The 144,179-nt window shown below is 37.5% G+C and overlaps 2 protein-coding genes across 2 annotated transcripts; one reads left to right on the top strand and one right to left on the bottom strand.

Annotated features, from left to right (window-relative positions):
* Positions 1–23,596: 23,596 nt before the first annotated feature.
* ZDHHC17 (zinc finger DHHC-type palmitoyltransferase 17) lies at positions 23,597–111,469 on the top strand. Its single transcript, XM_059402416.1, has 17 exons — positions 23,597–23,778; positions 50,274–50,377; positions 57,061–57,183; positions 64,108–64,185; positions 64,778–64,922; positions 69,929–69,993; positions 70,611–70,773; positions 77,502–77,627; positions 87,570–87,712; positions 89,419–89,521; positions 97,917–98,039; positions 99,127–99,189; positions 101,864–101,957; positions 103,052–103,135; positions 104,604–104,761; positions 105,665–105,759; positions 108,590–111,469. Exons 1-17 carry the CDS (start codon positions 23,686–23,688, stop codon positions 108,726–108,728), a joined length of 1,899 nt encoding a protein of 632 aa, XP_059258399.1. The 5' UTR covers positions 23,597–23,685; the 3' UTR covers positions 108,729–111,469.
* A 4,846-nt stretch (positions 111,470–116,315) lies between these two features.
* Positions 116,316–134,910, bottom strand: CSRP2 (cysteine and glycine rich protein 2). The gene is made up of 6 exons (XM_059402415.1): positions 134,802–134,910; positions 124,246–124,358; positions 121,453–121,621; positions 118,172–118,301; positions 117,407–117,500; positions 116,316–116,623 (listed from the first exon to the last, which is right to left on the bottom strand). Exons 2-6 carry the CDS (start codon positions 124,355–124,357, stop codon positions 116,547–116,549), a joined length of 582 nt encoding a protein of 193 aa, XP_059258398.1. The 5' UTR covers position 124,358; positions 134,802–134,910; the 3' UTR covers positions 116,316–116,546.
* Positions 134,911–144,179: the final 9,269 nt, after the last annotated feature.

Raw genomic sequence — 144,179 nt, 5'->3', positions numbered from 1 at the left:
TTAAAAAGGAGTAGTGAGAGAGAATATCCTTGCCTTATACCTTGTCTTAGTAGGAAAGCTTTTTATTTTCTTTTTACTTTTTTTAAGATTTATTTATTTGTCAGAGAAAGAGAGAAAGAGAGAGAGAGCACAAGCAGGGGGGAGCGGTAGACAGGGGGAGAAGCAGGCTCTCCACTGAGCAAGGAGGTGAAACTCAATCCCAGGACCCCGGGGGTCATGATCTGAGCTGAAGGCAGCTGCTCAACCAACTGAGCCACCCAGGCATCCCAGCAAAGTTTTTCTTACTATGGTTTCTCACCGTTAAGTATGAGCTGTAGATTTCTTTGTAATTTTTTAAAAATCAAGTTGTGTTTCCCTTTACTCCTAGTTTACTGAGAGTTTTTTTGATGAATGTGTTTTGGGTTGTCAAATCCTTTTTCTGAATCTGTTTATATGATCATGTGATTTTTCTTTTTTAGCTTGTTAACATAATGGAGCACATTAATTGATTTTCTAATGTTGAACCAGCCTTGACCACCTGGGATAAATCCCACTTGGTTGTGGTATATAATTTGGATTTAATTTGTTGGATTTAATTAATTTTTTGGACTTGAATTTAATTTGTTAATATTTTGTTGAGGATTTTTACATTTATGTTCATGACAGATATTGGTCTATAGTTTTCTTTTCTTGTAACATTTTTGTCTGGTTTTGGTATTAGCGTAATGTTGTCCTTACAGAACGAGTTAGAAAGTATCCCTTCTGCTTCTATCCTCTAAAAGGATTGTAGAGAATTGGTATAACTTTTTCCTTAAATGTTTGCTCAAGGTAAAATTTTAAAGTAGAGTTTTCATTTGGAAATTATATAGTATCATAGAGTAAAAAGAGCCCAAATTCTAAGCAGGTTTCCTGAATAATTGTCAAGGAGAATGAAGTGCTAGATCACCTAGAAACCTGTCCTAGGCATTGTGTCAGGTGTTTGACGAACACACACAAATACATACACACCCCTATATGAATAAATAAATATATATCCATTTATTTTGTTTAAACTTAAAATTTTTAGCTGTGATATAATTTCAGACCTTTGTTGCAATAACTGTATAGAAAATTTCTACATATCCTTCACCTAGATTCCTCAAACACTAATATTTTATCATCATTTTCTCTGTGAGACTTTCAGACAAGATGTTCCATTATTCTTGAATACTTCAGCATATATTTCCTATAAACAGGAACATTCTTTTATAAAACCAGAGTACAGTGATTAAAATTAGGAAATTAACATTGATGTAAAAATATTGTCTGATATATGGATTATATTTAAAATTTGCCATTTGTCTTAATAATGTCTGTTAAAACGGAAGTCTGGGTCATATGTTGCAATGAGTTTTTATATAATTTGAAATAAATTCCATAGACTTTCTTTGTCTTTCATGACATTGACATCTTTTTGGAGTACAGACAATATATTTTGTAGAATATCTCTCAATTTAGGTTTGTCTAATTTTTTTTAAGATTAGATCTAGGACGTGTCTTTTGGTAAAATATCACAGAAGTGATGTTTTCTTCTTAATGCATCACTTCAGGAGGCTATAATACTAATTTATCCCATCCCTCTTTTTAAAGAGTCCCTCTTTTTAAAGAGTCTTATCCAGACTGCCTCATGCTCCTGCCCTGTGGAATTATTTCCCAGAGTAAACCAACTTGTCTCAGACTTTGCCTTTCAAGGGAACTTAAGATAAGACATTCGATATGAAAAGTAGACCTAGAAAGCAGATCATCAGGAAGGGATTTTGGAATTGAATTCCTTGCCAGTTGGACACTTCCAATGTGGGTAGAAAGTGTAGGTAGTGATAACCCCTAGCCTGAATCAGGACACTAAGACTTTCACTGGTAGATGTTTGGGATGAGGTATAGATGGAAAGTCAAGCATTTGCTTATGGACTAGGAATGGCCGTGAACAATTTAAAGACAGTAGTACTTTTTCAATTCAAGTATAATTAACGTACAGTGTTGTATTAGTTTCAGGTGTACCATATAATGATTCAACAGTTCTATACATTTCTCAGTGCTCATCCAGGTACCTGTATTCTTTTTTTTTTTCACTTGCTTTTAATTTTTTATTTTTTATAAACATATATTTTTATCCCCAGGGGTACAGGTCTGTGAATCACCAGGTTTACACACTTCACAGCACTCACCAAATCACATACCCTCCCCAATGTCCATAATCCCACCCCCTTCTCCCAAACCCCCTCCCCCCAGCAACCCTCAGTTTGTTTTGTGAGATTAAGAGTCACTTATGGTTTGTCTCCCTCCCAATCCCATCTTGTTTCATTTATTCTTCTACCCACTTAAGCCTCCATGTACCTGTATTCTTAATCCCCTTTAACTGCTTTCCCCAACCTCCTACCCACCTCCCCTTTGGCAACCACCCATTTGTTTTCTGTATTTCAGAGTCTGGTTTTTTGTTTGTTTCTTTTCCATTTGTTTCTTTGTTTTGTTTCTTAAGTTCCACATATAAGTGAAATCATATGGCATTTGTCTTTCTCTGACTGACGTTTTTAGCATTATACATTTTAGGTCCATCTGTGTTGCATAAATCTCTTAAAATTAGTGTCTCCATTTGAGGGGGGGTAAACATCCAATAGTGTAATTACCAGATCATATGGTAATTCTATTTTTAATTTTTTTTAGGAATCCACATACTGTTTTCCATAGTGGCCATACCAACTTGTATTCCCATCCAACCCTCACTATTTTTTGTGTTTTTGACTTTAGCCATCTGAGAGGTGTAAAATGATATCTCATTGTGGTTTTGATTTGCATTTCCTTGATGATTAGTGATGTTGAGCATCTTTTCAAGACAGTGGTATTTATAAGACCTATGGATCGACTCACTTTTGTAGAAGCCTTTTGAAGACATTTTTAAAAAGAAAAAAAAAAGGCTCAAGTTACCAAATTTCAATTCAAGACAGGCTGTAAAAATCAGAAAACCTCCAAAGCAATATTTAAAGACATGATCATCTTTTGTACCCATAGTGGAAACTGTGCTGATAATCAGATCCAAGACTGATCAATAAGGTAGTGAGCTACAAGGAGACTGAATGTACTGCCTTGACAAATCCTCTGTGCCAAAGGAAGGGTCTTGGTACAGAAAGAAAAGAACCCTAAGACTTGCTATGTAGCATGTAGGTCGACAAACCTGAAAAATTTAAGCCCCCAGATAGTTTTGAACTCTGTATTAGCCCATGTTGCTCCCTGTGCCTTACTTGAGACTAGTCTCCCATTTTCTGGAGACACTACAAAAACCCCGGATGAAGCAATAGCATATAATTAAACAAAGAATATTAAGATTTGGTTAACATTTTACCTGAAAGGACTAAGGATATAGGCATAGGAATGAATTTTTATTATTTATTTATTTATTTATTTATTTATTTATTTTTGAAAATTTTCTTTATTTATTTGAGAGAGTAAGACAGAGAGAGTATGAGCAGGGAGAGAGGCAGAAGATAAGGGAGAAGCAGACTTACCACTTAGCTGGGAGCCCAACATGGGGCTCAATCCCAGGACCCTGGGATCATGACCTGAGTTGAAGGTAGATGCTCAACCATCTGAGCCACCCAGGTGTCCCCAGAATGAATTATTAAAGTGTTGGGCAAGAAGGGTGGAATATAAAGATGGACAGGAAAGAATTTATTGACATTGAAAAATACTTTCATGACATAGCAACCGTATAAGGAACTAGAACCAATATATTGCTGGGACGGTTCTCTAAAGTTTGGACAGAATGAAGGGCTATCAGAAATGAAGGAGAGATTCTAGAGGTGCCTTAACTGCCTTATATAAGGTGTCAGAAGGCTCAGGGAGGTTGGAATAAATTTAAAATTTGAGGCCTGAGAATCTATCATCTCACTATATTTCTTGTAAGGGCCCAGAAAACATACCCATCTCCAAGGCAGTAAAAATCATAGTAATGAGGGTACACTGGCATCTTTGAAAAGCTCAGTCATAGCTACTCACTATAGTTGACAGAAAGAGAGGCTGCTGTGGAACTGGGCATCCCAGTATCAATTAGACTGATAAAAATCCAAAATAGCAGAGGCCAGATGAAGCACATGACCAACAGAACAAGTTTACATAATTATAATAATGGACTGCAAGGTCAAAGTGGCAACCAGAAGGTCCTCACCCATAGAGCTCTGTGATAATGATTAATAGACCATGGTGTTCCTCAGGGCAAGTTAAATGAGTGTCCACTAGGGTGTTACTTGACATGTATGTATAACCCGAAACAGTGAGCAGCTGGTGAACAGAAGGCTGATGCTAGCTAGCACAATGAAAAGTTGCAGGCTCTCACCCACTTTACAGATTAAGCAAGTTCTCAGACCTAAAGCTCATCATTTGAAGGGGAGGCTGAGTAAAGACCCACCAATATTAAAACAAGTATATACACGACATATTCTACAAACTATTCTCCAAAAGGACATATGCCTATTTATGGGGAAATTGTACGTTGAGAAAAGGGAAACATATAAGCATTTCAAGCTAGCTGGACACAGGTTCTGAATGGACGCTAATTCCAGAAAGCTGGAAGCACTATCACATCTTTCAGGTAAGTGGGAGATCATGGAAACCAGATGGCTCAGGTTCCCTAACAGTGGTCTCATGGAGTCACAGACCCACTTTTTCTTATATCCCTGGTTTCCAAGTAAACAGTTGGAATGGATATTCTTAGAAACTAACAAAACCTTCACTTTGGTTTCTTGTCCTCTGCAGTAAAAATTATCGTAAGAGGAAGGACCAGTGGAAGCCTGCACATTCTCACTGGCTACGATAGTGCATCAGAAGGAATACAGCATCCTGAGAGGAGATACAGAGACAGTGCCACCATCAAAGAATTAAGGGATGCATTGATGTTAGTAGTCTTTATATCTTTATTCAACTCACTGATTTAACCCAAATCAGTCACTGCAGAAGCCATCATAGATAGTTATGGTAGACTACCATTAACTTAACCTAAGAACAGCTCAATCACAGCTGCTGCGTCAGATATGATACATTTGATAGAATATAACCACACAGCTTTTGGCGCCTAGTACACAGTTATTGCTCTAGTGAATAGGTTCTTTTCAATCCCTGTCAGTAAAGGGAGCAAAAGCCATTACGATTTATGTGGGAAGGAAAGCAGAACATATTCACTATCTTGCCCCAGATATCTTGTTAACTTTCCTGCTCTCTATCACAATGTGTGTAGTCCACAAGGGCATTGATCAAGCTGACATTCCATAGAACATCATACTACACTGATAAGATGAGTAGCAAGGTGCTTCCACACCCAATGATAACCATAAATGGACAAATGTAACAGCCTTTACTCCATCAGGCTAAAGCAACTAAAGGCTTTAGCCCTCCGAGATAAAGAATTGGGTAATCCACCCAGTCAACAACCTAGGTAAAGAAGAGTGGTGGAAGAGAGAGAGAGAAAGAATATTAATTATGGCCTTGAGATAAATTACAGCTTATAAGGGAATGTTGTTTGTCTCTCTAACACTCCTGTATCAAATCTTTTGTGGGCATTTCTGTCAGCCCTCTGGTAGACTACATATAAGTCGGGCTACTAGCACATCTGAGTAATACACATATCGTCATATCCAGTTCATATCCACTTCATACCCAGTTGAACCAATGTGACCTGATAGATGATAGCTACTACCTCTTCTTCCTATGCTGGGGCTTTTCCGCTCCACAAACTTGGAAGTATGAGAGTAAACAGTCCCTAAGGCAACAAAATCAGTAGGGGACAAGATGCTTCCTTCCATCTATGTATCAGCAAACAATTCCTAATTCAGCCCTCTCATAAGCTCTCCAGCAAGTCAGAGCCCCTATTGCCTGTAAAGTTGATTAGACCAATAATGTACTTCTGTACTGATTTTTTGTTATCCTGTTTTACTTCTAGTCCTCTACCCCCAACTTTTTCCCTTGGAATCGTGTCCCAAACTAAGTGAATGTGAATGTGAACCTTGTCTCAGTTTCTTCTTTTTTGAAAACCCCAGCAAAGACAACAAAGTAAGACAGAACACCAAATGTGGTACTATAAGGTTTTTCAGAGAAAATAAACATTGAGTTATGCCTTAAGGTCTCACCTTAAAAATTTTCCATGTGGATAAGAGGGGAGAGTGTTCTGGGTAGAAGTAAAAGCATGGACAAAAGCAAAGAGGTAGTTAAAGGCTTGGTAAATTCAGGAAATTGGAAGTGTTTCACAATCAAAGGAGCAATAGAGTCTTGTGCTGGAGGTGGCAGGGATGCACAGAGATAAGCAGGACATTGATACAGAAGATTTTGTGTGCACGTCAGTTGGGACTTCTTTTTGTAAACAAGGAAGAAACAGTTACATTAACCCTTACACCAAACTTTCTGCCTAGCCTGAAGGATTGTGAAAACAAGCTTACTTTTTAATTTCCAGTTGAAACACGAGTTGCCATTACCTATGAACATTTAAAGATGAAGCTATTCTGAGAGAGCTCATTGAAAATTCAAAAGAAAATGTGTGGTAACATAAAACAGACATTGTTCGGGTGCCTGGGTGGTGTGGTCAGTTAAACATCCAACTCTTGGTTTTTAATTTTTTTGCTATCCTGACAGGTGTGAGATGATATCTTATTATGGTTTTGATTTGTATTTTCCTGATTATTAGTGATTTTGAGTATCTTTTTGTGTGTCTGTAAGTTATCTGTAGGTCTTCTTTGGAGAAATGTCTGTTCATATCTTCTGCCCGTTCCTTAATTGGATTATTTGGGGTTTGGTGCTAATCTGTATAAGCTCTTTATGTATTGGATACTAACCCTTTATCTGACATGTCATTTACAAATATCTTCTCCCATTCAGTATTTTCTTTTTTAGTTGATTGTTTCCTTCACTGTGCAGAGGCTTTTTATTTTGATGTAGTCCCAATAGTTTATTTTTTATTATTTCCCTTGCCTCAGGAGACTTATCTAGAAAAATGTTGCTGTGGCTGAAGTCAGAGAAATTACTGCCTGTACTCTCTTCTAGGATTTTTTTTTTTTGAAGATTTTATTAATCTATTTTATTTTAGAGAGAGAGAGAGAGAATGGGGGAGGGGGAAGAGGGGAAGAGAGAGGATCTCAAGCAGATTCCACACTGAGTGCAGAGCCTGATGCAGGGCTTGCTCCCACAACCCTGAGATCATGACCTGAGCCAAAACCAAGAGTTGGACACTCAATCAACTGAGCCACCCAGAAGCCCCTCTTCTAGGATTTTTAGGGCTTCTGGTCTCATATTTAAGTAATCCATTTTTACTTTATTTTTGTGTATGGTGTAAAAATGTGGTCCACTTTCATTTTTTGACATATAGCTATCCAGTTTTCCCAGCACTATTTGTTGAAGAGACTTTTTCCCATTGCATAATCTTGCTCCCTTGCTGTCGATTAATAGACCATATAAATGTGGGTTTATTTCTAGTCTCTCTGTTCTGTTCTGTTGCTCTGCATGTCTATTTTTGTGCCCATACCATACTGTTTTGATTAATATAATTTTTTTGATATATAACTGTTTTGATTACTATAATATCTTGAAATCTGGAATTGTTATATCTCCAGTTTTGTTCTTCTTTTTCAAGATTGCTTAAGCTATAAGCTATCCAGGGTTTTTTATGGCTCCATACAAGTTTTAGGATTATTTGTTTCAGTTCTGTGAAAAATGCTGTTGGTATTTTGATAAAGGTTTCACTAAATCTGTAGTTGCTTTGAGTAGTGTGGACATTTTAACAATATTATCCTCCCAATCCATGAGCATGGAATAGCTTTCTATTTCTTTGTGTCATCTTCAGTTTCTTTCATCAGTATTTTATAGGTCAGAGTACAGGTCTTTCACCTCCTTGGTTAAGTTTATTCCTAGGTATTTTATTAGCTTTTTAAATATTTTATTTATTCACTTTAGAGAGAGAGAGAGAGAGAGAGAGGGCACAAGCAGGAGAGGCAGAGGCAGAGGGAAATGCTGACTCCTTGCTGAGCTGGGAACCTGACATGGGGCTCAATCCCAGGACCCTGGGGATCATGACTAGAGCTGAAGGCGGATGCTTAACCATTTGGACCACTAGACATCCCATATTTTATTATTTTTTAGGACATTGTAAATGAAACTGTTTTCTTAATTCCTCTTCCTCCTGCTTCAATATAAGTGTATAGAAATACTTCTGCATATTGATTTTATATCCTGCAAACTTACTGAATTCATTTATCAATTCTAGTAGTTTTTGGTGGAGTCTTTCTATACTATACTATACATACTTGCTATACTATACTATACTATACTATACTATACATACTTTCTATTTACAGTATCATCTGCAAACAGTGAAAGTTTTACTTCCTCCTTACCAGTTAGGATGCCTTTTATTTCTTCTTTTTAATCTGATTGCCATAGCTAGGATTTCCAATATCATGACAAATAGAAGTGGTGAGAGTGGACATCCTTGCATTTTTCCTGACCTTAGGGAAAAGATCTAGTTTTCACCATTGAGTATGATGTTAGCTGTGGTTTTTTCATATGTGGCCTTTGTTATGTTGAGGTATATTCCCCCTAAACCTACTTTTTTGGGGGTGTTTTATCAAGAGTGGATGTAGTACTTTGTCAAATACTTTTTTTGCATCTATTGAAATGATCATTTGGTTGTTATCTTTTCCTTGCTGGTGTGATGTACTGTGCTGATTGATTTGCAAATGTTGAATACTTTTGGATTCCAGGAATGAATCCCACTTGTTTGTTGTGAATGATTTTCTTAGTGTATTATTGGATTCAGTTTGTTAAAGATTTTTGCATTTATGTTCATTAGAGATATCGGCTTATGTTTTCCTTTTTTGTAGTGTCTTTATCTGGTTTTGGTATCAGGGTAATGCTTGTCTCATAGAATGAATTTGGAAAATTTTCTTCTATTTTTTTCGATGGTTTGAGAAGAACAGGTAGTAACTCTTCTTTAAATGTTTGGTAGAATTCACTTATGAAGTCATCTAGTCCTGGACCTTTTTTGTTGGGAGTTTTTAAATTACTGATTCAATTTCATTGCTGGTATTTAGTCTGTTTAAAATTTCCATTTCTTCCTGATTCAGTTTTGGGAGGTTATGTGTTTCTAGGAATTTATCTATTTCTTCTAGAGTGTCCAATTTGTTTGCATATAATTTTTCATAACATTCTCTTTTCATGGTTTATATTCCTGTGGTATCAGTTGTTATTTCTCCTCTTTTATTTCTGATTTTGAGTCCTCTCTCTCTTTCTCTCTCAACCTCTATCTCTTTCTCTTTTTAATGTATTTGACTAAAGATTTATAAATTTTGTTGATCCTGTCAATGAACCAGTTCCTGGTTTCATTGATCTGTTCTATAGTTTTTATAGTTTCTATTTCATTTATTTCTGCTCTGATCTTTATTATCTCCTTCCTTCTACTGGCTTTGAGTTTTGTTTGTTCTTATTCTGCTCCTTTAGGTGTAAATGTAAGTTGTTTATTTGAGATTTTTCTTGCTTCTTGAGGTAGGCCTGTATTGCTATAAACTTTGTTCTTAGGACAGCTTTTGTTGTCCCAAAGATTTTGGACTGTTGTATTTTCATTTATCTCCATATAATTTTTAATCTCCTCTTTGATTTCTTGGTTGACCCATTCATTGTTTAGTAGCATGTTATTTAACTCTATACATTTGCATTATTTCCAGATTTTTTTCTTTTGATTGATTTCTAGTCTCATAGCATTGTGGTCAGGAAAGATACATGGTATAACCTCAGTCTTGTTGAACTTGTTGAGACTTGTTCTGTGGCCTAACCTGTGATCTACTCTGTAGAATGTTCCACGTGCATTTGGAAAGAATGTGTATTCTGCTGTTTTAGGATGGAATGTTCTGACTATATCTGTTAGATCCATCTGGCCAATGTATAATTTAAAGCCATTGTGTCCTTGTTGATTTTGTTTGATCTACCTATTGTAGTAACTTGAGTGTTAATATTCCCTACTATTATTGTATTCCTACTAGTGACTTCTTTATGTTGGTTTTAAACTTTATGTATTTGAGTGTTCCTGTGTTGGATGCACAAATATTTATAATTGTTATATCTTCTTGCTGGATTGTTCCTTTTATGATTATGTAGTGTTCTTCTTTGTCTCTTGTTACAGCCTTTGTTTTAAAGTCTACTTTGTCTCATATAAGTATTGCTACCCCAGCTTTCTTTTCACTTTCATTTGTGTGATAAATGCTTTTCGATCCCTTCACTTTCAATCTGCCCGTGTTTTTAGGTCCGAAGTAAGTCTCTGTAGGCAGCATATAGATGCGTCTTGCTTTTTTATTCATTCTGTCTCCCTAAACATTTTGAATGGAGTATTTAGCCCATTTACATTCAAAGTAATTATTGATATGTATGTATTTGTTGTCATTTTGTTACTTGTCTTATGGTTGCTTTTCTCGTTATTCTTTGTTTCTATCTTCTCTTGTTTTCTTATCTCACAGTTTGCTGACTTTCTGTAGTGATATACTTGGACTCTTTTCTCTTTATTTTTTGCATACCTATTACCAGTTTTTGATATGTGGCTACCATTGTTTATATATAACATCTGAAGATATAGCAGTCTATATTAAGTTGATGGTTGCTTAAGTTTGAACCCATTCCAAAGGCACTAAATTTTTAGTCCTCTCCCTTTCCATGTTTTAGGTATATGGTATCATAATTTACATCCTCTTATTTTGTGAATCTCTTGACAGATTTTTATAGTTATATTTAATTTTACTACTTTTGTGCTTCCTAGTTTTCTTACTCCTGCTTATGGTCTTTAACATTTCTTGTAAGGCTGGTTTAGTGGTGAAGAATTCCTTTAACTTTTGTCTGTTTGGGAAATGATTTCATTTTATATTTGAATGATTGCCTTGCTGGACAGAGTATTCTTGGTTTCAGGTTATTCTCTTTTTCAACACTGTGAAACACTCTGTCCTGCAGTTTGGTGATCCATTTTTCTGCTTCTTCTAATCTACTCTTGATTCCCTCTAGTGTGTTTTTTTTTCCTTCTAGTGTTTTTTTTTTTAATGTCAGTTTTTGAGTTCTTCATCTGTGACTTTTTTTTTTTTTTTTATGTTTTCTATCTCTTTGCTAAGGATATCACCTTGTCCTCCATTCATTTCTCCAAGATGCTGTGTATCTTCATGATCATTACTTGACATTCTCTACCAGTCATATTACATATCTCTGCTTTGTTTAGCTCTCTTGCTGTGATTTTTGTCTTATTCTTTCATTTGGGATTTATTCTCTGTGTCCTCATGTTGTACAACTTTCTGTGTCTGTTTTTTATGTATTAGGAACATCAGCTACATCTGCTTTTGAAAGTAGTGGTCTTATGAAGAAGAGGCCCTGTGGTGCCTTTAAGAGCAACATCCTCTGGTCAGCAGAAACTGGCATTTTAGAGGTATCTGCTATGTGTGTTCTGTGTGCTCTACTGTTGTGGCTGAGCCATATTTACCTTTAGTCCAGTCATCTGCAATGGCTTTCGTTGCCTGTTGTGGGCACAGTTTGGTCCCTGTAGTGTTAGTGGTCCAGACGGGGGCCACCTGAGTCTTGAGTTGAGTCAGTCCCAGCCAGCATTTGCCAGAGCTGTGGTAGCACCAAATTGCAGAGTACTCTCTCTGTGTTGTTCCTGAGAAGTTTTGGTGGAGGTTGGAGCTGCAATCAGACCAGATGTCTGGTAGGGCCACAGTTGAATTAGTGTGTGTGGTTTTCTTCCCATCTTCCTGTGACAGAGTCACTTTGGGGTGGTGCTGGCCCCTGTCATGGCTGTTTGTGCACCGCCCTGTTTGTGCTGTTGCTTTGGATGGACACCTGTCATGTGTATGAAAGGGGGTGGGTCTGCAGGAGAACTTGGGGGCGGATTTTGCTGGTCCAATGCAGGAGTGGACTTGCAGTAGTTCAGGAAAACTGCTGAGGCCAGACTGGAGGGGGCAGGCCTGCATAAGAGTATGGGCGCAGCAATGCTGTTAGCAAGAGTGTGTTTGGGCTGTGCTATTTCCCCCAGGTATCAGTGTATCTAGGGTAGGGAGCAGGGGAGGGAAATGGTGCCCTCCAGCTCTTTTGTTGTTGATGAAGTCTCCCAAAGACCCCTGCCCCTCTAGTACAGGCTCTGAGATTAGTAAACATATCTTCCTCCCATATATCCCAGGCATTTTTCAAACTGTAGCTTCTATGCTGTATTTCCATGGGGCTGGTGTGTGTGTGTGTGTGTGTGTGTGTGTGTGTTTTAAGGTTATTTATTTATTTGACACAGAGAGACACAGCAAGAGAAGAAACATAAGCAGGGGGAGTGAGAGGGAGAAGGAGGGTTCCTGCTGAGCGGGGAGCCTGATTGGGGTGGGGGTTGGTCCCAGGACCCTGGGATCATGACTTAAGCTGAAGGCTGAGGCTTAACAATTGAGCAACCCTGGTGCCCCTATTGTGTTGTCTTTTTAAGGGCAGGGAAATCAATTTTCGATCACCCTCTCAGTTCTCTCATGTGTTAAAGTTCCAGGTGTTAAGCCCCACTGATCTGCAAGAACTTGCAAAGCTAGGTCCCTCGGGTTTTTAAAGCCAAATGTTATGGGAATTCATCTTTCCAGTGCAGGTCCCCCATTGCTGGGGTGGGGTCTTCTTCTCACCCCTCTCCATGCCTATAGCATCCCTCCCTCCCTCCTTTGGACTGTCCTGTGAGATTGCTTGGTTCCCGATTGTGCCTCTGCCCTTCCTATCCTATTTGACGTGGTCTCTTCTCTCCGTTTAGCTTGGAGAGTCTGTTCTGCCAGTCTTCAGGTCATTTTCTGGGTTATTTATAGTGATAAGGGAATTATCTACCTGTATTCATGGGATGAGGTGAGCCATCTTCCCCGGAAGTCCCTTAAATTTTTCTGTACCACAAAGTATTACTCTTCTTTTGATATTTTGCAACTATTTAAGAATGTAAAAACCATAGTCCATGGCCTGTACAAAAACGGGCCTTGGGCCAGATTTGCTCATAAGCCATAGCTTGTCAACTCTTTGTATAAGTTAAATCAGGATGGTCTAATTTCCTTTGCTGAAGATTGGCTTTAGCATGGACGGGTAGTTGCATCTTGACCAATGCAACTTGAGGATTGGTTTGCTGCAAGCTTTCCTTGATTTAAAAAAGAGAGAGAAAGAACAGTCCTTTTATTGACTGTAGATACTGCTGATGATGAATAATGTCTATAGCTGCTCTAACCATATTTTTTTTTAAAGATTTTATTTATTTATTTGACAGAGAGAAAGATCACAAGTAGGCAGAGAGGCAGGCAGAGAAAGAGGGGGAAGTGGGCTCCCTGCTGAGCAGAGAGCCCAATGCAAGGCTCGATCCCAGGACCCTGAGATCATGACCTGAGCCGAAGGCAGCGGCTTAACCCACTGAGCCACCCAGGCTCTCCCGCTCTAACCATATTGTGACCATGAGGCTTCTTGCCTTTTTACTGAGAATAGCAGAGTAGAAAGAATCTGAATTTTATTGATATTAATAAGCTGTGGCATTAACCTGGAAAATACTTAAATCTTCATGAAATTACTCAAGTGTTGAATTAGCTTGACTATAGACTTCTTGTTGTAAGAAACAATAAAGCCATTTTTAGTCAAGTTTTCTGATACTTGAAGCCAAAAATATTCTGATACTAAAGGATCCAGAAGAATACTACTTAAGCTATTAAATAGAATAACATAGAACTATAAATGCTGCAATGGAAGGCTATCCTAGTCAAATTCTTAAGTGGAAAAAAATCAAAGTATGGAACAGTTTGTACAGGTAGAATGTCATTTTTTTTTTAAGATTTATTTATTTGACACACAGAGAGATCACAAGTAGGCAGAGAGGCAAGCAGAGAGAGGAGGAAGCAGGCTCCCGCTGAGCAGAGAGCCCAATGCAGGGCTTGATCCCAGGACCCTGGGATCATGATCTGAGCCAAAGGCAGAGGTTATAACCCACTGAGCCACCCAGGTGCCCCTAGAATGTCATCTTAAGGATATAGGTATATACATTAAAATTTGGGGGAAGACTAATTATGATTAACTCTGGAAAGTGTTATTGGAATGAATGGGGAGGAAAAAGAGACTTAATTTTAATTGTAGGTATTAATTTATTATTTAAATGTTTTAAAGGATGTGCAATTATTACTTTTCAAATTGAAAAGCTGATTTAAAAATAGAAAATTGTTGATGTTTAGATAAGCAAGTATTGTGAATAAGATTCTGCAGGATTCTGAAGATGCTGCAACTCAAAGCTGATGCCTAAGATGTGGTAAGGCCCTAGATTCAGATAAATGATTTCAGTTCTATTTTATTCTCTTAATGTGGTATCTTTATCTATGCCACCTTCTACCTGAGTGAAGCTTAGTAAAGTATAATCTAGAAGAACAGAGAATAACAGATACTGCAGCTATAATAGTTTAGCTCCTCTTACCTTTCTGAGAGACAGAATATTTCATGCATTGCCTTTCACCATTACGACTGTGTCTTGTCTCAATGATTTAAAAGTGGGAAAAGGGTAATTAGTTATGGAAGTCCTTCCTTAAGTTTCACTTGTGAGAGTTAACTGTCTGGGAATGATTTGGATAAAGAAAATAAAAGAGAATAATAAGAATACTGAGAAGATAAAATAAAAAGAAGACCTACAGCATGAGGGGTTTAGGATAGCAATCAGGAAGAAATTTCTAATAGTAAAAACAATTACAAACAGAACAGCACAGAGGTTAATTTTACACACTGTGGACTTTTCATTATGACAGCTTATTGTATTTTATTATAAAGATTTTTATTTATTTATTCGTCGAGAGAGTGTGCACACAAGCAGGGGGAGCAGCAGGCTCCCTGCAAGGAGCCCAATGCTGGACTATATCCCAGGACTCTGGGATCATGACCTGAGCCAAAGGCAGATGCTTAACTGACTGAGCCACCCAGGCATCCCCATTGTGACAGTTTAAAAGGAAATAATCATCTGTGTAGAATGGTATTATCGTTAGAATCACAAAGATGAAAGAGAGTGTAGAGAGCTCCTATTCCAAGTGCCTTCATTTTACAGATGACAAAACTGAGGCTGAGAAATTAAAGTGACAAAGATCATTCAGTTAATTAGCTGTAAAACCAGAATCGGTGTTCAATTTCTTATAATAGACTCTATACCACATTTACTGAGAATGATTTTGCCTGAAGGCAGTAAACTAGAGGACTTCTCAAAGTCCTTTATAGCTTAAAGACATTACTCAAGAACTAAAGCTGATTTATCACAACCTGAGGTTCTTGCTCAGGGAATCTTGAACTTTTTGATATTTATGCAACATTATGTGTATGTATGCTTGGAAATCTATAGTTTCCAGTGCCTTCTTATGATAGAAGAATTTAACAAGTATCCCAAAAGTTGAATCTGAGCTTAATCACAGAGACTGAAAGTAGGTAAAATCATGCCATTAGAGAGGTAACTAGTTAGAACCCAACCTCAGCAATGAGGGGTGGAGGAGTTAGGGGGACTCTCCAGGTTCAGTGATAGGGATATATTCTCTAAAGCATCTGATTATGTCAGCATATCAAAAGTTACCTGGGTATGGAGGAAAACTCTCATGGGTTGGGGATTTTTGAAAGTCCAGGTGGCCAACTAAAAGTACCCAACAAACTTTTTCTCCTTAATACCTGCCCCCCACCCCCTCAAAGAAAGGTCTAGAAAATTCACCAGTTCAGCAACCAAAAAATGAAAGGGGCATACTCTAAAGTTAAAAAAAGAAAAATAAAAAAACTTGCAGACACACAAACAAAACATTCTGAAACAAGTACCAAATTACAAGATTAGCACAAATATCTCCAAATTTGTAGAGAAATAAACCTAATGCATCTCCTTACATTTTTCATGTTCTCACTGTACATTACAGAAATAGATAAAAGAAAGGCTGGTGATATGGGGAAAGTGAACTAGGGGTCTGACTCAAAAAAGGGCTGTTCACTAAAATGGGGAGACTATCTGATGTCTGAGGATTTTTATTTTTTTTAAAGGGAATAAGATATAATACTCAGCTAGGACAAACATACTCCTCAAAGAGAGTATGGCATGGGTTTTCTAATGGAAGTTTTATCTTTCAGAGCTTATTTCTCCTTCCTACCATTTCCTTGTGGCCCAGAGAAGTAAACAGAAGTTGAAATACTCTACTAAAAGAAATCGAGTGGAAGCAAAACTGGACTCAGGGAAGACGTAAAAACATCATCCACACCATATTACAGCAACTAGAATGTCAGACTATTCAACCCTGAGCAAGATGAAAAGAAATGACATGGCTATCATGTACACATGTTATACCCAGAAATTGTGTGCAACTTTTCTCAGGTCACAAAATTAAGATGGTAGAATTGGGATTCAAATCCAGGTAGTCTGACTAGCCTGGAAGATCTGGATAGAAGATGTTTGATTTACTTAACTGTTTCCTAAATGAGAGAAAGCTGTTGAGCCAACTGTAGTGAGATTTCTAACTGTTTGGTTCTTAGGTGTAAATAAGATGAGAGAAAAAGCCTCTGGTACCTGTTCTCATGGCCTTAGGAGAAAAAATCATTCAGGATTTCTCTCACCAATGATGGGCCAGAAGCCTGGGGAAGAGGTCAGGGACAGCAATGCTGGGGAACATTATGGGTGTGGCCTAGTCAGAGTCTAGATCTACAACAGCTACCATACTTGCCTACTGTCCTAATGAAGTCCTGCTATAAAAATTTACGTCTTTTAATATATTCTTAAACAGGAACCTCAGCAGAAGTCCAGAACAGCGAGTCAAGGCCCCATTAGCCCAATGATTGCCCTTTCCATTACTAAGTTAAATATGTCTGAAACATGAGTATCTTGTTCTAGAATCTGGGTGACAAAAGAATGGATATCATAGTTGGGGCCATTTCCTTCATGAATGACAACCACCAAAGCCTTATTCTTCTTTTAAGACAAGGCATGAAGAACACCCTACCTGTTCCTGGCATGGGTTTGATCTGTACTCCTGTAGTCCAGCAGCCATTCTGAAAAACATAAATGACACTAACTATATGGCAGCATACATGGAGCAAACAGAGGATGGGCAGAGATGTAGAAAAGATGTGGAAGATGACTGAAAACACATTTTGACTTTTCTGTATTTCCCGATTCAAACAGAGGACTAAGGCACAAAGCTTCTCTCAACTGTTTTCATTGCCTAATGGTAGCAACAAAAAAAGATGTATTTTTAATAGTAATTATCTTCATTTCCTCTTAAAGTTGTGACTAATTTTAAGTACTATGTAGATAAGCGTCAATGACAAAAAGTTTTCTGCGATTGTTGAACTGTTATAGAAAAGCTAGTAGTGTATTTGACACTGGATCAAAGAGATGATTTTATGGCAACAGAAGTGTATCTTTCTATCCAGTCATATAACATAACCAACTAGCATATAGCAACCTAACAGCTTATTAGTTGTTGTCTACATAGTTGATTTCAGGGCCTGTTGACGCATCATTAGTTGTTTGCAAACTACCTAATATGTAGATGTCCCACAGAACCCCATGTAGCCACCATATTAATTCACTCTAAAAGGTCAACTTACCTGTAAAAAGGAGATATTTACAGTATTTACTTCTTAGGCTTCATGCAAGGATTAAGTGGGATCACGTACACGAAGGACTTAGAACAACTACTGGTACATAGAATGTGTATCATCAGTCAGGGCCCTTCCAGGGAATAGAATTCCCTCTACATGACTCAAAGAAAGAAGTGTTAGTTAAAGTACTACATACAGTGATGTGGGTAGGGTGAAGGGAATAAGGAAGGCTGGTCGACACCCACAGACTAACAATACTCCTCAGGCTGAGGGGATATGGGAAAGAGAGCCAGCTGCCAGCTGGAACCATAGAAGGACCACCATGTAGGCACTACAGTCTAAGAGGGATGAGACTGCTGACAGAGATGGTTTGTTAAAGCGGATGGGGGTGGGGGGGAAGAGGTGGGCAGAAATACTCCGACCTATTTCTTATGCCAGTGCCTCCCATCAGCCAAACCCAAACAGCAGCCAACTTCCAGGGAATAGAATAGCACAGATAGCACAGGACCTGCAGCCCTTGGTGATCAGTTTGCTAGAGCATAAGGCAAAAAAGAGCAAATAATGGACTGGGGGGTGGGTAGTAGGAAGAAGGGGTAATGCTAATTAACAAGCATACTCCTGTTCATTTTCTATTTTAAACCAAAACATATTATCTGAATTCTAACAAAGTTGGTATAAATGCATCTTTTCCCTACTATGAGAAATAAATTATGTGGAATTTTATTCATATAAAGGCTCATATATGCTTTCTTTTTTTCTTCACTTATTATCCAATCATATAACATAATTATGAAATAGCTATTTTGAGAAAGCAATATGCTAAGTATTATGTATAGGATTGGTATTCTTGTCCTCATGTAGATTGTCATTTGCAAATCACTCATGTAAGTTAATATCATGTAAATAACATAGTAATATAGTAAAAGTGCCCAATATAAATTTTCATGTATCTAAAAGGGAGCAGTACTTCTAAAAAAAAATGGAGGTTTTACATTTTAAAGATTGCTCTAGATTTGAGCAACCTTTTTTGGATCATATACCCATTTGAAAATCTGATGAAAGCTATAGAGATTCTCTCTCCAGTAAAAAAAAAAAGTGCATATGCATATAAGGGCTTTCACTGATCGCTGTTTTAGTCTCAAGTTTGTTCACTTGAGTCTTTCTTAGGCAGGTGCTCATGTGATCTTTTTGGGCTCAGAGATGCCCAGGAGCACTGCAGAGGGTAGAGGGCCAAAAGACAAAGAATAAAATAAAACTTAGTGGCACTGCCGGGCATGGCCATACCTTGTATTCTCAAAGAGTAGTAAAATGATGGAGCCCTGGTGCTTATCAAGAAAAATTTGCTTCCATGTACAGAGTGGGTATTGCAAAGGGCTCTGATCCACGAGAATCCTGCACACTCAACATGCCTTCAAAGGGGACTCTTCTTTTCTTCTATGAGTGCACTCACTTCCCCCAACTCCCCATTTCCTGGAGGCAGGATATTTTCTTAGACAAGCTCAGATCCAGCATGCCATACTCTTGTTACCTGGACAATCCTTTCTCCTTGTTTACCCCTTCAGTATATACACTGTCATTTCGAATCCATATTATTTTTTAACACAAAGTTTCATTATCCTTCACACTGATGGTCCTTGAAGGCTGACCCCAAGTTACCAGTTCTGATTCCATTCTCTTTAGGGATGTGACAAGCTCAGTTTTTAAACATTCCTTGGAAAATGAAGAATTTGCATGCCACACTTCCTTGTCTCCTACCAAAAGTAACAACAAGGGCATCTGGGTGGTTTAGATGGTTAAGAGTCTGACTCTTGATCTAAGCTCAGGTCTTTACCTCAGGGTCAAGAGTTCAAACCCCATATTTGGCTCCATGCTGGATGTGAGGCCTACTTAAAAAACAAAAACAAATAAACAAACAAAAAACCCAAATTCAGTTATACATTCCTTTTAAGGGAGTAGAACTTAGGAAAAAAATCAAACAGTTCTTTTAAATCAAGATAGATGTTTCTAGGGGTGCTTGGGTGGCTCAGTGGGTTTAGCCTCTGCCTTCGGCTCAGGTTATGATCCCGAGATCCTGGGATCAAGCCCCGTGTCGGGCTCTCTGCTCAGTGGGGAGCCTGCTTCCTCCTCTCTCTATCTGCCTGCCTCTCTGCCTACTGTGATCCTTCTCTGTCAAATAAATAAATAAAATCTTTAAAAAAAAAAAAAAAAGATGTTTCCATCCTGCTGCATTCTTATAAACATGTAACTCTGTAAATGATTTCAGGGGTTTCAGGCTTTACATACTATATTACCTACTGCATATAATATATACATGATAAAAATAAACACTTAATATTTTACACAATTTTAGATCATGGTGCAGTTGAGGTGTGTGGTTCTGGATCAGGGTCTCTCATGAGCTTACAGCAGAGATGGCAGCTGGTGTTGCAATCACCTGAAGGCCTGACGAGGGCTAGAAGATCTGTTATTAAGGTGGCTCATTCACAAGTCTGCCAAGTCAATGCTGGCTGTTGGCAGGAGACTCCACTTCCTTGCCATGTGGACCTCTCCATAGGGGCTGCATGAGTGTCTTCATGACGTGGCAGCTAGATCCCCAGGATAAAATCCAAGAGAAAATAAGACAGAATCCACAATGCCTTTTATGATCCAGCTTCCAAAATCACACAATTTTTCTGCAATATCTTATTGGTTATGCATATCAGCCCTATTCAGTGTGGATGGCACTACCCTAAAGTGTGAATACCAGAAGATGAGAACAGTTGGCTTAGCAGTTGACTATCACATGTCAAATTCCACGTTTCCTTTAATTCTCCAGCTTAATTTTATTTATATCAGTGATTCCTACAAAAGATGAGTGCAAAAATATTGTTTTCATTTCAATTAAAATAGAATTATAGAATGTTGCTATACGTGCTTGCTTTTCTGTGTTAAAATAGCAATACTTTGCCTCATCCCAGTTTTAAGTATGTAGTATCTTACCTGGTTCTAGAGTCCACAATTCTAATGAGACATTTACGAAATGGCTTATAGGAAAATCTTACACTCAATGGATCTCATTAGAATTCAAAGGACTGTAACTATGGCACTGCATTTATCTACATCAAATAATCTGGTATCTTAAAAATCATCTCTTTGTTGTGGTTACTAATTCTACCATTTCACAGAATAAGTGTTTAATAAAGTATTCATTCACCGACGATAATTACAACAGAAAATGTGTGGGGTAGAACTAAGAACAGTAGATGGGGAAGAGTTAGGAGGCTTCTAAACATGATTCTGCTACTTTCTAGTTTTAAGACTTTAAGCAGGTTTCTTAAATTCCCCAATTATCATTTCCCTATTTGTGAAATTAATGATAGAGTTTGACTAGAACTAGATGACCTTTAACGATGTCTTTAGTTCTAGCAGTCTCTGACATTACATGAAGCTACATCTATACAATAATTCCCCATTCCTCTCTGTCTGCTTCTAAATTCATTTCATAATGCTTCTCCACAAGATCTACTTTCTCTTCATATTTTCTTTCAGCAATTATTCTGCATACCTTTATAATTCTATGCTATTCTTCTGCCAAGTTATTCACTGACATGTCTACTTTCTTGGCTGTCCTTCACAGTACCCTGAATATACGGTCTCAAATCTGCATGTAGATGAGAACTCTGCAATTACCAAGACGGACCCTGATTATAACTATAGGGTTCATTTTGCTACATACTGAACCTCACCCAAGCCTCACCTTCAACATATTTTCCCAAGAATAGCTGCTCTTACTCCTAATTTCTTTCTTTCTTAATTTAATAACTATTGTTTTCAGTCATACAGCAGTGATCTCTGGGAAGGCTAAACATTTCCATTTTGTGAAAACTCATATACCCCAATGTTCCTAATATAGGGGCACCCATGAAACATTCTTTGTTGTCATCTATACTTGCCTCTATGTCACTTCCCCACAATTCAGTATTTTCTTTATCCCACCTCCCAATTTTTTTTTTCTTTACTCTCATCTTCTATTTCCTGTAAATGCATGATATAGGGTAAGGAGGAGCAAGATGAAAATTGATTATTGAGGTGAAAATTACTTCTGTCCATGATAAAATGCATCTAAAAGCAGTCTGGAGGTCCAAAGGTAGAACCCTAATTCTGTCTAGTTCTGCATGCTGGGTGAAAGAGTCAAATCCTAATTCTCCCTCTGCACTAGGAACAAAAGAACTAAAATCAGCTCAGACTGAAATGAGAAAAAGCAGCAGTGCCAGAGGACAGAGACAGATATGCCAGCTGCAAAGTTTACAGAGAACCTTGCTCTTCCCAAGGCCATACAGCAACTGTAAAAAGCTGTATCCACCTCTCTGAGGGATACTGCTCTCTTATAAATGATGCCAAGGCTATTTATTAGCTATGCAGCTACTTAATAGCTATTCTTTACCTAATACCTGGCTCTTTAATAGCTAATATCTAGCTATTACTAGCTATTTATTTTTATTTATTACTGGGTGCACCCAATTAGTGAACAGTCCTCTCTTCATGAGAGCATCCAATCCCCAATTAATCCCCTCTTTTCCTAGTTCCACCTCACAAACAGCGTCCAATCTGGAACTGGTTTTCCTTCTCCCTAGACCCTCCTGACTCCCTTTGGCGGGAACCTAAACCTTACAAAAGACACTTCAACCTCCCGTTTCCCGTGCTCTCCATGCTTCCTCTGGAGTGCCCTTCCTCCTGATTTACACAGAAATCTGACCTTATCAGATGGCAGGCTTCTTCCCAGTGGTCTTGGCTGCTTTGGCTTTAACAGGAAACAGGTTAGTATCATGATCTTTAATAGTCATGTTTCGTGATGTCTGCTAAATCTTCCTCTGAGCAGTTTGGATTTATAGTTTTTAATAGCTAAAAACAGAGATACATGTTTTCTATAATTTTTCCCTCAGCACGTTCCTGGGAAGGAATACCCCCACCCCAGCCCATCATAAAACTCCAATATCCACTTAAAAATGGCCTTAGTCATTTTATCGGGGTCGAGTTTCAGCGAATTCAGCTTAAATGACAGGTTCTGCATTTCTGGGTTACATTAAAATGTAGCAGACAGGGGTGTGTGGGCTTTGCGGGTGTACATTTTTAATGTAATTACTGTTAATTCAAGACCAACGAAGGCAGGTTGGGTGATTTAAAAAAAGGCTTCTCGGGACGCCTGGGCGGCTGTTGGTTAAGCCGCTGCCTTCGGCTCAGGTCATGATCCCAGGGTCCTGGGATGGAGTCCCGCATTAGGCTCCTTGCTCGGCGGGAAGCCCGTTTCTCCCACAGCCTCTGCCAGATACTCTGCCTGCTTGTGTGTGCTCTCTCTCTTTAACTCTCTCTGTCTGAGAAATAAATAAATTAAATCTTAAAAAAATACTAATAAAAATAAAATAAAAAAGGCTTCTCTAGGAGGAAGCCCCAAGCTGCACCCGTTTTTCCGGGCATCTCCCGGAGGCATAAATTGCGGGATAATCTTTTTGAGAGTGGAGGAAGGGAGCGCGTCTATCGTCTTCAGGAGCGACGAACGTCTTGCTTCAAGTCTAACACCCCGAAGTCTTGTACCTGGAGCCGGGTAAAGGTTCCGCCCCGGGTCTCTGGGAAGGAGCCCCGGGGGTCTCAGAGCCGGTCCAGGTGCTCGTGGGCGTGCGCCGCCTCGGGAACACGGGGCCTCCAGTCCTCCGCTGCGCGGCGCCGCAGTTCCATTTTGCTCCCACGGGGCCGCCAGGTTTCCCACTTACTGAGTCGCCCCTTGGCGAGCGGACAGTGGCGCACATCTGCCTCGTGCCCGGTGTCCGCCCCCCGGCCGCGCTGCCCACGCCCAGAGCCTTCCGCCCGTCTGGCCCGGCGCAGTGCAGCAGAGCGCGCTCCGGGTCGGGGGCCGGCCCGGTTCGCGCGCAGGCGCGCACGCGCGCAAGGACCCCCGCCCTCAGAGGCGGGGGTGGGGGCCAAGGGGGGCGGCACGGGGGGAGGAGAAGGAGGCGGAGGAGGCGGCCGCAGCGCCTCCGGCGGGGCTGGAGCTCGCCCTCGCGCGTGCCCTCCGCCGCGCCCGAGCCCCGCGAGGGTGAAACGCTTTCTCCCGGCATGCAGCGGGAGGAGGGATTTAATACCAAGATGGCGGACGGCCCGGATGAGTACGATACCGAAGCGGGCTGCGTGCCCCTTCTCCATCCAGAGGTGAGGAACCGCACCAAGCGCATTCTTCGCCCTTCGGGCCCCGACCTTTCCGCCCCCCCGGACTTGCGGAGGGCTGGGGCCTTACCGTGTGGGGGTAGTGGAACGTGCCGGAGTTGGGGAGGGCGGGGAGACAAATCCAGGCCCGAACGCAGCTGCGAGCGGATAACGGGGTGGAGATAGCGGGGCGGGCCTGGTCGGGGCGGGCTTTGGGACGCAGTCCCTGGCTGTGCCTAGAGGACAGAGGTGGAGATGTTGTTGGTTCTGCTCCGTCGCCACGCTGCTCGTGAGTGCACCGGCGACGGGGGCCTGGTGCTGGATTGGAACCGCAACTTACGCCCCTAGTCGGGCTCCAAGCTTCTCGGGGGCGAGGAGGGAGCGCGTCTCGTTTTGATTTCTTCTCTTTTGCTTCGTTAGGGTGAATGACAGTATCTGTTCCTCCCATGTAGCTCATCACTGTGGGGGAGAACACAGTTTTTGGGTAAAAGTGGTGTCCTTCCAGGTTATGCCATGGGCAGCACCTCGGGCACCTTGTGTCGGATGCCCTTATTTGAGCGTTTGTCCTTAAGCGATTTAAGAGAGAGGTCAGAACTTTTGGGAAGAGACCCACGCTTACACTAGCTTGTCAAAGTACCGTTTGTTTTTGTTTTGTTTGTTTTTTGGAGCCAGGGGAGGACAGTGCAACACGTTTCCCATCACAACATGAGTATCTTCCCATGTAAGTAAACAGTGCCCTGCTCCAGGATCAGTCACATTCTGTACTTGTTTACCTCTTGGTTTATAGCTGAGCTAGTGCTTGTTCCGTACTGGAGGTAATTTGTGATGCATTCCAGTTTCTAATGATCCACAGTTAGGTGCGGATCAGGCAGTGGCAAAGCTTCCCGAAAAACTCCTGTAGTTTTTTTGAGGTTCAGGGAAGAAGACCATCTTTGTGTTGTGTGTGTGTGTGGGGGGGGACAAACATGGAAGTATCTACCTGGTTACTTTGCAGTAGAATGATTCTACTTATTTCTGAAATTTGGGTTAAAGCGTTGTTTTTATTGTTTCGTAAAATGTAAATAAGGGCACACACTTAAAAATGTATTAATGTTCAACCACTCTCTTATTAATCACTTTGATTTACCAGAAACAGATGGGACGTTTCCTTAGGAATATGCTTGAGCCACTCTCAATAGTAAAAGCTCCTCCGGATTTCTGAGAAACAGAGCTGCGCAGTAAAACTAAATATTTTTGTGACCAAGGTAGTACCATATTTAGAACTGGCATTGGACACATCCTTCTTTTAGTTCACACCTAGGCCTTAAAAATATGCCAGGAAACAAAGTTTTCAGATGGTTAAAAGATGTTTCTAAGGAATATTTCTATTCATCTATTTGTGTGACAGTTTCAGATACTTAAATGTTGATTTTATATATTTTAACATACTGTTTGTTTAATAAACGTTTGCTTTGTGAACTAGTACATTGTTTGGTACTTTAGGAATAATTTTAATTAACAAATCCGGAGAGATACTGCTTTTAGTAATGAAATGGCCTGTAGGCTTGAAATTTAGAGACCGGGTCTTCAGGTTGCCATTTAAAAGAATATTATTAGAAAATCAGCTTATCATTGAAAAAGGAAGTTGATAAAGGTGATATCTGCCATTCTTTTTCACCTAGCAAACACAATGTCTGATTAGTTTAGATGTTTTGAATCTTAAGCTTAGAATTATAAGAGCTAAGGTCTTTCTGCATTTTTTCTGTGGTTAATGTTGCATGCAGACCTGGTATAGATATGGTAAAGTTATGCTTCCTTGCATTATGTTCTTGGGCAAGCTACTTCTTTACTTCTGGCTTCATCATTTATAATAATGGTATGAAATGATAATAACTGATAGGCTATTGTGAGGATTGTGATAATGTATTCTTTTTTTTTGTTGTTAAAATAAGCAGTGTTTTCAGTCTCCCTTGGAAAGAAACCCATTCTCTGCCTTGGTGAGCAAATAAAATAATAATACTTTTAACTCTTTTTAGGAGAGAACATAGACTTTTGGTCAGACAGATTTAGGTTCTAATTCGATAGTTTGTTGTAATTAGCTAAGGGACCTGAGACAAGTACTTAATCTTTTAAAGCCCAAATTTGTTCATCAGAAATGGAGATGTGGCCTAGTTCAGTTAGCTGTAAGGGATTAGGTGAGACTATGTTAAGGATTAAGAACTGGCACATTGTAGGTGTTCAGTTAATGTTATTTCTTTTTCCTCTACCAGAAGAAGGAGGGAGATATCCACATGTATTTTGGTTTTGGTAAATGATTTAGAGACTTGTGTGGGTTTTATTTTATGGAATAGAATCTTATAGGAACAAGTTTTATTTTATTTATCTTCATACTTAACACTGGGTCACAAAAATAGTTTCTCACTTAATATTTTTTTTCTTTAAAAGATTTTATTTATTTATTGGACAGAGAGATCACAAGTAGGCAGAGAGGCAGGCAGAGAGAGAGGAGGAAGCAGGCTCCCCGCTGAGCAGAGAGCCCAATGCGGGGCTCTATCCCAGCACTCTGGGATCATGACCTGAGTCGAAGGCAGAGGCTTAACCCTCTCAGCCACCCAGGCGCCCCTCACTTAATATTTTTTGAACAGATGAATTATTTGTAAGAAATTAGCCATTCCTTAAATCTTCTGTTAGTATGCAAACTGGTCACTGTTAAACCCTTTCTCAGGGGATTATGTAATTAGATGAACAGTGAAACCTTCTTTTTAGAGGTATTTACTGTGAGAGAATCTTACTTTTTAATTAATTAAATGACCTATCCATTAAGTCAGTGTTTTAAACATTTCTTTTTTTGTTTAGGTTAGGTACTTTGCTGGACTCTTGAGACTTTGGGATTTTTGTGTTAAATACAATAAGAGGTAATAAAGGATAGTCGTTAAGAGCCACTGGTGACAAACAGAATCTAGGTTCTGCCACTTGTTGTTATCATGGTCAATTTACATTTGTGAAATTGGGTTAATACCTCTTAGAGTGTTTACTGGGAGTATTAAGTAAAAAAATTATGTTTATAAATGTTTATATAATGTTTATAAAGCACTCATCCCAGACCAAGGCACCTAGGCTGCCAAGCAAATCTGACTTTCTGAAAGCCCTAGCGTGTAGTGAGTATTGGTGCTATTGTTTTCTGATGAAGTAGGTGATTATTCATTTTATCATAATGGAAAAATTAGAGGCTCTTTGGAAAAAGATGAACTGATTATCATAGGATTAGGGTGTTGATCCTAGCTCTGTGACTTTAGGCTGTTGGACATTTAAGTAGTTTTAGTTTCTTTGCTTTTGAGATAGGCTAGGGACACCTGAGTGGCTTAGTCCGTTAACGTCTGACTCTTATTTCGGCTCAGGTCCTGATCTCAGATAAAAAGATAAAGAGGCTAGACTAGATCTCGCTTAAGATTTCTTTAAACTCTAGTGTTGTGATTGTGATTTTTCAGAATCAGTAGGTTTGAGTATCTATCTGCTACATGCATAGCACTGTGCTAGGTTATATGGGTGAAAATAAAATAGCGAGGATAGCTTCTGCTCTCCAGAAGTGAATGATGTAGTTGGGAATACATAGACATGTGAAATACTTAATAGAAGCCAAATAAGTGCTGAATTGGTTAGTGTAGACTATAAGTGGTATCAGATTTCTGTCACCTCAGATGGTTAGAAGAATGACTTCGGCAAGGAGATAGAGACCATATGTTGGTGTACAATCCAGCTAACTTGCTATCACCAGTCTTCCGTTTCATCTACTACTATAGTCTCAGTAAGCCTTCCTAGCTCTTTCATAGAATGAGGCGGCAGTACCTCCTTTTGCCAGAGTATTATTGTAGGGGCTCTCTGTTTCAGCAAGATCTGACACAGAGCTTTGAACTGAATTGCCTAGATTATCTAGGGTTTTCGTCTCTTGTTTGCTTCCTTTTTTTTCTCAATTTCAAAACTTCTGTTACTGCCTTTTCTCTAGTTTCTCTTTTTAAAAATGGCAACTTTTTTTTTTTTTACTTCACATTAATTTTGTTCATATTCATGTCTCATTTTTTTTCTTTGTGTAAAACAGTAAGCCGACTTCTCTTACCATCAGATTTTATAAAATCTCTTTTTTGAAGTTTTTCTTTAGTTAAAATGATTTTGCCTTTTCCCATTATTATTTTTTGTCCTATCATGTACTTAGGGATATACATGTATACACATAAATAAATCATTTGCTTTTGCTTTCAGAAAATAGATAGAAAATTCCTTTGAAAATTTTCTTCTTCTTCTGATAAGATTACTGGCATACTCTTTCCCTTTAAAGCATATCTTTCTGAAAGTCTTTAGAATCTGATGCCTTTTTTTTATTCAGGAAGAATGCTATAGGTCATGTAGTTGTAATTTAGGTTTGAAAATACTGTACCTTAAGCATAGTAACCACTGAATCAATAGATATAAAATGAAAGTGCAGCTAATTGGTGACCTCATAGTTTGTGGCAAAGCCAAAGTTGATAACTATTGACCTGTAAACCAAAAAATTATATTTGGCTGTGAGAAATGCCATTTTACAGTTTTGACTTCTTCGTTTTATTTTGCCTATTATTTTGATTTAGTTTAAGTGAATCACCCCAAAAGTATTTATTAAAAATGGACTGTGGAGTAGATAGATGTAAGAAGATATAGATTAAAAGTGTGGCTGCTTGAGTTTAAATCCTAGTGTTGCCACTTACTAGCTGTGTGACCCTGGGCAAGTTACTGAACTGTGTCCTAATTTTCTGGACTAAAATTGGAGTATATTAGCACCTACATCATGAAGTTGTTGTCAAGATTAAGTGAGATAATATATATAAAGTTGAGTCTGGCGCTTAATAACACAATACATGTTAGTATTAATGTTATGGCAAGAAGTAAGTAATTTGTAAGCAGTAGTAGTATACACATACTGGATATGGACAACTAAATAGCTAAGATAATTAAAATTGGGGATTGAGGAGAGGTTGGGCAGATTGCTTTTTTTATAAGCTTTTTAAAATACTATTTAATTTTCTTAAAAACGTGTGCTTTGATATGAGGAGAGTTTATGGAACATCTAAGTATGATCTTGATGCTTTGATAGGCCACAAAGTAATGGGGAATATAAAATCAGGCATTGCAAAATAAAAGATTAACTGTAGGCCTTCAGATCCCTCACAATACACAAAAGTGATCTTGTTAAAATTTTATTAAAAATTAAAAACTCATGGCAAACCTCTTTTCCTTTAGAGAGTATCCTAAGGCTATGTTAGGGTAATTAGGATTAGTTAGTTAAGGCAGCTTGATGCAGTGTGCTTTTTAACAGAACCTCTTAGAAACACATAATCCAAAAAGCATTTCAGTATCAGGGTTATGTGAAATGCTCTTTCATAGGGTCATCTAACTCTAGTATTATTATTATTTTTTTAAAGGATTTTTATTTTATTTATTTGACAGAGATCACAAGTATGCAGAGAGGCAGGCAGAGAGAGAGGGGGAAGCAGGCTCCCCACCGAGCAGAGAGCCTGATGCGGGTCTCAATCCAAGGACCCTGGGATCATGACCTGAGCTGGAGGTAGAGGCTTTAACTCACTGAGCCACCCAGGTGCCCCTAAACTCTAGTATTATTTTATAAATTAGATTCTAGTACAGGTAGGTAATTTAAAAATAAAATACCAAATACTCTAAACTTTGGAGTTTGAAAAATTGATTCAAGGTGATACTGTATTTATAAAATATGCAAATAAGGTTCTCATCCAGTATAATAATTTTCCAGTGGTAGAATAATATATTCTATTAAAATTGGAGCACTGGGTGTGGTGCATAAACAATGAATTCTGGAACACTGAAAAGAAATTAAAAAATAATAATAATAAAATAAAATAGAAAAAAAATACCCTTAAAATAGAACTACACAGGCAGCTAATTTGAAACTGTAATGAAACTTTAGCTTTCTGTAAAGGAGATACTGCAAAGAACTTAATTTCCTGAATAAAGGGATATTATTTTTTGCTTTTGTTTTTAATCATTGGTGAAAATTTGTCATATGATTATTGCGTTTTCTAGGATTAATAAACACTAAATATGATAGAATCTTTGATAAGTTACAATATTATAATGTCTTAAGCTTGTCTTTCTGATTATCAGTGATGATTATTGAGGAGATGGAGATGAGGAGGCTAAAGGTATCTGAAGCGTAGGGTTTTTGGGGTTTTTTTTGGCATATATATTAAATTGCTTATATTTTAAAAAATCCGTTCTTTAATACTAGGAAAAATCAAGTGAAAAATAGTAACTGCTGATTGAGATGTTACTGTACTATACCCTTGTCAATTTTTTTTTTAAAGATTGTATTTGACTGAGAGTGCGTTCATGAAGGGGGCAGGAGGAGAGGCAAAGAGGAAGAGGGAAAAACAGACTCCCCGCTGAGCAAGGAGCCCAGTGCGGGAGGCTCCATCCCAGGACCCTGAGATCATGACCTGAGCTGAAGGCAGATGCTTAACTGACTAAGCCACCCAGGCACCCCTCGCCTTGTCAGTTTTTTAAAAAATAAATTTCTGTATTACCAACATTTGTTAACTTATGAAGGATTTAATATGAGGGATGAGCAAAACTACCCCTATTTTCATGAAAACAAACAAACAAAAAACAAAACAAAACAAAACAAAAACCCTTCCATGAGCTGAAGAGAGAGGTTGCTTTAGTGTTAGAAACCTTGAGTTGAAAACTCTTTTGAAATGTACTTGGGCAAAAAGGGAAGTTACTGATTTACATAACCCTAAGTTAGGATAGCAGGGATGCATTTGGATTCAAGGATTCCTGGAACTTGAGCCAAGAATGTCACCAAGACTCTGTTTTCTATCTGTTCTCATCTCTGGATTTTAGCTCTGTTTTTTCCTAATGTAGAGCAGCTTCTTTCTTCTCTATAGTGGCAACATGGATGCTGATTTTTTTTTTTTTTTTTTTTTGCCATATCTCAAATTTTAACTAACCATTAGAGAAGGACTTCATGTCTTCCCTTATTTATTCCACAGTGGAAAGTGACAGTAAGTTTTCCCGATTCTTATGACCATGAAATAGGGCCTGTAATTTGCTCAGATCTCTTGGTTGGATTTGGGGGGAGAACAGTTTCCTTAAAGGAATGCTGGCAGGCAAAATAATTTCTGTCCTCTATCTTCATAATTGAAAGAAGAGTTTAGTTGCTTTGTTTCCAGTCATCTAGTTTTTTACATGCTTTAAGAAATGCTATGATTACATTGAACTCATTCTTAATGCCAGATGTTCTAGTTGAGTTACTGAATAGCATTCTGTATGAACAATATAGACCTGCAGTTGAGAAACTTTCTGTAAAGGCCAAGTAGTAAATATTTCCAAGTTTGTGGACCATATAATCTCTGTAGCAATTACTTAGCCTTGTGGTAGTTGTATGAGAGCAACCAAAGACAATATGGAAATGATTGGGTGCGCCATGTTTCTGTAAAACTTGATATAAAAAATCAGGGATGATTTTGTGAGCCAGATTTGACCTGTGATCAGTGAGCCAGATTTGACCTGTGGGATGTATTTGTCAGCCCTTTATTGGGACAATATGTAGAAACTCCAAGAAATTTATATTCAAATGTATGTTTCAGCACATTGAATCCCGCCAGTCACTGATATTCAGTAACTTTATCAGACGTGGATTTGTGTGGGAGGTGGGTTGTATTTGTGTGTATTAAAATCTTATGGAGAACTTCGTTATAATACACCTATTTCCATGCAAACCTCTTAAAGGTTCTAATTTATATGTGGATTTTTGGTATGTATATTTTGAAAAAGTTCCAGAGGTGATTCTTATAAATTCTCTCATATTTTGTTCTCCATTCATGGATACAAACCTGATATGTGGGGAAAGTTTTACTACATTTTACTTTACTACAGGAGGAGGAAAGAAGCTGATTTGACATTTAATGTAGGAGACATTGTACTGTGTGCTTTTCATGTTTTCTCTTTGGTTTTATAATAATAATAGTAATTGCTAACATTTGTCAATTTATAACTCTAAGCTAGCCACATTCCTGAACAGTTTTGCATATATATTCGTTCATTTACTTCTCACTTTTTTTTTTAAAGCTTTTTTTAATTTTTATTTTAATTTTTATTTTTTTATAGATTTTATTTATTTATTTGACAGAGAGAGAAATCACAAGTAGGCGGAGAGTCAGGCAGAGAGAGAGAGAGAAGCAGGCTCCCGCTGAGCAAAGAGCCCGATGCGGGGCTCGATCCCAGGACACTGAGATCATGACCTGAGCCGAAGGCAGTGGCTTAATCCACTGAGCCACCCAGGCGCCCCTACTTCTCACTTTTTTAATACCTATTTTACAATGAGGAAATGGAGGCATAGAGAGAGTAAGTTCCTTGTTGGTAAGTGCCAGAACTGAATTTGAATCCATGTTTAAACTACTTAAATTCATTTGCTCCTTTTTTATAGAGCAGCACAATGTGAAAGTGATAATACAGTCATATGAGTTGAATAAATATTATTTGCCAGGCGCTGGTTAGCTATGATTGCAAATACCCTCATTTACTTTTTAAAAAATTCTTGAAATTTTTTTTTAGTAGGCTCTATTTTTTAGTAGGCTCTATTTTTTAGACCAGTTTTGAGTTCACAGCAAAACTAAGCAGAAAGTATAAAGATTTCCTATTTCCTATGTACTTGCTGCCCCAACACCTGCACCACCCTCCCCTGCATTGTTATGAGCCTATATTGAACATCATTAACACCCAGAGTTCATAAGTTATGTTAGGGTTTACTTTGGTATATATTCTTTGAGTTTTGACAAATGTATAATGACATATATCTATTGCTACAGTAGTATATAGAATAGTTTCACTGACCTAAAAATCCTCTGCTCAGTTTATATTCATCCTTCCTTCCCTTTTAACTCCAGCAACTACTGATCCTTTTACTGTTTCCATAGTTTTTGCCTTTACCTTAATGTCATGTAATTGGAATCATATACTATATAGCCTTTTCAGATTGGCTTCTTAGTAGTATGCATTAAAGTTTCCTCCATGTTTTTTTTTTAATGACTCAACAGCTCATCTTTTTAATGCTGAATAATGTTTCATTGTGTGGGCGTACCATAGTTTAGTTATTCATTTATCCACTGAAAGACATTTTGGTTATTTCAGTGTTCTGCTCATTTTCTTTTTACAGGTCTGCATAGCAGGTATTATTGAACTGTTCATAGGTTAGGAAGCAGAATCAAAGGGGTGAAGCAATTTATTCAGGTTCACATCATTAGTAGTTGGCAGTTTGTATTAGAACTTAAACTAACTCTCTGACTCCAAACCCATAATCCTCATATATATCCTGCCATATAATTTAATAGGTCAAAACATAAATTACTTTTGGCTAAATTGAAAAATTCTGTCAAAATTACTGTTCGCTTTTGTTAAAGGTGTTGGGGGGGGCTCAATTTTGGCAGTTGCTCTTAAGTCTACTTCTCTGAGTAATCATTTTGATTTGAAATCCTAAAACTGGATTTTCTTAACACTCTTCTTCAGAATTTTTGCTTATTCCATTTATTGTTTCTTTCTTCCTCTGCTTATTCTGAATGCATAAGGTAAAATATGTCTTCATTAATAAAATTCCTTGAAAGGAAATGAAATAACCCTAGGTGTGATCAAGGGGAAGGGGTGTGAGGGTTTGGAGATAAGTATTCTTAGTATTAAATCTGTGAAGTAGCTGATGAGAGGACAAGTGTTGCTGGCTTGAGGCTAGGCACCTTGGAGGTGCCTTTTTAAACCTTTTAAAGAGCCCCACTTTGCTTGTGTTATCATCCTTTGCTGTATGTAAGTATTCACTACTCTCCATTTGTGATTCTGCAACTATGATCATGAATAACCTGTAGACAGTAGAATTTTGTGTTCTGATTGAATACCCATTATGAGTATCCAAGATCTTTCAGCTATTTATATAAGAAGTTAATTGAGTTGATTTCATAAGTTTCCATTATTTAAACTTGTTTTTTCCTTATTTGTCTTTTTTTCCTCCTGTGGATAATTGAATATAACCAAATCCAAGAAAATACACCCTTGGGGGAAAAAACTTAGACTAGAATCTGGAACCATATAACACAGCAGAACAAATAAAAATTTTCTGAACTCTTATCCTAACATCTGATTTGTTCTATGTTGTTGAATAGTATATATTAATTTTTAAGGTACCAGAAATGTAAATTCCAGTATGGATTTTTTGGCTTTCAAAAAAGGTGACAAGGGGGTATAGCTCAGTGGTAGAGCATTTGACTGCAAAAAAGGTGACACATCAAATATTTAAGGAGTACAGAAGGTATATAGTAGAAGGTAAAAGTATATAACCAATGCATTTTTTCTTAATATAGTTTGGATGTGGTGCCATTGTAGCATATAATTATCTTCCTCATTCTTTGTAGTGTCTAGACCTGTCTTGTTTAATGTCATAGCCACCACCAATAACATGTGGCAATTTAAATATAAATTAGTTAAAATGAATATAATAGAAAATTCAGCTTTTCAGTCACACTAGTCAAGTTTCAAGTGTTTATTAGCTACGTGTGCCTAGTGACTACTGTTTTGAGACAGCATAGAAATGTGGAATATTATCTGTGATTGCAGAAAGTTCTATCAGACAACACTGATCTGGACGATTTTTTAAAAAATGTGTATGCCTTTTAAAAATATTTTCTACTGTGTAACTCTTTTTCTGAAGACTTATTTGTGATAAGTTGTACAAATTTAACATTTTGAAGTTTATAATTTTTCTTTAAGTTAAACTTTTTATTTTGAGATAGTTTAGATTCACATGCAGTTGTAAGAAAAAGTACAAAGAGATCGTGTGTACCTTTTACCCAGGTTCCTCCAGTGGTAACACTGCAAAATTATAGTGTAATACCACAACCAGGAAATTGATATTGAATCAGTAAAGATATGTCCATTTCATTATCACAAAAATCCTTCGTATTGCCCTTCTATACCATGCTAATCTGTTATCCATTTCTATAATTTTGTAATTTTAAGAATGTTATTTAAATGGAATCATAGTGGTATGTAACCTTGACTTTTTTCAATCAGCATAATTTTCTGGAGATTCATCTGGTTGTAGTAGCCAGTCATTAGTTTTTTTCCTTTTTATTACTGGGTAATATATGGATTTACTACAGTTTGCTTAACCGTTTACCTGTTGAAGGATATCTGGATTGTTTCCAGGTTTTGGTTATTACAAACGAAGGTACTTTAACCATTTGTGTACATATTTTTCTGTCAAGTAAAGACAGGTTTTCGTGGGGCACCTGGGTGGTGCAGTCAGTTAAGTGTCTGACTCTGAATTTCAGCTCAGGTCGTGATCTCAGGGTCTTGAGATTGAGTTCCAAGTTGGCTTTTGTCCTGGGCATGGAGCCTGCTTAAGATTCTCTCTACCCTTCTTCCCTGTGCACATGCTTTCTCTCTATATAAAATAATAAATAAATCTTAAAAAAAAAAGTTTTATTTCTCTGAGATATATGCCCAGGAGTACAATTACTGGGTTATATGGTAGTTGTATGTCAGTGTTTTCAAGAAACTGTCAAGCTGTTTTCTGGAGTACATTTTACATTTCAGTCAGCAGTGGATGAGTAATCTGATCTCTGAATTTTCACTAGCATTTGGTACTGATACTTGATGATTTTAGTCCATTTGAATAGTAGATGATGAAAAGTCATTGTGGTATTAATTTGAATTTCCTTAATGGCTAATGATTCTATGTTTCCATGTATTTATTTGCCATCTTTATATCCTCTTGGGTGAAATGTCTCTTTTTATTAGTTTGCTAGAGCATAGAAATACCACACACAGGGTGGCTTAAATAATGGAAATTTATTTTTTCATTGTTCTGAAGGTTAGAGGTCCAAGATCAAAGTATTAGCAGGTTTGGTTTCTTTTGAGGTCCCACTCCTTGGCTTATAGATGGTTGCCCTATTGCGGTGTCCTCACATGTTCTTTTTTCCTGTGCTTATAGTCCCCTTGGTGTCTGTGTCCAGATACCCTTTTCCTTTAATTACACCAATGAGATTGGTTTGGGGCCCACTGTGGTGACGTTATTTAAACTCAATTCCTAACTCTCCCTTTAAAGGGCTTAGCTCCAAGTACAGTAGCAATCTTAGGTACTGGCATCTTAACTTCAACAAATGGATTTCAGGGGGACACAGTTCAGCCTGTAACAATGCCTTTGCCACTTTTTTTTTTCAATTGAGTCTTTATTTTACTGTTCAGTTCTTTTTTTTTTTTTTTTTTTGTTAAGATTTTATTTATTCATTTGACAGAGAGCACAAGCACTGGGAGAAGTAGGCTCCCCACTGAGCAGGGAACCCAATGCGGTGCTCAGTCCCAGGACTCTGGGATCACGACCTGAGCCGAAGGCAGATAGATGCTTAATGACTGAGCCACCCTTGTACTCCTACTGTTGAGTTGTTAATGTATCCTAAACACTAGTTCATTGTCTTGGCCTGCAGATATTTTCTCCCGGCGTGTCAACTTGTTTTTTTGGCCTCAATAGGGTCTTTCTCATGGCATAAGTTTAAATAAGTTTAAATGAGGTCCAGTTTATAAGTTTTTATTTTTATGGGCTGTGTTTTTTCCTTTTAATTCTAAGATTGTCTATCCCTAGCCATGATCTCAAAGATTTTCTTTTTTTTTACAATTAGAGTTTCATGAGTAACACTGAAGTTCAGGATCAGTTATTTTTTGCATTAAGTGTGAGAATTAGGTTGAGGTTTTTTGTGTTTGGGGCTTTTTGTGGCCTATAAATGTCTAGCTGCTTTAATACCATTTGTTGAAGAGCTTATCTTTCCTCCATTGAATTGCTTTTACATCGTTGTCAGAGATCACTTGAGCCTATGGTGTGTGCCTATTTCTGGGTTCTGTGTTGTGCTTCATTGATCTATGTGTCCCTCAGCCAATACTATACCATCTTGATTAGTATGGGGAGAAATGACATCTTTACCATATTAAACTTTCCAATCTATGAATATGATGTGTCTGTCTATTTATTTAGATCTTTGATTTCTTTCATCAATGTTTTATGGTTTTAAGCATAAAAGTACTGTATGTTTGGTTATACTAATTTTTATTCTCTCAGGCTGACTCATGGCATCTCTCCAGTGGTTCTCACACTCCTACATCATTAGTTTTTAGCTTTATCAGATTATACCTACTAATGATCATTTCTCCCATCCTAAAAAAAAAAAAATCCCAAAATCAAATCATATTTTCTTTGAGGCCACTTACATTCTGTTTTCTGCCCTATTTCTTTGCTTTTCTTTATGGCAAAATGCCCCAGAAGAGTTGCATATATTTGCTGTTCCTGGTTCCTTTTCTTCCCATCTTTTCTTTAATCCACCCAGCCTGGCATATGCCCCACTTTATGAAGGTAAAGCAGCATCTATAGATTGTCAAGTCCCTTGATCAGCATGTGGTCCTTATCCATCAGCATTGATCTAGTTGATTTCTCCTGGATAACTTTTCTTTGCTTCAGGGAAATGGCAGATTAAAACAAGGTGTAATTTGGTATCCATAATATTTCCTCAAAATTAAGTCTGGTAAATCTAACTGTAGTGAAAGGAAAACACACATGTTGCTAGTGAGAGTTTAAATTGGTACTACCACCTTAGAAAGCAATCTAATGATAGGAAAGTTGAAGATACTAAAATTTCTTTATCCAGAAGTTCTGTTACTAGGTGCTTACTCTAGAGAAACTTTTACAGGTGAGATCTGTTTAAGATTGTTCGTTGTAGAATGATTTATAGTAGCAAAAAGTCTCAGTAGGAAAAACGGAGTACCATCTAGCAGTTGCATTGAACTACATGTATCAGCACAGAAAAATCTTAGAAACATAATGTTGACTGAAAAGTACTAGGTATAAAAGAATAAATAATTTATGATATATTTGTGTATAATAAGATATTAAGTGGGGCTTTTTGTGTCATCTAAGCATTTTTCCTGGAGCTCAAAGCTGAGTACTGTAGCTGAGAACGGATCCCTACAGGATAAACAGAGATGCTGAACTTGCTGGGAGGTGGCCATCATTTGTCCTGGAGCTCTGTTACCTCCAGCTTATACAAAATAGAGACTTAAATGAGAGGAAGAGCTCTTTGAAGGGTTATTAATCCAAAAGGGAGTGCTATAGTGTTTATATGGTCCTCTGTGGGGGTTGCAGACAATGTCTCTGAAAGATTGGGGGGCTTTTCAGGAGCTAAAATGTGTCTATGGCTGGATGCCTGCTGGGATGCTGTCTTAATGGAGTGTTAGAGAATTCATGGAAAAATGTGATTTGAGTATTGAAGGCCCGGAGACTGGGAACTGCTGCTGCTTTCCTGGGGAAGCATAAAGGTAAGGAATATATAAAATAGTCATGTAGTGGAAGAGCCGGAAGAGAGGGCTTCCTCTGTGTGTGTAGTGATCTTTTTATTTTAAAAAAATTTTTATTTTTTATAAACATATATTTTTATCCCCAGGGGTACAGGTCTGTGAATCGCCAGGTTTACACACTTCACAGCACTCACCATAGCACATACCCTCCCCGATGTCCATAACCCTACCCGCTTCTCCCAACCCCCCTCCCCCCAGCAACCCTCAGTTTGTTTTGTGAGATTAAGAGTCACTTATGGTTTGTCTCCCTCCCAATCCCATCTTGCTTCATTTATTCTTCTCCTACCCCCTTAACCCCCATGTTGCATTTCTACTTCCTCATATCAGGGAGATCATATGATAGTTGTCTTTCTCCGATTGACTTATTTCCCTAAGCATGATACCCTTTAGTTCCATCCACGTTGTCGCAAATGGCAAGATTTCATTTCTTTTGATGGCTGCATAGTATTCCATTGTGTATATATACAACATCTTCTTTATCCATTCATCTGTTGATGGACATCATCGAAGCCATCTATGAAAAACCCACTGCAAATATCATTCTCAGTGGAGAAAAACTGAAAGCTTTTCCGCTAAGGTCAGGAACACAGCAGGGATGTCCATTATCACCACTGCTATTCAACATAGTACTAGAAGTCCTAGCCTCAGCAATCAGACAACAAAAGGAAATTAAAGGCATCCAAATCGGCAAAGTAATAGTCAAACTATCACTCTTTGCAGATGATATGATGCTATATGTGGAAACCCCAAAAGACTCCTCTCCAAAACTGCTAGAATTTGTACAGGAATTCAGTAAAGTGTCAGGATATAAAATCAATGCACAGAAATCAGTTGCATTTCTCTACACCAACAAGACAGAAGAAAGAGAAATCAAAGAGTCAATCCCATTTACAATTGCACCCAAAACTATAAGATACCTAGGAATAAACCTAACCAAAGAGGCTAAGAATCTATACTCAGGAAAACTATAAAGCACTGATGAAAGAAATTGAGGAAGACACAAAGAAATGGAAAAATGTTCCATGCTCCTGGATTGGAAGAGTAAATATTGTGAAAATGTCTGTGCTACCTAAAGCAATCTACACATTTAATGCAATTCCTATCAAAGTACCATCCATCTTTTTCAAAGAAATGGAACAAATAATCCTAAAATTTATATGGAACCAGAAAAGACCTCGAACAGCCAAAGGAATATTGACAAAGAAAGCCAAAGTTGGTGGCATCACAATTCCGGACTTCAAACTCTATTGCAAAGCTGTCATCATCAAGACAGCATGGTACTGGCACAAAAACAGACACATAGATCAGTGGAACAGAATAGAGAGCCCAGAAATAGACCCTCAACTCTATGGTTAACTAGTCTTCGACAAGCATGTGTGTGTAGTGATCTTAAGAGTGTTTCCTTTGGACCAGGCAGACACTCCAGAGGCTTTAGGCTGTAACCTTTATGAAAGAAACTTGCCAAAAGATAGTTTCCTGCTTGGCATAAGGTTGTGGTAACCTATTAGAACTGTAATGGGAAACTAATACTCGATCATACGGTACTGTAATTATTTGTTTGCAGAGCATTGGGAACACAGAAAACTGGATTGTTAACTCTGCCTGAGGGAAACAAGGAAGGCTATGGTGACATTTGAGTTGTGAATTGAAGGATTTATAGAAGTTTGCTAGATCTGAGATGAGGTATACCTTCTAAGTGGAATAGCTAACATGGGCTGAAGAACCCTGATATACATAATACACAAGACTTCTCGGGATGGCTGTTAGACATAAACATTTAGGATGCTTAGAAGGAAATGGTGGATATTAAAGCTGGAAAAAAGTAAGTGGGGCCAGTTCATGCAATTTTACAAGCTTACTGAAATGTTGCTGCTTTACCCTGTTTACATGATTACAAGAATTTTAAGCAGGGGAGTGATTGGAACAGCAAGGCAGGTAGACCATTTGAGATGATATTGTAGAGAAAAAACAAAGAAGTGATGGATTTGTTTTGAGAAAAGAAGTAGTATAAGACTTGGTAGCTAATTAATTGCAACTGAAATTTTGAGGGCTTGAAGAGATTTAGTGTGGACATTTTGCTAGTTGGAAATGCCTTTTAGTAAATTATACAGGAAGGTGGAAGAATATATTGTGGAGGTGGTGAGGAGGAAAAAGAAATCATTAGATGATGTTTTAAAATTGTATATCTAATCTGTAATTTCCTTGCTCCCTGATTATCTATTGCCTACTGAACTGGATGCCTAATAAGTGCCTTTGTTTATTCTCAGTTGAAGATCGGATTTGTGCATTTCTTCTTTTAGGATTTTCAGTGTTTCTTTGCCATCCTAGTTGCAATTTGGTAATTAAATTTAAAACTTACTGTACACGTGCACTTGACTCATATATTTAAAAAAAGACAAAACTTAGACTGCTTAAAAGGTACTTCCTCAGATTTGCCACAGATGGGACATTTTGTGTCTGCCCTAGCTTTCTGGGGCCAAGTTGGAAATGTGGCCAGCATCTGAGCTTGGGCTGCTGGTTAAGAGTTGGCTGTGTGTGTGTGAAGGGCAGGAAGCAGAGAAGTGGAGAGAGACTTCCATAAGATTTTCAGGCCAGCTAGGAGATAGAGTGAAAAAACACTAGTCAGAATCCTGTAGTTGCAGGATAAAATTGAGAGTTAATCTCAAATGAAATATGAAATTGGACATATTTTATAGCGAAAGGGTGTGGTGGTCTAGTGGGTATTTATATTCAAGTACAATGTTATTCATTCTCTGGAATGTATTTGAATACTATTTAACTTTATATATGATGTTATATATATTTTATATATTATTTTAACTTTACATATAATGGAGAAACAGTGAAGGCATTGCCTTTTTAAAATGGAAAAAAAAAAAAGTTAAGGAAATACGGATTTACTGTCTTCATTTTTTCTCCCAGTAATGCTTTTGACGTTTTTGCCAGTGCCATATGCTGCAGAAGTGAGAGACCACATTTACTTGCAGAAGTAAATGTTTGGAGTATTTGTTTGTATTCTTAGACTACTCATAGAAATCATCAAAAAACAAATTAATATTTTTAACCAGATACAGGATAAATTTGAACATTAGCAGGATACCTGTGTTGTAATTATTACATTAAAGGTCTTGAGATGTGGAGGTTATCCTAGATATTGAGCTCCAAAATAGAATGAAAATGCTTTATGTAGTATGGCCTTTGCATACTCTTTACCAGAATGATTCTCAGAGTTGTATTAGTCAGATTAAACTAGGTTTTACTGCAGTAGCCACGCTAAAGTCTTAGTGTCTTAACATGTTAGTATGCAGTACAAATGCAGTGTGGGTTGGATAGTGGCTGCTTTGGGACTTGGACTGATTATCTACTCTCTCGAATATTGCTATTTTCCAAGGGAGAGAGAAAGAGAATGAGGAATTACATACTGGCTCTTCAAACCTATTCTCTGAAAGCAACATGTCTCTTTTATTCATATTCTATTAGTTAAAAAAAGTCACTTGGACTCACTTACTTACAAGGGGCCATGGTGTACAATCCTATGTGCTATGTGCTTGGGAAGAGAACTGGAAATATTTAAGGGGTAGCACTAATGATTACAGTAGCATTTAAATGTAAATTCAAGACTAAAAAACCCAAGAAAAAGATCGTATGTGATTATAAAAAGTATAATTCTTGAAATATATTGAGAGGATAAGCAACAGCTCAAGAAGTAGAAGCTTTAGATCAGTATGAAAAAAGGTTAATATCTAATCTTCCCAATATGTGGAAAATCTGATTAAAATCTATTAAACAAATTTCAGGCCTCAAATAGAATAAAATGGCCAAAAGATAAGAAAAGGCAATTCTCAAAAGATGACATAGAATAGGAAAATTTATGTGTTTGAGAGAGTGAAAGAGTAGGTGCATGAGTGGGGGAGGGGGTGCCTGGAGAAAGTTGGGGGTGGGGCAGAGGCTGAAGGACTGGCAGACTCCCTGCTGAGCAGGAAGCCTTACTTGAGGCTCAAGCCTAAGGCAGATGCTTAACCTACTGAGCCACCCAGGCACCCAATATTAAATAATACATCAAGTATTATTTACTGTATTTAAATTAGGGAAGAATTCAATAAAAATAAGAGTATTGCTAGTGAGTTTATGAAGAAATGGTTAATCATAAGATGCTCTTGGGATTGTAAGTATAATCCTTTTGTAAATATGTTAGGGTCTGTGATCAAAGGAACAAGACTGATACAAAGCTAAGGTCAAGCAAAACTTTATTTCGCGCCAAGCATCAAGAATCAAACTAACTGGTCAGGGCTATCTCTTATGAAAAGGCGACTACGATGATCCCCACAAGGTCACTCCCAAGAAGGCCCCTCCAGACGAGGCTGCTCTAGATGAGGCTGCTCCATAATCAGAGCCGCTCCCAAGAAGAGGCCATTCTGGACAAGACCACTTCCCGGACGAGGCCGCTGCGGATGATGAAGAGGCAACGACGACAGCGACGATGACAAGGAGGACAACCCGGATGACACAGACTCTGCTCCCCACGATGCCACTCTGACAAGGCTGTCGCCCAGAGGAGGCCACCGCTGCGGACAAGGCCACTCGTGTGGGGTGGCAAGGCGTTTTGCGGCGAGGCTGCTGGCGGCTAGGTGCCGTTGGCATCTCAGGGCCGCTGGCGTCTAGGGGTTGCAGGCGTCGGGATTGCTTACTGCTGGACTGCTGGTGTCTCGGACCACTAGTGGCAAGGGCTTGCTGGCAGTGCAGCTGCGGGAGGCTGCAGCTCGGGGCTGCTGAAGGCGGGCCCCAGGTGGCTCAGGGCCCCCGAGACTGCAGGCCTCTTGAGGTCGCCGGAGGCGGGGCCACCAGAGGCGGGAAGGCAGGCAGCTTGAGGCTGTAGGCGGAGGCTCGGGGCCGCCGGAGGCTGGAGACTGCCGGTTGAGGGACCACTGGCGGGGGTTATAGCTCTTACAAGAGCTGTTACAGCTCCTCCACTCCACTGACTCTTCCGTTCCCGTGGATTCTTCCTTTTGCTCCGGCCACAGCTCTCCTGCTACCCTGACAGCCTCGCACACCAACCTTTATGCGGTTGGTTGAGCCCCGCCCCTACACAGGTGGCCATTGGGATATCAATTCACCCTAGTGGATATACATGCGCCCCACTGATTGGATGTCTCCACCCGGCCTGCCCCGCCCCTACATCCAGGGTCCACAAGCAAGTTCCTCTGGGAGGGGCAGGCCCTTACAAAACAATTTACATATTGTATCAAGAACCATAAAAATATTCATCCTCTTTAAGAATTCCTCTTTAGAAAGTTTACTCCAGTTAAAAAGAAGAAATATTAAATGAGTTAAAGGTAGTATTTTTTTTAGTAGTGGGGAAAATCCATCCATTTGTTCTATAATTTTCTTTAAGGACACTAAATACTGTGCCAGGCTCTGTTTGTGCTAGGTACTGGGAGTACACAAATGATTTAAGGTAGGCTTTTTAACTTGTCATAGTTTATGTTCATTGGTGAGGAGAATGTTAGGCGAAGACAAAGAATGGAATGCCTAAGAAATAACATCTGAGTTTAGTTAGGAAATACAAGAATAACCTAAATTTTCAGTAATTGGGAAATGTTTCAGTATATCAATTTAATTAAATATTTTGCAGTGGTTCAAAGCATTACTTATTAAAAACTACCTATAATGGCACGAAGAAGTATAAAATGGAAGAATATAAAATATGAATACTATGATTACAGACTACGTGAAGATATGTGAATGAATAAAGATTGTTATAGCAGTGGGGCGCCTGAGTGGCTCAGTGGGTTAAGCCGCTACCTTCGGCTCAGGTCATGATCTCAGGGTCCTGGGATCAAGTCCCACATCGGGCTCTCTGCTCAGCGGGGAGCCTGCTTCCTCCTCTCTCTCTCTGTCTGCCTGCCTTTCTGCCTACTGTGATCTCTCTCTGTCAAATAAATAAATAAAAATCTTTAAAAAAAAAAAGATTGTTATAGCAGTGTTGAAAGAAATTTTAAAAATTAGGTTAAATTAGAAAACACTTCTTCTAAAAACACGTAATTAGACTAATAATAATAATTAAAAAATCAGACAAATCCCCAAACTGCAAATCCTAGTAGAGGGTCATTCTGCAAATACCCGACTACCTCTCCTCAAAACTGTTAAGGTCATTAAAAACAAGGGGATGTCTGAGAAACTGTTACAGCCAAGAGAAACTTAGGGAACCATGACAACTTAAATGTAATGTGATGTCATAGATGGGATCCTGGAAGAGAGAAGGGATATTATAGGATGCCTGGGTGGCTCAGTCAGTTAAACATCTGCCTTTACCTAGGTCATGATCTCAGGATCCTGGGATTGAGTCCCACATTGGGCTCCTTGCTCAGCGGGGAGTCTGCTTCTCCCTCTGCCTGCTGTTCCACCTGCTTGTACACTCTCTCCCTTTCTCTCTAGCAAATAAATAAATAAATAAAATCTTAAAAAAAAAAAAAAAAAGAGGGGCACCTGGGTGGCTCAGTGGGTTAGGTCTCTGCCTTTGGCTCAGGTCATATTCCCTGGGTCCTAGGATTGAGTCCCACATCGGGCTCTCTGCTCAGCAGGGGGCCTGCTTCCCTCTCTCTCTCTCTGCCTGCCTCTCTGCCTACTTGTGATCTCTCTCTGCCAAATAAAATCTTAAAAAAAAAAAAAAAAGAAAAGAAAAAAAAAGGATACTATATAAAAACTAAGGAGATCAGAGTATAGACTTCAGTTAATAATAATGGATCAAAATTGCAACAAATATGTGGTACTAATGTTGGATGTTAATGCTAGAGGAAACTCGGTATGCACAATATAAGAACTCTGCATTGTTTTTGTAAATCTTATACTACCCTAAATAAAAATCCTAAAAATAAGAATAGGAGAGGGAGAAAAATATACATATAGGCATTTGTAAATCAACTGCCTGTGGAAAGAAAGAAATATATGCCAAATTTATGTTTATTGTTACAAATATTTGTATATGTGTAGATTAATCCTAGAAGGAAATGAAGTGGAAACCAGTTTTTAAAGATGCTGGAAGGTGATGATGAACATTTTCTTAAATGAAAATTTGTTGGAAGGAAGCAAAATTAATTTGATAGTTTGGATTGAGGCAGTGGTGGTATTAGTACAGTTTGAGAACCTGTGAGTCAAGTTGGACTCTAGTAGAAGCTACAATCATGTAGTGTTAGGCAGGGATCCGGAAATGCAGCCAAATATGTAATATATGGGACCGGTTGCTTACTGAAAAAAAAAAAAAAAAAAAGATTCAAAATCTTTCTGTTTGATTATCAAACCATTTGTCTAATCTTCCTTTAACGTGAGAGCGCCAAAAAAAGGAAAGCATTCTGGCTTGAGTGTAGTGCCATCTGCTGGCAGTGTTAACTAAATACACTTTAAAAATCATTTCATAATCTTGTGATGGCTACTGCTTTTCCTTATTTATTGTTCCCTTGGTATTTGTTTTATACTTATGCTGTTTTTCTTTTCTTTTTTTTTTGTTATATATAATTGGTATTCCTTAAAAAAAATCCTTATGGTATACGTAGAATGTAGTTCATCACTACCTCAGGTTTTAAGAAGTTCCCAGATTTGGCTTGACAGTTTTAGCTGGGAACTAAAAATAAGTCAAGTATGCATAGATCTTTTTTCCTTTCCTTTCTTGTTCTTGTCAGTAACCCTTTATGGTGTTTTAATTTTATCTTATACATTTAATGGAATTAAATGTGAGTGACTCTAAATTATATAATTAAGTACATGTAGCTTCTTGATTCAGAGTCTGATACCTGACAGCAGACATTTACCCAGTGCAAATCATAAGCATATAGTTAATCCCTGCTGGCTTACTAATTCACTGTGTATGTGTTAAGTAACACGGGCCTTGTAGGTAACATGTTTGTACCCTAGAATGTTGTTAAATTGATCTATCTTTTTGGTGAGGGGGTTTGGGAATGCGTTTATTTAATTAACTTCAAATTATGGTGTCTTTTTCATCCCTTTTATGCCTGTGCGCTCTCCCTCTCTCTGGCAATTATATTTTGCCCCCTTTGAATTATCTTTATATTCTTTGCCCATTTTGTTGAATGTGATGTTATTCATGCTTTTCTCAGGTTTGTTTTGCTTACCTTAAGACTATTATTGCTGGTATTCTTATATTAAAGTCTATTATCTGGCTGGAAGTTACCTGATTATGAGGAGAGAGGTGGGAATAGGTAGGCTGGAGTCTGGTCCTGCCAGGGGATAGTCACATCTCCAGGAAGCCTGGGAAATTGACCTGCAATTTACCTTGTTCTAAAGTAATCATTGAAGAAAATCCTACAGCCTTTTGTACAAGTTACTTAGACTTGGTATATAGCCAGTTTCCAGAACAGTCAGGAGAGTCCACGAGGGGCACACACTCTTCCCTAATGGGGAGAACCCTATCCTTCCCTCATATAGGCATCTGTATGTTCTTACAGGAATGTGGCTGACCTGGGAGGCCTCCATTCATGCTGCTCTGAATTTTATTTTGTGTGACCCTGTTATTTTCAAACACATTTCAGTATCACCTGGCATTAAGAAAGCCGTATTTTGGCTGTATTTGTTAGCGTCTTTCCTTCAAGCATATCAGCCTTTATGATGGACATTGTTAATTTTTTTTTTAATCCCAAATGGCTAGCCAGTTGTCCATTTATACCATTTATTGAATAATACATCTTTCCTTCCTGATTCTAATTCTTATTCTTCAAGCTGTATTCCTTTGCCCTGTTTTTGCATGTGTTTCCTTCCTAATATATTGTGGTCAGTGGTGGGGCAAATCTCTTACCCTTTTTTTCTGAATATTTCTGAATTTACTCTTTTTGCACATTTATTCTTTCAGAAATACTCTACCATTGAATCAACTCTTAGAAAACCTTTTCTGCTGGAGCACTTATAAAACATCCGCATTAATAAACACAATAAACACTGGGCCATAGAGGATTCTTTGGACAATGCTCTTTGCTTCTTTTTTTAAAATAAAAATAAATGTGAACTAAAGATTTAAATAGATCTAACATTCTAAAAAAAAGTTAACTAGATTTCACATGGACACTTGGTAACAAGTTGATTGGTTGTATTCCACTGGGGCATGTGAAAAAACATGTATTATGGCATCTATCATCTTGATATACGTGTCAGCATTTGCCTGTACCTGCTGTATAAGTTTAAGTTCTGTCTTGTTGATTTCCCTTTGCAGCAGTGTGCAGCTGCTCAGCTTATCCCATCTCTTCTCATTTGTGTCTACTACTTTAGCATTACATTTTGTAGATGGATTCTCCTTCCTTCAATTCTCTTCAACAACTACCTGCACTATAAAAACCTGTGGCTGTTTGGGTGCCTGTGTGGCTCAGTCCATTGAGTATCTGACTCTTGATCTCAGCTAAGGTCTTGATCTCAGGGTGGTAATCGAGTGCTGTGTTGGGCTCCATGCTGGGTGTGGCGCCTACTTTAAAAACAAAACAAGGGGTGCCTGGCTCAGTCAGTTAAGCACCTGTGTTCAGCTCAGGTCCTGATCTCTGAGATCGAGTCCTGCATGAGTCTTGCATCAGGCTTCCTGCTCAGTGGGGAGCCTGCTTCTCCCTCTTCTTTTGCCTGCCATTTCCCTTGCTTGTTTGTGCACTCTCTTGTCAAATGAATAAATAAAATCTTTTTTAAAAAATCTAGTTTCTTTTACCAAAAACTAAAAGCGAAAACCTTATAGATGGTTAAAACAGAGATTTAATTTAAAAATGTAACTGTAAGAAAATGATTTCTAGGGGCGCCTGGGTGGCTCAGCGGGTTAAAGCCTCTGCCTTCGGCTCAGGTCATGATCCCAGGGTCTTGGGATCGAGCCTGCATCCGCCTCTCTGCTCAGCAGGGAACCTGCTTCCCCCTCTCTCTCTGCCTGCCTCTCTGCCTACTTGTGATCTCTGTCTGTCAAATACATAAATAAAATCTTTGAAAAATGATTTCTAGAACATTTGTCAAGGCCATCGAGACAGAATGGTTTGTGGAGAAACTAAGAGTACAATTTAAACATTTTGTACAATGAGTGAGGTTTCTGGGGATAAAGATGGAATTAAAGTTACTGGAAACAGGATAGTAAGCCTTAAAAAGAGATTTATTTTTTATTTTATGAATATTTGTTTTTTTGTCTGTAAAAGCAAAATGTTTGTCCTTAGTAAATAAGAATAGCAGTTTGCCCTAACAGATTTTCAAATTGAAATAGTTTTTAAAGTTACTACTTTTTAGATCTTATGTTGTCTTTGTTTAGGTTTTATTTATTGGAAGGCTCTTGCTTCTAGTATGTGACTTAGGTTTCTTACCTGTTTTGTCCTTCCACTCTGGACTATAAAGTCCTTGAAGGCAAACGACTGTATTTGGTGTATGTTTGCAGTGCTGCTCTGAGCCACAGTGGAGCCTGTTGCAAAAGGAAAAGTCAGCAATACTGATACTGTCTATATTTAAAAGGTTGATGTTTGGGATTTTTTTTTTTTGCATTGGCTTTTTACTTTTTATTCTTTAAAAGATTTTATTTATTTATTTGAAAGAGCAAAAGGGAGGGGCAGAGGAAGAGGGAGAAGCAGACTTGCTGCCCAGCAGGGAACCATGAGGTGGGCCTGCATCCCAGGAACCAGGGATCACAACCAGAGCCCAAGGCAATAGCTTAACCACGTGAGCCACCCAGGCATCCCTTGGCTTTGATTTTTAAAACAGAATCCATTAAAATATATTTTTCAATAACTCCAGTATAGTGAACATACAGTGTTGTATTAGTTTCAGGTGTACAATATAGTGATTCAGCAATTCCATGTATTATTCAGTGCTCATCATGTTAAGTGTAACTTTAATCCTCTTGTCTATTTCACCTGTTCCCCCTCTGCCCTCTGGTAATTTTTTCCTCTATAGTTAAGAGTCTTTTTTGGTTTGTCTCTTTTTCTTTGTTTTGTTTCTTAAATTGTACATATGAGTGAAATCATATGATATTTGTGTTTCTCAGTACTGGCTTATTTCTCTTAGCATTATACCCTTTATCTATCCATGTTGCTGCTGATGGCAAGATTTCATTTTTTTTAATGGCTGATATACCACATCTTCTTTATCCATTTATCTTTTGATAGACACTTGGGCAGTTTTTATCTTGATTGCTGAAATTTTTTGCAACCTCTTAAACTTTGTATTGGCCTTACCGTGTCCTGGCCTGAGGCTGCAGTACATCATATAATGCTTTATGTATAGCAGGCCAAGCACACTTGGTTTTCTGTTGTCATAGAAAAGAAAAATAATTGTATCTTAGTGCTGTGTTATATTGAGGGAGCTGACTATGCATAATAAATTTTGCATTTTAAATAGAAAATTACATACAGCATGTAAGCTTTGATTGGATGTAATATTCTGTAAAACTGTTTAAAATTAAGCATGTTAACCTTATTAGAACTGTTTAGGCGGATTCACATTTTATCAGAGCTGTCCTGTTTGTTGTTCCTTACTCACCTAATGGTAGATGCTTAACTAGCCTTCAGCATAAAAGGGTATGAGATAATATCTGAAAATAATAGAAGGCGAATCTCCACTGTTTTTTTTTTTCTTTACCACTTTAGAGTTTATTTGGCATGTGATGATGGTTTTAGAGTGTTAGGTGTTAGAGTTTAGAGTGCTGTATGAATCACTGTGCTGAAACTGTAATGTAATATTGCCTGCCAACTGTATTCAAATAAATTTTAAAATAAAAAAATAGAGTGTTAAAGGTAGGGGTTATGCTGGAATAAAAAAATGGTCTGAGAGAATGAGAGTTGATTTGATGAAGTAAGAGTTCTATGGAGCTCAAGATAAACTTCAGTTTCAAATTTATCACTAATTTCTAGTCTCACAGCTTTTCTATTTTGAGAGTGTGCACAAGGGGTAAATCTATTGAACATGCTTTTTCTCTGAAGAGTACGGACTTCAGAACAAGGTAAAACTTAATTTCAATAATGATCATTCTTCAAACAATGCAAAAGTGGTAGTAAAATATTGAAATGTTCCCTGTACCTCTCTTCTGAACTTTTGCCTTTGTGTGATTTACTCTTTAACAGGAAATCAAACCCCAAGGCCATTATAACCATGGATATGGTGAACCTCTTGGACGGAAAGCGCATATTGATGATTACAGCACATGGGACATAGTCAAGGCTACACAGTAAGTTTTTGTTGTAGTTGTTTTCTTTGACATCTGTGTTTCAAGTGAAATATGAGCACATGCATTTATTTCTCTTTATTGATAATTCTCTATCTGGTGAGACGTTGTTCTCATACTTGAGCTCTTTGTACAAATTTAACAAAGCTGATTAAAGTCTTTGTCTAGTCAGTCCAATGTCTGGGATTCCTCAGGGACTTTTTTTGATTAATTGCTCTCCCCTACCATGGTTATACTTTTTTGTTCCTTTGCATGTCTTGTCATTTTTTTGATGAAAACTGAACTATTTAAATTCTGGGAGGTGATAGTTTTTTCTTTCTTTCTTTCTTTTTTTAATTTTTTTAAAGATTTTATTTATTTGAGAGAGAGTGAGAGGCGGAGAGAGCGAGCACTGAGGGAGAATGAGTGGGGGAAGCAGACTCTCCACTGATCAGGGAGCCCAATGCAGAGCTTGATCCCAGGACTCTGAGGTCATAACCTGAGCCAAAGGCAGACGCTTAACTGACTGAGCCACCCAGACGCCCCTGAGGTGATAGTTTTTATGTCAGATTCTCCTAGGGCTTATTGTTGTTTGTACTGTTTCTAAACTAATTCTGTAAAGTCTGTATTTTTGTCATGTGCGGCCACTGAAGCCTTTGCTCAGTTAGTGGTCAGTAAATGATTGGACAGAAACTTCTTAAATCCCTAGAACCAGTTAAGTCTGATCTTTGTTGAGGAGCTCTGTGTGTGTGTGTGTGTGTGTGTGTTTGTGTGTGTGTGTGTGTATGGACACTCAGCACTCTGCCAGGCAGCATACTAGAGCCTTAGCGTTCGCTTTTTGATTGCCCAGAACCTCAAGGTCAATTAGATGTGAGAACTTAGGGCCTTCCTCGATCTTTCTTGAACATGTGCACACAACTTTAATACTTACATATGCCCTTCTAGATTCCCAGGGATATGTCTGAGCTTTTCAAAGCCCCTATGGTTATCTTATTCCTCAGCTTGTGCTTTTAAGCTTTTTGATTTGTGTATTGTTGGACCCAACTGTCATCCATCCTCTAAAGCAGCTGTGATGCTAAAACATTTGACAAACAGCCCCCAGGATGAAGCTTTTAAAAGAGTTTAAGGTTTAATAAATGAGCCTTTCTGGTGGACTCTTACCTATCTGGGAAGCACCAGGCAGGTCAGATAATGACTTCTCTTTTGGAATGAGGCTTTGAGAGAACTCCATCCCTGTTCTGCTCACTCTGGTTACTAGTTGTTAGTGTAACTGAACCACTGTGAGTACACTCCTTGGTGAGTCACAGATATACCAGGTGGAGTTGTCACACAGGTAAACATTATTTGCCTCAAGTGAGGAGATCACAGGGAATAACTTGCAAAGCTGTGATTCCCTGAGCAAGTGTGGTTGGGTTCCTTTTATTTAGGGTTATGATGAATATTTTATTTATTTATTTATTTATTTAGTTTATTTATTTATTTATTTATTCGTGAGAGAGAGAGAGCACAAGCAGGCAGAGCGGCAGGCAGAGGCAGAAGCGGGCTCCCCACTGAGCAAGGAGCCCGATGCGGACTCGATCCCAAAACCCTGGGATCATGACCCGAGCCGAAGGCAGCGGCTCAACCAACTGAGCCACCCAGGCATCCCTCTGATGAATATTTTAAAAAAGGATTCTTTTCATTGGATGCAGAGGTGGGCATAAAGTTGCACACTTGTCTTAAGAAAAAGGAAACATGTCTTTTTGTTGTATGTTATGTAAATGAGGCTTGTGTTCTTCCTTGGACAGAGATTATAATATTATAATGAATAAAGGTAATTATCGATTATTCTAGAGGTTACTCCATAGTCCATCTGTACAGGTGCAATTCAGGGGTTAGAATCGAACTGGGCTAGGTGGTCTGGACCAGTTGGAGGTCTTGTCAGAGCAGTTGCTATCACTGCCCTGAGTTTCTATATGCCTGAATTGAGATAGCTGGAAAGAGAACTTAAGGAGGAATGTGGGACCAGGGTCAGTGAGTTCAAGCTAGGTAGACAGTGAAAGGTCAGGTGTTAGGCTCTAGCTGATGACACTAGTACCAGGAATACATTTTTTTCAAGGCTGCTTGGGGAGCAGAAAGGCTGGTACTATGATCTGTTAAAGTACCACAGAGTTCTTTGTTCTTACTGAAATTCAGCTGTTTTTTTTGACTGAATGCTCCTTGGATTGCTGGCAGCCTTTTCTTAATTCCAAGAGTTCTCAAAAAGTTGATTTTGACACTTTCTGCCAGTTTCTTCATTACTTTTGTGGAAAGACAAACTTTTGCAGGTCCTTACTTCACTGGCACTCTTCCTTTCTTGAATGTTATGTATAGTCAAAAATCAGAGCACATTGTATCGCCTGGATTTAGCAAACAAATTACACTGCATTACATTCATCTGTCCTTTTGAGACTGCTCCTTTTGATACCTCCTTTCTCTCGTTTGTGATTAATCTGTCTCACCCAAATGCATCCTTTCCATCAACAGGTAGACTCCAGTATCTTTTGTCTTAGGAAAAAATAACCACTTTTATTTATATTTCTCATACTCTTCTATTTCTTGAAAAGTATCTATGCTGTCTTTAATTTCTACGTTTAAAAACACTTATTTGAATGTAACATTTCAATTCTACAGTAAAATACAAGAAGAATATAACTGTCAAATTAAGCAGATGCTACTAACATTTTGCTGTATTTGCTGCAGGTTGCTCAGTGTGGTCTCGTCCTTCCCCCCAAGGAAACCTCTCTTGAAACTGCTGTGAATCATTCTCATGAACATTCCTATACATTTATTTCTACAAACATCTACAAACAAAATATGCCATTGTAATATGTGCCTAAAATTTATATAAATTCTACTCCGTATATCGGTGTTGAGCTTTTTTTTTTTTTTTTAAATAAAACTGTATAGCTTCGTGATTTATCAGTGTTGATAAATAAGGACCTAGTTTATTGTTCAACTGCTTTGTATTATTCTATCATGCCTTATTGAGTGAGGGACACTTAAAATTGTTTCTACAGTACTTTTTCATTACAAACATTGCATCAATGAGTATCCTTTTTTCCTGTGTACATAAGCAAGAGTTCTTCTAAGATAGACAACTCAGGTGGAATTTCTGGCCTTTTCAGTATATTCTTTCAACCTTACCAAATATTGCCAAATTGATTTTCAAAATGGCTGTACAGGAAGTGAGATCTTTGACTACTTATTGCTTAACTCCTAGTTTTGTCACACTAATAATTGTTTTCAGTTTAATGGTTGTGAAATGGTTTTCTGTTTTTATTGACCTTTCTCTGATTACAAATGGTGTTGAATATATTTCCTATGTTTATTGGTCATTTGGGTTTCTTCCTGAAAAAACATGTCTTCTTTCCTGAAAAATAAAAAGTCTTTTTGTATTTGATTGTTAAAGTTCTTTATGTATTTTGATGGAGTCCACAAGGAAATTAATGGGATCTGTGTCCCTTTAATGTTCTCCAGAATCCTGTCTTGCTGCTCTCCTAGCCCTTTCTCATCCCCACCCCCCATCATGAGCTCACCATCTAGTACTCCTCTCCAGTGTGTCAAAACTCATATTTCTTTTCTGCAGTAATGTGGTGGAACTTTTCCTCTGGAAACCTGGACTTCTATAACGGTTCTCTCGTTTTTGAGCGGTTCTCTGAGACAGTGTTGTTCTGGGTTCCCAGACCACTATCAAGAAGAGCTGGAGCCAGTTCATGGGCCCCTGCAGGGTCCATGGCTGGGCTGAAGCTTGCATTGAAGTCTGTATGCCTGTTACCCTATAATATGGGTGGGTGAGACTTCTCAGCTCCCATAGACTGCAGTACTGGATCCCAAAACTCCCACAGAGGCTCTTTTGTCCATTACTAGATGCCAAATTACTGTTGTTAGAAGGCGGACAAAACGATGGATGTCTTATTCTACCCTGATGGTTGATGTCACTCTGGTTCATTTCTAAATGCTCTTTTTTATTTGTTGCATCTTGTATAGTACCACATTGTTTTATTTTTATTTATTTATTTTTTGAAAGGTTTGTTTTATTTATTCGACAGAGGGAGACACAGTGACAGGGGGAACATAAACAGGAGGGATTGGGAGAGGGAGAAGTAGGTTTTCCTCTGAGCAGGGAGCCAGATGCAGGGTTGGATCCCAGGACCCTGACGACTGAGCCACCCACACATCCCAGGACCACATTGTTTTAATCGTTTCTTAATCTTCACGGTTGTCTTAGCTATTTTTGGCCTTTTACTCTCACAAATGAATTTTAGGTTCTACTTGAGAAGTTAATGAGATATTTATTTGTGGTTTTAATTAGAATTTCATTGAATTTGTAGATCAGTCTGGGGGAAATTGGTATATATATATATTTATTGAGTTTTTTATGTCTTTTATAAATCTTATTTATAGTGAGAGTAGTATAATTAAATATGCTTTTCATTATTATTTTAGCTGGTTTAACTTATCATATTATAATGATATAGAAATCTGATCCTAAATTTTTTTTTTCTTGGTTACTTTAATTATTTTTTTTTTCTCTTTTTTGGGCTGGAAAAAAGATAGCCTCACAAAAATACATAATTACCTAATGGAAGAATTACAGAATGTGATGCATTTACTAAATCACAGTAATTACTTTTCCAGTATTACTCACTAGACAAATATTTTACTGAATTTTACCTTGTAAATATCCATTTTTTAATACCAATTCTTGAAAACTATTCAGGTTTTGGCATTTTTATAATAATGGGTTTGCAGGTGTTAACAGATTGTTTCACAATATTTTAGTGCAGTCACATGAGGTCTTTATAGGTGATAAATTTAGATCTTTCAGAAACTGTATTATATAGTGATGTAGACATTTCCCAACATACAGCTTTAAAAAATACTTTTTTTAAGATTTTATTTATTTATTTATTTATTGAGAGAGAGAGCCAGAGAGAGCATGAAGGGGAGAAGGTTAGAGGGAGAAGCAGACTTCTCATGGAGCTAGGAGCCTGATGTGGGACTCGATCCCAGGACTCCAGGATCATCACCTGAGCTGAAGGAAGTTGCTTAACCAACTGAGCCACCTAGGCGCCCCCAAAATATTCTCTTTATAGCAAGTCTTTTTCTGAAGTAAAAGTAGTTACTTTCTCACTCTGTTTAAAATACCCCTTTGCCTTGAAGGGGAACAGACTGTACCCATTTTATGACTGTATGATCGAGGAGCACCTGGGTGGCTCAGTCATTAAGCGCCTGCCTTCGGCTCAGGTCATGATCCCAAGGTCCTGGAACTGAGCCCCACATCGGGCTCCCTGCTCAGCAGGAAGCCTGCTTCTCCCTCTCCCACTCCCCCTGCTTGTCATCCCTTTCTTACTAGGTCTCTGTCAAATAATAAATAAAATCTTAAAAAAACAACTATAGTCACATACTATCGACTATGGTTGATAGTATACTGTTTCCATAATAAAGAGCTTAAAAACTTTATGTTGCCACACAGTGATCAAAAGCTGAAAGGGAAGAAAGGATCAGGCTCTCCATAAATGCCTTTCTTCTTCAACAAATAAAACTCTCCTCGTACACTGTCTCTTCTGCCTCATTGGCTTGAACTCACAAAACTCTTTACCTACCCACCCTGCCTCCCATCCCCACACATCCTTTTTCATTTGCCCTTGGAAATATAAATAGAGAATCCTGAGGCTTGGGAACACCCTTTTTTCTTTTTGTTTTTAAAATCATAAGCTCTTTGTTACTGTTTTTTTGTGATTTAATATTTTTTAACATAATTGTATTTTTTTTATTTTTTAAGATTTTATTTATTTATTTGACAGAGAGATAGAGAGGACACGTAGGCAGAGCAGTAGGCAGAGAGAGAGAGGGAGAAGCAGGCTCTCCGCTGAGCAGGAAGTCTGATGTGGGGCTGGATCCCAGGTCTCTGGGATCATGACCTGAGCTGAAGGCAGCCACTTAACTGACTGAGCCACCCAGGCGCCCCAGTTGTATTTATTTTTATAGGCAGCCTTAAGAGTATTTTGGAATAAGTGGTGGTATTAGTAAAAATAAGCAAATGCTAGATATATTATTTCTGGTATTTTCCCTTCCAACTGATGAGATACAGCATTCTTATATGTAAAATTTTATATGTAAAAATTTTACTAACTGGATTAGTAAAAGCTGTTGGAATATTGTTTTTTTAAAAGATTTTATTTATTTACTTGAGATAGAGTAAGTAAAAGGCATGAGTGGAAAGGCAAGGGGGAGGGAGTGAACCACTGAGCAGTGAACCCGTTGTGGGACTCATTTCCAGGATCCTGGGATCATGACCTGAGCGGAAGGCAGATGCTTAACTGACTGAGCCACCCACGTACCTTGGAATATTGATATTTTTAAAGTAATATTTTACTTTGAGAAGTCCATTTTAATATCCAGGTATCAGGATGCCTGTGTGTCTCAGTCAGTTAAGCACTGCCTTTGGCTCAAGTAATGATCCAGCTTTGGGCTCCTTGCTCAGCGGGAAGCCTACTGCTCCCTCTGCCTGCTGCTCTGGCTGCTTGTGCTCTCTCTCTCTGACAAATAAATAAAAATCTTTAAAAAAAAAAAGAAATTCCAGGTATCATAATGGAGCATTATTTTCTTCTTGAAATGTTACTTTCAGCTTTAAATATTTTATCAAATAGTAGTAACAGTCTCATATTTTCTTTTTTCCCCAGATATGGAATATATGAACGCTGCCGAGAATTGGTGGAAGCAGGTTATGATGTACGGCAACCAGACAAAGAAAATGTTACACTCCTCCATTGGGCTGCCATCAATAACAGAATAGATTTAGTCAAGTATGTGTATTCTGTATTTTAAAATATTATTTATTATAAAATTATTAGAAATAATTATAAAAATTAATAATTTCTAAAATTCATTGCTTTAAAAATAGAGATTCTGTGTACCTTTTTTCCCCTGAAGATTGTTTTTAACATAGATTGAATGCTTATTTGTACAAGGTACTGTGCTGAGTGCTTTTTCATGTATCTTTCCTTTAATTTTAATTCTTGAGATAACCCTGTGTGAACACTAATATTAATTGTTCTCCTCATGTGGAAACTGAAGCATAAATTATATAACCAATGACATGCAGCTAATAAAATTTGGAATCAGGATTTCAGCAGTGTAATTTGCAGCTCAGCTTCTAAATGGGAATCTGTGGGGAAAAGCTACAAAAGAAAAGAGGGGTTACAAAGATAATAGGTCATAATAGTCTGTTTTAACTATTCATGCCAGCATAAGTGATGAATACATACTAAGTGTAAATGATTTTTGTTACTTACTGCTAATCTGCTTGCTTAGTATTAATAAGAGATAGTTAGAAAGCAAAAGTTAGGATGATAGGAAGTGTTATTAAATCTAGTTTAGGAGTCTCTGACAATTTGGACATAAGTTCTTCAGATGAAGATATGAATCTGAAAAAAATAGTTGCAGATGTGCACTTAGGTACAGCATACAGGGTCTAGAGACAACTGGGATATTAAGGCCAGTGAAAAGAATTTTCCCTTTTGAATACTAAAGGAAGGTTAAGCAAGTAATAACTAAAGTATTGAACTCTGAATCACTTTCTTCCAGAGAGCATAGTCCATTTTATTTGTTCCTTTTTTATTCTTGTATGTGTAACCTTCCCTCTGCCTTAGGTAAGGGTTTCCTGATGTCTAATTCTGTTTTTGTTTGTCAGAAAATGTTTTTATTTAATCTTCACTTGTGAAAGAAATTTTCACAGGGTATAAAAATCTTGGTTGGCAGTTTTTGTTTTATTTTTGTGTTTTACTAATGGAAAATAACATTCCTCTGTTTTCTGGCTTCTATTACTATTGAGAAATTAGTCTAAATATTGTGCTTTTGAAGGCTTTTTTTCCCCCCTGTCTGCTTTTAAGATTTTTCTCTTTGTTTCTGGTTTTCTGCAGTTTCATGTTGATATAAGTAGATGTGGATTTCTTTTTATTTATCCTGAATGAGATTGCAAGGAATTCTTGATTCTTTGGATTGATGTTTTTATCAGTTCTGGAAAAATACCAACTATTATTTCTTCAGCTGTTGCTTCTACCCTATTCTTTTTTTGCTTTCCTTCTGGAACTCCAGTTAAATGTCTCTTTGACCTTTTCATTACATACTCTGTCTCTTCTCTTCTATATATACTATCCTTCATTGTGCTTCATTCTGGAAACTTCTGACTTACCTTCTAGTTCGTTTATTCTCTATGTATTATCTGCTCTTAAATCTATTGAGTGTGTTCCTAATTTTATTTTCCAGTTCTAGAATTTTTACCATTTACCTTTTTCAAACCTGTATTACTTAAATCATCTGTGGCTGAAATTTTTAATCTTATCTTGTATGCTTGAATATAGTAAATATAGTTATTTAATAATTGTATCTGAGAAGATAGTCTGTATCTGTTAATGTTGTTCCTTCCTGTGCCTGATTATCTTTAAATATGTACTGGAGATTGTGCTTGAAAATTAATTGTCGAATAATTTGAGACCTAAGCTGAGATTTCCTTTTGTTTCTGCAAGATCCACCTTTAATTTAATTTCAAGGCTTTAGATTTTCTGGATTCTTCAGGTGGCTGAAGACCAAGCTAGAGCCAGGTTTACTTCTGGTTCATAATTACTGCTACAGTGTAACCTTTTGGGGTCCCAACCTTTGTTTGTTGCTTTTGCCTGTTTAACTTGCTTCTTGGCCAACTCTTTCATATCAGCAAATTATTTCTAGGACAGATGGTGCCCAAGCAGTTTTTGACTTCTCCACATTTTAACCCTCTCCTGAATCTTGGCTCTTAATTTTCTTAGGTTTTACTTTTTAGGAAATGTTTCTTGGATTTCATTGATGTTTTTAATTTTCTTTAATGGGATGGTTGATTCAAATGATCTAACCTTTTAAACCTGTTTGTTTTTCAGTTAGTATTATTTTAATTAAAAAATAGTATATAAGCATTTTGAAAACTCAAATAGTACTTAAAAGCTTACAGTGGAAAATGGCAGTCTCTGCCACATCCTGTAGCCCAGAAATAACCCCCTTTTTTTTTTTAGCGCTTGAACTATTTCTTTCAGTATTTACTCTTTATTTTATATATTTATGTTGCTACATTACTAGAAAAAAATGACAGCAAGCATTTTTTCTGCTTCTGAAGAAAAGCAGAAGGTAGATATACATACCTATCTATAGATATATATATCTATAGATAGATAGATAAATGGATATGTATATCTACCTTCAAGTTTCTCATTATCAGTACAAGTAAGAGCTGCATCATTCTTTTTAAACAGTTATATAATGTTCAATTATATGAGTTTAATTTATTTAATGGTTTTCTTGTTGATGGACATTTAGATTGATTTTGGTGTTTTTACCATTAACAACCAGTGCTGTACTTGATATCTAGGTCACATATCATTTTGCTGTGTTCATATATATCTGTAAAATTTATAGGAATAAGAAAGTTAGAAAGATGAGTTTTGAATTTTAATAAATATTGCCAACTTTTATGCTGTTATTTCTTGATTTATCACTTATTATATTTTGACTTTCTATTTTGGGATATCTAGATGTTGAGGATCTCCTCACCAGTAATAATTCTCCTATCTGCTACTATGGTTTTAGTTAAATTACCATGCAAAGTTTAAGTTGTTGTATGTAAATTCTCAGTGTTAAGCCTGGAAGTGTTCTTTGATTATCTGTTCTTTCCTTTTGGAATTTTGATTTCTGCCTGAAGTAACAGTTACTTCATTTTTAAAACTTTCTTTATGTTGTAACAATTCTTCCCATATTCTTAGAAGTACAAAATCCCTCTGTATACAAACAGTATCAGGATAGAGGAAATCATTCTTAGAATTCCCCACTTTTCTGTTCCAACCCAGATTATTTGCTCTTTAGACCTACTATGCAACCATTATTGTGAGACTTTCCTTTGCCATTACTCTGGGAAATCCCTTTGCTCCAGTGTTGGTCTCAGTTTTCTGGATCTGAGGTTTTTGTCTCTGTTGGGTTGCTACCTGGTTTTAGTAGAGTACAATTTCTGATAGCTTTCTGAGAGAGAGAGCACTTAGGAAGTAGATGTTTTGAAGTTACTCTCTTTTCTGCCCTTGCACCTTTTTGGTTGTTTGGCTGAGCATGGACTTACAGATTAAAAGTAGTTTTCTCAGGGGGCACCTGGGTGGCTCTGCCTTCGGCTCAGGTCATGATCTCAGGGTCCTGGGATTGAGCCCCACATGGGGCTCTCTGCTCAGCAGGGAGCCTGCTTCCCCCCTCTCTCTCTGCCTGCCTCTCTGCCTACTTGTGGTATCTCTCCCTTTCTCTCTCTCTGTCTGTCAAATAAATAAAAAAATATTAAAAAAAAAGTAGTTTTCTCAGAATTTGAAGCATTACCGTATTATTTTCTCTTTCTTTCTTTCTTTCTTAAAAAGATTTTATTTATTTATTTGGCAGACAGAGATCATAGGCAGAGAGGCAGGCAGAGAGAAAAGGGGAAGCAGGCTTACCGCCAAGCAGAGAGCCTGATGCAGGGCTCAATCCCAGGAACCTGGGATCATGACCTGAGCCAAAGGCAGAGGCTTTAACCCACTGAGCCACCCAGGCACCCCTATTTTCTTAATTCATGTATTACTATTGAGATTCTGTTGGTTAAAAAATTGACATTTGTCTTTGTGGTTAAAAATAAACAAGAAAGTCTGAAGTGAGAAATACAGAAAGACTTGATGCTGCCTGCCTTAACAAATGTCCCAAGCCACTTGTGCATTAATGAGGTTATAGAATAAAGTCAGTAATTATAGAGTGGGTTAATAATTGGTTTCTGAGCATATTATATCTTCAGGTAGGTAAACTTAATTTTTCACAATGCATGATCTAGCAAGTTACTTTTCTAAAACAAACATGGTGAGTAAAGGCAATTTTTAATAACAACTGGTATTCATAGCCGCAAGATTACTTTTTACTCCTGAGTCTGGAATTATACCCCCACTTAAAAGTTATAGCGTATCCATAACACAGCAAATAGTATGAACATCATATTTGCATAGGGCTCTCATACTCCTAGGTCCTATGAGAGTGGCTTGAGGTCATCCAGATGGATACAGCACACACAGTGGGTTTGTATTGATTCTTGGGGAATTCAGTGCTTTTATAAGAGCAAACTTGCTCTTTGGTCCAGAAGAGAATTACTTTGGTCTTTCATCTCTCAAGGTTGCTTGATACAAACACAATTCAAAAGAAATGACCTGTGTAAAAAATGGTCAGGGCCTTGCATTCTACTCATACACCTAGCAAGACATGGGAACGTGAGAGATCCAGTGAAAAGTGTCTCTTCTAACAGTTATGTTCCATCTCTTTTTGAGAAGGAGTTGTTATCTGTCTGCCACCTAACCTGAACAAGGAGAGGAGCCGGGGGTTGTAGTTGTTTAGAGTGTGAACTTTCAATGAATTACTATAATTTTAGTGTAGGGTTTCATATGGTTCTCTGATTTAATTCCATGAGTTTCAAATTTCTCTGGTAAAGGTGCACTGAATACACTTTTTAGCAAATGCCAGATGGTTGAGTGTTAAAATCAGTGTGAGCCTGAGGCCAGACATCATCATCATCATATAATGAAGCTTAGGGACATAGGAATGAATCTGAACTTGAAGAGTTTGAGTTATTATAATAATATTAAAATTTTGAGTAGTTATATTTTAAAATTGAATATTACAATGCACAAAGAAGTACTTGTCAAGCACCGTCAGCTTCTTGATTGTTACAGTGCACTAAAATGCCTATTTGTGATGCTAAATATTGACCTTTCAGTGAGAATATAAGTTACAAAACAACAGGTTTTTCAGCAATTTTTATAAACTTTCAATCAGTGTTTCTGTTTATATTCTAGCTTCTTCATTGCATTCTACAGAGGTAACAACTACCTTTAATCCCTTAGTCTTTCTGGGGTTTTATAACATATATTGGTTTTCTTCTCATTGGTATCCCCCTCTGGAATCATTTGAGTTTTAACTGTTAACTTTACATCTTTCAAATACTTGTGATAACTCTTGTTCATTGATGATCTGGTCTCAAAACCTAGGGATAGTTAGTTAGTACCTACAGCAACATTCCTTGCTAATCTTGTAGTATGCCAGGAGACTTGAGTTTAAAAATAAGAATTACATGATCATTTCAGAGTTGTGTAGTTTTGAACTAGGGTCTACTCTTTATAGAGTAACATATTATAAAAAGTTAGTAATTCTCTTCCAGTAGTTTACAATGAAAAGGTGATAGAAGTTCTTTAGTTTGCAGAAAAAAAAATTCTCCTATCTGTATGTTTGTGGGGGTTGTATTTTAGAATCAGTCTAGAAATCATTCATTACCGTAGCCCTAGCAAAGATTTGAAATATGAGTAAAAATAACTCAGGAACAAATATGTTTACTAATAAACATATAATAAACATAAGGTAATAAAATTGCCTTAAAAAAATCCCAACTCGGGATGCCTGGGTGGCCCAGTAGATTAAAGCCTCTGCCTTCAGCTCAGGTCATGGTCTCAGGGTCCTGGGATCGAGCCCCGCATCAGGCTCTCTGCTCAACGGGGAGCCTGCTTCCTCTTCTCTCTCTGCCTGCCTCTCTGCCTACTTGTGATCTCTACCTGTCAAATAAATAAATAAAAATCTTTAAAAAAAAAAAAAACGTAGCTCTTAATCAAAGCTGTTCTTTGGCCGAGCTGTACTTCTCTTTGGGCCCAAAGAACCATTTTCAACTATTATATGATGCCCACCAAGTTCCTTAAGAAAGAATTTAGGAATAGTTAAATGTTTGTGTTCAGACTAATGTCTCTGATATTTTGAACTGGAAATATTTTAGTCTGAAAATACTTTGTTACATTACTTTAAACTATTTTACAGGAGTTTATAGAGTGGAGTTTGGCCCTTCGTTACATAATGCTTTAAAAACGCCAATGTAATAAATACATAAAGCAGTAAATTTCTGAATCAAGCATGTAAGTATATTAAATGTTTAAAATTGTACATAAAAGTGAATGCATTAGTGATCTAAAACAGTAATCACTTAGAACAGTTTAAATATCTCAGTAATATTCACCATCAAGCATTTGACATCAAAGGCTTGAAATCATTTTTATTCAAGATTCATTCATTGATCAATCCAAAGTAAACATTGTGATAACCAGTTAGGTCCTGTTTATTCAGAGGAAATCAATATGTTATAACATTAATAGATTAAGCAATGAGGTGGTTCTTTTTAAAGCAAGACAGCTTTAAAGGTATAACAAGGCATTGTAAATAACTTCTGTGTTATACTTAAAATTTATAAAATTCTTATACATATATTGCTTGATTCAAACTATAGTAATTTTGTGAGGAAAATAAAGCTCATAAAGCTGAGCTTCTCCCTGTGGTAGACTCAGTGGCCTATTCTACAACTTTCTCTCTGCTGCTGCTCTCTGATCCAAGTCTTGGTGGTTCTCTGACTGCCTTCTTTTTTATATGATTGTTACTTGGCAATGCTCTTCTTTTTTGTGACTTTAAAAAAATAATTACTTTCCTTTTACTTCTGGAAGAGTGATGTGTTTGATATAAAATTCTACTAAATATATTTTTTAAATATCACAAAAGATTGTCATCAAAGACATAAACTACCATGAGGTCTACAATGGAAAACATTTTTTCTTTATTTTTTACTTAATTTCTTAAAATTGAAAATGAAAGTTGTCTAAATTATTTAAAATTTTGTCTTATAGATACTATATTTCGAAAGGTGCTATTGTGGATCAACTTGGAGGAGACCTAAATTCCACTCCGTTGCACTGGGCCACAAGGTTTTAAATTTGCTTCTGGATTTTTTTTTTTCTTTTGTTCCCTTATTAGTCTGTAACTAAACAACTGTTCTTTTTTTAATGATATGCTAAAATGAATGAGAGAATTAACAGTTAATATCAACAGTGTACTAATATATTGCTGTACAGTGTTACCTGCATTGGCAGCAAAGTTATTGTCCTGAAGTGTCTTAAGGAATTCACCATGCTCATATTAATCCTGTTAGTTTATGATTGAGTTAAACTTTAGATTTGTAAATGTAATATTTATGCAGCCTCTATATATTTACAGTTAAAGAAGTTCCCCAGTTCACGGGACAACTAAGATTATATTTGAATAGGATTAATAGACTATAGTAACTATTTATTACATATTTAAAGAAGTTATAAGTATCTGCATAAAATTTAAAAGACTTTTTTGGTTGAGACTTAAGAACTGTAAAATACTAAGCACGTCTTGACATATACATATCTTAAGAAACTTTGAAAAAATTGTATATCTTTTCCACCATTCCCCTATTTAAGAAAGATCTTTCCAGGAGATCCTGTTTGAAATAATCTTATATATTTAAGTGTTTATTCTTTTATGTTTTAGACAAGGCCATCTATCTATGGTTGTGCAACTAATGAAATATGGTGCAGATCCTTCATTAATTGATGGAGAAGGATGTAGCTGTATTCATCTGGCTGCTCAGTTTGGACATACCTCAATTGTTGCTTATCTCATAGCAAAAGGACAGGTAAAAAAAATCACAATGGTGTGGATTTTAACCCGATGTTCTTCATGGTTTAAACGCCTAATATCATTGGTGTTACAAGTGTAACAACCTGGTGATATTTAAATAGTTCTTTCTGGTGGATAAAGAGAATAAATAATATAGTTAGTTTGATATTGAGGTAATAAATATAGTTAAGTTAAAAATAAGAAAGATAATCAGGAAGCAGATAATGATCCATTATGATTCATTTATTTCTGAGAATGATGAGAGTTGAATCCCAGAAATAAGAAAATTTAGGTATCTATTTTTTCCTTTACTTACTTACATCTTTTGAATATATACTCTGAATTTATTTATACTTTTTTGAACATTTTACTGGTTATTTTCTCTGTTAAGTTACTTCTCCGAGTGGGGGATGAATTCTTTAGGATCAGTTTCTATGTTTCTGCTCATAATATAATGCTACTTCTTACATGTCAGGAAACTTCTCATGATTTAAGTGGTTCTTCCTGATTTTTCGTGAATATGTACCGACTGTAGTCACATTAAACAGGTACCAGTCTATATATACCATGTTTTTGTAATAAATGTATTTTGTTGAAATTAATGTCATTCAGTTATTCTTTCATGTGTTTTCTCTGGTTATACTTAAACATTAGCTTTGTAGCTAAGGATCTCATCATAAGAGTAAGACAAATGATTTTAATTCGTTGCTATTAACGTTTATTTTAAATTTTATGCAGATTTAGAATTTAAATAGTATTGATTTTATGAATGCTTAAAGTATTTATTGTTGGCAGTCACTCACAATGATAGTTGTGCATTGTGCATTATAGTGTAAGAGGCATAGGCTGGCTAACTGCTGGAAGAGGAGGTTATTATCTAATATGGTGTTTACAGACTACCCCCAAAATCTAATGGCTTTAGAATAATACCAGCCATTTATTACCTTGGGTTGACTGGGCTTGGCTGGGTGGTTCTTTACCTTGTGATGATGGCTGTGGAATACGGGCATTTGGGTCTTGACTGGAATGGAGGATGGCTCACTAACATACTTTATGCCTTAATATGAATGGCTAAAAGGCTGGGTTCAGTTGGAGTGCTGAGATAGCAAGTCCTCTCTTTTTCTCCATGTAGTCTCAGAGTTCCTTCTCCATGGTACTCCTGGACGTAGTCTTTCTAACAGGAAACTAGACTCCTTACGTGGTGGGAGCTCCCCAAAGAACAAAAGCAGAAGCTCTCTGCCTTTTTAAAGTCTTATGTCTTGAACTGGCACGGCAACATTTCTGTTCCATTCTGTCAGTTAAAGCAAGTAACAGGGCCAGTTCACGTTCATTGTGGGAACATATGGGTATACTATCAAGTGAGGTTTGTTGAGGGCCATGTTTGGATACCAGCTGCCGCAGATTACATTTGTTCTCCCAAGTTTCTTCTAGACTGGGGTTTGGAACAGTAGATGGTGCTGTAATACATGATTACAGCATGTATTGTCGTTAGTGGCCTTTTATTTTGCGGGTATAAATTTATAATAACACATTCACTTTTTCTTTTGGTTTTTGTCTTTTTGTTAGCTTTTTGATTCTGAGGTTTGGATGTTTCAGTAATAACCTTTTAACTCTGGTAGAGGATGTTGGCTATAAAATTCTCAAGGGACAGGGATTTCTATTTGTCACAGCACCTTTTCAATAATAAATGCATGATAATAAAAGTCTGGCAGTTTGTTTTCTTTTTCATAAATAAGTTTGTTTTTGTTTTTGTTTTTGTTTGCTACAGAAATAACATGCTGTAAAGTACTCAAACATAAGACAATATGACTTAGAAAATGAAACTCCACCTCTTCTCTTACTGCTTCCCCCACTGAGATCACTCTTAACAATTTAGTATATATTTTCCCAGAATTTTTTCCATGTGTACACTAATTATAAAAGCAAACTCTAGTGTTCATCACATCATACTTTGAATGGAGTCCAAAGTCCTTCCCTAGAGAAGTACCAAGTTTTAAACCCCGACCCAAAGAAAGAAAAGGTTGAATTTCATTTTTCTTTTAGTACTCTAGAGATATGGCATTATTTTACATTTTTAATTTCACTTACTGATATTTTTTAATGCTGTCACTTGTGGTCTTGTCTGAGATACCTCTCAGGCCTATCTTTTGTCATCTCCCCTGTACTCTGCTTTGACACACCAGTCTTCCTGCTGTTCCTTGAACAGCTCTAATATGCTGTTTTCTTTAGGCCTTTGTGCTTGATCTTATCTTCTGCTTGGTAAATCCTTTCCTTAGAAGGTTACACAGTTATCTTTCTGTCTTACTTCAATCAGATATTTGCTCAAATTTTATTAGTTCTGATTAGTTCCCAATTATAAGTAATAATAAAATTAGTATATTTTTATTTTTTCTTTCTCTTCCCTTCCACTGACTTTAGTTGTATATAATACTGTTTTTTTTAGTGTTAACTTTCTTCTGATAGCTATAACCACGTTTCTATTACTTGATTTTTCAGCTTTAAATAATATTCTTTGACTCATAGCTATTACAGATTAGGTACTTGCACTTTCTTTTCAACCTTTTTCCATTTTCTCCATTTTTTGTTATTTGTATCAGTTTTATATTCTTAGGGCATATAACATTTCCATTTAGTTTGTCATTCTGTTCTTCACATTTGTTTCATTTTAGTTATACTGTTAAAATATATTTAGTGCTCACTACCAATTCTTTTGGATGATTTTCAGGAGAAAAGGGAAAATGCTAAGTTATGGAGCCCTGTTGATCATGGAATCCCCATAAGCTTTTGATCTGGGCTTGTTAATTCTTCCTAATAGAGAATACCCATACGTCCAGGCTGAACTTCGAAAAGAAGTACCAAGTTTTAAACCCCGACCCAAAGAAAGAAAAGGTTGAATTTCATTTTTCTTTTAGTACTCTAGAGATATGGCATTATTTTACATTTTTAATTTCACTTACTGATATTTTTTAATGCTGTCACTTTTTAAGAAGGATATGAAAAGACAACTAAGAAGGAGGAAGAAACTAAAACAAGAACTTAGCGTGTTTGTTACATCACATTTAGTTGTGCTCTCTTGAAATTAGGACCCTAAAGGAAATAAAATAAGTTACAGTACTTGACTCATATAAAAAACTAGGAAGCTTGTCATTTTTCAGATTTTCTTAAAGATTTTTATTTAATGTGTATATTGGAAATAGGTTACATAAGATCCTCCCAACCACAGTTAATGTAAATCCGTAAATGTATTTATAATGGATAAGTGTAACTTTTGATTATAGTATTCTTGATGAGGGACTAAGACTAATGATGTGTGTTCTAGTTTGTCTAATGTACTGGTTCTCAGCATTTTTTCTGCTTCAGTACCCTTGGTTAATGTTCACATTTGAGACATATTCCCATCAATAATTGTGGCTCACAGACAACTGCTGTATAGAGGTATAGAGTGTGGTGCAGCATACTCACTATAACTCTGTCCTCTCTGCACTGGCTGGTGTATTAGATAACACAATTTGGATTAGAACTGCTGCCTTTATATAATCCAGGAATGGGCAATGGGGAAGGGAAGAAGAGGAAACTTACTGTCTATTGAATGTCTCTTATCTTCTAGGTTAATAGACTAGGTGCTTTACACACATTATTCCATTTAATCATCACAGGGGTCTTACGAAGCCATTATTTATATTTGCATTTTTAGATGAGGAAGCTGAAGCATAGAGAATTAAAGTAATTTTGCTAGTCTTATAGCTATTAAGTGGTGCACCTAAGAATTCAAAACCATGTCTGCTTTATTCTAAACCCTATGCCCTTCCCAAACAAATAGGTAGATAAACATGTTTTTTCACTTAGCAAATGGTTTTTGATCATTTACTCTGCTGGGCACTGAGAATACAAAGATGAATTTAATATAAGTTAATATAAGTTTAATTGTCAGAGAACCTGTTCTAGATAATGAGACAGATGTCTCAGGCATATAGCATAATATATAGTCCAGGTTGGAGTCAGGAGAGAGAGTTTTAGGGAAGTGAAACTGATAGAATCCCAGATGCATCAGGATGTCTTGGAAGGAGATTTAGATAACTAGGGAAGAATTTTGGTTGAATAGATGGTAGTTTTAATTGTAATTTATTAAAAAACAAAGCAAAAGTGGGGTGGGGGGGAAGTACCATATGAAAGCAAAAAGTTGGCTAGGAGAAGAAAAATAATCATAGTTTACTACACGATTTTGCTCGGAATAGTATTCATATACATTTATAATAATGTAAATATCAAACATTTTTATAACCCAAAATATAATAGATCTCTTGAAAGAATAGAGAGGTGCATATTTGTGATGAGCCAGGAAGAGTAAAGAGCGGAATTCTCTTTTTGCATACTGAACTCTCAGAAGATAATGCCTAAAACTGAAAAATCAAAAAGTAGCAATTCAAGCATCTTATTTAAGATGTTAAGGGCTAAAAGAGGTGAAAATAGTGGGGAGTAAGGCAGAGAATTGCTTTACTACCACCAATTTTTCAGAATTATTTGACTCTAAAAATGTACGTGCATAACAATAAAAGGCAAACAGACTTTGAGTTTATTGAAAAGATAAGTCTTTATTTTTTGTTTTGAAATGCCTAGAAATAAACAGGGTCTCATTATTCCCTCTTATCATGAATTAGTTTAATCAATTTTTCACAGACTTAAATCATTTAACTTATACTCTGTGGATGAAAGGTGAAGAGTAGGTCAAGATCTTTAAATGTAAAACATTGAAAGGGTGATTAAACCATCTGAAAAAGGAAGTCTGTAAATATATGTTAATTAAATACATATTTATAGTCAATTAAATATATGCCTATTAATTAAAATATTTAGTGACAATAAATAGTTTTATTTGAAAAAAAGTTAAAATTTTCATTAATCAGCCTTGATTGAGGAGTGTTATTGGCTTCTCCTGTGATATGTAAGTTAGATTTTTCTGAGTAAATTTGGTAGGAACTTAGAAATTTTTACCGTCTGACTTTTTTCTTTTTATTCTATCAGGATGTAGATATGATGGATCAGAATGGAATGACACCTTTAATGTGGGCAGCTTATAGAACACATAGGTATGTAGTCATTATAAAATATTTGTTCATATCATTTTCAGCATATTAAAATGTAAAATAAATGATGAGAAAAAGTAGTTAATGTTCTATTTGTTAATATTTAAAATTCTTACTATGAAATATAATAAATTACCTTTTTGATGTTTGAGTCTCTGTGCTTACCTTGATCTTGGTAATTGTAGTATTCTTAATTTATTCCTCTTTTAGCAGTTTTTAAGAAGGAAAGATGTTATTTTATCTTCAAATTAGTTTTTTCATGTTATTTGTATACTGGCAGGTTTAAATTATTAATTAGTAAGTTGCCAGCAAACATTTTTGTAGCAATCCAGATTTAAATTTAAACATTTACTTGTTTAATTATATAAATATTAATGACCTTACTCCCTAATCAAAATTAGAAATTGTCAGGACCAAGTATGCCCTCTCATGGTGTTGCACATACTTAATACTTCATATTAGAATATTCTCTCAATACCTATTATAAGGTTGAGTATAGGTTAGAATAGAAGTGTTCCAAGATGGAATGCAAATACAACCACGATCAGTTTAGTATCTGTAATGATTTCTATAATTGAAATTAGGGTTGTTGTTGTTGTTTTTTTTTTTTTCCTTTTCAGTGTGGATCCAACTAGATTGCTTTTAACATTCAATGTTTCAGTTAACCTTGGTGACAAGTATCACAAAAACACTGCTTTGCATTGGGCAGTACTAGCAGGGAATACCACAGTCATTAGTCTTCTTCTGGAGGCTGGGGCTAATGTTGATGCCCAGAACATCAAGGTAAAAATATCCTGTATTGATTATGCTATGTGAGATGTTATTAAGATCTTAATTTCTCAGTAAAAAATAGATTTTTTCACAGACTGTCAAAAATGGAAGAAACCTCTTATTTAAGGTTAACCCTATGCTTCCATGCAAGAATTTCTTTGGAAAGACTGGTTTATTTACTTTTGTCTTTTAGTGTTGAAGTAATTTTCAGATTTTGATGGCCTTTTTCGTTAGTGAATTCTTACTGACTTCTGAAAATTTGTTTTTATAATCCATATCTTCATAGCTAAAGGGAATTGTTTTCTGGTTTCTTTAAGATCAGTATGGAGAATCACAAGTTTGTAGGTAAACCACATTATGCAATTCTTTGATTTGTTTTCATCTTATTTTAAAGGTCAAGACCTTTAAATTTGATAGACACTTTTATGATGTTTATAGGAGAGTCCCCACATACTCCATATTTTGGATTAATCCAGGAAAAGTATACAAAATTATCTAAGAACAAAACACAATTAACATTTATACTCTGAACATTTAGAAATTTGTAGACATTTTATGAGTACTTGGAAGAAAATTCTTTCGGTAGTTTTAAATTTTGGTTAACCATTCTCATGTTTAAAGCTTCAGGATCCACCATATCTTTGAGCAAATCTTTCTGTGAAATGACTTTAAACTTTCAAACATCATCTTTCAGTAATGTAAATTCATAAATAACTTTGTACCCTTTGACAAATGTTCTTTAATTTTGGCTTATAAACCATAGTATTTTCTGAGTCATGTTTCTTAAATTTTTAAGGGATATGTGCTAGTTAAATTTGAAAGAGATTTGAGCCACGTAATAATCTGAAATGGCAATCAAAAAGTAGTTTATCTCCTGCTGGATCAGGGCATCTACTTATCTTCTAGTGAATAATTCTTTCTGTATTTGATTACTCTAGTTTGAACTACTAAAATAATATAGTTTAGACTAGCTATATGGAGCCTAATGTACTTAAAATTTTAACCAATTTTTAAAAATGAGTTTAATTAAAAATATTTAGTTAAAAGTAAATATTAAATATCTTGTTGGAAACTATAAAAAATTGAGAAAGCCATGTATTTTCTTTCTTTTTAAAATTTCGAGTCCTTTTGTCTCTACTCAAAGTGATCAGAGTGGCTTAATATCTACTAGTAAAATACGAAAAGAGGAAAGTCTATTTCCATAGTACCTGACACATGAGGGGCACTCTAAATATTTGTTGACAGATTGAATGAAGATTTTTGTAGTCGTGAATTTTATCTCTAAGCTAGTATTCATAACTCTGCTAGTAAACCTCTCTGCCACTTCTTAAATTATAGAGAAAAAATTTTACTTTTCCAAATGTTTTTAAGTAGGAAGCTCAGAAAAGTTCATAACAATGTGATTAGTAAATTAGGCTGATCACAAGGGCTGAAGGATCAGACAAATGAGTTTGATTAAGGCTAATCAATATCCCCATAAGAAAAAATTACCTTATGTTTTATATCTGAATTGCTTTAGAGCATTATTTTCCTTCTCTTCAGTACTGGGCAGCCATTCTCAAAATGATCATGCCCCAGGAATGTATTTCAAAATATTTAGTATGAATATTATTAAAAAGATAGAACCAGTTTTATTATGGCAAATGTTGAGTCTCCATAGACTCTGCCAAGAGCCTCAGCAATATACTGAAATTACAAGAATACTAAAAATTGTGACAACATGACTCTACAGCTCTGAAATTTGAAGCTAGTAGTGTGTATTTTTAGATCACTTAAAAATATCTTTTCTGTCCATATAGAATTTAGGTAATTCACTTGGATCGTGATCTTTAAGTATTTGAAGTGTGGTTTATAAATTTAATGTCTTTTTTAAAAAAATTTATTTATTTATTTGACAGAGAGATCACAAGTAGGCGAAAAGGCATGCAGAGAGAGAGAGGGAAGCAGGCTCCCTGTTGAGCAGATAGCCTGATGCGGGCCTCGATCCCAGGTCCCTGAGATCATGACCTGAAGGCAGAAGCTTAACCCACTGAGCCACCCAGGCGCCCCATAAATTTAATGTCTTTTCAAATAAATAATGAACCCTTGCACTTCACATTAACTATTGCATAAACTTTTATTAGACTTAGCAGAAGAAATCTGTAATGAATTTCAACAGAAAGATAATGGTAAGAGAGAGATTTGAGATGATTTATATGGTTTGAGCCTTATATTTTTAATGTTTTGCAGGTTCAGGTACATGAATTATTTGGTACCAAGATAGGATAAGCTCCAATATAGCTTTCTTTTTATTTATTTACTTATTTATTTATTTGAGAAAGAGGGAGAGCACTCATGAGCAGGGGGAGAGATGGGGAAGAGGGAGAAGCAGACTCCCTGCTGAGCGGGGAGCCTAATGTGGGACTCAATCCCAGGACCCTGGAATATGACCTGAGACAAAGGCAGAGGCTTAACCGACTGAGCCACCCAGGTGCTCCTCGAATGTAACTTTCTTGATTATTATGGTTCATATGAATACTTCCAGAGTTACAGTGTTATAAAATTAATGTGCACATGGAACTTATTTTTTCTGAGAGAGTGCACGAGCAAGCATGGTTGGGGGGGAGGTGAGTAGAGGAAGGGGCACTGTGCTATAAATACATCCCAGGACTTGACTTATTTTAAAACTAGAAGTTTGTGTGTTTCAATTGCCTTCGCCCACCCCTGAACCCTGCTCTGGCAACCATGAGTCTGTTCTGTGTATTAGTGAGCTTGGTTTTGTTTTGTTTGTTTTGTTTTTTAGATTCCACATACAAGTGAGATCATATGGTGTTTATTTTCCTCTGACTTATTTGGAATGACATTATTTTTAAAGGAAATAAAGTCTAAGGAGTTGCTTCAGTTGCTCAGGGAACATTTAATACTTTCAGAGTAAAAATAATCTTTCTATCCACACTGTTGGAAAAGTAGATTTTTGTTTTAAAATGTACTTTTTGTGGAAGTTAAAAGATGAAATAAGTATCAACTCTTTTTTCTGGTGGACTCTGGCATTCCTATTATGCTGCAGATTAGTCACCACCTTCCAATGGAGACCATTCATTCATTCATTTAACAAATATTAGTGCTGGGGAGTCCACGTGTATAAAATAGCTGAAGTTCGTATTCTCTCAGAATTTACGTTATATTAAGGAGCAATTAATTGTAATTGTAATATAAACACACATGTGCATGCATACACGCAAATGTGCAGTGATGAGGGCTGTGAGTGACTTGTGAATACCTCTGAGGAGATGACATTTGCTTTGAGACTTGTCTGAATGAGAAGGGATCGGTTATACAAAGATAAGTGGGAAAAAACTTTCCAGGTAGAGGAGCCTGTAAATGCAAGTCCCAAGGCCAGCAAGGTAAGCTTGCTGTTAGAGGTACAGAAAATGACAGCGTGGGCTGAGTGCAGTGAGCAGAGGAGTGAAGTTACTCAGCTAGATGCCAGATCACGCAAGGCCATGATAAGGAACTTTAATTATGTTCTCAGTCATGAAAAGGAGTTGGAACGATTTGTGAAGGATGGCTTTATAATCTTTGTGTTTTAAGTATTTTTAAAAGACTACTTTGGTTGCTGATGGAGAATGCATTGAAGAATTAAGAAAATGGAGGGGATGACTGAGGATCAGTTCGGCCATTTTAATAAATCGGGCAGCTGATGTTAGTTTGGCCTGCAATTTTAATAGATTTGTGGATTTGGAAATGATAGTTTGGAGTAGATTAGATATGAAGACGAAAGGCAGTCTTGATGACTAAATAAATGTCTTGTGATATATATTGAGATTTTGAAGACTGAAGAAGACTTTCTTGGGGGGGTGATAGGAATTGGCTCTATTTTAGTCATATGTAATATGAAGTGTGCCTTTTAGCTATGTGGAATGGCAGGCTAATTTAATAAACAAATTGCTGTGAATTTCAAAAGGGAAAAATTCATTAACTAAAAACAATCTAGATTCTTTGTCCAGGAATTTGACAAATAAAGTTGATCTATACCTGTATATTTTTCCATTTTTTATTTTAAGTGTTAAGAAAGAGAGTCTAATTGATAATCATGAATTATAACCAAAAAGATGTAGTCTGCAAATCTGGATATGGCTGTAATAGGAGTAAAAGTTGAATTCTTTAAAGAATATGAAAAATTATACTTTGTATTATAGTTATACAGCTATAGTTATAATTAAACGACTATAGTTAGTTGATCCTATTTCTTCTAAAGTAGCTATTTGCTAAATAAGATAGAATTTGTTTCTTAGAAATCTGTCTTTATATTAGATACTTACCTTTGTAAATTAGTTATTTGAATAAGGAATTCCATTCTTCTAATATATAAATAAATGATTTTTTTTTTCCAAAATAAGGTTACTTTAAAATGCTACTTTGATTCTTAGAAGGCATAGGAATGACCATATACTTTAGATTAGAAATTCTTAATTTGGGACCTACCAGAGAATTTTGGTTAGAGGGTAGGCCCATAAATTGTTACAAAAAATTACTTTTATCAGTACTTTTTGGGGAGAAGGCCAATGGCTTTCATCAACTATGACTCAGAAGAATTTAAGAACCATGGCCCCAGATAACAGTTACATGGAATAAATCCAAGTCTTGTGAAGGGATAACAGTAAGGGAAGGAAAAGTGACTTGGGAAACTAAGAATATATATTTTTTTAATGAACCATGCAGTAATTCCTCTTTATGGTAGCATCTCATTTGTGAATTTTTAAAAAATAATGTTGTATCCCCCTCCACATGTTTTGGTTATATGGATAAATTTAGATGAATTTTGGGAGAACAGCTAATCTCTGAAGGCTGCCCAAGCATTTCCAGTTTTTTCTTTCTAAAACTTATCAAACAACATAATTTTTACTTTGTGCAGGCTGTAAAAGCTTTGTTAATAGATTAAAAGACTCTTATATGGTTTCTTGAAATGAGGTAAGAAACTTTTTTCCTAAAAATGGTTTTCTTTACCTCTTAAGTACCTGACCTAGATGGTCTCCAAGAAAGAATTTTCTTTAGTTTTAATAATGAAATCCACTCTCAGACAAAAAGTTATTTTCCACCCTCCACCTTCCATTATGTTTATCTCACCAAAACCTTTGAAAAAGTTCTTTTATTACCAGTTATATAGTCTATAAATACTCCATGATTCTTGTTGTTATTCCTCTTGTTATTATCATTTACTATTTTGGCCGATACATGGAGTAATCAAATATAGACTTAATTCAGAACCTGAGCTTTAGTATCATTCTTTACATTAATTGCTTGTTTATTTTACCAGCCGAATAAAAGAACTACACAAAAGCAGTCAGAAGACTAGAGGAGTAGTAGTTGGAAGATTTCTTAAAGCTCCCTCCATCTTTTTATCTAGGCAATCCTTAGGTGTCACATGGCCCTCTAGTGGAAGGGATGCTCAGCTGGACCGAGGCAACAGCAGGATATCCTCTGGGAATTGTTACCCAAGGGATTGCTTTTATTCAGGTAATCTTTATAGTTTGGATTAATTAGCTGGTTCTTACAACTTAGGTGATAGAAGTTTTGAGTAGGCAAGGAGATATTTTACCATAAATATCCCTATTGTGGAAGACTCATCTAGATTAGCCCATTCCTTATTAAATACTGTTGACCTTTTACTAAAGGATTGGTTGGGCTTTTTGTCATTATTGGTGTGTTGTTACAGTTGTTGCTATTGGTGGCTGTGCTTATTTTGTTGTTTGTTTTTTGTTTTTTAGTGTTTTTCTTTATATAAAGAGTACTTTATACTTGATAATCATCCCTATAAGTAAGGCACTGCAAGGCTTATTTTTTTTGTTTTTATCTAGTTTTTCAAAATAAAATTTCGATATTTTCCTTTTTTATTAACTAATTTTGAACATTTATCCATACATTCTCAAAATTTTGACACACAAAATTTTTCATTTTGCTTTTCTATTTAAAGAAGTGGGTAAATAGTGAAAAATATCAAATAGAATAGAAATGTAGGTGTCTGACAATAGACAATGAGAAATAAGATTTTAAATTAATAAAGTAAAAAAGAAGCATGAATCTAGAATTGGGGACGCTTATGTCTTATTTCTATCTATGAAGCACTTAGTTCTTTTCACTTATATACTCTTTGGCATTCTTCTTGAGATTAAAGGGAGCTGTAGGTTCGTAACTTGAGTTTCATTATTTTTTGTTACTGTTCTCATTCTCTTTGGAAATTCCTGGATAGGTGAATGAATTTAAGATGGTCAGAATGCCAGTACAACAATAGTAGAAATAGAAGTTGACTTTTCTTTTTCTTCCCTGTTGTCTTCAGACCTTCGTCATTACTGAAATTAAACTGAGAGGTTTTTGGCAATTTGGTATGATAGTTGGATGTTTTGTAGTAGTAAGTGTTACTAATAAAACCCTTAAAGAAACAATATAACTAATAAACTGAATGATAGCCTCTGATCCAGCAGGTGGTAAAATACCTACTTTTTGATTTACTTTAATATAAGTGAAAATGCAACCAGAAATAGAATCTATAGAATAAGACAAGTAAATACATTTACTGATTGTACCTTGAATGGGAAAGCATAATAATAAGTAATGATTTAGATTCTTTTAGTATTTGACTTTGCCTAATATTAAAACAATGTTAATGAACTAATTGTTCAATTTATTTTTATGGGAGTACTTTAAAAATAACTAAAATATTTTACTTTTTACTTTTAATGTGAATTTTTTCTGCTTATCAGGGTGAATCAGCACTTGATTTGGCAAAGCAGAGAAAAAACGTGTGGATGATCAACCATTTGCAAGAGGCGAGACAAGCAAAAGGATATGACAATCCATCCTTCCTTAGAAAGCTGAAAGCTGATAAGGTAAATTCATGTTTGAAGATTTTCAGCGTATAATCTTTTTAAGTAAAATTCACAGGCATACTTTCTTAGCTGAGCAGCTTTAGCTTTTAATTTTGCCATTGGCCAGTGTAATTTTTTTTTTTTTAAGATTTTATTTATTTATTTGACAGACAGAGATCACGAGGAGGCAGAGAGGCAGGCAGAGAGAGAGGGGAGGGGTAAGCAGGCTCCCTGCTGAGCAGAGAGCCCGATGTGGGGCTCGATCCCAGGACCCTGGGATCATGACCTGAGCTGAAGGCAGAGGCTTTAACCCACTGAGCTACCCAGGCACCCGGCCAGTGTAATTTTTAAAATACTAAATTACTCAGGACAAAGTCAGATGGCAAAGTTTTTCAGGGCTCTACCTACTTGGTAATTTGATAATTAAGAAGGATGGTTATATGTAAAATTGTTTAAATTTGTTAATCTAAACAATTAAAATTGTTTAAATCTATAAGCTAACATAAATTTTAGTTCATTGATTCAACTGTCCTTTGTTAAGCAATGGAGAGATAGTAAGTCCTTCATGTTTAAGTGCATTTATTAATTGGTAATAAACTATGAAAAATTATAGTCCAAATACATAATCTTTTTAAACTGTTCACAACTCTAATTGATTCAAGCTGCCCATTCTTTTGTGATATGTTGTAACTTTTTTAGAGTGAGAGAAACTTATATTCTTCACTTCTCTGTGGAAAGCCTGTTTTAGATCTTCCATATACCTTCAAGGTTAAACTGTATGACTGTTGGTTCAATTACCTAATTATAATAATATGATTTCAAAAATAAGAATATTTCCCCCAAAGAGGGGCCTATATTCCTTAAAAGTTTCTTTCCTTTTAAAAATGTAAAAATCAGCTGACAGTTTCTTTATAATACTAAATTAATTGACGAGATATTTGGCTAATTTTTCAGGAATCACAAGTTGAAGACATTACGCCTTCAGTACCTTTTTATTTAGTTTGTTCTAGTGGTAATACTGTTTATTTAAAGTTAATTATCTGTGTGTTATCAGGACAAAATGACAAGATTTGGACAAAGGAAAACGTGAAAACATGTCTCATTTATTTATAGTTCAGACTTCCGTAGTGCATTAAAACCATTGGTCATTACTTTAGCATGAGAAAAGTCAGATTTATAGTGTATAAACTTGCCTTTCAAGATGCCTGGGTAGCTCTGTTAAGCGTCTGCCTTTTGCTCAGGTCATGATCCCAGGGTCCTCTGCTCAGCAGGGAGACTGTTTCTTCCTCTCCCTCTCCCCATTTGTGCTCTCTCTGTCCTGCTTTCTTTTTGTCAAATAAATAAATAAAATCTAAAAAAACAACTTGCTTATTTTCAAACCCATAGTTGAGAATAATGAGCAGTTTTTGCATGTCGTGTTAACTCTTTCATTTTACTATTAGATATAACAGAAAATGGTTTATTTTTCAATTTTCATTAATTTTGCTTTGTTCTCTAGGATTTAAAGGAATTTTTTCAACACAGTAAATAAATCCTGATATCTCTTTGTAACTAAGCTTATAACAAAAGTGTCTTGTATTGCTTTGGAAAATCCCATAATATTTATGCCTTCATTTTGTTCAGTGTAAATATTCTAAAGGATTTTTTAAAAATACATTGTCAGATAAAAATGACTTTGTAAATTCTAGATGTTTAATAATATGTAGTTACTTTTTATAGCAACAAGAACTGTCATGTTTATGTGTTTGGATATGATTTCTTTTTAAAAAGAGAGCTTCAGGGATGCCTGGGTTGTACAGTCAGTTGAGCATCCAACTCTTGGTTTCAGCTTGGATCATGTTCACAGGCTGTGTGGGACTCTGCGCTAACTATGGAGTCTGCTTGGGATTCTCTTTCCCTCTGCCCCCCCCCCCACTCGTTCTTTCTCTCTCTAAAATAAATCTTTTTTTTTTTTTTAAGATTTTATTTATTTACTTGACAGACAGAGATTACAAGTAGGCAGAGAGGCAGGCAGAGAGAGAGGAGGAAGCAGGCTCCCCACGGAGCAGAGAGCCTGATGCGGGGCTTGATCCCAGGACCCTGGGATCATGACCTGAGCTGAAGGCAGAGGTTTTAACCCACTGAGCCACCCAGGTGCTCCTAAAATAAATCTTCAAAAAAATAAAAAATTAAGAGAGAACTTCATTAAAGAGTTTAGCACAATTTCATTAACATGTGTCTATTATTGTGATCAGTTCAGAAGCCAAGTGTTCCTATTTTTGTTTTGGTGGTGTTTTTTGCATTAGTATTTTAAAATATATTACATTTTTAGAAAAGATTACTAAATAAGAACATACAGTGATTGCGTGCTTTGTGTAAGTATTTGTATTTATATAGACTGTTTCCTTTTCATCTCATTAGAAATACTTAAATCATAAACATGACTTGATTTGCTAATCCATAAAGTATGTTCTGTATTTAAAACCAAACAAGAAATAGTTACACCTAGGATTCAGTACCATTTTACTAAAAATAAGTCAACCCAATAGGGGAAAAATATTTTTGGACAGTGCTAGTAGATAGATGTAGAGAGAAACTTAATTTTAGAAAACTATTTTAAAAGCTCTTGGATTTTAAGGTTATTAGATTTTAGACACAGGGGAGGGGCAGAGGTAGAGAGAGCGAGTGCCTCCTAAATAAGTGCTTAATAATAAGTTAGAAGGAAATCTCTAAATTGTATTTTTCAATACTTAAAAACCCCCAATCCCTTTCGTTAACAGTGGAAATCTCACATATTGTCTACTTTAATATTGATTATTGATTATATGAAAATAAGCTGAAGATGGAGAAGCTGTACTTATCCTATTCTTCCATACTAAGCACAACTGAAAAACCTGGACATTACATACACAACAAATGTAGGGAAACTCTGGGAGATGAAAAGAAAAAGACTGAATGGATAGGGAGCTCAGGACCTGAAAAATGTGTTCTCTTTTTTGCCTCATATATCCCAAAAGCAGAGCTGACAAAACCAACAACCTAGAATTACAAATGGATACAAACCAAAAGGGCTCCAACAAAATCCTGCTCTCTGGCTAAAGAATCTTCACAAAAGAGTCAGCTTAGCAAGATAGAGACTTCAGAAAATAACTTTATACCACAGCCAAATATTGCAGAAAAAACTCTGGCCCCATGGTTTTTCATACCAGAATTCATACACAGTTAGTCATACCAGCAAAGCCCTAAACTTCTACCCTATCAGGCTGTAATAAGTTGCCCCAACTTCTTTCCTGGCGTTGTTAACAGAGCATGTTTAAATAAGGAGTTGGAAGTTTTTAATCCCACTGGCTGTTAATGAGGTCCCATCCCCTGCTCTATCAGGAAGACCGCATAGGACACAATAATGAGGCACTCCTAACCTTCCCAGACCGGGAAGTATTAGTAGAGGTTTAACAGGGAGCTGGAAGTTCCACCCTTGCCCAGCAGTAATGAGGAATCCCCTCCTCAGGCAGTAAAGTCAGTAAAGTTGATATCTGAACTTCCACCCCACCTGGCAGTAATGAGTAGGTACTTCACTCCCCTTATTCTGCCAAGCTACATGAGAGGAATCCATCTAAAGAAAAGGTTTAAATAAGATCCAGTGTTCATTATATCCCAAATGTCCAGTTATCAAATGAAGATCACTCATCATACCAGGGACCAAGAAGACGTGAAACTGATGAAAAGAGAATCAAATAGATGCCAACAAAATGATGACAGATATTAGAATTATCTGACAAAAGATTTTAAAGAGCCATTACAAAAAGGCTTCAGTGAATAACTATGAACATGCTTAAAAGAAATGAAAAGTAATCTCAGCAATGAAGTAGAAATATAGAAATAGAATATATAGAAGAACCAGATGGAAATTTTAAAACTGAAAATTACAGTAAACAATATTTAACAAACTGAGTTAATGGGCTCAACAGCAGAATAGAGGGCACAGAGGAAAGAATCAATCACCCTGAAGTTAGAACAATAAAAATTAGACATTCTAAAGAACAAAAGGAAATAAATTGAAAAAAAAAAAGAACAGAGCCTAAGGGGCCTATGGTTATAACAGATTATCTAACATTGATATGATTAGGGTCCCAGAAAAAGAAAGAGGGTGGAGCTAAGAAAGTACACAAAAGATACAGTGGCCCACAAAATCCCCAAGTTTGACAAAAGACCAACCTACAGATTAGGAAGTGGAATATACCCTAAACAGAATAAACTCAAAGAAATCTTGCCTCCACACATCATAGTCAAACTTCTGGAAACCAAAACCAAACAATAAAATTCTTTAAGTCTCCTTACTAATAGGGGTGAAACAGTTCAAATGACAATGGATTTCTTATGAGAAGCCATAGAAGCCAGAAGAAACTGGCACATTTTCCAAGTACTGAATGGAAAGAACTGTCAACCCAGTATAAAAATACTTTTCAAGAATAAAGGAGAGGGGTGCCTGGGTGGCTCAGTGGGTTAAAGCCTCTGCCTTCTGCTCAGTTCATGATCCCAGGTTCCTGGGATCGAGCCCTGCATCAGGCTCTCCGCTCAACAGGGAGCCTGCCTCCACTCCTTCCCACCCCCCTCCCCCCGCCTACTTGTGATCTCTGTCAAATGAAAAAAAAAGGAAAAAGGAATAAATGAGAAATCCATATATCCTCAAATAAAGGAAAATTAAGAGAATTTGTTGCCAGCAGACCTACCCTAAAAGAATGTTTAAGAAATGTTCTCTAAACAGAAAGGAAATGATAAAAGAAAAATTCTTGATAAGATCATAGTAAACGAAATTATGCATAAATGTAGTAGACATCTCATCTTATTCCTTCCAAATTATGCTTGGCAGTTGGGGCAAAATTATAATATTGTTTGATGTGTTTCTAAATGTAGGTATATATGTGAAGCAATTTGTAAAGTTAGCAGGGGAGGGCGGAGGGCCATAAAGGCAGGTAAGATTTCCACACTTCTTTTGAACTTGTAAAATGATGACACCAGTGTGATAAGTTATGTTTCTATAACAGAGTAACCACTAAAAAAAGCTATACAGAAGGATAAACTGGAAAATATTATAAATTCTGAAAAGAAGTCTGAAAAGCTTTCCAGTTACCTACAAGGAGGCAGGAAAAAGAGAAACAAAAACATAAGAAAACAAAAAGTAAAATTATAGACTTAAACCCTAACATGTCAATAATCACATTAAATTAAAATATTCTCTTTTTTTTAAAAAAGATTTTATTTATTTATTTGACAGAGATACAGCAAGAGAGGGAACACAGGCAGGGCAAGTGGGAGAGGGAGAAGCAGGCTCCCCGCTGAGCAGGGGTTCGATCCCAGGACCCTGAGATCATGACCTGAGCCGAAGGCAGACGCTTAATTGACTGAGTCACCAGGTGCCCCTAAATTAAAATATTCTAACGTACCAAATAGAATACAGTTATTGGCTCTGTGTATTGTAATGCATGATCCAACTATATACTGTCTATAAGAAACTCCCTTCATGTGTAAGAATATTGGCAAATGCTTACATAGGCAAGTAACAGAATGGAAACAGTCTGTGTTACCCTGATACCAAAACCATACAAAGACAGTACTAAACAAAGAACCATAAACAAACATCCTCATGAATATACAGCTGACCCTTGAACAACATAGGTTTCAACTGTGCTGTCCACTTAATGCAGGTTTTTTTTTTTCTTGGTAAATACAATATTGTAACATATTTTCTCTTCCTTATGATTTTCTTAATAACATTTCCTTTCCTCTAGTTTTGCTATAAGACTACAGTATATAATACATATAACATATAAAATATGTTTAGTCAACTGTTTATGTTATTGATAAGGCTTCTAGTCAAAATAGTAGGCTATAAGTAGTTAAGTTTTGGGGGAGTCAAAAGTTATATGCAGGTTTTGGATTACATGGGGGTTGGTACTCCAACCCCTGTGTTATTCAAGGGTCAGTTGTATACTTAAAAATCTTTAACAAAATGTTAACAAATAGAAATAATCATTACATAAAAGGAATTACTCACTATGACCAAACTGGGCTTATGAGAGCAATGTAAGGCTCATTTAATATTCAGAATTACTCAGTGAAATCTCCCTTATTAACAAAGAAGAAAAATATCATGATTATATCCATGCATAAAAAGCATTTGATAAAGATCAGTGTTCGTTTATGATAAAACTCTCAGAAAAATAGGAATAGAGAATTTCATGAACTTTATAAAGAACATTTCTAAAACTTTCAACTAACAATGGTGAAAGACTGGGTGATTTCTCCCTAAGGTCAAGAATAAGGCAAAGATCTCCCTTTTACTGTTCCTGTTCAACTTAGTGGGGGAAACTAGTAAAGTAAAGCAAGAAAAGGAAATTAAAAGGCATATAGTTTAGAAAGGAATAAATAATAAAATTGTCCCCCTTGGTGGTAACATAATTGTCTCTATCCCAAGGAATCTATAAAATAAACTGGAACTAATAAATGAGTTTAGCAAGTCACAGGACATTTTATTTTATTTCCATATACTTGGAATAAACACATGGACTCCAAAATTACTACAATATTACTTACAATTGCTCAAAAAAATTGGAATACTTAGGTGTAAATCTAACCAGACATGTAAAGTTATTTGTATACTGAAATGTTTTTAATGTCAATGAAAGAAATAAACGATGATCTAAATAAATGGAGAGACACGCTATGTTCATGAAGTGGTAGACTCAGCACAGTTACTATGTCAGTTGTGCCCAAAATGTTATACAAACTTAATGTAATTAAATAAAAATTCTGGTAAGATTTGTTTGTCTTTATAGCCAAGATTAATCTAAAATTTATATGGAAAGGCAATAGATCAAGAATAGCTAAAACAGTTTTGAAAAAAAAATTATTATGTGGAATTTTAAGATATGCCCTGTAGCTACAGTAATCAAGACTGTGTGGTATTGTTGGAGGAGCAAATTCCTAGATCACTGCAACAGAATAGAGAGCCCAGCAACAGAACCACAGAGATCAATGCCTACTGACTTACAGAAGTGCAAAAGTAATTCAGTGGAGGAGAAACAACCTTTTCAACAAATGGTGTTGGAACATTTGGACATGCATAAGCAAAATAATAATAAATAAACCTTTACTCAAAACTAATTCTGTATAGAAAAGTTAACTCAAAATGGTTCACATATTTAAATGTAAAACTAAAACTTTTAGGAAAAAACAAAATAATCAGAATCTAGGACTATACCAAGAGACTTGACATGAAAAGTATCATCCATGAAGGTAAAAACTGATCAATTAGACTTCATTAGAATGAAAAACTTTTGTCCAATGAAAGACTCTGTTAATTAGGATGAAAAGATAAACTACAGACTGGAAGAAAATATTTGCTAGCCATATATCCCAATAAAAGACTAGTTTCCAGAATGTATAAAGAATTTTTTGCAACTTAACAGTGAAGAAATCAAACAACCCAGTTAGAAAAATGGGTTAAAGATAAGACATATTTCACCAGAAAAGATATAAAAATGGCACATAAGCACATGAAAAGCTGTTCAATATCATTAGTCATTAGGGAAATGAAAATTACTATAAAATTCTTTCAAACTTACCGTATATTTAAAAATTCCCATAATAAAATTGAAGAAAAAAATAGAATTATCATATCTATCAAAGCAGCACATCACCATTACCTTTTTTTTTTTAAACATCTTTATGGTATCAGATATACAAATGTTAAATAACATTTTAAAGAAAAAACCAAAACTCCAGAAGCCCACACATAGATATTTATCCATGTGAAATGAGTTCATGTTCACACAAAAACATATATGCAAATATATGTATTCACAGTCTTCACATTTGGAAACAACTCTAGTCCTTTAGCTGGAGATGAGTAAACTGTGATACATCCCATGATAGAATAGTAGGCAGCGTTAAAAAGGAACAAACGGCTGATACATACATGAGTGAATGTCAAATGCATTGTCTAAGTGAAAGAAGACTGCATCAGTATGATTCCATTTGTAAGACATTGCTGCAAAGCAAAAAATAAAGGGGTAGAGATTAGTGTTTGTTAGAGGCTGGGACTGGGAGCAAAAGGATATTTCAGGGCTTGTTAGAACTGTTCTGTGTCTTGATTTTCATGCTGGCATACAGTGTATGTTAATCAAAACTCGGAGAACTATGCCCAAAAGATGGTGAATTCTACTATATGTAAATTGTATCCTTATTTTTAATAATGAAAAAAATGTGGCTGTTGCTAAGGGAGAGCAAGCATCTTAACTAAAAACAAGGCAAATTACAGATAATTTTAGAAAATACTTCTCCAGTGACATATCTTCCTTCTCTCCCACCAGTACCCACCCTTTACCATACATTCTGTCCTCCAAGTTAGAAATCTTCTCTAATGTCTTCATATAAAATCCATGCATACTAGAGATGAAAAAAAAAAATTGGAAGGGGGGCGCCTGGGTGTCTCAGTGGGTTAAAGACTGCCTTTGGCTCAGGTCATGATGCCAGGGTCCTGGGATTGAGCCCCACATCGGGCTCTCTGCTCAGCAGGGAGCCTGCTTCACACCACCCCCCGCTGCCTCTGCCTGCCTCTCTGCCTAACTGTGATCTCTCTCTGTCAAGTAAATAAATAAAATCTTAAAAAAAAATGTTTGGAAGGGTTAATTATTTTACTACAGCATAAAATTAAACTCTGAAGTTAAGTTTAATTATTTTTCAAGCTAAAATTAAGCACCATTCAGAAAATTATTTACAGTAGCTAAGGTGGGAAAGACATTGCCATTTGTATGAAAAGTATTTATTTCACTGAAAGCCAGCAGTATAAATGGGGCACTAAAAAAGTGTAATATTTTAGCCTTCAGAAAGATAAATAGGGAGGATAGTAACGTTTATACTCTGAGCTTTGTTAGATCATAGCTGGGAGATCTTACATTGTTCTGTCACTTAAGGTACCTCCAGAGACTTGGTAGCTGCCTGTGAGGGGCTGCAGTGTGGAGGAGGCAATACACTTGACTTTGTGTTGCTCTGAAGATATAATTTTTTTTTTTTAAGATTTTATTTATTTGTCGGAGAGAGAGAGGGAGAGAGAGCGAGCACAGGCATACAGAATGGCAGGCAGAGGCAGAGGGAGAAGCAGGCTCCCCGCCGAGCAAGGAGCCCGATGTGGGACTTGATCCCAGGATGCTGGGATCATGACCTGAGCCAAAGGCAGCTGCTTAACCAACTGAGCCACCCAGGCGTCCCTGAAGATATAATTTTGATGGATGTTATAAGGAAGTAGATATAGATAGGTCTTGTACTTAGAAATAGACTTAGTAACAACTGGTCAGTACAAAAATGCAGCAGAAGTACCTCCAGAGTATTAAGCACTATGCTTTAATATGTGTTTAGGGGCTCATAATCTTCATTCTCTGGGCTCTGGGACCCTGTATATTACTTGATTTTATTGTCTATCTCATTTTAAGGTTTTAACGCTAAAACTGTTTGTTTTGTACTGTTTGTATATATCATTCAAAGTATCTTCTTCAGACTGAGGATTCTCAGGTTTCTTAACCTAATATAGCTCTTAAAACATCAAGTCATTCTGGTTCTCTCTCTAGTGATCAGTGGCCTTGTTAGTGGGGTATCATCATCATGAACTATTTTCTAGTTTATCCACGTGTTGACAGGTGGTACTGCTGTCTTCTGTATCTTAATATCTACATCCACTCCTATAACTTATATTCTCATTTTCCACAATTTTACTTAAGTACTTTTAAATTGTCTGTTTAATGCCTGTCTATAGAAGACTGAGCTAGCACCTTGAATAGTAGCTGTGCGTAGTAGGTATATTTGAATGAATAAATTGCACTCTCTTTTGGCATGTTTACACAAAGATAACAATGGTTCACATTTAGATTACTTGAAACATGCAAACTTTCTGGTTTTTGTTTTTTGTTTTTCATTTTTTTTGTACAGGAATTTCGGCAGAAAGTAATGCTAGGAACTCCATTCCTAGTTATTTGGCTGGTTGGGTTTATAGCAGACCTAAATATTGATTCTTGGCTCATTAAAGGGCTAATGTATGGTGGCGTTTGGGCTACAGTACAATTTCTTTCAAAGTAAGTATGTTGTTTTTAACTCTATTTTTAACTCTGCCTGAGAGGATATAATTTGGACCCTGCTATGTAAAATTAATGTTTTGTATATTTAGAACACTGCCTTTATGTAATATGTTTCATTTTAATTTAATGTTAAAGAATTTTGGCAGACATACTTGAAATCTCAAATTTTTTAATGTTGAAATTCTTTTTTTTTCTTTTATCTTTTTAAATTGAAATTCATTTTGCCAACATATCATTATTTTCAGATGTAGAGTTCAATAATTCATCAGTTCCATGTAACGCCCAGTACTCATCACATCACGTGTCCTCCTTAATGCCCATCACCCAGTTACCTCATCCCCACCCCCAACTCCCCTCCTGCAGCCCCAGGTCAATCAGAGAAAGACTGTATCATATGGTTTCACTTATATGTGGAATGTAAGAAACAGCAGAGAGGATGATAGGGGAAGGGAGGGAAAACTGAATAGGCAGAAATCAAGAGAGGGAGATAAACCATGAGAGACCCTTAACTATAGGAAACAAGTGGAAATGTTGAAATTCTATAAGTACTTTCATTGTTCAAAGTTTAACATATAATTTTTAAGGCTAAAATACAATTTTAAAACATTTCAGTAGAAGTAGACTTAAGCTCATTCAACTTTAACTGTAATGTACATCCTGTATATTTCTAGGTAATTATAATGCTTGAGCTTACCTTTCCATAGGAATTATATTTTCTTTGGTCATAAGCAATATGCAAGAAGGAGGTTTGATTTTAGTACTAAGGTAGAGAGAGTCAAAGCATATGCAGTGAGACTCAGCCTTTGTGTTTTTTCCTCCCTCATTTTTCTTTAGAACATTGTGATCTTTCCCTTTCTTCCTATCCTTAGATCTCATTCCTTTAAGTTGCCCATTCAGCAAACCTAGGCAGTTGTCTATGATCTAGAACTTTCTATGTACCTCTGTTTCTTTAGTACTTTGTTTTCACCTGAATTTCAAAAAAAAAGGAGTTCTGAAAATCACACAGAGATGAGAATGGCTGGTAATACACTAACGTGTTAAACTGTCAGGAAGAGGCTTAATTCTAGTTTAGTGTTTCTAGGAGCGCCAAGGGATCCCATAAGTAGGAAGACTTCCTGCTTAGCCTACATGGATAGTTGATCCTGCTTATGTTTAATATAATTCATTAATATACATTTTCCCCCCAGTCTAAATTCTGTACATAATGACCTTCAATTCCATTACACTGACCAGTTCATTCTATTTGAAAAGCTGTACTAAAAGCTTAACAAGAGTGTATAGGTAAGGAAAAATAATGAAACATAAAAACTGGAGGACTACTTTGTACTCGTTTGTCAAAATTATTTGTCTTTGGTGAAGAATATGCCAAATGATAATTACTAAATATTACTAAAGTGAATTATTAATTTAAGAGAATAAGAATAGACTGAAATTCTGAGGATGAAAAATACACAGAACTATAATTCTATTTCTTGGCAAATTAGGAGCTTCAGAATCTTGCTGACTGATTCAGCTGTGTACTTATTTATTATTGATTGCCATGAAAAATGCTCTTGATATTTAAGCATCCTGGATTTCTGGGTTTTGATTAAACCAGAGGAAGCCATTAAACTACGTGGAATGGGTATAATTTTCATTTAAATTATTACTCAATTTTACAAGAAAATATGAGCTCAAATTTTTTAAAAACTTGTATTTTGCAGATCCTTTTTTGATCATTCAATGCATAGTGCATTGCCCCTTGGAATATATTTGGCAACCAAATTCTGGATGTATGTAACATGGTTCTTCTGGTTTTGGAATGATATCCTTTGGTTATAAAGGTCGTATCTAAAGCAATTTTTGTTATTTAAATGAATGTGTTATAACAATTTAACATTAGGACTGAGCAACTAATGATTTGCTGCAGTAAACAGTATTTCTAGGAAAATAATAAGTGTGAACCAAAGTAAATATTGTTTTCAAATGTTTCATATTTTAGAGATCACTTTTGAAAGCTGCTTTCAATGACTACATCAGTAATAATAATAGCTATTATTTATTGAGTGTTTAAAGGGCATTTTCTTAAATACTCTGTATTTAATACACATTCTATATGTTAATTTTTTTTTAAGATTTTATTTGTTTATTTGACAGACAGAGATCACAAGTAGACAGAGAGGCAGGCAGAGAGAGAGGAGGAAGCAGGCTCCCTGCTGAGCAGAGAGCCCGATGTGGGGCTCCATCCCAGGACCCTGGGATCATGACCTGAGCCAAAGGCAAAGGCTTTAACCCACTGAGCCACTCAGGTGCCCCTATATGTTAATATTTTTATCCTCATATTTTATAGATGAGAAAATTTAGGCTTAAATAGGTTAAGCTGTTATCCTTGCCCAGATCTATACAGCTAGTCTCTGGTAAGGCTGGGATAGAAACACAAACTTTAAAAAAAAAAAAAAAAGGAAGGCAAAAAGGAAAAGGAAACACGGGCTAGTCTGTTTCAATCTTACTCAACAACACCTATTCGAAACCTTTTTTTTACTAAACTGTGATTTTCATGTTTCAGTATCAAACTGTTTTCTCTAAATATTAAACTTTTTAAATTTTGTGGTTGGTAGCAGTTAATTTTCTCTTTTGCATCATGAAAGGCACGCAGTACTGTATCTTCAAATGTTTGCTGATTATTTCAATGTAGTATGCTTTAAAAAAGTAATAAGTTGAAATTGTAATCATGTGGTATGCATGTGTATATATCGAAGAAATAGGACCAAGGTCAACTTTTGACATTTTTATGTAGAAAAAGCTCAATCAGTAAGACAGTCTGTTTTATTAAAATAAAGGCACATGTTTCACAAATGTCTGTTAATAAATCACTTTTCAAAACATTACCATAAAAAACATAAAATAGGTTTTTAAATGGAATGCCTTTTTTGTTGACTTATGACTGTTCTGAATAACTTTAATTAATACCTAGTTTTACTTCACAGTCTTGCATTTTATACCATTGTGTTCTTTTTATTGTCTTGTTTTGTTTTAAATGAAAACAAAGTATTAAAAAATAAAAATGCTTATTTTGAGATGAGGCATAGAATTGTGCCTTGTCATTCTTACATTTTTATAGTGTTAAATGATTATTTTCAAGAAAGTATAGTGCTTAAAAAATATTTCCTTAGCATAAGTATCTTTTGAAATATTTCCATGTGGCAGTTTTCACAAGCTAATTCTGCCTTGTACTAAGCTTTGACATAAAAATTGTTCTTCAAGGATTTATTAAACATTAGAATGGTCTCATTGGAACATTTAGTTAGGTAAAACGGGTGTGCTTATTTTTGTTACCTCATCTATTTTAAATTTACAAAAAGCACTGACCTCTGAAATGACATTAGTATTCCAGACATATTTTCTCATTTTGTTTCCTAAATTGGACAGTAAATTTTATATCATGAGAAAAGTCAGATTCACATCTCAAAATAATTTTAGACTGTTGCTCTTCTCATAATCTGCTCTTAATTATGCATATAAGTGGGGAGAAAAGCAGAAAAATTAGTAAATTACAAATAATGAAAACTTTATGCCAGAGCATTTTATATAGTCTGACTTGAGTTTTTTCCTTTTTTTCTTCCTTATTTGGAGATAGAATAAAATAGCTATGCAAGTTTCCAAAGCTAGGGAGTTGAGAATGTAAGAGGTAGATTTTGAAAGGAAGGTCAGTCCAATCAAGTCAATTTAACTTACCTTATTTGAATAATTCTACCTTTAGAATAGATTGGCATAAAGTTCATTTTTTAGATGCACTGAACAAATTGCATGTATTTAATTTTTCAAATAAAAATTATAGTATGAGAATATCAGGTTTTTATACTTGTCTATAAAGGAGGGATTATCATAGTACTGTCTCATAGACTTCTTGAGATGAATGTAATAAAACTTAGGACATACCTGACATGTAAAAAATGTTAAATAAGCATGACTGGATCATTGTGTACACATAGGTTTTAAGTGACATTTATGATTTCTTTTATTTGAATGTTTGTATATGTGTGTGCTGCTCATGGAATGTGGAATGAAATCACAAATAACGTAAATTCTCATTATTAAAAAAAAAAAAGTTCATGCTTCTCTATGTTATAAAAGAACCAGATCTCCATGCCCTATGTGATTTTAGAGCTGTTTTTTTTTGTTTGTTTTTCCTGTTTTTCAGTATTAAACTTTGAGGGCAGAGATAAGTGCTCAGGAAACCTATATAAGAAGGGAACAGAAAGAGCCCAGAATAATTTATAATGGAAGCACAAAGGATGTTAGGAAAGAGTCATAAGGTTCATGATACAAGATAATGATTAAGATAATGGATTTAAAAATGGCAGCTCTTCTCAGCGAGTATCTATCTTGTTGACCTTCAGCCTCTTTGCTGTTGATTCTGCCACTTTCCTCATATGTAATTAAAACTGATTAGACCAGTTGTGAAAAATAGAGTTACAGTCAATTTTCATTATGTGCACTAATTATGTTCTCTGAAGTTGCTGCAAACACTGAATCAGCAAATACTAAACCTGTTGCTCCTAGGGTAAAAATAAATGGCAAATCTCTGGGCACAATGTTTTTGTCAGCCATCAGTACATAACCTTGGTTTTATATGTGTTTCTGTATAAATATCAAGTTTAATATTTATCACTAATTGATTAACATTGAACTCACAGCCAGCTGCATTATAACCCATGCCTGAAACAAAGTGTATCTAACACACCTATTATCTGTGTAAGGCGCATCACAGCCCTCTTGTGTTTAGGAAAACATTAGATAACACGTCAGCACTAGAGTAGGAGGCCATTTTAAATAACAGAATAGCCAACAAAAAGCACTAATAGGGAAAAAGTGTGGCACAGAATCGACCGTGAAAAGATAACTTGTTTACAGTACGAGAGCTGGAACAAGTAGGCAGACTATTGCCTCGTTCAGCTCAACCGGCACTGTGTACATAGGGTGACTCATATTTTTTGCCACTTTGCATATAATTGTGTATGACTGTAAAAGCACCATGAGTATTGATTTTGGAGTTACAAATAAATTTTAGCAAGTAGGCATGAGAATCAACTGTATAAATTTTATTTTAGTTTCCCATAATAGGATACCCAGTTTGTTTTGTAGTGTAATGAATTTTATATTGATCTAAATTATTTGTCCTAACAAGTAAGTTCTTAGTCTTTTCTACTGTTCATTAAATAATTGTCATCTCATATAAACCTTACATTTATTCAGTGTTTTTTGGTTTTATAGTTGTTTCAGATCTATTGATTGACTTAATTCCCAAGCAGTTTTGCCATTAGGAAAACAAACCACATTAATCCTAATCCTGTTTTCTTTTTTTTTTTTTTTAAAGATTTTATTATTTATTTGACAGAGAGAGATCACAAATAGGCAGAGAGGCAGGCAGAGAGAGAGAGAGAGGAGGAAGCAGGCTCCCTGCTGAGCAGAGAGCCTGACGCGGGACTCGATCCCAGGACCCCAAGATCATGACCTGAGCCAAAGGCAGCGGCTTAACCCACTGAGCCACCCAGGCGCCCCCTAATCCTGTTTTCTAACTGATGGAAACATTGAGGTTCAGAGAAGTTGTTATGTCTTGCCCAAATTCACATAGATAGGTAATTATCAAGATTCTTACCCAGCTTTTTGACCTGATAACAGTGTATCTTCAGTTGTCTTATTTTATACTCTGAACATAATTTTAAGTTTTTAAAACTTCCTGAAAAGCAACATGTAGAAAGAGCTTTAAAAAGACATTTAATCAGATTTATAATGGAAAACTAATTTGGGCATATTTATAATAGGTGATATTAAAAGTAAATTTGAAGGTTAAAGTAATTTAGAATACTTGCCAGTAATCTAAATAAAAACTGAGAATGTCATTATGCTAATGCTGGGTTGCTACTTCCTATGTCAGTTCTTAGATATTTTTAAAATTGAGAGATTTGGAAAAAATGAAAAAAATATATATAGGCATTGAGTAAAATAGGCTTTATCAGAAATGCTAAATTTAATAAAATGTGATGGATGCAATTCATTTGGACTTAAGTTTAATCACTGAAAGGCTAACCTTACACAAAAGACCTTACACAAAAGGCAGTGATCCGAAATCTAAGGTTGCAGTGGCGAATCAAGACTGCAAATATGAATCAGATCAATGTTATGCAAAGCAGAATTGTGCAGCTTTGTACTACAAAATACTGCAAAGTAGCCCAGGCCTGTGTATCTCAAAAATTTAAAGGAATAGGTTGTCAAAGAGTATGTACATATGATATCATTAAAATTAAGATTTGATGGATGTAGAAGTGTAAGTTGTGTTGGGCAACTCTTGTAGTTTTAAGGATTTTTGCTAAGTTTCTTTAGGGGAAAACTTTAGGAAATTATCTTTAGGAGAAAGAATAATATACAAATATAAAAAAGATTATTACTTAAAATGCCCCAGATTTATCAAACTAGCAGATTTAAGATTTTTAAAGGATTGAACTTTTCAATTAATGTAAAATAAGGTAAAATTAGAAAGTTTAAAAAAATACACTTATTCATAAGTAAATCATCAGAGAGAAGATCTAAAATTTATTTACAAGACTGTTTGCCGTAGTACTATTTATAATAGGGAAAAAAATGGAAACAACATAAGTATCCATTCTGAATGGGGAATAGTTATCAATTAGCTTTGTGTAGTATGGGATAAAATAGCCATTAAAATGCTTATCTAAGACTTGATGTGGGCTTGTACTTAGGAAGTAGTAAGTGAAAAAATATTGATGATAGGCTATTAGAAATTTTATGTCTAAAAACAAATTAGTTTTCAGTCAGGTTTTAAGTTAAATAAGCTTAAACTGAAGATGGAAGCTGGGATGATTACATATAAAAATGAAGACATTGCTAAATTAACATTTTCACCATCTTCTCTTAGACATTTTCTTCTTAAGTGTTTTTTCCTGCAGTTTACTGTTAGGACTTCTTCAGTTTTTTGTGTGTATCTTCTCTAGTTTTCTTAAAATATTCTCTAAGCTTTTTAGTGTCTATCTTCAGGTATCCAGTCACTACTTTCTGTGAATTCTGGCAGTATCGCTGTTTGTGTGAGTGTGTGTGCATCCGCAGGTGTTTCTGAAGTCATTAAAGATATCTAATTTATTTCTTAATTCATGTGTATTTGACTACTGTGTATACTGAATGATATGAGGGTGTGTGTGTGTTTGTCTTTTTGCTTATTAGGGAACTCATTGCTCCAATATACCCTTCCTCACTCAGTTGTAATATCAACCTTGGTATTTTATCAGTTTTCCTGTACTCTATTCAGTATATTGATCTCTTTGCTTGTGTCAGTACTGTTCTTACTATAGCTTTCTCCTTTCCTTCCTTCCTAACTTCTTAATTTCCTAACTTCCTTCCTCACAGTATAGATAACATACAATGTTGTATCAGTTGGAGGCGTACAATATGATTCAATAATTCTATATATTACACAATGCTCATCATGATAAGTGTACTCTTGATCCCCTTCTCCTATTTCTTCCATCCTCCCCCTACCCCACCTTCCCACTAAAGCTTTAGTCTTAAATTATGATATCTGGTAGGCCAAGTTTTCCAGATTTTTGTTTCTCAGGAATATTTTAGCTTTTTTGCACTTTGTTCTTTTGTTTAGATTCTTTAGAATCAGTTTTTTTAAGTTCTGTGGAAAGCCTAATGCAATTTTGATAAAAATTCTATTTAAGTTGCAGAATAATTTGATGTTTAGATCTTTGCTGTTACAAAGTAACATAGACTGGTTAGCGCAAACAAAGAAATTGATTTTCTTACAGTTCTCGATAAGGATGCCAGCATGATTATGTTTAGGTGAGGATTCTTTTCCTGGCCTACAAACTGCCACCTCCTCCCTGTGTCTCACACAGCCTGAAGAGAGAGAGATTTCTTTCTTCCTCTTAAATCTTATACAGCCACAGTCCTGTTGGATTAGGGCCCTACCCTTATGACCTCATTTAACCTTAATTATCTCCTAAAGACCCTATTTCCAGAAATAGTCACATTAGAGGTTAGAGTTTCATATGAATTTGGGTGGGGGGGGTCTTGGGGGTGGGACAAAATTCAGTCCACAGCAGAGGGCCAGGTGGGACTGATGAGAATTCTGACTTTATCTTCTCATCTGCATTTTCTATGTTACTTATACAAGTGGAGGTGGGATTAAGAGCTACCCCAGGCAGCTTGCCTTACCAGAGCTGTCTTTTGTTGATCTCCAGTTGAACTTTATGGTATGGTGTGGCTAGTCCCCTTTCTGAAGTTGTTGCTGGTATTTTGCAGTTGATTCATTTGGTTTACTGTTTTTGTTTTATTTTGTTGGCTATTACAGTAAGTCAGAGCTACAGTTCACAGCAGGCATCAAAATAACATCCAAGTAGATGAAAGAGTTAAGTGTGAAAAAAGATTCCATAAACATCTAAATGAAAACATTGATGACATACTTCTTTATTTAATTGGAGGACTATTGAAATACAAAAACAAATACAAATTAAGACAATAAAATAAGGTTTATTTTGCTTTTAAAATTGACAACTCTTTTCTTTGCTCAAAGCTGATGGAAATATAGTAATCAAGCAGTATGTGATGTTAGTGGGATTTTAAATTGGTGTATCTTTCTGGAAATAATCTGACCTTATAAAAATCAAGCCTTAAGTATGTTCTACCCAAAGATATTGTTCTGATATCTAAGGACCGAGTATCTTCTGCTGAGTGCGTTTGGAGAGGCCAAATAGCACAGGTAAAAAGAGCCTGGATTTTTAATACCAGCTCCACCTTTAATTTACTCTGCAACTTTGGACTATTTAGTCAACCTCTGTCTCAGGTTTGTCATCTGTAACATGGGAAAAGAGTTTTTACGCAGATTAGAAACCATTTAGTTGATTAATAGGTGTTACTTGCTTTACTGATGTTCATAAAAACACTATAATCTCAATTATTAAAAATGCAGACTACCAAGTATAAAAGGAATTGTCCCAGGTTGTGGAGGTATTGATTTTGCCTTTGTACTTTTTAGTGTTTTCTGATTTTATAGGGGAAAAAAGGGTTGTTTTAAACCTTTATAAAAACAACCATGCCATTTGTGGAGCGTTTGTAAATTTTTGTATGTAAATTTAAAAATTAAATGGTGTGACTTATTACTAAAGCTAAGTTCAAACTATCATTTAAAGATCTAATCTCTTTACTTTTAAAGATCATGCAAAGAAATTCCGTAAGTTCATCTGATATTTAATTCTTGAATATCCCATCTCTTTTAAATCTGTAGTCCTCTCTTGAGCTGCAAGTTAGCCCCCTTGCAAATTTAATCCAGGCTTTAAGAACCTGAGCTATTTTCATGTTAGCACCTTTTAAAACTTACAGTGTATAAAGGTCCTGCTCCTGAAAAATTCCAGGATCCATATTCTTTGCATGTACATTTACCCAGCTTTATTCTCAAGAGATTTTTAGCTGTTGATACTTGTACCTGCATAAAATCTTGAAAATAGTATTTGAGTATTTCAGATATTTTGTGCCTCAGAAGTGTGTTGCTCTAGCAACATTATTTTTCTTAGAGTTAAGTAATTTTTGATTACTCATTTATATTTATAAAGCCTAGTACCTTTCTTATATTTTCATTAGGTGAAATTAGGAAAAATGTAAACATAGAAACTTTCTGTTTAAAGCAAGTTTATGAATACTTTTCTAAAATTAGGGTCCGTTTGAATGTGTTCAAAAAAGGCAATAAAGAGAATTTAAAAGCAGTCTTTTAAATAACTGGGTGTGATATCTTAAGTGGTAGATATATAAAGACTTTAATGCATATAAAGTAATATGTTATAACTTTGAACATGAGAAATCCCTTCATTTTTGATGAGAAGAAATAATGATCATTTAAAAATAATGTAATTACTGAATTTTTAATGTGTTACTGACTTTTTAAGTGTCAGGAAGCTTATTCTACATGGTTTAAAGTTTATAAAGAAATCACATTTTTATTTTTATATTCAGTTATGAATATAATTTAGAGATATATTTTGATATAATAATAAATAAATCAGCTTGTATTTTTTTCTTGGTAGGTGTTCTGTGTGTGTGTGTGTGTGTGTGTGTGTGTGTATGTGGTAAAATTTTACAGATTATAAGTTTACCTATGATAGTGACTCATTTATCATTGCTTCTTTAGATTCCTTAACTTCAGACACATCTCAACTTTTTATTTATCCATCTTCCATTCCTTGCCAATAGTGTTGCACTTTTCTACAATTTTGGAAAATCTTGGAAATCAGACCCAGGGATTATTAAAGCTACAGAAGAACAAAAGAAAAAGGTAGCAAGATAGAATCTAACTAGTCACATGTATTTAATTGCCAAATTATCAGATTTATACCAGATATTAGCATACAAAGAAAGAAACTATCTTTTAGAACATGAAGTTTCAAACCAAATTGAGATTATACGTAGTTGTTGCTCACCCTTGGTACTCCTGAATGCCTGTCCTCACACTTTCATGACATTTTTAAATTCCATGTTTCTCTCCTTTATAAGAGTTATGATTGCTTTGAGGGATGACTACAGCATTTTAAACATCTCTGAAAACCCTCAGCAAATAGTATGAATTCAGTAAATGTTTATTAAATGACTGTGTAACTGGAGGATCAGTAAACTGGTGATATTTCAGATACTGTGTTTCAATAATATATATATTTACATGTGTGTTTAACAACAAATATATGTGTGTGGGTATGTATATATATAAAATTCAAGGCACCCCTCATCTAAAGCCCAGGAACTTTAGAAAACCAAATTTACTATACAAAGATGTTGTGTAAGTAGAGAATTAAATTAGATTGGAGGCAGTTAAACTATGTTAAGAGCTATTTTATCCAGTCACCAAAAACAAAACAAATACTGATGAGTTATTACTGTCCACAGTAGACTAAAACGGTAATAGGTTCTTAGGGTCTAATCCCCCCTTTTCTAGCCTACATAGGGATTGCTACCCTTATATTTACAGTATTCTTCAGACATTACTGCTAATGGGTTCGGTAAGGTTTTCTTAGTCCTACATAATCCAGTTCTGAAGATTCAGTTCTTTACTGAACTTAAGTTTATTTTCATGTCTTAGTCTTCAAAACATAAACAGAACATTTCTTAGGGTAGGTGGCTTAGTTTTATTCTCAGAGGAGTATTCCCCTAAGTTCAGAGTTGCATTTTCCATAGACCCAAGAAAGAAAATTTCTATATTCATATTATATTGAAATAGCAGAAGTAAATTAATAAAAGATTTTATTTTGAGCAGAAAACATTGGTTAAATAAAAATGAGAACATCATGTTTATTGATTCATATTGATGGCACTGTAGTTGGTGAACATTGTTCAGTTTTGAATAAAATATATATATTTTTAATTCACAGACAATAGTTGAACTTGCAGAGACAGGAAGTCTGGACCTCAGTATATTCTGCAGTACCTGTTTGGTAGTATTTTTTTCTTTACTCTTTCTCTCTTCTTCTCATAGCAGCAGCATAGCATAGAAGGGGTGGGGAACAAGGAGAATAGTTTGTTCTGTAGAGTGCATTTCATGTCGCCTCTGTCCCTGCTGTGACATTCCTTTTAGACCATAGTGTAAGGAGAAAGATGGTAAAAAAATGTCTCTTCCCAATGTGCTTGTTCCCCCTAATGGTAAACCTTGACTGTACTTCTAATTTGGGGTACCATTCATTTGTATTCCTCCTTAATCTCTTTTTCTTTCTTAATGTAACTCAGCAAAGAAAAAATTAATTAATAAAATTTTTAAAAATCAGAGGTTTATTATGCTTCCCTAATACTGTTTTCCTAGATATTTTAAGAAAACATTTATTCTTATATTTAGAAGTCACAGTGGGAAAATCTGTTAGATAAGACAGCGTGGCTTCTAAGATAGTTCCGTTTGAATAGTTATATCTTTGTCTTGGGGGATTTATGGAACTTTGAGCATTATTTTGTCATTGATATTAAAAGTTGTCATCTTCAACGAGGTCATAAAGAAAGATATAAATGAAATTAAACAGCATTTACTTATGGAATCAGGTATAGTAATACACTATATTATTATAGATCTCAAATTTCTATAGAATAATAGTTTTGTGTCTTAATTATTTTGTTAATTTTTATAATTAGTTCTTGAGAAAAATAACAACTTTGCCACAGTAGTTAAATCATGTTTTCCCAATCCCTAAATCATACCTGAAACTCAATCCTTTTATACCTTTAAGTTATATACTGTCACTGAACTAATGTCTTGACACGTAAATAACAAGAGAATTGACTTAGTTTGGGATTATGGAAACATTTGGGATTATGGAAATTATTTGAAATGGAGCTCTGACTCTACAGATTGTTTAAGTTGTTCCACCTAACATTCCTTGACCAAACAGTTACAATTTTGAATATTCAAAATGTATACTGCTTTACTTTTGGTAGCAACTTTAAGGTGTTGACTGGATTCTTTTGTATTTTCAAGCATTCTTTAAAAACGGTTTTGTTTCTGTGCTTTACAGTGGCTAGTTTACAGGATTAGCACCTTAATGTTCAGAACATTTTTATATTCTGGTGTTCTTGGGACATATTCCATTCCACAAAGCCAAGTATGCATTGCTGATGTTTGCCATGTGGCAAACTCTTTATAGAGTCACTCAGTATAGTTTCATTGTTAAATAAGTATCAGAGGGCAAGAACAAGGTTATTTGTATCATTCTAGCATGAATGTTTTATTATATTATTATAAGCCAGATACTTCTGGATAGGTGATTTGGAGGTGTAAAGAAAAGAGCATATCCTATTATAAAATAATTCAGATTGGCAGAGGTGTTTGTCATTATATGAATATCCTTCCCTTTGATAAATAGACAAGTTCCCAAGAAGCCTCATGTAAATCAGAATTTCCTAAAAATGAATTACTCTGTAAGTGAACGAGAAGCCTGTCATGTTCAGGAGTCTCGTGTCCGTCTTTGTTTAGAATTCATTGGCAAGTATTGCCCAAAGGGGAAATGTAGCTGCGTGTTGGAAACGGAGATAAAATTTGTTTAATACATCCTTCTTCTTTCTCCTAAATAGATGTAGTTTCATATCTGTGGTGAAGAATAAGTGAGCCTTTTCTTTAAAGAGTCCACAGATCATTTTAGTACATGTAAGGACTGCATAGTCAACCGATGCTTTTTCTTAGTGCCTCAGAATGATACATAACCTCATACAAACTGGTGGAGAAATGGCAGTGCTTTTATTGAAAGACCAGTGAAGGATATTATAAATTTTGTTTCTGGCGTGGTTTAATAACTAGCTCTTGTCATGTACTCAGTTTTAGGACTAGCAGCCCTTCAAAGATCACTAATGAGTTCTAATGAGCTCTTTATTCATTTGGCTGATTCGGAGTAATACAGAGTGAGACATTTCACCGAAAACAATAAGGCATCATAACCATGAATTCTTTATTGCCTGTCAGGAGCTGAATAATGAATGTATTTTATGTTTTTGAAGTAATAGGGACTACCTAAGCTTGGTAAGCATGGTGTACTTTCTTAGATGGGTCATGGAGTTGAGCAGAGGAGATGTTGTACCTTTATCTGAGATCTCAGGAGCCACTGAAAGAGAAAGATGTGTGTACACTTACTGGTTTTGGTTAGATTTGTTAACTTTGGGAAGACATGTTATTAATGATTTTGCATTTTAAAAGCTTCTTTTATTCGTTTCTAATTTGGCCTTCCTTTTACTAAGGAACAGTTTAATTTTGTTAAATAAGAACCAGTGTCATGACCGTTAACACAATAGCTTTTATTTAGAAGCCTGGAGAGTGATGTTTTTATTATTCAGAAACTTGAGGGATGTGAATTAAATATAGTATCATTCATCGCAACAGCAAATTGGTCTTAGATCCTTAATTATTTTTATAAAGTGATGGTTCTACCCCATTCTTACATTCCACGGTGGCCTTATCCTTTTTATCTTTGTTGTTGCACTTGACATCTCGTTAAACAATACGGAAGTGGTTTTTGTTTTTTGCCTTTGGAAATACAGTTTTGTTTTCTTCATAATTGCATTTTGAGAAAATAAATGCTCAGCTTTCCTTTCTTCAGTGTAATGCCTTTCATAATCTTTTAAAATGCTTATTAACAGATACGGAAACCAGTGAGGTCCAAACATTGTGGTGTGTGCAACCGCTGCATAGCAAAATTTGATCATCATTGCCCGTGGGTGGGTAACTGTGTAGGTAAGTTTTATTAATAATTCCTGAGTGCATTGTTCATTTAAGTTATTGTAGGTAACTTATGAAGTACAGCATTAAAGTAGATGGTAGAAACTTCACTCCTACACTCTTATTATAGACGTGCTCCCCTGTGCCCCCCAGTTAATCTTCTGATTGACAAACAGCAACTCAGTTGTGAGAAAGAGGGGGGCAAAAGCTATAAAACCAGTCTCTGGAAAAGATTGATATTTATCAATTCTTTCTGGTGCCTATTCTTTCTTATTTTCTTTATTGGATAATAGTGAAATCGATAAGGATGCAGATAGTATTGCTTTTTAGTTAAACTGGAGAAAGTTACAGCAGTAGAAATATTTGGAAGGCTCTTGTGTACAGAAGCAGAGAGGAATGACAGATAAAAACTCTATATACCTTAGTGTTCAGGAATGGTGTGTGAGGAAGTGAACTAAGTGGTCTAAGAGATGGCCCTGGATTTTTATGAGGTGAAGCAGGGAAACATTGCAAAGGTGGCGTGATTGTTGAGAAGAAATTTTTTAAAAATTGGATTATAAAGTTTATAAAAATAAGATAAATTTGGTTATTTTAAACCTTACAAAGCAAACAGTAGGGTAAAACTCAAAATTGTAGTTCATTTGGTTCATTGGGGCTCTTGACTTCAGAATCATCGTCATTATTGTCATCACATCTTTGTAGTTATGAACATTCTTATTTTAAGCTTTATTTTAAAAAATATTTTTAAATTGAGAGAGAGCAAGAGTGAGAGAGTGTACAAGTAGCGGGGAAGAGGGAGAGGTAGTGCCGCCCCCCCCCCCCTGCTGAGCAGGGGGCTGAACCTGATTGAGACTGGATTTCAGACTGGGTCATGACCTGAGCTGAAGCCAGATGCTTGATGCTTAACCAACTGAGCCACCTGGGTGCCTTTATTTTAAGACTTTTATTAAAATACTTATTTTCCTGAAGAACATTTTGTAAAATAAATAATGTATGTAGTTATTGTCCAGATCGTATCATTCATGGCATTCCTTTACCGCCATCCCCAAAAGGTACATTTCCAGTTGTTTTTTCTTAGCTGAAAAAATTGCTTCTCTGTTGTTCTTTAGGTGCAGGCAACCATAGATACTTTATGGGCTACCTCTTCTTCTTGCTTTTTATGATCTGCTGGATGATTTATGGTTGTATTTCTTGTGAGTACAGGTAGCTTTTTACTTTCTGAAATCAAATGTTTGTATACTTTTGCTTACTATATTAACAATATATGATAATGACAAATCTTTTAACTAAAAATTATGGTTTGGGGCGCCTTACTACAATGAACCATAAAGAGAAGAACAGATGTGGAACTATAAATGTATTTAACATACAGTATAAGCAACAGAATAATCAGCTGTTTTAATATATGTGTCCTTTGAAAAACATGTTGGTTTAATAGTCTTTGAAATGCTTCTGGGTAAAAGACGCCCACATTTTTACATCACGTGCTTGCTTTACTCTAGTAACTTAAAGATTTTTGTGACTTTGCTAGGTGCTCTTTAGTACCAAACCGCTGGGAAAATGCAGTTAACTTCACGCAGAACTAGAAATATTTCAAAAAGTAAGGTGTAACTATTGCCTATTAGAGAATATTAAAAGGGGTTAGAAGATAATTTTTTTTTTTTTAAGATTCTATTTATTTGACAGAGAGACAGAGAGAGTTAGCACAAGCAGGGGGAGCAGCAGGCAGAGGGAGAAGCAGGCTTCCCAATGAGCAGGGAGTCCTATGCAGGGCTTGATCTCAGGACCCTGGGCTCGTGACCTGAGCTGAAGGCAGATACTTAACGACTAAGCCACCCAGGCACCCCTAGAAGATACTTTTTTAGGAATAAGTGGTCATTCACTTGATCATATGGGTATAGGGGTAATGATAGGTTTTTATTACATTGAGAATGTGATTTGAGAAGAGTTTAAATGAAGGTATTAGTTACTATGCTTCAGGACTTGGTGTACTTAGCATATAAATATGTATTAGATCCTGGCTTAAAAATAAGTTGTAGAAGGATGATTTCCTAGTCATATTAAGAATAGTGTCTGTTATTCCCCTAATAACAGTCTACTTCCTCACATATACATTAATAGAGAAAAAGATTTGGTCAAAGGACTTGACTTAGTTTCTGGCCCAACAGACCTGAGGAGAACATGGTCCTGCTAACAACAGTAGTTTTTTTAATGGCAGCAGCTCTAAAAGAAGAGATTTCTGTTTTGGAAAAAGTCCTCCTTCATCCAGTTGGTCTTCTTGTGCTATATGCCCCCCCCCCAATTTCACTTATATACATATCATCTCTGTAGAAAGGTGTAATGTTAACTATTGTATGTGTGCAGTACCAAACAACTAAAAACTGTGTATTGTTCAAGTACAGTAGTATTTTTTTTTTTAGATTGGATGGTGCTTTTTCCATTTCTGTCTTTGCTGTGTGTGTGTTTTTTTTTTTTTTACTAATTATATACTAATTTTTTTACTAATTATGGGGTATTTAGGAGTACAAAAATTTGCATTCAAAGTCATCCATTAAATGTAGACATTTGGATCATGGTTTCTAAGTGGTGCCAACTGCAGATGCCTTTGTGAAGTGGTTGGATGATTACTGAGTAAACGTGAAACTTCTGTTCTCATTTTAGACTGGGGACTCCACTGTGAGACCAGTTACACCAAGGACGGATTTTGGACATATATTACTCAAATTGCTACATGTTCACCTTGGATGTTTTGGATGTTTCTGAACAGTGTTTTTCATTTCATGTGGGTGGCTGTGTTACTCATGTGTCAGATGTACCAGGTATGTGCATGTACATGGTTGGTTCTTCATTAACACTTAATTAACACTTCATTCCCTGTTACAAAAGATAATAATGCATTCTCTTTTTAACCACTTCTACTTTTCAAGGTTTAAAATTTTCAATTTACTTTCCTTACTCTTCCTTTATTCTTTCTTTTCCTTTTTTTTTTTTCCTTTCTACTGCCCTCTTTCCTTCCTTCTTTCCTTCTTCTTCTGTTCTTACATTATGAATTTTCTTTTTTTATTTTAAGGATTTTATTTATTTGACAGAACAAGCAGTGGGGAGCTATAAAGGGAGAGGGATTAGCAAAGAAGCGGGCTTCCTGCTGCAGGAAGCTCAAAGCAGGGCACCATCCCAGGATCCTGAGATCATGACCTGACCTGAAGGCAGATGGTTAACAGATTGAGCCACCTGGGCGCCCCTGACTTTTCAGTGCTACTTTTGACAGAACTTATTTCTATTGTTCGTGATTCAGATATATTCAGTTGAATATAGGTGTGAGATTAGATCGATGATGCCATTAGTTTTGTGTTTATTAGGAACGTTTTATTACCTATAAATACCAGTGTTTATTCAAGAACCTTTTCTTATTTAAGGATTTTTCTAAAAGCTCAATTTTTAAGGGGCCGATGGAGAGGTGGTCTGTGTACATATAGTGTCCATCTCTCCCCAAACACAATACCAGATAACCTGTTTTTTTTTTTAATATTTTTCTTGTTTAACTGGCTACTTCTCACAAGAGTCAAAGTGATATGTAAACTAGCTTGATGATCTCCCATTGGAAAAGCAAAAACAAACTTCATTTTTCTCTCTATCCTAGTCTTCTTGAGAATTAACTTATTTTACATTAATACTTAATTTATATCAAAGAGAGTTAATAGTTTGCTTTCTCTTACCTCTAGATATCATGTTTAGGTATTACTACAAATGAAAGGATGAATGCCAGAAGATACAAGCACTTTAAAGTCACAACAACATCTATTGAAAGCCCATTCAAGTACGTACATGTTTATAAATTTAATATTTTCTTTTGGCAAATAACTTAGCAAGTATCTAGTGAATACATCAAAGAGAAATACATCTTTAAGTCAATAGGATATGAAACGGAATATTTCTTGTGCTTAGCAATGTGTAAAATAGCTTATAAATCCTACTGAATTCTAAGATTCCTGCCAGATATAGCATTGGTTAGTTTACTATTACTTTAAAATTCATGACATTAACTATATAAATTTGTGTCATTCTTTTTCTTAGTTGCACAATCCAAAACCTATTGAACTACTAACATTTAGTATAAACATATTATACATTAGCATACAGCTTTAATATTGCTGTAAGTTTCTATAAATTTTCATTGATAAATGTATACACAGAATTGAAATATGATTTTAAAATCATATTTTAATAATATTTTAATCATAACTGAAATTCATGTTTAGGGAAATTTTTTAGACTCGGGAAGCAGCTTTTCAGTTTGAGTTATTTAATTTGCCCTCTTCATGACAAAAAAATTTCTATATACCCAGTTTTACTTATGTTTCCTTTTTAAATTGAGGTATAATCAACATATAACATTATATTAATTTTAGATGTACAACATAATGATTTGATGTTTGTGTATTGCATAATGATCCACACAATAAGTCCGATTAACATTTGTCACCAAACATCGTCACAGAATTTTTTTCCTTATGATGAGAATTTTTTAGATGTGTCTTGGCAACTTTCAAGTATGCAACAGAGTAGTGTTAATAACAGTCAAAATGCACACTGAAAAAATAGAATTAAAAAAAATAGTCACAGTGCTGTTCATTGTATCCCCATGAAGTCATGGGGATAAATTTTATAAGTTTAAATTTTATAAGTATAAATTTTATAAGTTTGTACTTTTTGACTCCCATCACCCATTTCGCCCACACCCCACTCTCAGCCTCTGGCAACGACCAATCTATTCTCTGTATCAGTGAGTTTGGTTATGTTTGTTTGTTTAGATTCCATATATAAATGAGATTATATGGTTTTTGTCTTTAGGTCATTTCCATGTCCTAGCTGTTGTAAATGGTGCTGCAGTGAACATGGCAGTGCATGTGTCTTTTCAAGTTAGAGTGGATTTTTCTGTTTGTTCCATTTTTTGTTTTTTGAGGGTTTTTTTGTTGTTGTTGTTTTGTTTTTTGATAAATATTCACAATTGGAATTGCTGGATAATATGGTAGTACCATTTTTTTTTTTTTTTTGAGTACTTCATACTGTTTTCCTAGTGGCTGCACCAATTTACCCTCCTACCAGTAGTGCACAAGGGTTCCCTTTTCTTCACATCCTCACCAACACCTGTTATTTTTTGTCTTTTTAGTAATATTCATTCTAAGAGGTATGAGGTACTATCTCATTGTGAGTTTGATTTGCATTTCCTTGAAGATTAGTGATATTGAGCATCTTTTTATGTATCCTTTATGTATCTTTGAAAAAATGTCTATTCAGATCTTCTGCCCATTTTTTAATTGAATTTTTTTGAGTTGTATGAGTTTTTTATGTATTTTGGATATTGATCCTCTTATTGGATATATGATCTGCATGAATTTTTTACCATTCAGTAGGTTGCCTTTTCATTTTGTTGATGGTTTCTTTTGCTATACAGAGGCTATTTTAATACAGTCTCACTTGTTGTTTCTTTTGCATTTGTTGCCTTTGCTTTTGGTGACTTATTAAAAATTTCACTGCCAGCACCCATGTCGGGAAGCCTACGACATGTTTTCTTCTAGCAGCTCTGGTTTTGAATGTTACATTCAGGCCTTGAATCCAGTTTCAGTTTTTGTGTGTGGTGTGGAATAGTGGTTCGGTTTCATTTTTTTGCACTTGGCTGTCCAGTTTTCCCAAAACCATTTATCAAAGAGATTCATATATATTCATTCATATATATTTCTATATATATATATTTTTTTAAATTTATTTTTAATTTATTTTCAGCATAACAGTATTCATTATTTTTGTACCACACCCAGTGCTCCATGCAATCCGTGTACTCTATAGTACCCACCACCTGGTACCCTGACCTCCCACCCCCCCCACCCCTTCAAAATATATATATATATTTAATCTTACATTCAGTTTGATGCTGAGAAGTAGTAGTTTCCTAATTATATGAAATATTTAAAACTTGAGTTTTACTGAAGCTGCTAACGTGCCTACAACCTTCAAGCTTTTGTAATGCTATTAATTATTCCATGCTTCTGGAAAGCATACAGACCTTTAAATAAAAGCAAAAATAAAGGAGTCAGTTGGGTAATTTTGAGAATTCTCCCATAGGCACAGTTATTGTATAAAATGTAAAACAGTGACAGCTTTTCCAGAAGTGTTCTTGAAGTCCTAAAATTCCCTGAATTTATTCTTGACATATTTTTTTCTTAAATTGTTACTTTTAGATACATTGCCAGCTACATGCTATTTATAATTATTTTGTGTTTTACTTTCTCAATTTTGGATATAGTTTGTCTCCTTGCCAAAGAGCCACCCGTCAAGGAAAGGTTTTATCAAAAATTACATATGACACAGTAATGAAAGAAATGCAGAATTGAATAGCTTTAAAATATCATTGTGTCACCCAATTAAATTACCAAAAGAGAGAAGAAAAATTATTGTTGGCAGAGCTGTGAAGAAACATGAATGCATGTATATTTTATAGAGTTATAAACAGGTTCTTTCTGGCAAGTAACCTAAGTTTTTAAGTTCAGAAAAAAATACCTTAAACACCAAAATTATATTAAACTCATATATTAAATTATTATACTAATAGACTTTTCCTTTTTCCTTTTGTTTGGGGGGTGTTTTAGCCATGGATGTGTAAGGAATATTATAGACTTCTTTGAATTTCGATGCTGTGGCCTCTTTCGTCCTGTTATCGTGGACTGGACCAGGCAGTATACGATAGAATATGACCAAATATCAGGATCTGGGTACCAGCTCGTGTAGCAACATCTTTATCCTATGAAGCATATTGCTGAGTGGTGCCTGAAAATTGTGTCTGTCCGTGTCTCTCTCACACTCGAATCCACATTTTTTGAACAATAGCATGCTATATGTAGGGCTAACAGTGAATTTTAGTCTTTTTTTCAACACTTTTATTAACAAAAGTAAACATGGACAGAGCACACTGCCACTTCTGGGAAGAATAAAGATCGTAAAAGGAATTTTAATGGTTCTTAATGTGGGAATTCACAACATACTCAACTTTTTGGTTTTGTTCTCATAACATTCTTCATGAATAAAGAATGAACTTATTCTGTTGACAGACATGGTATACTGATCAGAAATGTTTGATTCTAGCTAAAACTAAATTTGTGGTATACAGCTAAATTTTATGATGCAATCTGCTATTACTGTTGCATTTAATTCCAGGAGAGTTGTCTTAAATTGATTCAGGCTAGTATTATGTACATTTTAGAATGTACATGTAAATACTGTGATAAAAATCATGTGGTTTTATTAGGGATCTGCTGTATTACGTCTTCAAGGGCACAAGAAAATAATGTTCACAAAAATATGTGCTAATAATATTTTATTGCCATCAGCTGTTGCAATGCTGATAATATTTCTAGTTCAGTGAAATAATTTGTAGTAACCTTGCTCTGAGGTTTTATGGTCTGATAATAAAGCACTTGCATGAGTATAGTAAGTCATGTTATTTTGTTCAAACTTAAAAGCCCTACTAAGTGCATGATACACCTCATAGAATGTATACTAGCACATACTATCCAGTAAAGCATAAATTAGAATTTAATTTGATGTGCAAACAGTCCAGTTTTTAAGAGTTGAGGTAATTTCAAGGCAGAACAAATAAGTTAATGCAAAATTCTCAGTAATAGAGATAAATGGATATACTTCTAGAATTCTGAGCTGCAAAATAAATTGTAGACAAAATAATGGAGTTTAGCTAAAGATGGAGCATGATCTCTGTACATACAGCACATGTGAATAAAAGAAAAGCTAATGGTATATTCTGGTTTTTAAAAACTGACCTATCAAAGAATTTAATCCTCAAGATTATTTCAATTTTACCAATACCGAATGTTTTAAAATTTGTTAAGCTGTCTGAAACAATTTCAGAAAGGTTTTCTTATTGTTTAATGTGATGCACTGATCAATTTTTGTTGCAGCATTTCCATACTCTCACAGTGAACTACTAGTCACTGCTTCCATAAATATTGTTTACAGAGTGAGACTTGGTTTAGTCCTCTTAAGTGCTGTAGCAAACTGTGGTTCGAGCAACCTGTGGCAAACCTGTGAGAGGGAATGGGCTCGGGGGAGGGTGGGAAAAGGGTGGTCAGACTGCTGACAGATCCTAGACCAGTGTAAAGATTGTGTATCTGTATATAAATAATTTATCAAATAGTTTTCTCTTTGTGTCTCTATGTGTTAGTGTATTTAAAGCTGCTCATTTCATTTTATCCAACCAAAAAGAAAAGGGAGATAACTAATGAGCTTCTAGTGATGTTCAATATTGCTGTTAATAGGCATTATACCCTGCAAGTTCACTGCATGTCTGATGCTTGGTAAAATTAGTATTCTCTGTAAAATGCAGATTACAGGTATTTCAGCAATCTAGTGGTATACCCGCCCCTTGCCTTAGTAAGAGGAGCAGTGAAAATTGTATATAGTTGATGTTCAGTATTTCCAAGTACCATTTTTATATAGTAGTTTCTTTGACCATAAGTCACACATCAGAAAGATTACCTTTAGTGTATTTGAGTGTTTTAATATTAGAAAATTGGCATATGTACTTTATTTTTGAAAAGGGAAAAGATGGGTGTGGGGTGGCAATAGCATTGTGCCATTTTGTCATAGAATGTAAAAAATTGGTTAACTTTACAAATGTCTCTGCTAGTTTTGACTACTAATTGGGGGAAATTTTAGATAATTTTTAAATTTGAAGTTATTTATAAAAGGCTAGAATTTGTTTTAATTTTTTGTATTTTGAGCCACTTCACATAAAGACTCAGTTGTAATTTTTATTGAATACATTTTTATTAACAGTTGAATACAATGGTCGTATTCTCAGAGTTTGGATAAGAGTGTTGTTACCATGTTCTTTCTTTGTGGTACAATATTCTTTTCGGTGCAAAAGAGATGTCTTTCAGTTAAACAGAAAAAATACTATAGATCTATAAGTACATGGAACATACTAGCAATGTTAATGCTTTAGTACTAACCATCTCACAGTACTGGTGAAATCTTAAAACTTAAGAGATGGTCAGATGGTGGAGAGCCAACTATGCAGCAGTGTACTGTACCGTCTGTTTACTTATTTTGTAAGTCTTATGTGTGGAACCAGCTTAACCCAGTTCTGAAGTTGTGTATGAAGGTGACCCTTTGGGGGATAGTTCATATCAGCTTAATGGGATACTGTTAGCAAATAGGAACTTATTTCTCAGCCCTGAACATAAATTACTTCCTTTTTTTTCTTCATATTTTTTGTTGTTCCCAGGAATTTATTTGAAATATTAATAGGCATAAAACAGCATCATTATACTTAAGCTATGGGTATTTTTATTTCGTATTTTATTTATAACTGTGCCAAGTATTATTTTGCTACTTACCGTGTTACTCTGTGGAAAGAAAAACCTGTAAAGTGTTTAATAAATTAGCTCTCCTTACATAAATTAAATCTGTCAAAATTTTGTAAAATATTAATCAGAATAAATATTGACTCTTAAGTGTGTGCTTGTTTATTTTGCTCAGTTCACTTCAAGAAATTGATGAAACACTGATAGTAGTACCTGTGATATAAAAAGGTTATTCTGTGTATTTATATTTGGGTCAACAGACAAGCGGCAGGACTAGAAATTAGCAAAAGTAAAATGTGGTGGTAGCATTCTTTCAAAATGTCCAATTCCGTGTGTATGTACATGTATGTGATTAATACTTTTTAAATAAAAGGAATAAATTTTTAAGAATTTTGCATTCCATAGAATGCATAGAATTGCTCAGGGGTTGTATGAATCTCCAAGTTTTAAATGTAAGTATTGTCTAAAGACACCAGTAAAATTTTGGAAAAGGAAACCTAGCGAGCATTGATCTCGGTTGCTTCAGCTGTGCATGACAGCTTCAGTGGGGAATTTAAAAAGCAAAGTTTTTGAAGGACCTCTTTCCTGCCTGTTCACAGGATTGTTTATGGTTTGAGAACCCAGTGGTATTAAATATTTTCAGATTGGACTGATACTCATTTCATAATTATTTTATGATATTTAAAGTGATGCATCCAGAGCTGTATAGAACTCAAGTAACAATATTTTGAACTAGTGTAAAAATGAAACAAATTCTACAGCAAGTCATCAGTTTTCATGGCAGGTGCTTTCCTCCTCCTCATTGTTGACTTGTCTGGCTCCCCCAGCCCTTTCCAGTTTGGTAGATTGTACTATGATAAGGATATCTGGTTCTAAGAGTTTATAGAAATAACTGGAAACAAATGATACATATCAGGACAGTTAGTCTTAGCTTTTTGTCAAAAAGTAAATCTTCAGTTCCATAAAGTTGTAGGTTTAAGAGTTATTTATTAAATATATTTATGTGGTGTATAAAATAGAAAAGTCTGTAACTCAAGTAGAATATTCAAAATGTTCCTTGATCTAGGTCAGCTAGGTCACAGACTCTAGGAACCAGATGTGCCTTTTAGAAAACTTTTTGCCTCTGAGTATGAATTTTTTGCTCAGAGAAATTTTACAAGAATATTGATTAGACATTTATTTGGATTAAAAAATACTTCTTAGTAGGCAGCAGTGTTTCGAGTACTCAGGAGGGACTGTTTCCTTACAAAGCATCAGAAAGCCTCATTGCTGCTGGTACTGCTTGGATCTGTAGACTTATAGTTTTTCATCAAGTTTGGAAATTTATCAGTCATTGTCTTCAAATATTTTTTCTCCACCCTGCCCCCCCCTTCAGGAAACTCCAGTTACACATATATTAGGCCAGTTGAGATTGCCCTACAGCCCACTATGAGTTCATCTTTTAAATTCCTTTCCCGTGTTTACTTGGATCATTTTTATGTCTTGAAGTTCACTTAAATTTTTTTCACATATATGGTTTAGTCTGTTGTCAATACCATTCAGTGTATTTTTCATCTTGGACCTAGTTTTCACCTACAGTGTTTGATTTAGACCATTTTTTATATCTTCTGTATCTCTACTTTTTTGAAGATATGGAGTATACTTACAATTAACTTTTAATATCCTTACCTGCCAGTTTTCACATATAGGTCAGCTTGGGCTGCTTTTGATCTTTTATTATTATGGATCATATTTTCCTGCTTCTCAGCATGACTAGTAATTTTTGATTGGCTGCCAGATACTGTGAAGTGGGTGTGGATTCTTTTGTATTCCTACAAAAAGTGCAGAATTTTTTCTGGGATGGAGTTCTTTAGAAGCTTCCATCCTTTCAGGTTTTATTGCTAAGCAAGATTTGTTAGACAGGACCAGAGCAGTGTTATAGTTTGGGTTAATAATTCCCCATTGTTGGGGCAAGCAAGACCTGTGTGCTCCCTCTAAAGCCCCATGAGTCGTGTTTTCCCATCTCACCAGTGCGAGTAAACAGGCACTGTTCCCAGCTCCATCTGAGCACCAGACTTTGTTCTCAATCTTTGTGTTGGTTTTTTGTCTGGTCTTGGATAGTTATATGCACGCACTATCAGCACTCAGCTGAAGACTTGCAAAGGGACGGGGGTGGGGGGGGGGTTGTAGTTTGCATGTTTGTGGGGTTTTCTGTGCAGCTCTCTCCAGTCTCTTGAACTCTGTTGCCTTTATCCCTCTGGACCCAGCTGAGTCAACTCAGAATGCCTTCCAGCCTTGCCTGTGTTCTCCCTCTTTGCACGTAAGCTACAGCCTGGAAACTCCCAAAGCAGTTAGCTTTGCTAATCCCAAGACTGATCTCATTTTCCCCATAACTGTTCTTTGTTGCCTGTTGTCCAGTGCCTAAAAAACCTTTTTTTTTTTTTTTTAATGTAACTTGTGGTTTTTGTTGTTTCAAGTGAGAGGGTAAATTTGGCTCCTGTTGTTTTCACTCTGCTTTAAGTAGAAGTCTGAGTTAATATGTTTTTTTAAGTTTTTGTTTTAATTTCTAATAGGGAAAATAATGGCAGATGTAATTTGTCATAATCAAAAGCTCCTTGGGGGTCCTCAATAATTTAAGCATGTAAAGGTGTCCTGAGATTAGTAAGTTTGAGTACCAGTGGTCCAGACCAACATTTCCTAGTCCTTAACTTAAGATATTAGCGGTTCCTTGGATAACTAATTTGATAGAAGGCTCTCAAGTTAAAGCCTCAGCCACAGGCTCCCAAAGCTTTCAATATTGCTAGGATGTGAAATATACATATATGGGTGTGACCTATACATATATGTAAATATACACGTGTGTGTGTGTGTGTGTGTGTGTGTCTGTGTGTATTGATATGGACTGATAGCAATACTTGTTAAATTTAACTGATCTTGAAGACTTTTTGGAACTAGAGTTGCCAGCAGTCCTCAAATATACCAAACCAGCACAAGGAGTTAAAAAACATCCCAAATTTTTCATTTAAAAAAAATTATATATTTCCATACAGCACTTTTAATATCACATTTGGATTACTTTAGGGCTACCCTATTGACTTATATCCAGATGTTGGAAGTGATTCCTCCCAGAACAGTCTACCCAGAGCCAATTCCCTTTTCTGCCCCTGGAACCACTGGTAACTAATTTTACAGTGTTGGAGGTGTTTTGTCATAGCTCCTGATTTAAGAATAATTTTGAGTGGATAATTTTGAGTGTGCTTATTGGGTAGAAATCTCAAATTACTAAGCACCGGCATTTAGAGTATTTTCCTCTTGGGTATCTATGCATATCTCTAATTTCAGAAACTTGGTAGGAAAATGTTGGTTTTGTGTGGGGAAGTTTTATGTGTTTTGGTTGTCTATAACTACCCCATCAACCACTCAAAAATTTATTGGCTTAAAACAGTATTTTTGTTGACAAATCTCTAGTTTGGTCCGCAAGAGGAATAGTGTACTTTGTTCCACTTGGTGTCAGCTGGGATGGTTCAAAAACTGGAAAGTGGAATAACCTGAAGCCTTGCTTATTCATGTCAGCTGGTACTGGCTGAGAGATCTCTGCCCAAGCTGTGACTGTAATATCTACACGTAGCCTCTTCATGTGGTTTGGGCTTCCTCAAAACATGGTGGCTCAGTTCCAAGAGTAAGCGTCCGAAGGGAAAGAGGCAGGCAAAAGCTATACTGTCTTTTCTAACCTAGTGTTGTCCATTATACTGTGCTAGTTAAAAATGAGTCACTAGGTTTGGCCTTTATTTGGGGGTGGGAGAAGATTAGTCTTATTTTGGTGGCGATGTCCAAGAGGTTTCAAAACAACCGCACAGAGAATTAGAAGTTACTTCGTAACTCGTCTTCAATTCAGCCTATCTCCATTTATTGCTGATTAACTTCCCCAGTCTGCTTAACAAAAAGGCATTCCCCTCTGCCACAGTGGAACTTGCCTTATAAGACATAAATGAGGTGCTCAAGGCTATGCTGCATGAATTCTTTCACTTAGTGCATCTTCAAGATTGACTTCTTCCCACTAAGTTTCTGCTTATGTTTTTTATGTCCTACAGAGCACACCCCCTGTAGCTTTTCAAAATAAGCAATATAATGTGTTAAAATAAAATAGGCTTTGGGAAAGATTGAGATATGCTCATTGATCACGTTGGTCCAGTTTTACCAATACACATTTACAGACCAATTTTCACACCATACCGCTGAAAGGTTGGTCAGTCTTTGATAAAGAACTAAAAGTTTCTGGGGAAATAATGAAAATACTCTGTGTATACTTAATGTTCCTTTTCTACCTGAGTCAGCTAAATGTGCAGGATAATGCAGTATTCTTTGCAACTTACGCAGGATTGAAATGTTTGAGAAAAGCACTTCAGTTTCCAGGATTTAGTAAGTCTGATCTATCAGATCAGAGTGGAGTGGAGTCTAAAAAAAGTCATACCAAGCCTCCGAGTCTGAAGTCCACAGGTTGCTGTTTGTAACAATCTTTAGATTTAGATGCATCAAAAGAATTCTCAATCTTTGTTTAACAGTGTGCTCACCACCCTGGGTCATTGTGCCTTTCTGAGGAGCTTGTTAGAAGGGCTTCTACAGCCCCCCACTTCTAGAGAGTCTGTTTCTGTAGGGTCTGGGACTCTGCCTTTTAATACTCCCAGGTGATTGTAATGCAGGTTGTCTAGGAACCAAGCTTGACAAGAGAAACGACCAGCCAAAGTGGGGAGGGCAGACAGGTAGGTGGGAAATGCTGCTGAATGCCATCTCTGCAGAGCACTGCCTAGCAACCCTCACTCTTGAGGCACACTTGCCAGGTTAAAAGAGATCTTTTCTAACAGCCGTGTTGTAGACATTAGCCTCATAAGTCAACTGTGTAATGGGGTGGACTCTCTTTAACCACTAGTGTGCAGGTAGGTACCTAAAATGACTTTCTGCTATCTGAAATCACAGCAGCTTCTACAAAAGGTTACCTGAGAGTCCGTGAACAACCAAATCAAGCTGAAGTTTTATTTAAAATGTAAAAGAAACAATTCTTAACAATGCTAATGAATAAAGCAGAAGGATACAGTGCTCTCTTCCTACTAGTCAGCCAGCCTGTCCATGTATGGGACAATAGACAGTACTTAGGTGCTGGCAGAATTTCACAGTAGTTTAGTGTTAGATGATCTGTGCCTAAATGATGTCGGAATTCTCAGTGTGTGATCTCGGTTCTGAGTTTACACTTTCACTGAGCATGAACAAGGGCTCCTGCTCCTTGGCCATATCCAAATCCCTTGGGCCCGAAGTTCTTTGCATAGCATCCTATGAAAGAAAAGGGAGAATTAGTGGAAAACCATCACGCTTTGCCAGCACTGCTTTAAGACCCATGAAAGAACAAATCCTTAGAAGTTAAAAAAAAGTTTGGCATGTCCAAAAGAGTTCATTTAAGATCTAAAATGAGTGATGTAGAGGTGTCTGGGTAGCTTATTTGGTTAAGCGGCTGCCTTTGGTTCAGGTCATGATCTTGGTCCTGATTATCAAGCCCCACGTCAGGCTCCCTGCCCAGTGGGGAGTCTGTTTCTCCCTCTCCCTCTGCTGCTCCCCTTGCTTGTGTTCTCTCGCTCAAGCTCCCTCTCAAATAAATAAAATCTTTAAAATAAAACAATGAGCGATGTAGTGCGTATCTTACCGCTAGCTACAAAGGCAGGTCCAAACAGTCTGATTCCACAGTACTCAGCTCACGGTCCCACTTGAGTTACAAGCATAAAAATCAGGCCGGGCAAGTGACACACTTATCTATTACCTTCATATATTCATATGCTTTGCTGAACATGTAAATTGGAAAGAAGACTCTTTAGAGTGAGGTTTTTTTCCGTCCTATTTGTTGGAGAATTTGAAATGACCAGAACTTGATTGTATCATCTCCAATTGTTCTGTGGTTCTCTGTTCCTTGTAAGCATCTCTAGAGCCTTTATTTTTAAATAGCCAGTGGCAATCCCACCCTTCCGCACCGTCACAGGTTTTTTATAATGCTGGTGGCACTTCCTGAACCAATAACCGGTGTGGGATATTCAGACGGACAGTAGTAACAGAAATTAATTGTACCTTTACAATAGATTTCACCTTCTTTCTCAGTCAGAGTTGTGGATTCAAGACTCTTGCCACACTTGGCACACCGGAAACAGTTTTTGTGCCAGGGCTGGAAGAGACAACCGAGTAAGTGTGAGAGGTTGGTTTCTTACAGTAGTTTAGATGCTGCAGCAAGTGGCTCGCAAAGATCAAGCCAGCTCGAGCCCCTGATTGCTGTGGTTCAACTCCAACAAAAAGCCTGGAACGGGGGGCCTCCCCGGACCTCCATTCTTGGTCACCTGCAAAAGGCAGGGGTTTAGTCTTCATTCACAGAAGACATGGCTATGTCCCCACGAGTGCTCTCAGACCTTGCCACGAGCACAGCCTGCTCCTTCAGACACTCCCTCTTTGGTGGCTGAGAACAGCTGCAGCTCCAAGAGGTGACGTGGTTAAGGAACTGTCTCAAATGCACACAACAAACGAGCACTGTTCATGACACTGGCTTCCCACTACCTGGAATAACCTGCGGAGTCCAGGTTTGTTAGCTGTCTGCCTTTTCAGTTAACCTTCAGGAGCAGCCCTTATGAAAACAAGTTTCTTTCCAACACAGATGTGATCTAACAAGTTAAGGGCATCACTTCAAAAAGTTAATGACTCAGATGGAAATCTAAGAAAAATGAATCCAAGGCATATATTTATTTATACAAAAGACAGAGTACCTGAAGGGGATGGGGAGGGGAAAAGGGAGAAAGGGAGCGGAGAGGAGTCCCTCCCAGCTAGCAACTCAAGACAGAACTTTACCTTTCCAGCTCCAATGATCTTCTCAGCAGCATACACGGAATCCCCACATCTGGAACACTTCTCAGCTCCTCCGTATTTCTGAGCAAATTTAGAAGTGTTTGGATTTGTTGTAGGCCTGTGGGGTTGAGCACTTGTAGAAAGGGGAAAAAAATTAGGCAAGATTTAAAAAATTGGGCAAGATTTACCGAAGGCCCCTGCTAAGCCCACAAGGCAGGTGCAGCCAGAAGCTGGGACTTCACTGCTAAACTGTCCCACAGCCAGCAGCCTTCACTGAACTGACAGCAAAGAAAGGAGGACTGAATCTCAAGTGCCAGCCAGCTGGTACTTCAACCTACTTACGGACCCATTACAGCCCCCAAAGACAGATGAGTCCCCAAACTTAAACATCTGAGTCTAAGAATTTATTGAATCCTCAGTGCTTGCCTGTTCACCAAACAATTATGCTTTGCTTTATAAAACCTACAGTGGGCATATTTTTACCCCATATTCATATTACTCTTCACTGGAATCCACCACTGGAATCACAGCTAGTTTTTGTTTTGTTTTGTTTTATCATAGTTTGAAAAATCACTGTTAACCTAACCAGTTAAAAGTTTCTGCAAACAGGTCAGTAGACTTAGTCATTACAAAAGTTAAGCGTGATTTACAGATTAATTTCCTAGTATATCTTAAGTAGGGGGAAGTGTGAACAAACTGCTTTCTTCATGGAAAAATATTTCAGAAAGTTTGCTTATTACTGTATGTTTACTTTTTCTCTGGATAGTTATTTCTGTCACTTGTTTACAGTCACTGGGTAAACTTTTTTTCCTCGCTTTCTGTAATGATTTCCCCCTTCAGTATGTCAGTGTAGCTACTCTGCAGAACACTGCTGTGGGCTCTGAGATTTAAAGAGACCCCCTCAAATCTCACACATCACTTGAGCAGATAAGAGGACAGCAACAGCTCAGCAAATGATGCAAGTGTCCCATTTTTTCCTACTGGAAAAACAGGTGTTTCTTTTTTCTTCCTGACCTATAGTTTAAGTTACATACATACTTAAAATAAAATGTTAATTTAGAAATACTCCCTTTTCATCAAACAATGTATTCAAACTCTTCACCTGTTTTCCATTTGTTCACCTCCAATGTATCCATGTTTGGGCCATTGTCACGGTTTGCTACCCTTCCATTTGATGGTTTCACACACAGCATCTTTTTAAATCCTCTTGGCTATGGCCACTGGAAATTTTATTTTGAGCAGCAAATACCAGTGCATTACTGACTCACAGTATTGGTATTTTTGTCACTAAGATACGCACATTTTTTTTTTAAATCTTTACAACCTACTGTATATAGTTCCTTTTAAGAGTGATCTTTAAAGGTGTATTCACAGTGATTTCCAACATTTGGAGTTAGGAGTTTCCCTGGAAAAATTTCCAGTACATTCTGTTAATAAGAACTTAATGGAGATCATCTCCTCTCTCCCTGCTAATGACATCACAGGGTGTGGATAACTTAACCTCATGACAAATGAAGAAGCAGGGGCTCAGAGAAACAGTAAATTGGGGAGTCTGAACTGAAAAAAGCAGTTGTGCCTCAAAGAAATGTTCCTGCCCACACGGCGCCGTCTCCCCAGGAGATCCCTGTGAAGATATATGGTCCCCATACGTTATCTTTACCATGTCCCACAGGCTGCTCCAGACCACAGTTGCTCCCAGAATTCAGTCACTGAGAGGCTTCTGGAAAAGGAAGTCTCTACATCTGGTCCTAGTATGTGGCCAACTAAGATGGGGAAGAGGCAAGGGCCCTGATCGACAGGCCAGTACAAAGGGCTTGTCAATTACTAGAGAAATGGAGAAGCAGGAGGAGGTCAAGAGGAGGGTCCACTGGTCTTTGTGACTTTAAAACTATGGCCACAATCACTGACTGACTTTCGGGATTATGGATGAATTTGGTTTTGTTTGGGGAAAGGGATATAGATGTATGTGTTTCAAAAGATTTGAAATAAAATCTTAGAAAACAAGAATGGATTTTAACAAACTGGAGTAGAAGAGCAGAACAAGAACAATGAACTTCAACAAAGACTAAGGTAAGCTGGGCTCCCACACGTAATGGCACGCAGTGTTGAATGAGTCCGCCCTTGTACAGCTGGTGCACAACAAGACACCATGGCTCCGAAACTGCGTGTGGAAAAAACCCAAAGAACAGACAGGTAGGCCTCAGTGCAGTAGGAGCACAGGTGTGGGAGCCAAATGGATGTGGAGTCAAATCCTGGCTGTGTCACTTACCTGTGGGACCTGAGCCTTCCTGTCCTGTCTATAATAAAATACAAAGTACTAAACTCATAGTTACTGTAAGGAATATATAAAATGAACATAAATGTTCAGCAGACAATAGACACAAATTATTTCAGGCACACCATAATACACTGTGTTTAAGATCGTAAGATTGGGTGTTACACTGGGTTGATTTCCAGGCTCTATGATTAACTAGCAATGTGACCAGAGGCAAGTCACTTAATTTTCATTGTCTAAATTTGCTGAGTAAGATGGGAAACCCTATTTTGTTGGGTTGTGAGGATTATATGCAGTAACATGTTAATACTGCAGAGTGGCCAGCTCCCAGGGCATGACTAATGGTCTTGTCCAACAAAAGGCTATCTTATTGGAGTATTACCCAGTTTTGCCCTCTTCAGTATAAAATGGATGTGAAAAATACGAAGTTCAAATGATGGATTTATAGGGTTAAAATAGGAATTAAGAGGAAATTCCAAATGAAAAAACTAAGTGAAGTTGAGCAGAGTTACACCTTGCTATTTTGGTACCGGGAGCTTTTAAAATTTAATACTGCTCTCTCAATCAAAAACAGGAAATAATTTCCATTTTTAAGTAAGAATTTGCAGGAGAAAAATAATTGCTTGGTGCTTATTGCTATTCTTACATGGAAGGAGTGACTGAGGACTTTTCACTGACTGCTTAATTGCACCTGAGAAATGTGTCTTATGATTCAGATACTACATTTTGGTATCATTTGCTTTCATGACATATGGTCTCCAGAAACACTGTGAGATGGAAGTAAATACAAACCATGGGCTTTTGAGAACATAACTCCATGATACATGGGAGGCAGGTACAAAATCAAGCCTAGAAATCACTGGAATAATCAATGAGAATTTTGCTGGGTCCCAGACTGTCCATTTCAAGCTTAAAGAACAGTCATTTGTTTATACTAGAAAACTGGAATAATTTTTTGTGCTTATTTTAAGCTAAACATCTGAAGGTAAGAAACAAGGTCCTAACTTACCTCTCTGGCTTGATGCCCAGCCTTTCACCGCGGTCCATGTTGAGCGTGCCAGCGCCCTGGCCATAACCGTAGCCCTTGGGCCCATATTTCTTTCCGTAGCAGGATTTGCAGTAGATCTCCTCATCGTGAATTGCCACTGTTGTGCTATCTAAATTTTTCCTGCAAACCACTGAGGGGGAGTAAGTTAGACTTTTGGAACCATGCCAGAGATGCCTTTTTCCTTAGAGCAATGGTGGTCCTGACATGTGGTCTACAAGGTATAGGCTCTCTCACATTCCTTTTCTCCGGCAGTTTTCCAAACACCAGAGATGGCATCTGGACTGGGTCAGCTATAGCTGAGGACGATCTGCCTCTCTCCATGGATGGGACCGTTGTTTCAGAAACATACCAGAATTTTTTAACATCCTGAAGCCTCAGACTTTTCTACAGGCTTGGCCTCTCTGGCAGGAGGGAGAGAAGTTTCAGAGATGGCTATAATTACATGAACAAAGGGAACACAACACTTTGCTCCCAACCCTCAACACAGTCTTTTCCCACCTCTTCCTCCTAGTATTGCAAAATCACAACCTAACAAAGAACAAAAGGGTGGCTGAGTGCCTTGTGGGAGTTGGCTCTGCAGCCCTCTCCCCCAAAGAGCACCCCCCCATAAAAATGAATTAAATCCAGAATGGTGGTTTTCATCACGAGTCTAGATGGGAAAAAGTATTACTGTTTCATCTCGTCACCAGCTTCTCCAGCAGTGATGAGTATGTCTGAAAATCATAAAGTGGTCTGCAGTCTGCATTTGTATTTCCCTTCTGTCCCCAAGGAGAACGCATTCTTTCTTGATGGTTTTCTTGCCACAAGACATTTCCACGTATCCCACTTCATAAAACTGCCAAATGTCATCATGTTTTACCCAGACATTATTTCACTTTCTAAAACTTCACTAAAGCTTGAGAAAAAGGGAAACTGTGAGGGAACTTGCTGGTAGCCCAGCTGGGCAGCTGGAGATCCAAGATGAGTGGACAAGGAGATTGGTTCCCTCCTGTTGCAAAGGGTGTTGGGCGGGGGGCAGGCAGGGAATGCGAGGAGGAAGGAAGGACAGAAAGACGGCAGGGAGAGGCGACTGGCTGGCAGAAAGCAGTTAAAATTGCAACGTTTCTGTTAAGACTGTTGTCTTTTCAGAATGACATCATCTACTCTGGAACCTTGCTTGTTGAGTATCAGGCACTGAGATACATTTGCTGGAAGACACCATTCACCCAAAACCACACATTGCTGAAGAACAAACACCCTTAACAGAATACACAGAAATACGAAACGGTTTCAAAGACCACATATCTCTTAACCAAAGCAAGTTCACGGATACTACTGTCTTACTATCCTTCCTTTTGTCCTCTCTCTTCTCTACAGTAAAATTCTTCTGGGTTTACATGCTCTTCTGAATTATATTCATAAGAGGCTTGAGTCAGCAGAGACCATCCTCGGTAGTAGTAAAATCGCCAGTAAAGATGCAGATATTAATAAACAGTGACTTTGTGACAGTAGAGACACTTTCACAGCTTAAAGCAGATGAAACTAAGAACAGTTTCTAAAGTATCTGTATTTCTTCTTTGTTCACATACTCTTGGTTTCAAAGCTGTTGAAAAATAGATTCCTTAAAAAAAAGAAAAAGTAACTTCTAAGAGAAAAAATGCTTAAAGCAGACCTGAGATGTGGTACCTATTATGGGGGCGTACACAGTAAATACAGGTTATATTTTTATTCTTTGTAACCACGACTTTCTGTTGTGTCTAGTTGCCCGCCGAACAGCTACACTATAAAAAGGTCCCAACATGCTGAATGCTGGTGCCTCGAGGGAAAAGGACAATTAATCCCACTTACTATGTGCAGTTTCTAGCAATAATTCCCACTGAGCAGGACTACAGATGTGTCTGCACGTATGGGTGGGTTCGTCACATTAACAAATCCCCCATCAAAGAAAACTGTGTCCTTTGAGTCCGAAGACGACTAACAAAGCTTTCTGCAGCGGCTTCTCTCCTGCTTGCAGCTGAGAGTGCAGCAGTCACAAGAGGGGGTGTGCAGGGCGAGGGGCCGGGTCTCATCCTGTCTCTCTCACTGTCCCTGAGGTGCTGTCTTCGGAGGGAACAGGCGTGTGCTTCACGCCCTACTTCCTGTTCTAGCAGACACTGACCGTTTTCCAGCCAGAAACCGTAAGAATCCCCAGCTTACTTTGATGGGATTTTCATACCCTACGTTCCTTTCCCTCAATTAGGGTGTCAATAACCAGAAATGACTCTGAATTTTCACTAGCAGAGAAGTTGGGAATTTCACTCTTGTTAGACACTGGATTTCAACGAATCGTGTGCCAAGAAGCCAGCCAAGGGCTTTTTCAAAGAGAAGGGGCCCCGCTGGGAGGAGAAAGCTGGGGTGGAAGAGGAGCCACCCGCGCACTCCGCAATCAGAGCCCAGCCCTTACCGTGTGCCAGAAACTGGGCCCAGTACCAGACGATAAACAACACTGAGCTCCTCGCTGAGCCCGGGAGACCGCAGGGAGAACGAGGAAAATACAGTAAGGGCTCAGTGGAGGGTAAGAGCGGTGGGGACACAGCCAGGCCATGTGTGGTGGGTCACCCGGGCCATCCTTGCCGCCATGCTGGGCCCTCATGCTGTCCAGGACACAGCAAAACCCACTGACACTACTGAGATAATCTTTGTTAACATCACCACAATGTCTCTCCTTAAATAGTAAATGGAGGCTTTTTAGGACATGTGGGTCCCGTCAGAGGTCGAGCACCGGGAGCTACTTACTGCACAGAAAGCAGCAGCGGTGGAAGCTTCTCCCGTCGCACTGCACCTCTTCCGCGTGGTACACGGTCCTCCCACAGGCCCCGCACTTGTTGCCACCTCCCCAGACGGGCATCCTGAAGGAAAGAAGGATGCGAGAGAATGTCCCCACGCTCTATGAGAAGTCTGACAAGCTCTGGGGGAAACCGCTCTAACCACATCTTGAGAGGCCCGCGTTCACCCCAAATCATCTCCTCTAACCGCAGCTCTTTCATTAGCAAACTCGGGCTTGTGGGGCACACGCTGTTTTCCTGCAGGACAAAGGAGGGGCATTCAGAAAGTTACAGGTCGCCGGGCACAACCCAGACTAGGCCACCAGTGTCCTGGGAGTTAAGAAGGACAGTGGGAGTGGGACAGCCACTCTTCTCAGTGATGGGTTCTGAAAACTCTGCTGAAGAACACTTGGGAGAGGTTCTTGTTACACGTGGCATTGCCACCAGATTCTTAACATGCACCAAATACAAGCTGCGACTCTTTGGAGAGAGAAGACAGTGCTGAGTCGCTGTGCAAGAACGAGTTCTGTATTTGTCCGCTGGAGTTATGCAGAATTACAGCATCGATAATTGGGTTTGTGACTTTACAACAGTATGCGTGGAGCCTTGCTGTAACCACAACAAACAGCCCTCCAGATGGGGGACTTAGGTTTCTCTGCTTCACCCCAGCCCAACCAGGGGTTGTTTGCCCCTCTTTAATAGGCCTGTCAGTCCGTGCAGAACACGCTACCGAGTTCCCTCCCCGGCAAAGGGAACCATCTGCTTAGTGCATCTGAGCACCATGGCCTGCCTTCATGGGAGAGCTCCAGGTCTGAATCCTGCTATTTTGCTAGGATGTGGGGCTAGTGTGCCCTCATCTCCCTCCTCCATAAACCAGCCCACCCGGCCGCTGTTTAAAATGCCCACTTGGACAAGACCAGCACAGTCGGCTGCCCCTGTGCTACAGAAAGTTGTCCTTCAAGGGTGATGCGTTTGTGAGCCCTGCCCTGGGTGGTGTCTAAACACACAGTGAAAGAATCCCTTTCTTCCGCACCATCATTTCCAGGCTTCCCTTCTGTCAGTGGTGTTTGCAGCCCTTGGTGGTGAAGTGTCCTTGGATGAGATGCGCGCCTCTCTAGGAAACAGCTGGATGAGAAACAGAGACCTCCTTCCTAACTCGGCCGTGGCTGGCTAAATAAGGGAAGAGGAGGGCTGCAACGTAATCCACGGAGGAATCTTCCGTTCTTAAAAAGGAAGGTGGTAAATTCCCATCCTCCAGCCCATCCGACAGTGTTTAAATGATCCAGAACCCAGTGACTCCCTGAACACAGAGATGAGGCCTTTCCACAAGCAAGTTGTAAAGAATCAGTCATTGTGTTGGCCACATTTCTGAGCATACGGTGTTCTCTCGACCCTCTTCTGGTCACACCTTCCCCCAGGTTTTCTCCGGGGAAGCAACCATCTCTTTCTTGGTCCGTGCACTTTAGAGAAGTATTTACTAAAACGTGGTATCCTGGCGGTGGTCCACCACGCCTGGTGGCAAGTCAAGATGAAACTCAGGGGAGGGACGCCTGGGTGGCTCAGTTGGTTAAGCAGCTGCCTTCGGCTCAGGTCATGATCCCAGCGTCCTGGGATCAAGTCCCACATCGGGCTCCTAGCTCAGTGGGGAGCCTGCTTCTCCCTCTGCCTCTGCCTGCCATTCTGTCTGCCTGTGCTCGCTCTCTCCCCCCATCTCTCTCTGATAAATAAATAAAATTTAAAAAAATAAAAAAATAAATAATAATAATAATAATAATAAAAAGAAAGAAACTCAGGGGAGAATTTAGAACCTTTGAACAGTTTTATGCCCCAACAATAAAAGCATGATCAGTGCACTCATCTTGTTCAACAGCAGAGAATCAACCCGTACTTGGAAATTAAAACAAAAGAACGAACCGTCCTCTACCAGACAGTTTGAGAAACACTGGTTAAAGGGTACTGACTGCCCTCAACTCCAGGGCTGGGCCTGTGACTTGGTCACGGCAATTAGGTCACTGCAGCCCCTACCCCCCATCACAGTGACTGATGCAGGAATGGGCACACAAGTCAGTGAGAATTAAACCCCGGGGCTTTGGTTTAGGACTGTGGGTGCAGGTGTGGAGCTGCAGTGGCTGTCTCACCACTGCAACCAAAGAACCTAAGAATGAAGGCAGCACAGAAGAGAAGAGATGTAGAGACTGGGTTTCAACACTTTTTGGCTGTGTCTCGTCTTATCCTGGGCACTATGTGAGCCAATAAATTGCCTCTTCGAGTCGTTCAGAGACGGAGCTCCTGTTCCTTGAAACCAGCACATACAAAGAGACCTGACAGATACAACTAGTTATCACTAAACTGCTGGTCTCAGCTTACAAAAGCCCCCTTGCTTATTCAGACAGGACATAGGTAACTGCAAGGGTCCACCAACATCACCGGCTACTGTGAAGGCATCCATAGAGGATCAACAGCTAGCAACAATGGAATAAATCTGCAAGCTTTCCTTTAGTAGTTGCATAGATCAGTTATTCCCTTCCCTGAAGAGAGGTGCTCCATTGTTTAACTCCACAGTGAAATTTGAGCCTGACTGTCTCAGCCACAAAGCCCTGGCTCCCTCAGCCTTCCCCTGGCTTGAGTCTGGAGTGCAATTAGAACACTGACTTTGCCCCATGGCTCCGCGTTACCAGAGTCCTGGAATGCTCATAGAGGCCACAGACATCTGCTGGAAGTACCCTCGTGATTCCAGAGGAAACCTAAAACCAAATCCAGGCCCCCAGATAATGACCTTACAATTCCTTAAAATTGGATCCCAAGCATCAACAGCCCAGCTGGGTTTTGAAATATTTTGTGACTGTTAAGGCATTTCTCGTATCAGAAAGTGTACTATTTAATATCAATGTGTATTTTACATTTTCACACCTATTTACTTTGGTGCTGTCACCAGGAAGGAACCAGATCTCCATCAAGACTAATGCTCTCTTGGGTTATCTTTGAATAGCATTTAAAAGCACATTTTTCAAAAACAAACTCATTACTTTGTTATTCTCTATCAAACAGCAGTTTGGATTTTTACAAAGGGAAGATCCTTCCTTTCTTTATGTAATTCACAGTTACTTCAATTCACTTCTTGTAAGTCAAGTCTGATTTCTACTGCCCATACCACACAACCAAATGAGTCACTTTTCAGGAAATACCCATCAAAGTGCTACAACATTCAGCTTCTATGTTAAAAGCCTTTTCCCCTCCTGGATGGGGACCACATCTCTGTCTTCCCCATACCATCTCCCAGAGCAGTTGGCACATGTCAAAATAACTTCTGTTGTTTTAAAGAATTCCTCCTTTTTCAGCCTGTCTGTACAATTCCCAGTCCAGTCTTACGCTGATCAAGACAAAGGTAGCACTGGTCGTCTTCTCTTTGTCATATTTTTGGATTCTAAGTAAAATTTCCAAGTCGTTAACATTTTAAAAGTTCCATCCAATTTCAAGGCTTTCCTAAGGATTTCTGCATAAATAGAGCGTCCTCAAAAAGCTTCAGCTGGAGTTATACTTTATTTTTTATGCTGGATACGGAGTAGCTGGGTGTCTGTCCCTCACAGTATTCTCTATTTCGTGTATCTGAAGTATTTCAGAATGGAAAAAAGGGAGGGAGGGAAGGAGGAAGATTCGTTGGTTTGGGTAGATTCGGGTTAATACCACTGTTAAAATGGCTGTGCAACCTTAGGCTTAGTTTTCTCATCTGTAAAACAGGGAAAGGTAGTTCTCTCCACCCAGCGGAGATATTGTGAAGATAAAAGAAAGCGAGCAAATGTGCTGGCAGACATCAAGTAACTGTGAGCTTGAAAATGGTGGTGGTGGTGGGGGGTGTGTCTCATACCTTCCATCCTGCTGTAAGCACTCCAGTACAGAAACCCACTGCAGAAGGGCATAGCTCAGAGCCACAAACAGGGTAAAGAAAAAACTTAGGGGATTAGTCACTCCTATACCTTCTTTGGGGACATAAAAACACACTGCAAATACAACACTAGTTCCATTTGTGAGGCCTAGGAAATGAAGTTCAAATTTACACGTTGAGGGTGAACCCCAGTGGACTTTTCCTGAATTTGGCAGGAAGAAGTGTGATGATCTTCCATTTCTGTCACTGGGCACGGCTATGCGTAGAAAAGAATTCTAAAGCTTCGTGGTTCCTACAAGCCTTTGGCTGCACTACTCCACAACAGCTGACATTAATCACAGCAAACTGGATTTGCACTGAGCAATCTGGGCTGCATGCCTTCCCCTGATCCTATGCCTTAATTTACAGAATGGTAAGAGGAGAAATGAAATCTCACTTTACACATAGTGCGCGGAAGAGGCCAAACACAGGCTTATTCTCTGCTTCTCCGTCTGTTCTCTGTTTTTCAATGTCTTTGTGAAAGAGTTCTAACACTAGGATTTATCCACTGTGTTAGATTAAAAAACTTGGTTTACATCTGAACACCTATATCCAATTTCTCTTTGCTGCTTCTCCCCAGGCAAAGACACCACCCAAAATTTCGTAAGGCTTACCCCAGGAGAAAATTACTATCGTCCAAATCTGAGTCACCTTGTGGTAAAGTGACTTCATCCTCTCGATAACCAAGAGCGGCGCAATGGCCACATGCATCATTCTCACACCACCTGTTCTGCATTTAGCATCTTATTTTAGAATCTGTCTTGAATCTACCAGTCTAGAGTCTACATGTCGCCCCTTGCAGTGTGTTTCTGCTCTGATATTAGAGGTTTGGAGTGATTTCGTCTCTAAACCCGAATTCTAAATACTTCCAGAAGCTCTGACATTTTATTACTACTTACAGGGTTTTGCTATTACCTAGAATCTGGCTAGAATCCAATTTCTCGAAAGGGAGATTTACTATAAACCAGTTTCATCTTGAGACACACTTGGAGGGACCACTAGTGAAAGAATATGTACATTAAGGGGTGCCTGGGTGGCTCAGTGGGTTAAGGCCTCTGCCTTCAGCTCAGGTCATGGTCTCAGGGTCCTGGGATCGAGCCCCACATCTGGCTCTCTGCTCGGCAGGGAACCTGCTTCCCCTTCTCTCTCTGCCTCCCTCTCTGCCTACTTGTGATCTCTCTCTGTCAAATAAATAAAAAAATAAAAAATCTTAAAAAAAAAAAAGAATATGTACATTAATTGCATTGTCCCGAATTACAATGATTTTTAATAGAGTTTGAAAGTGGTAGTTAATTGGAAATTAAGCATTACTCAATGCCCATTCTAAAAATGTTTCCTTCTACTTAACCAAACTATCTGGTTAGTCTACTTCCCTTATCTAAGTGAGTACTACTGAACTAAGGATAGACTTCATGTCTCAGTGATCAGCTTGTTTCATCCCGCTCCTACCAAAGCCACATCTTCAAGACAACTCAGCCTAAGGGTGAATTAAGAGCAGGGATGTTGGAGTCAACAAAGTCTCATTTCCTTCATATGTAAGATGAGAATAAAGTGCCTTTCCTACAGAATTATTAAGATCATGAGATGAGAACATGCTTATAGGAGGCACTCAAAGTATGATGATATACTCAGTATACTCAAGGTAGGATGTTTTTTTATCAATCCTTACCTCCCACTCATCTCCTATAGCCACTCCCTCATGATACCCCTGATCCCTCCCCATCAGGTGAATGGACTTTCTGTCCTCCCTCATCCAGCTAAACCCTAACTTCTTTTCTGTATCACAAGTAATGCTTCTAGGGTAAGGGCAGCTAATAAACAATGTACAATGCTTTCCCATAAGAAGATTTCACTGAGTGTATTCATCCAGCATTTCATATCCTGGGTTAGAACTGAGGCTGACGTGGTTGGTTATAAGGAGGGGCCTGTTCCTCGGGGGGTTCTGCTTGCGTGGTAGAACGAGGGAAACCAATAATGACGCTACCGTAGAACCTGTGACACAGAGTTACAGAGAAAGGGATTCGGAACATCTGCATGGTCTACTTGTATAGCGATGTCAGAAACCATTTCATTTTGTAGATTTACTGATAGTGGGCTCCTGGAACCGTGTGTGAAAAGACTCTGAAGTTCCGTCAAGATTCTGCACTGAAGATGGCTGTGATTACACATGTCTGCTATGGGAACTGCGGTGCACATGCCAGCTTTAAGACCTTCCTGGTGTAAGAGAAAGAGTGCGGAACTTAGATAAAAGGTTGAAACTCAGTCAGCAGCTCTGTTATCTTGGCCAAATTCCTTAACCTCAACTTCCTCCACTATACCTTGGAACCTTGGAAACGGATGACAACACTCTCTCATCGCGTGGTTGGAGGATTTAATAAGATAACGTTTGTGAAGTACCTGATAGAGAGCTTGTACTCCACAAATGCCGGCTTCCTTTGCCTTCAGCAGCACTGTGGGGCCTGAATCTGGCTACAGAAGTTCAGGTGTTAGGTGACCTGCTGAGGTAACTGACCTCCAAACACACCAGTCTGGGCTCCAGAACCACAAGCTGTCCCCCAAACTCCCAAATCTGATAGAAGGGTTGAGACCCTCTCAGATCACCTGAGAATGATCGATCCTTGAGTTACCAAATTACTTGTACACAGGAATGCTCTCTTCTCTGACCAGTCTTCATGGCTCCAGCTACCACTGAGAAAGTGTCTTCTATGGGCCTGTCTCACACTCGAAGTGCTACTCTCAGCAAAAAAGCTCTCTAGCACTCTTCTCTGTTGCCCAAAGTCTATCCTCACTACAGAGGAATCCCTCTTTCTTGTCAGTACGTTCTCCTATGTTTACCTCAGCCTCACCATTAAGTACTAATTCTATATCCTGTTTCCACTTTTGTCTTCAACCTGAGGTACAGCAAAATCCTTGACTCAGATTTGGATACTACCTGCCAAATGACATATTGCAATTAGAATGCAACTAGGCTACAAATTTGGTCACCATAACCCCCAGCATCTGCCACAGCAATCTACAATCTGCGCAAACTGCAAGATACTTAATTATTCAAATAATTTAATGTTATTATGGAGTCAGACCAGGGTTTATATGCCAAGACTACTGCTTATTTGCCAAATGATGTGACATTGGTTGTTTGATCTGCTAGTTTTCTCATTTTAAAAATGGAGATAATGCTTACTTATTTCATAAACCAGTTCTCAGATTAAACAATGTATGGAAAGCATTCAGAATAGTGCTTGCCACGTGGTAGGTAATAATAATTACAAGTACTTATATAAAATTTATTATATATGTTACTTATATGAAGTAGTTTACTTCTTGTAACTTATTTAACCTTCATAATGACGAAGGGAGACATGATCATTATACCCATTTTATGGGTAGAGAAGCTGAGGTATAGAGACATCAAGTGGCTCGTAACTGTGACACCAAAACAAAATTACCAATTCAGTTTAAAAATCAATACCAATAAAATTCAAATAAGCTATAGAGTTTGTCTCACTGATGTTTTGCTAAAAGTAAACCACTGTTGGCAACACAAATACACAGTTCTGACTTCTCTGGTTTTGGCGCCGGTTCTTTTAAACTGGGCATTTCTTGTACTATGTGAGGATTCGAGTCTCTCTACACTTTTCTCTTTCAGAAGTACTGTGAAGCCACCAACAAACCTTTCTTCTAGGGAGCTGGGAAGCTATGCAGCTGTAACGTATTTATTACATGGCATCTAGCCTCTTTTTATTAGTGAAGGACAATTAGTAGTACCGTTGGCACAACGAGACAGTAAACAAAAAAGCAATGACCCTGATATCCTCTGCAAATGATTCACAAGGTACTTCCATTGGTTCTTCCCCTTGACTTACACCAAAACTAAAAATTTTTAACAATCAGAACTTGTGCCAGCTTCCTCCACAATCTAGTCTGAGAAAACTCCAACTCAGGGTTCTACAAGTGGGACCACAGTTTCCTTGAAATACTGGGGACTGGTGAACTTGGTACTATCGACTTTATTTTATGCACTTAAAAACATTTTGGAAGAGGGGGCGCCTGAGTGGCTCAGTGGGATTAAAGCCTCTGCCTTTGGCTCCAGTCATGATCCCAGGGTCCTGGGATCAAGCCCACATTGGGCTCTCTGCTCAGCAGGGAGCCTGCTTCCTCCTCTGTCTCTGCCTGCCTCTCTGCCTACTTGTGATCTCTCTCTGTCAAATAAATAAATAAAATCTTTAAAACACACACACACACACACACACACACACACACACATATTTTGGAAGAGGATTCAGACATTTCACCAAATGGCCAGAAGGTTTCACCACACAAAAACAGTTAAGAATTACCATTCTGGGTAATCAAGGCCCCAAGGGAGTCTAAAGATCCCCACCCAACAGAACTCCAGGGATGCCATGAAAATACCAGCCCAGGACAGGACACAGTGCCTGGAGGGAACCTGTGAGTATCCCCTCCAGGCAAGGCCAGTAGATACTGTTGAGTTGGCTTTCACTGAGAGCCACTTCCCCATATATTCAACAAAGTTCACAAGAGGGTCTAACGACAAGGAATCCTTCCCTGGCTGAGGTGGGCTTTGTTCAAGGATCAAGATCAACGTGCCTTATGACAATCCTCATGTATATGCTATTACATCCATTTTATAAGCTGGAAGTAACAGGTGAGAGAGTAAAGTTACTTGCCTGAGGTCATCAAACCAACGGCAGCGGGAGCTGCAAGAGACTTGGGGGACAGGTCAGTTCTGCCCTTTTCCCCAGGCAACGACCCCTCTCCTGCTAGGAAGCTTGCTCTCCCAGCTCATTTCATTTAACTCATCCTTGGCGGAGAAGAAAACTTAAAGGCCCACATCTCCATGGCCATTTAGTGGCAATGTTGAGGCCGAAGCTAAGTTTCTACAGCTCATTCATTTATTTCCATTCCCTCTATGCTATGCCAACATTATTGCTGTTTTAGTATAAAATACAATTTCCCACAAATCCAAGTTATTTGGCAATTTCATCAGACCTTTAATGAGTATTGCTTTCATCACAGTATTTAGTGTATCAGTATTTGTATCAATCAATATTTGAATACATTTGGAGGAATTCATTAAACATTTATGATCAAAACCTCAGATCAAATCTGCTAATGTTATCTATTGCCTGAGTCCAGTGAAATATTTGTCCCCCATAAGTCTTAACTCCTTCCTTTCTTCATTCAATTAACCAATACTGGCTCTGGTCCAGCTGTGTTTAAGGCACCCAGGCAAGTATACTGTGACTCTCAAAGACTGATGAAATGCAGATCCTGCCTCTTGTATTTTCACTCTAAAGGAGTGAAGAAAACTAGAATCCGGAGTAGAAAAACACAAATACTGATCACGTACCAGCAGCAGTCAACCTGAGACAAGAGAGAGTGAGGGAAGATCAGGGTGGACTTTATAAATTATAATCAGTTACGGTTTGGTATGAGGTTTTGAAATTACGTGATTCATTTCAAGAATCCATCACCCATCTCTTTCCTGAAAAATTATAGCCAAATTTGTGGTTGTCCTATTTGAATTCTTGGCATTTCGTAAGTAGAGCTTTAAAACAGGTTAATTAGGAAAGGACTAAAGGGACCAATTTTACTGCCTGAGTTAAAAAAAAAAACCCTACTACCCCAAATTTAAATATTTTCTATACTGAAATCACATATAAAGTGAAAATGTGCTTGTCTGCTGGCTGCAAATAAACCAGGTTAAACATTTTGGGCCACTACTTAAACAAATATCCTTCAACAAACGTCCGGGCTTGGGGAAGGGGGAGGAAGGTTGAGTGTCTCCCGGCTTAGATACCTCCTCCCGCAAGGGGCTGCCTACGTGGAGCTTTGGAACTCAGGATGTGACTTTCAGGACCTGTTGCTGAATTTCACAACCAAGCAATATGGCTTTCCTGTTTGTACCTGAATTGTAGAAAGTTCCGGAAAAAGCTAGGAGTGATCGACCTGATGTTTCACTGCTGTTCTTCAACATTTAAATTTCAGGGCTTGGTGGGCAGAGACCACCAAACAATGGGGATGCCAGAAGCTCCGTACCGCAGCAGAGGAAGGCGTCTGGACTCGCGGTCTGTGGAAGCCCCCACCTCACTCCCAGGACTCCCAACCAGCCCCTGGTAAGGTCGCCGTCTGCGCAGCACACTTCGGGCAGAGGGGACCCCGAGACTCGGATCCCGCCCTCCCCTTCGTGGAAAGAGAACCAGCTGCTGGAGGAGGCTGCCCAAAGCTACTAAAGGCGGATTAGCAGCAACGCGAAACTCTGGGTCCCGCCTCTCTCCCAGAGAAACCGGTCTGGAGCAACCCGCAGGAAGGTCACGCACTATTCTTTATCTGCCCTAAAGGCCCGGAATCCGACGACAGGGCGGGGGCAGCTGCGGGGAGTGGGGCAGGTGTGCGGAGGGGGTCCGTGGGAACCCGCACGCAGGGGTGAAGAGACTGGTGCAGGGGCGACAAGGGGAGCTCCGGAGGGGGATGTCAGAGGAGATGGGAGACGGCCGGTGGGACGTCCTGAGGACCCCGGGAGACTGTGTAACCTCTCCCCCCCACCCCGGGTAAGTGGAGGCACCCCTACCGCCCCTACTCACTCGAGTCGGAGGCAGACCACGCACCGCCGGCGGAAACCGCAGACCCAGGGCGAGAAAAGCGCGCGGGCAGTCGGGAACAGCCGCGGAGCGAGCGCCGCGCCCGCACCTTTTAAAGACTGCCTGGTGGGCGTGGCCTGTGGGTCCCGCCCCCGCCCCACCCCGCCCCGCCCGGCGGATTCCTGGACCCGCTCTGCAGGGCTGGGGGCGTCTAGCGTGGGGGCTGCTCGCGGCTTAGCTTCGGGCTGGAGACCCGGAGACAAAGGGCAGAATCCCGCCTCTTCCTGCTGTTTCCCGCCCGCCTGGCATCTTCCCACGTCCCTGGACCCTCCCGCCGGCCCTATTCCCTCTGCCTCCCCACGGGACCGGGCAGTTTCCAGAAGTGATTAGCAGCTAGGAAAGGAGGCTGCCTTAACCTACAGACACCCTGAGACTGTCCCGTCGGGGAAGAGCCCCCGCCGCCCTGAAACGTACCCTTCTCACCGCGGGCGCCAGTTCTCCCTCAAGAGGTAACAGCCCAAGGTCGAGGAGGCTCCCACAAGTAGAGAAAAGGCCAGATCGGGGCTTTCCGCCACCCTCTCCCTTGCCTTATCCTTATATGTACACTCAACGTGATTAACTTCCCCGGTGGAGAAATATTCTTGCTCCCATTTCCAGCTTCTGGGAATCCACAACCTTCCTGTTCTTAAAGAGCAAAATATCTCATCTAGACTAAATAAATGACGTTACGAAAACGCCTCATTCCCCAAGTGTTTTGAGGGCATGGCTGCACAGGCTGCTGGAGGGAAGTAACCGAAACCCAGCCAGAAACCAGGGCACCTAAGGGTCCAAGGACGCCAGTGACAACGCAGGGGGCCTCTTAGCTGAGCTGCAGGGTGACTTATGGTTTTAGATGGGAAAAAAATAAACAATACTGGCTCTATCCGGTTCACATTCTAGGCCTACTGATGACCTCTGTGCCAGAAGCCACGATCCCTAAGAATTGGTACATGGGAGAAAGGGAAGCTGGAAAAAGGCTGTTACTGAGACTATTCCTCCATCCACAAATGCAATAGCTTGCTCTCTGGTCCAGAGCTTCTCAACCTGGGCACATGACCTTTTGGGGCTGGGTAATTCTTTGTTGTGGGGGCCTGTTCTGTGGATCCTAGGATGCTTCCACCCACCAGATGCCAATATGGCCCCTCTGTCCACTTTGTAATCTTTGATGATTACAACCAAAATTTGACTTTGCCAGATGCCCTCGGCGTCAGAGGGCATTGATTGAGAACCACTGCGCAGGTTCACATCTGCATGACCACTTGCAGAATTTGGCTGCCGGTATTGCGCTGGCGCTAACCCAGCAAAAACTCACTCCAATAGCAGCTTGTAGAGTCTCTGTCCACCAAACACCGCGCAGAAACACATCATGGTGATGACTTCTCCTGATATTGTGGCAGGAGTCTGGAAGTACTCCTGCCTGCTGTGAGCTTTTCTAAATATGGGCAATCCATGTTTTCATGATATCAGCTAACGTAAAAGAGACATGACTCCTGAGGCTCTCAGGATGGTTCTGTCCTCAGATTCTAGGTTCACTCTAGTTCTGTTGCTTAGGATACTTATTTGTTTCTTGCATAGGTTTCTATAGTGTTCCTACTGAATGAAACTCTGTGAACTTCACTGCTGTGCTGATTTTCAGCAAACTGTTGTCCATTCTCCTCTACCCTTGGGTTCTTCTTGATGTCTCTGGGACCTGATCTGTTTGCTTTCTGAGGCTCATGTTGTCCCTAAATTCCACGGTCTCATTCTATTATTTGAAGTTAGGCTCACTTCTAACCAAAAAGTATTTCTGCTTTCTGTTCCTGTTTGTATTTCTCAGTGTATTTTACAGTGAGTCTGGGGATAATGTGCATGCGATTTTGAATAAATCCGTATTTGTATTTAATTATCAACATTTTAATAAGGATTTTACTTCCCTTTAAAAAGAGTTGACCCCTTTCCTTGTAAATACTAAGAAACTATTTCAGATGATTAGAGAGAATAGTGCAAAGAGTAAGAGTATGAGCTTTGGAAACAAACTGTGGTGATTTTAAGATACAACCCTGCTTCCTAGTAGCTCTGGGAGCTTGGCCTAATACTTGACTTCCTCACACCTTTTTCTTTATCCGTTAGATGATGATAATACTACAGAACTCATAGGATTGTCAGGAGGATTAAATCAGATTATGTATGTAAAATGCCAAGCAGAGCACCTGGCTCATGGTAAATTTTCAGTAGCTCATGGCTGTGATGTTAAACAAAGCTATCTTGATGTCCTTTTCTGCCTTGAGAAAGAAATACAAACTGTGTTTTGCTGAGCATTCATCTTACGCTGTCTATTGAAAGGTTTTGTAGTAAGAAGGTGTTAAGTGTTTTTCAAAATAATTAAGAGCCTTCCAGTAGAAAGTAAATTGTGTGCCTGGGGAAGAGCTAGTGGGAGAAGAATAAGCCCTTCTGAATTCCATATGGTCCTACTCTGACCCCTTCCATCTTATAAGAGGCGAAATTGAAGGTTAAATGTGTCCAGCAGGAGGTTTCTTTTTCCCAAGAAATGCACATTATACTTGTAACAGCTCCTTCATTCTCTGGAACCTATTAAGCAATTTCATATGAAAGTTCTTCGTCAAGGTCACTGTACTAAGGCAAGTTGAACCAAGGTTGCTTTTCTTCATGACCTTGTGCTCAAGTTCAGATTTTTCAAATATTTTTATTATTTTTATTTCATGTTACTTTTTCTTAACAAAACTCTGAACCAGATGAGTGTGAATATAAACATAGGGCCTCTTTGTTTTATTTTAGAGCAAGGATTCCTTCCCAGAAGCCAGCTAGGCTATGGTGAAGAGGAATTTTTTTTAAATATATGTGAAATAAAGGAAAATATAAATACCCACTTTGCGGGGCACCTCGGTGGCTCAGTCGTTAAGCGTCTGCCTTTGGCTCGGGTCATGATCCTGGGGTCCTGGGATGGAGCCCCACATTGGGCTCTCTGCTCAGCAGGAAGCTGCTTCTCCCTTTCCCACTTTCCCTGCTTGTGTTCCCTCTCTTGCTGTGTCTCTCTCTGTCAAATGAATAAATAAAATCTTAAAAAAAATTATCACTTTGCTAATCTACATGCTTAATGATAATGATAATAATAATAATAAAAAGAAACAGCTGTTCCATCTTATTTTTTAGCCAAGATTTAGCAGCAGTGGTAGGAATAAAAATTACTCAACCCTAATACTCTATGATGCATTTTCTGGCAGAGAAAAGAATCATATAAGTTACATATGCTTAAATCCTATTCTTGATATTTGTCATAGTTTTTTTTTTTTGAAACTTATTTGAAACTCCCCCTTCATTATAACTTGCATTATTTCTTACCCTTCTTTCTCCAAAGACTACTGTTTCCAGGGTGCCTGCGTGACTCAGTTGGTTAAGCATCCAACTCTTGATTTCAGCTCAGGTCATGATCTCGGAGTCTTGAGATCAAGCTCGATGTCAAGAGTCAAGCAACATTCTCTCTCTGCCTCTCCCTGGGCCCCTCCTCCCCACTCATGCTCTCTCTCAAACAAACAAAAAACAAAACAAAACAAAGCAAAACAAAACCAGAATGATTTCCTTCAGTGCTATGACTTCTGTTACAGGATTATTGATGTTTTCTTTTCTCTCAGAGCTCTCTAGCTTTTCTAGCTAAGCTTATGCTTTCTTATTACAGTGGAGTTTTTCTAGCTGGACAAGTGTGAGAAATACGGTTAACCTTAATCTCCGAGGCAGTCTGTTCCATCCATCTTCTCTCAACCTCATGAATGCCCTATTTCACTTCTCTCCCTTCCCTTCCCCTCCTTCATTCGCATTCCCAGCCACAGCCCACTTGCTCAGCCTACCTAACCAGCTGTGTTTTCTCTCATGTTTATGCTTGGCTGTCCCCGATGATGTCGAAGGAAGAGGTGGTTCTCCAACTCCTTACCAAGAATGTCCAGTCCGAGGGTGCGTTTGATCCAATTGTTCAGCATTTTTAGTTACATTCTCTTGCTCTTCAATTCCCCAGTCTCTAGAGCCTCCTTTGTTTTCACATTACAAAACAGCTGCATAGCCCATATCTTAACTTCTTTAACTTCCATGACTTTTATAGTAGGTATTGGAGGTGGCCTCTCCAGCATCTGTTCCTCTTTCCCAGAGACTCGGGTCTCTGTTTGGCATCTGTGTGGTTTCAGGGATTTGCCTCCATAAGCCCCGGTTTGGGGATGGACTACTGGAGACAGTCAAGGCCTTCCAACCCAAACCAGGCTGGGAGTGGGCGTCATGTGTGACCTGAACCCATCCTATCAGAGTAAATCTCTGAACTCTGGGGGGTGCTGACACAGAACCATGCCTACCTGTTCTGGAAGGTTCTATGTGCTGACATGAGTCCCAGAGTTGCTGCAGTCATTTTTGCTGGGAAGAAGCCCACCTGAGAATGATTCAACACAGAGAGGACAGAGAAATGGAGCTGAGCTCTGACCAAAGTGCTCATGAAATTTGCCTACCTGCAGGATCTTTTCATCTTGGGAGCAAGTGAATTCCCATTGTTGTTTATTCCATTTTGAGATGGATTTTCTGTTACCTGCAATCAGGACTTCCAATTGATTGTGGTAGTTTAAAACTATGTCCACAAATTCTTTGATATGTCTCTCCTCATCAGTGGGATTTCATTCCCTTCCCCTGGAGCATGTGCTGGATTTAGTGTATTGCTTCTAGAAAATAGAATAAAGTGGATGATTCTAAGACTAAAAAAAAAAGTAAAAAAGGGCATTGTGACTTCCTTCTGTTTCATCCCTCTCACTCCCTTCTATCTCTGTCTCCGTCCCTCTCTGTCTCTCTCTCCCTCATCTCTAACTCTGGGGAAGCCAGTTGCCATGTCAGGAGGACACTCAAGTGGCCTTGAAGGGCCCACATGGTGAAGAACAAAGGTCTCCAGGCAACAGCTCCAGAGAGTTGACACCTTCTGCCAACAAAAACATGAGTGAGCTTGGGAGGAGATTCAGTAATCTTGGTAAGCCTTGAAATGCCTGGCTGACACTTTGCACTCTTGTGAGAGACCCCAAGCTCTCACTGTGGTCATAGAAAGTCCAACTGCCAAATTAATTACTGGTTTGCAGTTCTTACTCTACTTGACCTCTTGGTTATAGGACAACACTAATAATTATATGATTGTGTATACATGCACAGAATGGAATTTTCTAAGAAAGGCCACACTTCTGAAGTTTCCCACAAATGTTGACTTCTGTCTTAAAATATTTTTTCTAGTGATGATCACTACGAAACTTATTTTAAATACTCTACCTTTTAACAGGATTTTTTTTTCTTGCTACAGGTTACATAAAAATAAATGTATTTTATCCACTTAAGTGTATTTATTTAAAATTTTTAAGGAAAAATTTTTAGAATTTGCAATAGAGCTTATTGAAGAATTTTGGGATTTTCCCCCATTCAGAAAAAGTCTAAGTAAATTAGTCTAATTGGGATTTAAAAATTAACATTTGGGTGTATAGCTTATTTCAAATGTGGTTAAATAAGATTTCCGTATGCACTTTGAAAACTGAACAAAACACCAAAGAAAATCTCATAGAAATTTCCACTTAAAACATCATTCATACACACACACTCACACACACACACATATGTAGATATATATGTGTATATACATATATAATCATTTTTGGTGAAGTGATTTAAAGAAGGTTAACAGCATTTTGGAAACAGTGCACAATTGTTCTAACTGACGGGCACTTGATTACTTATGACATATGCTGCCAGGATTTTTCTGTAATGGTCACATATGGGATTGAAAGTCATTTGTAAAATGAAACTTCTCTTCTAAAAGAAAATAAAAACTGTCATGTTTCTGCATCTCGCACCTCATAAGGAAAGTGTTGAGCTACAGACAAAAGGCTAATACTTTTTAAAAAGCTCCTATAAATTCTGTATTTATATGTTCATGAGGAAAGCTGACTTAGATTTTACTTTAAAAACATTATTGACCTACCCCGTTCCAGAAAGGATTGTGGGAATACCTAATTCCCATTCCTCATTCTTAAATAATGCCATGTGTTAGAAGACTGGAGTTTGGTTGTTATTTTTGTTTTGTTTTTGTTTTTGTTTTAAGATTTTATTTATTTATTTGACAGACAGAGATCACAAGTAGGCAGAGAGGCAGGCAAAGAGGGGGGAAGTAGGCTCCCTGCTGAGCAGAGTACCTGATGCGGGGTTCGATTCCAGGACCCTGAGATCATGACCTGAGCCGAAGGCAAAGGCACCGAGACACCCAGGTGCCCAAAGACTCAAGTTTTTTTTATTTATTTGTCCCTGTGTTCCCTCCAACAGAAGACTTGACGTGCTGAAGAAGAACCGAACTCCACTGGCCTATTAAGGGCTGGGTATGAACTCGACTATATATGTTTACATAGACTTGCAAAACTGTCTGAGTCCTCTGTGAAAGGCACTGGGCTACCCTGGAGTGAACCTCGTCTCCTGTCCAAATTCAGCTTTAAAACCATGAATGGGCAAGAGCCAAAGTACACACCATAGGCTTTTCTTCAAGCCAACAGCATATACAGCAACCCCAATAACAATAGCCATTTGCTGAACAATAACCATTTGCTGAATGAAACCTTGCACGTCAAACATTATAGGAATATTTCTTCTGGTCCAAACAACAGCCTTTTAAGATCAGTATCTTACTTTCCATTTTACAGATGAGTAAAGTGAGACTCATGGAAAGTGAATGATTTGTCCAACAGCCACACAGGAAGCGGCAGAGCTCAGACTCAAATCCAGTCTGGATCCTAACCTCCCACTCTATTCCATTATCAAATGGGGCTTTTCACCAACGATTCTTTCCTCTCATACCAGAAGAGCAACACAGTAATTTTGCCTGATAGCACTAAGAACTGTGAGCTCCTTGGGTGCAGGTCTTCATTCATGCAAATCGAACAGGAGCCTTTGCAGTGTGCGGACATACTGTACACCATAGCTGGCTGGTGAGAACTCTGACAAGAAGTTGCACCACGAATAAACGTGGTTGGTCTCAACCAGGTGAGCAAGTCTAGGGGTGGGACGTGGGCTGGGGCTGGGTCAGGTAGAAATGGAGGTGGGTGAAAAGAAGAAGGAAGCACATGAAAAAGGCATCACACTCTATCTTCTTTGAGCTAAGCCTGCCACATGTTGGATGAACACGTTAACGTGGAAACACCAAATTTAATTTGGGCACAGCCATTACCTTTTTGGGGCACAAGGATGGAATAAATTCTTTACATGGAGTGGGAACAACACATGTGGTCTTCTCCACCTCTAACCATCTGAGGAAATGGGTGAGTCATTTAACTTTTTTGAGCGTAATTTTCCTCTAAGTCTAGCTGATCACTACAGACGCTTAAGCTCTGGAATTCTGATTCTACTAGCAGGAATGATGTGATACTATAGTCATGTATTTTTTTTTTTTTGACATGGAAGAGCATTCACATAGAGTCAGGTGACAGATAATTGTAGATGACAGAATTTCCAAGAGAAACAGGAAAGCAAGCAACACAGTGCCTGAGCCCAGCCTGGTCCAGTTTTAACGAGACCCTTTTGCTGCCCAGTCCTGCCTGTCAATATCTGTTCTGCCAAGTCTGAGAGCAGTCTTTCTGCTTCAGTTACTGGAAGACATGCTGTCCCTGACCTCATGTTTCCTCACTTGCCTTCCATATATGTCTCCTCAGGGTTTGTATCCACCATTAGGACTTGGTGAAAATTTGGTTCCACATGGAACCCAAGCTGCAAGTGAGTTTTGGAAATGCTCAGCTTTCTAGCCTCTGGAGTACTGGAAGCCATGTCAGAAGCGTTAAGTGGGTGTTATGTGAGTCTGTCTGTGGCATCTGTGGCATTTTGTTGGGTGCAAAAAGAGGAGCCTCTTGGAGATTTATATAAAACACTTTGCAAAAAGTCTGAAAGAGTAGTCACTAAACTGTTAGTAGTGTTTTGCTTTGATCAGAAGTGTAACTATTCACTTCTTTGTATCGACCGACATCTCCACCATGAATGAGTATTCCTTATATTATTTCTCAAAAAAATAATACTTATTGTTTATGCTCCTATGGTTCTACATTACACGTAGATGCTGTCCCTGCCCTTCTGTGTCTTGTAGCTATTTGTCTTTAAGACACAGGCCACAGAATTAGACCTTGGAAATAATGTTGACGGGCATGACAACATTATTTCAATTCAAATAGTGTTAACAAATCTCTAGATATTTGAATCAGTTTCTTTTTTTTTTTATTTTTGGGAGTAAATTTTATTGTTAAGGCTTTATCTTTTTAAATTATTTTTATTAACATGTAATATATTATTAGCCCCAGGGGTACAGGTCTATGAATCATCAGGCTTACACATTTCACAACACTCACCATAGCACATACCCTCCTTAATGTCCATAACCCATACACCCTCAGCCTATACCCCTACCCACTCTTGTCCTGAACTGCTTTCAGGATTTTCCCTTTGTCACTAAGACTTGTAAGTTTTACTATTAGATGATGGGGTGTGGACCTATTTTTATTGATTTTGAGGGGGATTCTCTGTGCCTCCTGGAATTTGATGCTTATTCCCTTTGCCAAATTAGGGAAATTCTCTACTATAATTTTCTCCAATATACCTTCTGCCCCTCTCTCTTTTTCTTCTTCTAGGATCCCAATTATTTTATATTGTTTCGTCTTATGGTATCACTTCTCTCTTGAATTCTCCCCTCGTGGTCCAGTAGCTGTTTGTCTCTCTTTTGCTCAGGTTCTTTATTCGCCACCATTTGGTCTTCTGTATCACTAATTCTCTCTTCTACCTCATTTACCCTAGCAGTAAGAGCCTCCATTTTTTTAATTGCACCTCATTAATAGCTTTTTTTATTTCAACTTGGTTAGATTTTAGTTCTTTTATTTCTCCAGGAAGGGATTCTCTAATATCTTCCATGCCTTTTTCAATACCAGCCAACACATTCATGATCTTCATTCTGAACTATAGTTCTGACATATTACCAATGTCCATATTGATTAGGTCCCTATCCATTGGTACTGCCTCTTATTCTTTTTTTTGTGGTGAGTTTTTCTGCCTTGTCATTTTATCCAGATAAGAACAGATGAATGAGAGATTAAAATACTAAAAGTGTGGCAAAGACCCCAGAAAAATATACACTAACCAAGTCAGAAGAGACCTGAAACCTGGGGGGAGAAGTAAGGGGTGGATTAAAAAACAAAAACATATATATATATATTAGACTGGTGGATAGAACAGAGCCACACACTTGATTTTGGGTGTATTCTGATCTCATAGAAGAAACTACTTGCCAAAATTTTAAAGAAAGAAAAACATATATAT

The sequence above is a fragment of the Mustela nigripes genome, chromosome 6, assembly GCF_022355385.1.
Source record: "Mustela nigripes isolate SB6536 chromosome 6, MUSNIG.SB6536, whole genome shotgun sequence".
NCBI classification, from domain to species: Eukaryota; Metazoa; Chordata; class Mammalia; order Carnivora; family Mustelidae; genus Mustela; species Mustela nigripes.
Note: the sequence above shows the minus strand (reverse complement) of the source record. Positions and strands in the feature narration are given on the sequence as shown.

Bases quoted from the DNA above. Each gene is read 5' to 3' on its own strand.
- ZDHHC17 (XM_059402416.1), top strand. From the start codon at position 23,686: ATGCAGCGGGAGGAGGGATTTAATACCAAGATGGCGGACGGCCCGGAT. The intron at 64,186-64,777 runs GTTTTAAATTTG...TTTATGTTTTAG, and splicing joins CCGTTGCACTGGGCCACAAG to ACAAGGCCATCTATCTATGG. The intron at 77,628-87,569 runs GTAAATTCATGT...TTTTTTGTACAG, and splicing joins GAAAGCTGAAAGCTGATAAG to GAATTTCGGCAGAAAGTAAT.
- CSRP2 (XM_059402415.1), bottom strand. From the start codon at position 124,357: ATGCCCGTCTGGGGAGGTGGCAACAAGTGCGGGGCCTGTGGGAGGACC. The intron at 121,622-124,245 runs GTAAGTAGCTCC...ACTCCCCCTCAG, and splicing joins CCGCTGCTGCTTTCTGTGCA to TGGTTTGCAGGAAAAATTTA. The intron at 116,624-117,406 runs GTACAATTAATT...TTTCTTTCATAG, and splicing joins AGGTGAAATCTATTGTAAAG to GATGCTATGCAAAGAACTTC.